The following is a 142,545-nucleotide window of genomic DNA, read 5'->3' on the forward strand; positions in this document are numbered from 1 at the left end:
AAAAGCCTTACTCACTGCACTAATCAGGAAGTCTAGGCTGGAAGAAACTTCCTTACTGTAATCTACTGATTAGATTTGCAGGAAGAAGTTATCCTCATTCTACCTAAAAGATTAGTTCCTTGAAATATTCTGGAGATGAAAGAATCACTGTCCTGCCTGGTTTCCTGTTTGTCTGCCAAATTCTGTAATTGACATTCTGCATTGTACCTAATATCTTTTTTCTGTTATAATTCTAGTTTATACAGTATCTCACAGAAGTGAGTACACCCTTCACATTTTTGTAAATATTTTATTATATCTTTTCATGTGACACTGAAGAAATAGAATAATGGTGGCCACACAAAATATTGGCACTTTGGGCTCAATTTGGACATTTTCACTTAGGGGTGCACTCACTTTTGTGGCCAGCAGTTTAGACATTAATGGCTGTGTGTTGAGTTATTTTGAAGGGACAGCAAATTCACACTGTTATACAACTGTACACTCACTAATTTACATTGCAATTGGCCACTTTAAATACCTTTTCTCGTAATTGGATGCACCTGTCTATGAAGTTCAAGGCTTAATGAGCTCACCAAACCAATCGTGATTTCATTTATTCAGTGTTGTCATATGAAAAGATATAATAAAATATTTACAAAAATGTGAGGGGTGTATTTACTTCTGTGAGATACTGTATCTGTTTCTCTCCCTACACAATATAACGTGGAACAGACACACACTGAGTACAATCTGCATCCTTCTTAATTTTGACCACAACACAATATTTTGAGCTACTAACAATCCCATTAATCCAGCCTTGGATTTTACAAGCATTAAGATATTAAAAATATACTATCTGAAAGATTAATAACATTGGGAATTTAACCCCCCATCTTTAGATTTTAGCTTTAGGGTGTTTAAAAAATAAATACTATATAGAGAATTAACAGTCCCATATATGCTGTTGTAATGAGGAGGCATACGGCTGTGGATCCATTTGCAGCTTAGTTTTAATAACAATCAGAAGAGTAGTCAGACAGGCAATAATCAGGACGGGCAGAGGTACAAATATCAGAGGACAGGCAACGGTCGGGGCAGGCAGAAAAGAGTCAGAAACAGGAAACAGAGTAATATCAGGAAATCAGAACACAGGAAACCGCTCAGAATGAAAGTACCGAGACTAGTCGAGACCTCGCACAGATTTCAAGTTGTAGTTTCATGTGTAGTTTTAAAGGGAGCGGAGATGAGAAACAGGTGGCAGTGATAATGTGCGTGACTGGTGGTGAATGGGAAGTGTAGTCCGGAAGCGCGCTAGTACTCCGGAGACGCGTCTCTATGGTGACGCTCAGGCAAACAGAAAGCACAGAACCAAAAGCAAAAGTACAAAAATCCCCTGAAATTTGAGAGCAGACGCTAAAATAAAACAGAATGTACTCTCAAATGACATTAAGAAAAGAGAAGAGACGAGACGAGACGAGACGAGACGAGAGACTTTCGTTCTTTCTGTTATATTTTTGTATTTTTGCAGCAGTGATTAAGATACATTACTTTGGACATCACACAGGCCCATAGGGGAACATAAATCGCTTAAGAGGGAGTAGAGCTACATGGCATGCTGCTTCATCAACATTTAGCGATTGTTAATAGAAAGCATCACTTCTCTAAGTAGGTCAAAGTCACAGTGAAATATTTGACTCAAGGTTTTTTTTTATAAGGGACACTATCTAAAAACTAACTGCAGCTGAATGCTCAAATCTGATTGGTCAGAATGTGTTGCTTTAAAAATAAACAGTGATGTTTATATAATTTTACATTTATGGAAGCTCCAGTGTCAGTGTTTTCTAAAGTAAATTTGTAATATGGCAAAATCTTTAGAACAGGGGCCTGTTTCAGAAAGGAGGTTAAGTGAAAACTCTGAGTATGTTAACCCAGAAATGAGGGACACTCTGGGTATTCCGTTTCAGAAAGGGAGGTAAGTTAAACCCGAGAGAGCAGGTTAAATTAAGCCCGTTTCTGAAAGAGAGGTAACTTATACTCAGAGTCAGTTACCATAGTAACTTACTCTGTGAACCTAACCTGGTCGGGAGCAGGTTTTCTTCCGTAAACCCAGAGTTTCTTTCGGTCTCCTCGCCTTTTTTAAAGAGGAAGCGATGTTTAAACACCTCATTCATTGCCCACATTTCAGTTACGCAGAGAGTATCATAGGGAATAGAATTAATTTGTAGAGAGTTACATTTACATCGGGAGAGATTTTTTTGTCATATCCCTATGAATTTTTATTTGAGCGGTACCGTTTTTCTTTACAGTCAATAAGATACATAATCTCATCAGGGGCGCCCCAAGGGGTGCCACGGCCACCCCTGTATAAACTCTGGCCACCCCTGTGGCCACCCCTAGTATGAATTTGAATATAAATGCATAATGGAAATTCACAATATTCCATGACGTGAAAAATAAAAAAATAAATAAATAAAATGAAGCACACGCTGCAGCCACCAAAAAGATTATAGGTTGACTGGCTCATTAACCAGAAACAAAACTAAATAAGTATAACACACACTACACTGATTTTTTTTTGTGCCACAGCAAGATTTGCTGTGGCCTCCTCTGGCCACCCCTATTAAAAGTTTCTGGGGCGCCACTGAATCTCATCCATCCTTAAATCAGCCATCGCGGCCGTGCTCTTACATCCGAGCAGATGCTTTGCGTTGCCTTACGTTTCTTTGCAAATGGTAGTTTTGTGTATAACATCGGGGATGCAGAACATATTAGTAAGTCTACTGTTTGCAGAGCGGTCAGGAAAGTGTGCCTCGCGCTTTCTGACAATGTTTGTGTTGTTTCCTGATAAAATAAAATACTGTTCTTCCGGTTTCACCTCTGATATTATAACAGTTGGGAATTTACTCTAAAATAGTTCTTAATTACTAACTACAAAATTACATCTTCAACCAGTCTAATTAGATTAATGGAATAATTACTATCTCTAGAAAGTATTGGTCTACTTACTAATTAATTACTTTCTAAATCCCAAATCAACCTCAACCACTTGAACAATAAGGACAGACAAGAAACTGCACTTCTAATGCTTTCAAATAAACAATATACAATTGTATGAATTATCCTTGAATTGACCAAAGTGTGTAACTAAAGGGAGAAGTTTACATTAAAAATATACCTATATATATATATATATATATATATATATATATATATATATATATATATATATATATATATATATATGTATATATATACATATGTATATATATATGTATATATATACATATATATACATATATATATATATATATATATATATATATATATATATATATATATATATATATATATACGTATATATATATATATACGTATATATATATATATATATATATATATATATATATATATATATATATATATATATATATATATACATATAGATAGATAGATAGATAGATAGATAGATAGATAGATATACACACATATACCTTTAAAGGGTATATTTTAAATATTAAATATATTTTTTTAAAAATACACCTTTTAATTTTTGATGTTAAATCCACTATTGTTTTATACAGCAGTGTTGCTTTTTTTTTTAATACGTGTTCAAATTCTTCATATGCTTGCAGTTCTGCTGGTGAGAAATATGCAGACTTTTTTTGTTTGAAGCTGTTGCCATGGTGACTCGTTATATCTGCGCTCCATTGATAATGGCTTTTTTTAGTTGTGGTGCACGCGCTTAACTCAGAGTCAGTCAATTTAGAGTTGATAAAACTAACTCTTTTCAGCTGTTCTGCAACCGAAAACTCAGAGTTTCCCACCACAGGGTTTGTCAAATCAGAGTTCAAGTTTAAACTCAGAGTTGGTTGAACCTCCTTTCTGCAACAGGCCCCTGGTCTCCACGGAGGTCAACGTCATCTCAGTGTATTATTGAGGGAAAAGCTGTAGATGGTTGTCTGTTGTCTGGCTTATGATTAACACTATTATACACGTGTAAACATTTCCCCCAAAACGCAAGTGAAAGCAACAAATCTCTTGCCAACAGAAGCAATTGTTTGGGAAAGTGGAGATCTCATTGGGAAGTGGTGCATGCTTAAATATGACAATGACCTTTATCCTGGGATCATCATGGAGACAGATGAAACGCATGCCCTGGTAAAGTGTATGCACCGTGTAGGTGTCAACAGGTTCTTCTGGCCTCCAAAAGATGACTTGCTGTGGTATCTATTCGATGATGTGCTCGAAATCATTCAAGCACCACAGTATGTGACATCCCGCCACATGGAAATCCAAAGGGATGTGTGGATGCGACTCTCCCAGTCACTGTAATGATGCTCTTTTTTTTTAGTTTTTCAGAGCATGACCAAAGTTTTCCATTAAATTTCCAATGTTAATGTTTACCCTCCCCAGTTTTATAAAGTTTAAAATAAGCATACCATAGAGATACACACTTTGTCCATACCACCCTGTTACAGTGAACCACTCCGTGACATCAGTTACCACCCCGTCACGGGGTCATTTTGTTAAAAATGTATGTAAAAGAAAATAAATTTTACATAAATTAATGTTGAATGATGTTCTTGTTGTGTGGACTAATCAAATAAATGTAACTTTATTTGTATTTTTTAAGTGTATTAGTTTTTTAAGTACAAACAATGAGGCCATTGAAATGTCAAATTCATATTTCAAGATTAAAAAACTAAGAATAATTATTTAAATTAAATTACAGACTTTCTATTGATGGTTTCAAAAAAATGGACATTTTACTATTAGGAAAACATTAGATTTTAAAAATATATTTCTTGTTTTACTACTCATATGGCATACATATTGTCCGTGACGGGGTGGTAAAAAAAAGACTCCCTTGCCAAAATAAAATTGATAATATTATTAAGGATTTTGTGCCTGAGGTGGGAAAATATGTTTTTTTGGAGGATTAACATAATATTTAAAGTTGTAAGTAAAAAAAAAAAAAAAAGTTTGTTCTTAATGAAAATGTGGACAATTGCAAAGTGGAAATGGCACCTGTTTCGTAGAATGACTCAACTAACACAGTAAAAACGAATATATATTTGTAAAAATTGAAGTTCTCTTACTGTTAATTTGATCCACTTATATGGTTCTTTCTCCTACACAATAGTAGCTTTGTTTCACATGCTGACTAACCCCACCCAGTTTCCAATTAGTTTAAAAAGGAAACCTGTTTTATAACAATCCTTAAATACATCCGCATATTTGATTTTCCACATGTTTTGAGACGGATGCTTTTCCTGATCCTCCTATTTAATTACACTACTAAGAATGAACCCCTCAGTAAATGGGTTGATTCCCTGTGTTCAATTCCCTGGAATTGAACACAGAATCCTGCCACTGGATCACCAGGGGGGTAATTAGAAGTGGCAGTTATTCTTTCAAACGTGACAAAGGGATACTAGATGACTATTTTTCCTTCATTCAGTTAACAGTAAGTAATAATTTAAAAACTTTTGCCTATCATATACAGTTTACAGTGTGGGATGTAGTAATAGCCTAAATTAGCTGACATTAACTAGCCATATTCTTTCTGATCGGTTGGTTGGTTGGTTATAACCACCATACACTTCCTCCCAGACCACCAGAGGGAACTTTCACTCATTATGTTGGCTTTGTAGAAGCCAACATTCTGTTTTCCTATTTAAGCGTAGACAAAAATTTATCAAATTTAATGCAAACCTACCACATGCTCCAAATTCGGATATGTTGTAGACCCCGGTCTAAAGTTTGTTGCTATTACTTTTCTAAGCGATCCGAATACCGGTACTTCCGGTACCGGGTCTCAAAGTGGCCTTTTTTCCCATAGACTTCCATTATAAAATTTGGAGGTTTATAACTCGGCAAGCTTTCGAACTATCTACACCAAACTCGGCCAGCTCCTTTAGGGTGATACTCTGAACAAACTTTTAAATTGGTGTACCGACTGGCCTTTCGGTTGTGCCGCAGCCCCGCCCCCAAAATATGCAAAATCAAAAAACTTTTTACAACATGGACATGTGACATATCAAAACACTCAGAACAATAAGGGGAACTTCCTCAGGAGTATTCGAAAGACGTCACATGCTCGTCTCCACTTGCCTCCAAATGTTTTGGCACCCTATCTTTCTGTCCACTTCCAAAAGTAACACTGACCCTTATTTCCACTCACCTCCAAAAAGCATCGGCCTTTGCGAATACTTGCCTTGTCAAAGCCAACATCAAAGTTTGTCGCGACGAACTTTACAAATCTAGTTTATTTTGAATCTCTTCTGTCCGCTCCTTTTCTCCTCCCGTTGTGTTTATTTGTTTTGAATTTGTTTATGAATCACTGCCATTTGTCTATGAATCACATGGTTGTGGTTTCCAGTTTACCTACCGTGCTATTCGACATTAAAATCTCCTGTAAATCTTCTTGTAAATAGATTTAATGATGGTGAAATTAAACTTTCACCTGAAATGTGAAATAGTTATATATATATTCTTTAAATTAATGTTAAACTTTAATTGTATGTATTATTTTATTTATTTTTATACTTATTTCTTCTTCTTCTTCTTATTATTATTATTATTATTATTATTATTATTATTATTATTATTATTATGTTTATTTATTTTCCTCTCTCTTTTGTTTCATACCTCTGTAAAGCTGCTTTGAGATAATGGGAATTGTTAAAAGCGCTATACAAATAAATTGGATTCAATTTAATTGAATAGTTGTTTCCTACCTTGAAGCTTTTTCAACACGGTGTACAATACTGACATCTTGTGGTTAGAAGGTCGAATGACTGCCTTGGGGCCTCGAAGGTTCCAGCTATTTTTGATTGTTTAATGTAATAAATCAACCATTTTTTATTCTGAAAACTATAAAGAAAAAATAATAGTTTAATGCGTCATTATTAATGTACTACATACTATGTCTATATATAAATAACTCTGTGATTGAATTTATAAATACATTTATAACTGGGATGAATTACCTTGTACTGTAGCAGTTTTATGACTGCTTTGTCAACACTTGTAGCCTTATTCATATACGGGTTTGTCCTTGTACTAAACGTATGACTTAATCAGCAAGGCTCACGTATATATGAGCCAAATAAATGAACATTATTTTGGAATAGAATGAAAGTGCCTGTGAACTGGGGAGTTCACATTTTAAGTTGAAAAGTAAGACTTAAGTTTTTTTTATTAACAGGACTTATTAAAGACTGCAGGGGCAAAGTCAAGTTCTTTTTATTTAATAATTCCCCTGCCATAGAATATTATTGCACATGGGAATAAGAAGGCAGATTTCTTGGTTGCTTCTGTGCTAATTAAATAAAATTAAATAAAACAGTGATGTAAATGAGCCCCCAAACCTGTGCAAGGGGTGGTCCAGTTTTTTTTTATTATTGCAATAATATGAAAATTTTCAAGCAAGAATAAATGTGTTTTTTTTTTATGTCATGGCCATGCAATGAAAAAATGAGGTTTTGAAGGTAGTCAACTGGGCTGCAAAAAGTAAATGAGGGTGAAGAAATTAAATCTCATGCTCCACAAAAACTAACAATGCATGAAAAACAATGTTGTTACAGTAGTAATCTTTGATGTATCTAAGACTGGAATCTTTTGGGATCATGATACATGGTCCTGTTACATTCTGTAACAGTAATGGTGTCCAGGACGGTATGTAAAAGTGTGTAAAAAATATATGCTGTATACACAAATGCTGTATATAAAATGTTTATTCACAGGTAAAATGATGAATTTTTCCTTTTTTTTACCCAAAGTAAAACGCTCAAGATGACCAGCACCAATAAAGATGGCACCAAAATCCCAATGATGAGGCCCAGATGTGACGGTATATGGCTGCACACTGCATCACTCGACTGTGTTCCTTGTGTGATTGTTATCTGCCCCAAAGACTCACATCTGTAAAGGTGAGTAATATAAAATAATATCAACAATAATAATAAAAATAATAATATTTCCACCTCATATATAAATAGAGTTCACAATACAGAAATTATAGTCGTCTTATACACACTTTGTATGTGGTTTGCAGTGCATAAATAAACCATCTGAATATGTCTCCTCTGAGCAGTCCTTACACATTGTATCCAACAATGATGTTCCTGTAAAGTTTTATATACAGTATGCTGAATGAAGTTCATAAAACTTTTTAACAGAATACAATGGAATTTTAATGAAACGTTACTAGGTATATTTAAAATAATGGTAAAATGCTAACCGTTCTGGTAGATGTATTGTCCAGGAACGCAGGTGGAGTGCTGTTTGGCTTTTCTGCAGCTCTCACCCTGAGTTTCTATACAATAATATCCTGTCAAAGGCTCACAGTGTGCATCTGAAGTGTACAAACACTTATGTTTTACATGTAATCCATTACCTTTGGAAAGAGAACAATACACATTACATAAAAGTGTCCTATATCATTATTTAGGTATTTTATTAGAGTTTTTTTTAATAAATCTTGTAAAGTTACAGGAATGAGCACATCTTCACCTTCATCACACACAGCACAGGGAAGACATGCCGTCAGTCCATTCGGAGCATCAGTGTAGGTTGATCCAGTACACGTTTTACACTGCGTCCCTAACTGACTGTTGCAGTGTTTAAACACATGGTGACCTGGACAATAACATTTTATTCTCAAGCATTTCTCATGCACATTATCCCACTGACTGTAGTCGATATATATATGTAATTGATTTTGTACAGGTGCTGAAGGACATTGAACACGGTGTCTTCAGGAAGGAAGGAATAGCATGCTGTGCAAACCACAGCGCTTCCTACTTCTCCTAATATCCCTCCAATTCCAATTCCAGGGCAAAATGTAAGTGAATACTGTGTTTACAGCAGTCAAGTACACAAAGCACATAAAATTGCCTAATTAGTAGTACTATACACAATGTCTTAAGTTATAAGCATAAATAAAGAAATGTTTAAATAAATCTAAACTTTTAGAGAAAAAAAAACACAAGAAAAAAAACACCAAACCCTTGTTAGTGATTTCAACTTATAAAAACATCTAATGGAAAAAATTATTTACTATTATCTGTTCATAACATTGTGGTCCAGTTTTGGCCACTTCCTCTTGGCAATTTTTTTTTAGTTCTCCAAGCTTACAAGGATTCTTCTGATGGACTTGCAATTTAGAAATCCTGCATGAATATTCAATTGGATTTATGTCACAAGATCCATCCAAGGCCTTCTTTCTCCAGAATAGAAAGCATATTGTTTGTTTTTGAATTAAATATACTTTTTAGTTCATTTTTTTTATCAATTTAAAAAACAATTAGTATATCTGAAGTGGATATAGGCACTGGAAGTATAGCAAAAAAAAATGCTTATTTTCCCATGCTGTAAAGCTTCAATATTTCAGTGTTGCTTGGAACAATGTACATTTATTGTATTTGCAATTACGTCTTAGTCAATTAAGAAAAATAGGATTCAATAACTAGATAATAAAAATAAGTTAACCTACCAGGAGCACACATTGGACAGCATTCTCCATGAATTTCATACTCTGCAGTGTTGCATGCTGTGCAGCTCATTACATTAATGAGCTTCAGTATTACTGGATATACGGCATATAAACGCATGGCAGATGGGGGAGCTTCAGTACTTGTAGTACTAGGAAGAAAACATCTGTGTGCTCAAGTACACCTGAAAAAAATCAATAACAATTAATATAAACTCAATTAATATCAAGATTAATTTAACAAAAATTAGCTGTTGTACTCAATTTGGGGTCTGTGAATCGCATCAGCAGGTACTGTTTTTTTTTTAGTGGTGGTGGAAATCCTTAGTAACCCTACCACAATTACAAAATATATAATATTTTGTTATTCATTTTTTATAGTTCGTGGATGAACTGAATGAAAGAGTGTACTGGGTCGATCGGTCATTTAGCATATGAGTCAATCTCGTGTTTAGGCTATACAGTTATAGTACACAGTTACTACATAATCTCAGATTTGTGAATGTGTAAATGTCTGACATAGCTCAAGCCAGTGTTATGGAAACTGTAACCTGTAAAGCAGAGAATTCTGTGAAGACACAATGGTGTTTTGTGTATGTTTAGTGTATGTTTAGAATCATTTGTTTTCTAATCTGACCATTGTGTTTTGGTGTGGAGTTCTATCAGATAATTTTACCTTTTACTAGAGATTCTGGGAAAATTTCACCAAATGTGTTCAATAAGTAGCTATTTTCACATGAAGAGACTGACAATGACAACCACATTTATATGGTTTAGGGGGGGCACGGTGGCTTAGTACGTTCACCTCACACCTCCAGGGTTGGGGGTTCGATTCCCGCCTCCGCCTTGTGTGTGTGGAGTTTGCATGTCCTCCCCGTGCCTCGAGGGTTTCCTCCGGTACTCCAGTTTCCTCCCCCGGTCCAAAGACATGCATGGTAGGTTGATTGGCATCTCTGGAAAACTGTCTGTAGTGTGTGATTGCGTGAGTGAATGAGAGTGTGTGTGCCCTGCGATGGGTTGGCACTCCGTCCAGGGTGTATCCTGCCTTGATGCCTGGTGACGCCTGAGATAGGCACAGGCTCCCCGTGACCCGAGGTAGTTCGGATAAGCGGTAGAAAATGAATGAATGAATGAATTTATGTGGTTTAACTCTTTAATCCATATCTTGGATTTAAAACCCAATGTGTTGAAGTGATAAAGTTTGATTTCCAATTTCAGGCTAGTGTACAAAAGTGCAAATACATATACAGACATACAGAGAAACTTGTTGCCAGCTATATACAGAGATCATATAAGATGTGGGCCATGGAACGAACATCTGAGTAAGAATCTGCACCAGACTCCCAGTCTCACTGTCAACCAGTATAACCAAACTGTTTCATGAAATGTGGTTCCTGGGTTTAATGTTTTAGGATACATAAGTGCATATTCACACAGACAATTAAAAGGGAAAGTATTGTTTCTTATGTGGATGTGACACACAGCAGAAATACTACTTCTGTTTATTGTGAAATTGCAAAAGTCCCAAATTACCAACCAACCATTACATCCTCATTTAAAATAATCTCATGGCCAAAGCCTGGGATGGATTCCCAGTCAGGGAGGAAATCCAGCCACCGAAGAGCTAAGGCTCAGTGCCATTCCCAAGTCCAGATAAAATGGGAGGTTTGCGTCGGGAAGGGCATTTGATGTAAAAACCTGTGCCCAACCAAATATGTGGACCAGATGATCCGCTGTGGCGGCCCTTAACAGGGGGCAGTCGAAAGAATTACAGTATCTGAGTATCTGACATTAAATACTAATCAGGCAGCATATTTTGCACCAGAATGTGACAAACCCACTTTGAATGATTCTGCATATATATAGCATTTAATGCTGATGACTGTACAAAATGGAACCTACAAACTCTGATTTCACAAAACAATATGCATGATATTTTTGGGTTGGAATTTTCTGCAACAGACCAATTTTTAAGAGGTTAAGTTTGTGTGCATGTCATTTTGAAAACCTGTTTGTAAATTAATATCTGCTACCTATTAACCACCTATTAACATATCAGACATAGGAGGCAGAATAGGTCTCATGTCATTAGCACTGTATTGGTTTAAAGGGCCATATTTTTGCTTGCATTTCTCTCTAAATATAGTCCTTAAAGAGTAATTATAGAGAACACAGGGAGCATAATATGACATGTCAAAGAGCTGGTATTGACCTGGCCTCTAAATTCGCAAGATCTGAATCTGATCGAGAATTTGTGGGGTGCAAATAAATCTGATCCAAGGCGACCCCACCTCACAACTTACAGACCCCACCTCACACCTTACAGATGTACAGCACACCTCCTGAGTTCTTGTGGATCCATGCCTCAAAAGATTAGAGTGCAACAAGCCCTCATTTATATTCCAATATAATGTAATGTATGAATAACTATGTATAAATACAATCCTACAAACTTTGTAAGTGGACTAACAAGAAGTAAATAATACTACAACAGTCTTTAAAAGGCTCTTTAAAAACACCAGATGGTACAGAGGTATAAAATATTTTAATAATACATTGATAAAATGTGAGAAACTTTCACTTTAAGTGAGAATTCAGGCCAAAACAAAAGCACACGCCAGGGAGAAAACATAGACATCTGCACAAACACATACACACTTGTACAGTTTATCTCCAACAAAGTGCATATGTAACAGTTTAATTTACTCACTCACTCACTTTTTTGAACTTCCTGTCATGATGCTGTCACTGATTACTGCTAATCCATACATTCAGCATACAGCATGAAGCCGTGGATATCAAGCTGGTGAAAGGAAACGTAGAGAGTACACACACACACAGACCAAAAATCACGCTGAACAGGCTGTTCTTGTTCTTCTACATAAGAAGCAAAACAGGAAACAGCAGTTTCACGTGTAGTCGACCGAGTTCCTCCTTAAAATCCTGGTGTACTTAAAGCATTGAAATGAGGTTCAGGATAAAAAAAAAAGAAAACCTTTTTTTTTAAGGTGTATTTCTTTTTCATGCTTGTTGTCCCTTGTGTGCGCGTTCCTCCACATAAAGTTGCATCTGTTTAAAGTGAGAATGTATGTAGTTAAATGAGCAGCAGTATCTGTTTTTCCAAGATTACTGCCTAACCGCCTCTTTAAAATGTGACTATATTGCGTATGGTTATGATAATTACCTTTACTATATCGGAGGTCATCGTTTTCAGAGGGATGAGTCTGGGATCCTGCATGAGGATTTCCTGCTCATCTGCAACAATCCAGGGAAAGTCCTGCATACACACACAGACATGTTTTATATCACACATAACACAGGGATACATGCTAGGTGATCACACCCAAGTACCACTTAAAAAAAGTAAAATGAAGTTTAGAAATACAAGACTGTAAGCTCAATGAACAAGTACATACATTATAAACACAGCTGAAAGGTGCATAGTAGAGATTTGTGTGTGAATTGTTGCACATTGAAACACCAGGACACTCAATCTGGCCAGTACAATCACCAGACCTCAATGCTATACATTATTTTGAGTCTCAAAACACTCAAACTCTAATTTCAATGCACTGGTGACATCGTTATGGCTAAATTATTTGTTATGTGCTTCAATAAATTAATAAGAAACCATGACATCTTATTGTAGATATCTGCATTTAGTGTGAGTAGGCAATGGTGATGTGGAGCATAGATTCATAATAATAAAATAGTAATTATAACATTTTTCCTGACCTTGATCACCTGAACTTTCTCCATGTTTCTAGTGGCAGATTCTCTGGTGTAAACTAGAACAGTAAATGTGCATCCTGTGATAAAGAGGGAGACAAAATATTCAGAACTGACAATTACCTAAAAATCACATTAGTGTACACAACTCATCTCAAGCTTTATTGTCATTCTCCCACATCCTTAACACTAGAATGCAAGAAAAAAAGAAAAACTGTTGTCTACTTCTACATTATTTTCAAAAACTTAATTAAAACCAGTTGGTCATAAAAAAAAAATGTTGTTGGTCGAATGACATAGAAAGATTCCTCTAACCTGGAGGGTTGTTGTCTAAAACAGCATCACACACACTGATTTTCAGGATGACAGCTCTTAGTAGCTGCTCCACATGAGACAGAAGTGTATCAGAGCTACAAGGGGAAAAAATACATCCACACACACCACACAAAAACTTAAGAATGCAGTGTGTAAGCATGTGTTCTGTGGTCTTTTTTGCAGGTTTACAAGTTTGTGCTCTTGAACCTTACCTGATAGACAGCAAAGGAGGCTGGGAGATCTCAAACACAAACCTCTCCACTGGGTGGTGTTCTTTATCCATGATTACTACCACAATTTTCTCTGCCTCATTCTGCATTCAGAATAACAATACAAATTAGAATTATATATAAAAAGAAAGAAGATGATTTATATACACGAAGATAATATAAACAAAAAATATCAATAAAACTAAGATATAAATAACTCTACAGTCTGATGGACACAGGTAGGAAAGATTTCCTGTGTTGCTCTGTGCAGCACCTTGGTTAAATGAGTCTGTGCCTGAAGATACTCCTGTATCCGTCCAGGACAAAATAGAGCGGGTGGAAGATGTTGTCTGAGATGGCGAGCAGCTTAGACAACATCGTTCTTTCTGACACTACAGTCAGAGTGTCCAACTCCAGCCCCACAACATCACAGTCTTACGAATGAACATGTTCACTCTGCATCAGCTACCTTCAGTCCGCTGCCCCAGCATGAACAAGCAAAAAAGATAACACTGGCTACCACAGATTCATAGAACATCTTCAGCTTAGTCCTGCAGATGTTGAAGGACCTCAGCGTCCTCAGAAAATAGAGGCAGCTCTGGTCCTTCTTGTAGACGGCTTCAGAGTTCTTAGCCCAGTCCAGTTTATTATACACAATTTAATATCAAGCACTACATTAAGCTGTATCACAATCTACAACTCAGGCTCTTCAAAGCCTTGTGTATAATGTAAATAAAATGAAAAATGAATCTGTGATTGCATGCTGTGGAAATGACATCTGCACTGTCAGTAAAAGTACAAGATGCTGCTTGTTAGACATTTCCAATAAACTAGAGCAGAATTTGTACTTTGTTGATGTTAATGTTACCTTCTCAATAAGTGGTTTAACACACTGAAGTGTGTCCTGGATGTACTGATTCAGCTCAGGGTGACATGACATCTGAAAGTCAAACACATGTTCATTATAAGGGGTGTTTATAGAGAAGAGTATTTTAAAGGTATTTAGAGCCTGGAGCGGGTTTGAACTGTTCCATGACCGAAAACCTTTTAAGCAGCCACGAGTTTAATATAAACAGACTAAATGAATGAAAATGTTTATCTGCTGTGCTTTTTTGTGCTGTATGCAGTAAATAAAAAGAAGTCATCCAAAGCTTATTTTGCTTGACACAACAGATTTACCAAATGTGAACTGGATAATAGTAAAAGTTTATTGATGCATGTCATCTAGGCATACTGATGCATTTGAGGGTGTATATGTATAGGCTTTAAGAATTCTGCGTGTGTAAAAAGGGAACCCATCCGCTTCAGGCATTCTAAATGTTTAATCTTCTACTGTATGCTGTAAAGTAGTAAAGGAACATTTATTAATTATATGTTTACATAAAGAAACGTCTGCGTTATTGTTCTGCTCTTACACTGTGAGAAAGTTTCTGAAGGATCAGATCTGCATCATAGGAACAAAGTCATCATTCATATCTCTTCTAGTCTAGTTTATTCGTTTCCCTGCATAAATACACCCACTAAACCTGCTAATGAACCGATTGTGTGTTTCATCTTTCAGGATCACTAGGTGTATGTCTTACCTGTACAGGTACATTGTATTTCTTCCTCTTTTGGAAAATTCCGGATGGATAAACTTCTCTGACATACAGGATGAGGTGAATGGCCACCTCCAGAAACTCACACAGAATATCAGCCACCACTGAAAACAGAATTACCATCAGACAACGCAGGAAGGTGTTATTAAGAAAAGAAACAACCCAGTGCACCTCTGTATTATCACCTTGACCGAAGTTCAAGTCCTGTCTTGTAAGAGTTGCCATATTCACGTATTAGGCAAAAGGTGGGAAAACGGGGTTTAAATAGACTTGCAGATCACGAGTGTTGAGTTAAAGATAACTGTCAGCTAAAATCCATGGTAGCGTTTCAGTTAGTGCGATTCCTCTTTTTTAATATAAAATAAACATCTGCTGTCTGGCGAATACGGCATATAAAATAAAAACATGTCACTTTATTTCACAATAAGCATTAAACAAATGACATGAAACGTGCATAAATAGAAATGCTTTCAGATCACTTCTAATAGCATTTAGCTAATAACAACTATCTAGCTAGTAGAAATTCATGTTTACTGTCGACATGCGTCGGATTTCTTCGCGGCATCAGCAGCATCGAAGAGCACAGGCGCCCCCTAGTGCCCTGGAGCAAATACAAACCCCAGGCAACACACTGCTGATGGTAGTAAGTAATGTTTTCTCATGTTTGAATAATAATAATAAATAGTCCTTGAAGTGTTTTCTTTGTCGTTATATTGTGGTTTTAAAAAAAAAGTTACCAAATCAGTTGTCTTTTGTTGTTGTAGCTCATCTGTCGGTCTTGAGATGTTTTTTTTAGCTCAGCATGGTTGTGATTATTTTAATAACTGTAGGTTTCTTGTCAGCTCAAACAAATTTGGTCTTTCTCTGTTGATTTCTGTCATCAACAAAGTGTTTCATTTCGTGAGGAGGTTATTGTTTTTTTCTGGTTTCAGAAACAGCAGCTTCTGAAACCAGAAACCTGGCACCAGCAACAACACCACAGACAAAGACAGTGAGTATTAATAGAAGCTCCTAACTTATATCTGGATGATTTTATTCATTATGGTGCTGCTGCAGGTGTACATGTGTTCGTAATTGTGGTCTCTCTCTCTCTCTCTCTCTCTCTCTCTCTCTCTCTCTCTTTTACACACACACACACACACACAGAGTGAGTGTGTGTGTGTGTGTGTGTGTGAAAGAGAGTGAGAGAGAGTGAGTGAGTGAATGTGTGTGTGTAAAAGAGAGAGAGAGAGAGAGTGTGTGTGTGTGTGTGTGTGAGAGAGTGAGTGTGTGTGTGTGTGTGTGTGTGTGTGTGTGTGTGTGTGTGTGTTTAAAAGAGAGAGAGAGTGCGTGTGTGTGTGTGTGTGTGTGTAAGAGAGAAAGAGAGAGTGAGAGAGTGTGCACATGTGTGTATAAAATGGTCACTGACTGTAGGCACAAGGTAGATGTTCCAAATAATCTGGCAACAAGACTCCACAATACAGGCAATAATTAATAAACTAAAGAGGGAAAACTGGTTATGTTTATGTTTCAAACACTGTACTTAGTTTTGTCCAGCTCCTCATATCAAGATGCTCCAAGACACAGTAGCTTAGCCAACTGCCATTTTTAAAAGCTCTGCCTCAGCAAATACTTTACATTACACAGCATGAATCTTGGCCTGATTATCAGCGAGCAGTAGAAATCACAGAGTCTCTGTGCGCTTTACGACAGGCAGAGAGTAAAGGTTCAATTTAATGACCTCCCAGACTTGCTGCTTTTAAGCAAAGGCATAAATAAGACAGAAAGTGGGGAGCAAATCTTCCACTGTGTGTGCTGAACTTCCGTAAGTACAACTCATACTTAGATAAGGTGCTAGCTGGTTTTGACATATTTACTACTCATACTGCTGAATCAATGCGTCAATAAGAGCTGCCTGGTTTGTGAAAGAGTTATTTCTTTATTAGTTTGCTTGAGTTGAAGGTCATATATAGTTAACAATTAATAAGTGCTTGTATAGTTTTGAAGACTTAAAGATAGGAAATCTTACAAAAGCAAGCTGTAATATATATTATATTTTAGATACAACAAATAAGGTAAGTCATGACCTAACATGCTGAATATTTGCTCAAATCCTGGACTTCAGCCAGTCACAGGGGGACTGTCCTGACTTGCTCAATAATTGTGTTTAACTTCATTCACAATGCGTAGTTGTTGTTTAAACCGACGCCATTCCAGGAAGCATGTTGTGTTAAAGTGATAAACAGACATTATTTGAGTGTGTTTGTTTTGCAGTTGTCTCTATACACTCACAAAACGTGGGTAGGAGAGATGGAGTCTGATGAAGCTACTGTACAGTACAACCGATGGAATGAAGATAACATCAACATGAACGTAGCTGCTTCTCAGTCGAGTTCGAATGGGTGAGTATTTATTTATTCATCGTCTATTGCTCAACTTTTATATATAAAAATCTACAGCACATGTGCAGTAGCACCGTACTGCTGTTGTAAACAGGTAATTACAAGCTAGATCAAGCTTTATTTTTTCATGGGTTCCGAGTTCCGGTAGCGTTTTGTGAACTCCAGGTGCTTATGTCTGTGGTTTTGTTGCAAAGAATGTCCTTCTTCTGGCACACCTTAAAAAAAGGAATATTATAACTCTCCTCATTATGGGACAGAGCGGTGTGTGGTTATGTCCTCTTCCTGTAGTATAGTTCCTGTTGTTATTGGCCTGTGGATTTAAGGGAACATAATGGTTTTCAGAGATGAAGCTAAAAATGCCAAATCTGAATTTATTTATGTATTCTCTAATCACCCCCATTAATGAATGACTAAGGAAATTTGGCTTTTGTGTCAACCCAATTGTACAGCAAGTCATGTTTGACTGCCTGAAAATTCCTAAAGCCTCATGTGAACTTAGTCAAATATAAATAGACACATGGACACATAAATGGTGCTGATAATTAACCTTTATTAAAAAACACACACAGAGACACGTTTTCAGTGTGATATGAATCTAATTACCCACAAAGGAATTGGTCTTAATTCTATTCTCTACATCTTTACCACATCTTTATGATGCCAATAAGTTTAGAGCTGGCAATACATCAAAAGAACGGTTATTAAAAAGATATTTTTAAGATATTTTAATGCATCATATATTAATTACGATATATCCTGTTTATTTTAGATATATCATTTCTTGTATATTTTTGTTAAATATTTATTTAACATCTGCAGAAATCATAATTAGGATTAGAAAATGAAGCTACTGGTAGAAGACTACAGATAGATTATAGAGACTAATCAGGTAATGATGTTTGACCTTATTGTTACATCTATAAAATATGATCAGGTCATAAATATTATACAATGGACTTCAGTGTATTGTCTAGTTTAATGCATGTGTTTGACCCGTTTTTGCTGATTGTGTGTCATATGGTTTAGGATCTATAACAAACTATGCACGGGGCAGCTGGGCGTGGTTGTGAGAGTGGCAGGATCGCTGGCTGTAATGGCTTCTATGTACATTCTTGGCTATGTCACCGGATACTACGTCCATAAATGCTGACAGTGTTATAGACATTACACAGATGTTTTCACTTTTTCCTGCAGTGTATGATGAATGTATTGACTGATTCACTGTGAAGTCATTTATATATTCATTCTTTCATGGTGTATGAAACTAATTTTACTTGACGTTCCACTTTTTTTTTCCCCAGTGTTATGAACATATGTTAAAGAGAATGATTTTATTTGCTCCACTGGAATTTGTACAATCTATGCTTTGTGTCCATTTTATATGCTATTAAAACATTTTATGCAGAATGATCAGTTTCTCACTTTAATTTTCCTTAGACCTGAGAAGAGTAGAGAACAAATGACCTAAATTAAAGCTCTTTTATATATTAGATAAGTAAGAGAATAAACATGATACTCCATGCAGTTATAGACAGATAATCAGTAACTCGGTGACGTAAAGCAGAGCAAGCATCCTGCCTGGGGTGTTTTATCTGCTTTATACAACACCAACCTATATAGTTAATGATGTGCAAGAAAAAGGTTTATTCCTATTCTCATTACATTCATTTCCTTACCAGTTTTTCTATTTCCCTTTTCACTCCAGTAGTAAATAAGAAATGAGAATAATTTGTCACATTATGAAGAAAAGAGCAAAATCATGTCATTTTTGCAGCATTATTGGACCTTTACACAGCTCTTTATAAGAACTTTATAAGGACTATTTTTTACTTAATTTATTATGAAAACAAAATGCTTTAAATAAAAATTTCTTACATGTCCCACTAATATAATGATCACTACATGAATGTATCAGCACATGTACAGATTTAAGAATCAAGTGCTTTAGTTAAATTTCACATCAAACAACAGACAGGTGGTAAATTTGATCTTGGTTAATAACTGTGGCAGTATTTTGGAAACTGTTGCTTGCCTGAGATCTGCATGCACAACAGTCTCTAGAGTTTACACAAAATAGTGTGAATAAGAAAAAGTTGTCCATCAAGTGGTGGTCCCGCAGGCAAAAAAAGACTTGTTGATAATACAGATATGAGTGCAGAATGACCAGACTATATGGATCTGATGAGAAGTCTATAGTAACTCAAATATCCACTCTTTACCTCTGTGATTAGCAGAAAATCATCACGGCACAATCGAGAACAGGAATGTGAGACTTCAGTAGGGTGATGAAAAAACCTAGTGGCATTTTTTGTCCTTCACTGAAAGGTCCTTCAGTGAAAATTTAGCTTTGATTCCTTTGTTACTGCACAGCTAACACAAAGCTCCTTTCAGTCTTGACCATAGACAATTTTAATAGTGTCCACATCTTCCTCCTTGAGATGCGTTTTATCCAACTCGTCCTTGAATGGGGAGAAGAGACTTGCATTTACTCTGATTATCCATTCTGCAATCATCTTAGTGGTATAATACACCTCCTCTTCATCCTCTATCCCTCTGGTCCTCTCCTCTCCTCTCCTCCTGTGTGAGCTATGAGTTTCTGTCTCAATGGCCGAATCTGAGAGAGGCTGCGAGTGCCGTTTGGTCTCGCACACGCTCACGGAGTCCTTAATCCTTTCTGTTATCACTCCACTGTCATTAGAGCTCAGGTTCTTCTTATCGAAACCTAGATGACCCCTGGAATGGGTAGGTGTCATAGCTGAAGGTTTCATCCATGCCCTCTTCTTCTTTCCTCGCTGTAGAGGTGGAATCTCTGAGTCCTGAGTGCGATCAGTCACCCTGAATGGTGCCAGACTTCTGCAGATCATGTCCACTGTGCTGGTTAACTGAGCTCGCTCCTTTTGCCTACATATTAATGTCCTGACACTTCTCGCACCGTTAGATGATACGCCTGCTTTTGTACCAGTTTCTAAGGCATGTTGATTCGATATACAACTTTTTGCACCACGTACCGTACGTATTCTAGAACCACATATCGGAGGCAGTGAGTTGCTTATGTCGAGCGTGTTCACATCTTCTTCTTTAGTTTTATGTACCTGTGTGTTTTGCAACACGACCTGTCGAGGTTTCAGGATGAAATCTTGAGGTTTGCTGCTTTGTTTCTCCTGTATTTGAGAAGCGCCATTCAACGCTACAGGTGCAAACTGGTAAGCAGAATGGCTGCCTTCTTTCGCAGAGTCAAGCTGTTTAAAATGACCCACCTGGACTTCTAGATCTTCATCAGGTCCGTTCCAAGTCCATCTTGTCTTTCTGTCCCAGGCTTGCTTCCTTATTAGATGATTAGCTGCTTGAATGGCCCTCATAGCTTGTTTATAAATTTAATATATATCTTTAGATAGTCAGGATGTGTTAGGTGGCATAATGCGAGCCAAAGTCATGTCTGGAGCTTCCTTCTCACGTTTTATATCTCTTGCCCTATCAGCTTCATGTGTCTACGCCGCTGCCAGTCATTTGATCTGTAACTTTATCCGGTGCTTTCACAGTGAACCATGAATCACCAAACAAACCTGAGCTGTGATCCTCCTCCCATTTAAACAAAGATTTTGATGCGTATTTTAAGAAGAAGGAAGATCATTAGATTTTCAGTCTCTGTGTGGCTTTGTGAGATTGTAAGATGAACTCTAACAGGAATTATATAAAGTTTTGAAAGACAAGCTCTATAGTCATCTAAAATATAATTTGGCTTTGACTGCTGTGATTCTGTTAAATTATCTGGCATTCATAGTTAAAACAGTAAAAGAAAAACAAAGAAGCAGTCAGCAATGGATTTTAAGTCAATTTATTAAGTGATAGGTGCTTAATTGATTGTTTGTTCATACTTGTAGCTGTTGCTTTATTCTATTTGTAATGACTAGGGTGAAATGCATTGGATAAACCATTTAAAAAAAGAAATTAAGTACAAATTAGTAAAAAACTAAGATCTTGTAAACAGAAAACTATAATACCTTATAAAAGGTAAAGCTTTAGTGAAACTGTTTAACCACGTCTCATGTCCTTCTTTAAATTATTTCTGGAGACAGAGAGACTTACACAAAACACACACTTACAGTAAATGCTTTATGTTGCAAGGAGCCTGGAGCCTGGAGCCTGGATCCTGTCCCAGGAGCAAGTGACATCAGCTTACAGAGCACAACGCACACACATTCTGTTTCTCTTAGTCAATCTACAGACAAGCATGATTCTTAATACAAGCATGATTCTTAAGAAGTGGGTGAATACCAGAAAACCTGCTCAGACACTCTACATCCAGGCAGTAATCTGAGCACCGGATCAAATACGGGAAACTGAAGCTATGAGCCAGCAGTACTGTGCCGCTCTCATGGTGAAAATATAAAATTTTTTCATTTTTGTTTTGTATTCTTGTCTTTTTACAGAATATGTGCCATTGGAATTATGCTACTGAGCAAAAAAAATCATAAAATGGAGCATGTTTTTAATACCAGTGAGTGGAATTAGAAACCATGCAGATATAAACTTTTACACCTGATAATAACTACTGCTTAACACTGAGTACGAAAGTAACTGACAATGTACAGTATATCTATGGATGCTGGTCTTTTTTTATACAGCTAATAGTTTAACACAGCTTTCATGGCTTCTCGGTTGAAGCTGGTTGCCGGATAATGTACAGATGGCTGACATCAGAGGTCAGGTCAGTTTTGGATGGATACAAGACCTTCAGATTGCCCTCCTCATCCACCACCTTCACCTGCACCACACTCAATTCAGCTGAGGCCGAGCAGTCTGTCGCTGGGTAAGAGGCGGTGCCTGTCTCGTCATCTGAACAGGGCTCCTCTCTATTGTCAAAGGTAAACTTATTCAGCTCTGCCATTTTCTTAAAAGACAAACAAAGCACAGTTAGAAGAATGAGAAGTTTTAAACCGGTTTAATGAAAACCAGCAATGACAATATTCATTAATTCCATTATAAATTACTGATCCAATCAGGAATTAATAATTCAGGCAAAATAATAGAAATATACAAATCAAATCTTTTCCAATTATGTACATTTAAGCTATGTAACTTTTTGCATTACATATATTTTACAAAAAAAAGGGGCTACATTTACAAAGGCTTATTTCTATTGTGAATAGAAGAACGGTTTAATCCCATGGGTTTCAATGCGTTTTTGTTAGTTCCTGTATGAATACATTCTTATACAAATATTCTTAATCAAAATAAATCTATCCATGTATCTACTTATACATCTATCTACCCATTTATCTAGCAATCTATCTACACCTCTGTCTATCTGCTGGACTATACTATACTGAAACCTTCATTATTCAGAAAGTCGAGATCACATTTTGCTCTCTGTTAAATATTCAACAGGAATGAGCTGATGCAGCAAGTTAGGACAAAAGGTTCTGTTTCTATCAGAGCAGAAATCTCACAGCCACCACTCAAGCCAAATGTTGAGTTCCTCCCTTTCAGACAAACACTTTTCACTTAAAGGCAAGTATAAAGAAGAAGGAGAAAAAGAAAACAAAAAAAAATAAATAAATAAAAGTTACCACATCAGATTTACATGTTAGGAATAAGTCTGAGAATATCCCTTTATGTAAAGCAGAACCTATTGTACATGTGATAATACATTAAATACATTTAAAAATAAATAAATTCAAATATGCAACTAAAAAAATAAAATAAGACTGAACAAATAAACACTGAACCACATCTGACAAGTGTGCATCTGTGCATTACTTATATACAAGTATATGGTATAATGTTCAACAGGTTGCATAAACTATAATCCTAAGTGGTGCATCCTTTCTCACTGTTACTCCTCAGTGTACATAAATGCAACATTTAAACATGCAGTGTTACTGATTCTTACTATAATGAGCAGGTCCATGACATCCTTACAGGTTTGTAAACTTGTAGAGCTTGTGACCTCTAGGAAAAGCTCACTGGTTGTCTTTTTTATCTGGATAGAGAGAAAAAAGATGAGAAGTAGTAAATTATTATATAACAAAAAAAGCATGTCCTTTGGGGCTGAGGGCATTTTAGTTGGATACATCACTGCAGAACGTCTGCTTTCTTATAAGAACTCAAAGGTGGCTAATAAATTACAGTAATTGTTTTACAGTGGCAAACTGTTTATTAAGATTAAACCAGAATGAAGTTAGTTTAAGAATTTACCCTGAAGCATAAACCGTTTGGTGAGTGAAAGAAAAGTAAAACCATCGATTTAGGAAGTCATTAAAAAGATAAGTAATCTATATCATTAACATGTAATTAAGATTTTAACACACTTGTTCACACACCCTGTAATATCCCATCTATAATTACAGAATTACATCAGCTTACCTTTGTCCTGTCACTGTTTGTGATTGGAGGAAATGAGATCACATGACCATCAGCATCAACCAGGCAAGGGTAATGATCTTTTCCATCCAACAGTTGAAGGTACCTGAGAGAGAGCATCAATGAGGAATGAACTTTTACCCCAAATGTATTGATTAAGATTAAGTACAAATCATGTCACTCCTCCAACAAAAGCTAGAGGAAAAAAAGCTCTCGAATTTACACAATCCGCTGAAAAATAAGAAATATGTTATCCAATTGCCCTGCGATGGGTTGGCACTCCGTCCAGGGTGTATCCTGCCTTGATGCCCTATGACACCTGAGATAGGCACAGGCTCCCCGTGACCCGAGGTAGTTCGGATAAGCGGTAGAAAATGAATGAATGAATGTTATCCAATTGTTAAATGTTACCTTTATTATTCTCTTTGTACCTTGCCTGAAAGAAATCACTTGCATAAAAACAATCTTTCCCTACCAATTTTACCTCTTTTCTTTCCTCAATATATTCAAAATGCTATTTTAATTATATTAAGTTTAAGGTGTAATTTCCAAACACAAGATCAAGTGCAAAAAAAGTATATACTTCAACATTTCATAAAAAAATATTTTCTTTGAATAAACAAATATTGAAACACAAAGGGTAGTTTCAAATGTCTACAAATGATAACTAACTTGTAAAATCACAACCAATTTCCCATGATGGCTAAGGACTCAAACCTGTTACCCTACAAATAAATACATAAATAAAAAATAGAAACAGCTGTGTTTCAGTATCCCTACTACCCTAATATACTGTAGGCAAAAAGCAGAACAGTATAGGTGTAGTACCAATAGGTAAGAAATACCCAATGCTCTACAGCTTCTGCAGTTCTGAGTCAGCAGACACTGTGCTATGTCGAAAGGTAATGGGACTGGCATGGATAAGCTGTCAGAATTAAAAATGGAAGAAAGCAGCATGTAATTATTTTTAAGTGTACTGAACATTGTGGTTTTTATGAGATTATTATGTCACTTGAAAATGCCAGCATTGCAGATATAGTAGGTCAGTATGTATGTATACAGAAATCAGTACTGAATCAACTGCAGTAGACATTGTCACAGAACACAACCTGGGTGTACAGTAACTCACTTGTGAAGACCTGACACATTTTGACGTTTTCTCTGTTTCCTCTGTTCATCTGCTTCTTGCTGGAGCATCTTCAGCAGGTCACCAGCCTTCATCTCCTTACGACCCAAAGGAACTATCTACACCCCCATATACATATACACACAGAAAGAGAGAAACATTTTAGAGAACAATAATAAAAAACTAGAGTGGTGTGTATAAATATTACCAGTATTGAATTGGATTACGTGTTGTAGGAGAGTGCGTTGTTGGAGTAGCAGTGGTAGCACATTGCCCATGTCTTTTAGGACATAGGAGTACTAGACTATTGTGGCATTAGAAAGGTCTGTGCAGTATAAAAGAAGCACTACAAAGCCTTTACTGTTGGTGCTTGTCAAGAAGTGATGAAAAGACGTTCCACTCAAACAAAAGTGACCAGTGTGAAAGCACAGTTCGTGTATTATTAAAGCCACAAACCACAACACTAATGAACTTGTGGATTAGAAACTAGACCCCACTCCATTCATAAAAACAGCCTTACATAGCAGATGCATAAAATATACATGCATCTTTGCAGCTAGTTCTTGTGAATGCAGTGTGTGGATTGTGAATGAATTCTGACCAGACACACAGACATAGAGCCAGGCACAGAAAGGCACACAGTAACACAGACATTTCTGTGCCGGGGGGAATTGAGGTTTACAGCAGAAGAATCACAGCAGCAGAGTTGCTGGGGGAAGTGGTGACAGAGAGGTGGCTTAGACTTTGTGGTGATGGCCTAGGGGGAAGGGAGAGGTACTGTAGAGGTGAAAGGGAAGACACTGAAACTTCAACACACTCTACTAACATTTACCTCACACTAAATCCATATTACCCACTGAAACATAATGAATATCAAAGTTCTTCACTGGATACAAAGGTTAAAATTTGAATATAAACGTGACAAATCAAATCATAGAACAGAAAAAAAAAAAAAAACAGTTTCCTTTTGCCATAAAACAACTTTCCCTCTAAAAGCTAAAAAAATGCAATAAAACCCTCCATAGAGTAAACATTACATGGGTTTTACTTATAAAGTGCATACTACAAAACTAGTGAGTTTTTCTTGATAATATCAGAGGCTAGGCAACGGGTACAAAAATCAAGTTGGTCAACATGTTATAAAGGCCTGAGAGATACAGGAGATAGTGTTAATGTAGAACAATAATCTTGGGTAAATGTTCAGTATGTATTGAAGCTGAGTGTTACAAGAGTTCAACACACTAAGTAAAGGTAGATTACCTACTCAATGATTATTATTATGATTGAATAACACTGTTCCTTCACTGGTTACAAAAGGCTATAATGCGAGTTTAAATCTGAAAAACAGACTCTTCTTTTTGCCATAAAGTTCCACCCAAAATCTAAATGGTGTAATAAAACCCATCTGTAGTGTAAAAATGACGTTTATTTTATTTATTAAGTTATGTATAAAATGAAAAGCAAATTAAACCTAGTGTGTATTTCTTGATAACATCAGAGGATATACAAAGGGCAAGAAAATAAGTGATAATTTTGTGAGGACTGGGGCAAAGGTCCTCACAACCAAAAAGTAGTCACAAGAAAGGTGGGATGTCAATATCTGGGCCTCACAGAGGAGGAAATACCAACTGACAAACACACAGACGCCCGCAGAAGCACACGCACGCGGAAGCACACACTGAATCAGTGTGAATCATAGTGGAAGGGATCCACTCCCTTCCACTATGCTCCAGACCATCTCGCAATAGCGAGATAGCATCTGGTCAGGTACCAACTACTTTCAAGAGAGCAAGGGCTATTCCAATCCTAAAGAAACCTGCTCCATCAGACATCAGTAACTACAGACCGGTATCACTTCTCTCGTTTCTTTCAAAAATTCTCTAACGCGTTGTCTATAATCAACTGTCTGTCTCTCTCTCACAGAACAACCTCCAAGATCCCAACCAGTCTGGCTTTAAAGCAGCTCATTCCACAGAGACAGCCCTTTTGGATGTCTCTGAGAAACTACATGCTGCTAGATCAGCCAAACGGTCATCCGTCCTTATCCTCCTTGACCTTTCAGCAGCGTTTGATACGGTCAACCACAAGACTCTCTTTTCCACCCTCAGGAGTCTTGGGATTTGCAGATCAGCTTGGGAATGGTTCGCTTCCTACCTGGAAGGACGCTAATATCAGGTAACATGGATGGGAGTGACATCTGCTCCACGCAGACTCTCCCACAAGGCTCAGTACTTGTTCCTCTTCTTTTCTCCCTGTATACTCACTCTCTTGGTGAAGTTATTTCCTCACATGGGTTCTCTTACCACGGCTATGCTGAGAATACACAACTTATCTTCTCTTTCCCACCCTCAGATACCACAGCTTCTGACCGGATCTCAGCATGTCTGGCAGAAATTTCATCATGGATGACTGCTCATCAGTTAAAGCTCAATCCTAGCAAAACTGAACTGCTGTTCATCCCAGGTGATTCATCCCCAGGTCATGACCTTGCTATATCCCTGCACAACAATCTGATCTCCCCTTCAGCCACAGCTCGCAACCTTGGGGTAACCATGGACAATCAACTGTCCTTTTCCTCTCATGTTGCTAACGTGACTCGCTCATGTCGGTTTCTTCTCTACAACATTAGAAGGATTCGGCCATTTTTGTCCACACAGGCTGCTCAGGTACTTGTTCAGTCTCTTGTCATTTCTAGACTGGATTACTGCAACGCACTGCTGGCAGGTCTAGCTATGAACGCAATCCGTCCTCTGCAAAGATCCAAAATGCAGCTGGAGAGCTTGTTTTCAACCTGCCAAAGTTCTCGCATACCACCCCGCTGCTGCGATCCCTCCACTGGCTTCCGGTAGCTGCACGCATCAGATTCAAAACACTGATGCTGGCCTACAAAGCCAAAAATGGACCAGCTCCCTCTTACCTCAAAGCCCTCATCACTCCTCGCACTGCACCCCGCACCCTCCGATCTACCAGCACTGCTCGACTGGTTCCACCATCTCTCAGGGCAAGAGGCAAATATACTACAAGACTCTTCTCTGTTCTGGCACCAAGGTGGTGGAATGAACTTCCCCTAGAGATCCGGACAGCTGAGTCACTGGCTATTTTCAAGCGGCGGTTGAAGACCTACTTATTCAGGAAACACTTCAACTAGCACTTCTTTCCCTATCTTTTGCATTTAAAAAAAAAAAAAAAAAAAAAAAAAAAAAAACCACACCTTTGACACTTTCATTGTAACTTTGAACAAATGTTTTAAACTCATGGTATCTTAAGTATGTAACTTAGTGAGCCAGCATTAATGTATTCAATGTTAGAGATTTAAGAACTTATGTACGTCGCTCTGGATAAGGGCATCTGCCAAATGCTGTAAATGTAAATGAATCACTCTCACACACACTGAATCACACACACACACAGAGAAACATCTTTTTCCATTCATACCCTCAGAACATCAGGAGGTTTGGCATCATACTGTAGAGGGCCTTTCAGTGAGCTCAGGTCATGAGTTGCAATAGTAGCTGTTGTCCTTTTGCCACAAATGTCATCATGAAGTTTGGTCTAAAGAATACATAAGAGGTTATTTAAAAAAAAAATACATTAAAAATAAATATTAAAAAAGCCAATACAAAACAAATAATGTCAGCAATAGCTTCCTTCATTTAACAATTTAACAATATTGAGGCTGAGCTATTCTGGTCATCTTTACAATATTTCATTACCTGAGCTACCAAGAACCTCTTAAGCGCATTCCCTGCTTTCAGATTCATGCCTCTGACTATGCAGCAAACGATGTATGGACGCACATCCTTCACTTGAGGGGAGACTTTAACCGTTATGGCAGAGGAGGAATCAGATACATGAAGGATTTTAACAACCATTTTCTGCAACTCATCCACTGCATCCACTTCCCCCTTTTTATCCCTCTGTTTAGCAGCATTCTTCTTTTTGGAGACGTTACGATTCCGGTCACTCTGCTCAGCACCATCTGCATCAAGCTGCTTGCCCTTTCCTTTCCCTCGTCCCCCCACTCTCAGGTATTCCAGCACCGACTTCGTCTGGCAGCCATTCACCATCTTCTCCAGCCGCTTGTCCTTCAACTTGTTTCCCTTGAAGTTGATGTCCTTCAGCTTGGGGCAGTCAGCCAGCTCGAATGGGATTTCACTAAGCTTGTTGTTGGAAAGGTCCAACACCTTAGAAAAGAAATTGGTTAAATTATAAGCGTATTAAGCTCAATAATGAAAAAATATTCTCTGGACCGGAGTATCAGAAAAATATCTATAAATATTCACCAATGCGTTGGTTACTAATTTTCATTTTTTAAAAGGTAATTGCTAACAACGTAATAAGCCAATTGGGTCAAATATATAAATCACTTTCTCTTCCCTCTACCAGGTGCAAACAGCAATCAGGCATATATCAGAAAAGAAAATAATGAAAGAAAGACAGACAGACAGTAAGGTAAGGGAAGAAGAAAAGGAAGGAATAAATAAAAATGAAAAATAAGGAATAGAAAAAGAAAAGACTGATATATACAATTAACTGGATTTGTTTAAAAAAATATTTAATAAAAAGAAAGAAAAAAATAAAACAGCTGAGGAAGAAACATTGATCAATTTTCTGTTACCTGTGATTTACTAAACGGGGATCTAAGCCATCCAGAGCTCTTTAAAGCTGCTTTATTATAATTATGCACGTTATTAATGTGAATGACCATGTGTACACTCATAAGCGCTAGAATTAAACTGAATTAGGACGATAACAGACCTTAAGCGACGGTAGGTTGTGGATGTCATTGCTTAATTGCTCGATGTTGTTTTCTGACGCTATGACAGTATTGAGTAACTCCAGTTTGGAGGAATAAAGGCCTTCAGGAAGACAAACCAGCGCGTTTTTCCCCACGTTGACGCTAGACAGCTTGGTGCACCGGCTTAACCCGTCCGGAAGAGCAGCGATGTTGTTACAGCTCACATTCAGCGTGGTGAGCTCACTTAGTGAACAAATCTCCTCAGGTAAAACCTGCAGCTCGTTCACTGACAAGTCCAAGACTTTCAGCGACTTTAGCTCTCCGATACTTTTAGGTACTGATGAGATCTTGTTCCTGCAGAGGATGAGGCTCTGCAGGTGACACAGGTTCTTAATGTTTTCATGGATCTCATACAGACTCGGACATTGACTGATTTCTAGGTAGTTGAGGAGGTTCAGCGAATAAAGTCGTGGATGAATCCCAGAGCTTGTCTTTATTTTCTCATCCACTGCAACGCCTTGAAGAACCAACTCTCGTCTGCTTTCTTTTTCAGCTTTTTCAATTTCTTGCCACACGGCCGACTTCTCTTCCGCCATACTGCCAAAACAAACGCAAAACCGGAAAGAGAAAGCAAACGCTTCCGCTGGAGTTGGGGGATTTATTCCTAATTACTTATTTTAAATTAAGTGCTATAAAGTAGTGGCAACTACAGAACACCGCTGAAATGTTATATTCATCAATAAATATCTATATATATATATACAATGCAAAAAATGTAAAACTAGTCCAGAAAAATACATATACCCTATGAGACACAGAATGCGCATGCGCGAAGCTCACTGTTGTCAAATAGTGGTTATGGAGATGACACAGGACTAACAAGTTGTCACTTTATTTAGGTAAATATATTTGAAAACCGCTTTTCTGTCTGTTTGTAAATATATACAGAAAGCTTATATTTTTATTTAGGGTTGTGTAAGGTGTCTGCCGTTTATTTATAAGCTACTTAGCACTGACACTAGTTGCTGTTTTTTTTCTCCCATTATTAGGGTTAAAGCTAGCTGTGTTACCTAAAGACGATTTATCCAACTGCTATTAACGACTGATTTGATAAATTTGTAAATGGAGCAGAATGCAGCAATATAGTTTAGACAAAACTAAAGGCTGGGATTGTGGTTGCTGTGCCATTTTGTTACAGCTCGTTGCTAACACTAACAATGTCTGACCAACAAATCACAACATTTCAGCCTCCAGGTTATTGCAGACACACAGAGGTGAAGGATAAACACTACACATTGTCATGACATTGAAAAGACCTTTTAATTCAGTGACCTCGCCATTAGTCTTTAAATTCTCCTCTATTTATTATCCAGGCATTTATCATTTGGATCCTTTTTAAAGTTGTGTTTAAAGAATTATGAATTAAAGCTTTATTAGGCTTTAGCCTTTTCAGATCCTAGACCAAATACATAACTGTATAAATGTGCATACAATAACTGTGTATAGTCTTATTGGTTATCAGGTTCACCTTACAACAGCAGGGTTTTGGGGTTTGATTCTCGTCTCCAACCTTCGTGGATAGACTTTGCCTGTTCTTCCCGTGCTTTAGGGGTTTCCACCCGGTCTTCGTTATTGAGTTATATTGCTTTAAGGGGAAATTTTAGAGATTGATGTGTTTATATGTCAAAAGAGCTTCTGTCTAACCCCCCACCCCACCCCGCAGCGATCAAAGATCTGATATAATTTTTCTTGGTTTCAGTTTTTCATATCACACCTTAAACTGGAATGTCTAGACTTTTTATACCATCTGTGCAAACGATGCATAGACCAACATTTCTCACTATCATAGTTTGCTCAAAGGTCCCCATTCTAAGCACTTTTATTCTGCATGTCAATGGACATCTAAAGCCATCTGGGCTGTACTTGACCTGGACTTGAGGCAGCTTCCCTGTTTGCCCCGTCTTTGAATACAGGGTCATTATTGAAGTTATTATCCAGGAAAAAAGGTTTGAGAAAGGGCTTTGTATATGGATCTTTAAATTTATATTGCATATCAACAGAGTTTGTTTGTTTTTTGAAGATTGTTTAGTCTTAGGAAAAAATTATCTTTATGGATAAGACTGGTCAAAGCTCTACAGACATCATTGCCATCATCACCTGGATCTGTCTTTCTGTTAACAGCACATAGGAGCATGATGCCACGTAAGATAAGATTCACTGTAATCAACTGGTCTGGTCATGAGGAGAATTACAGTGCCAGAGAGTTGATGGTTCATGCTCCTACCATCAATGGCTGGAGGTCTGCCAGGTAAATATTTCTGTGGGCAATCAGTGAGTTTATCAGCATGATGACAGAATTAAATGTCAGTGAAATTAGATATGGTAAGCAGGGGTGGGATAAAGCTCCAAAGGACGAATGTTTGTTCAAAGATTTTATGCAGTATTAACCAAAAGAGGTAACTGATTACTCCAGATAATATGCAATAGTATTTAAGTATGATAAGGAAAGCTTGAAGCTATAAACGAATTGATGCAGTTCTAGAGTTAATGTAAAATTATGGAAGTAGCAGCACCTATAATACTGATGACAATGTAATGTCACATTGCCCATACTTTTACATTTATGACTATCCACAGACCTTTTCTGTAAACTAAGGGTAAAAATCTTTTATTGCATTTATTCTTTTTTCAGTCCCATGTCTTCACACTGCTGCATTAAGCTCATTGGGTCTCAGTGTTCCAAAGTTTCTCAAATATTTGCAAACAAGAAAGCACTGAAAGCCAGACTGTGAGACTGTAAAATGTAAAAGTGAGACTGTAAAATTCTGAAGTTTGTGGCCTGAATAGTGTACAAATGATACATAAAAGACCATACAATAAATATGTGTAATCTATAAGTTTTTTTTTTTAGCCATGATCATTTTCATTGTAAAATGTGATGCATTATTAAATTACATCAACTTATTTCTTCTCTTTAACTCTGATTGCCATGACAAGTTTTGGATATTAAACTGAAGTTCAAAAGTTTTTAAAAAATTAAACTTGCCGTAAAGGTGACACAAAGGGTATCTTCCAGTTGTGTTTACAGCAGGTTAGCTTAAGTTTAACCATCTTGAAATGTCTTACAGTGTTCCTGGCAGTGCACATTAATCTTGTTGGGTGGTTGTTGCTGTGTGCAGGTTCTGTCCATTCCCACAGGAGATCACACTACAGATGGTGGAGAGATGTCACATCAGGAAGCTGCAGCTGCTGGCTCATCAGTACCTGATCTCTGCCAAGGTGGAATTTCACATTGGGGACAGAGAACCAGTTTCTCCCCAGCACCTTCAGCACTTCCACAGACTTGGGTTAGTTTTTGTAACACACTGCTGAATGCCTCATACTCAGACTAGCATTGGACAAATAAAAACAGTAATTTTGAATATTTTACATTTACATTTACAGCATTTTGCAGATGCCCTTATCCAGAGCGACGTACATAAGTGCTTAAATCTCTATCATTGGATACATTAATGCTGGCTCACTAAGTTACATACTTAAGATACCATGAGTTTAAAACATTGTTCAAATTACAATGAAAAAGTGTCAAATGTGTGTTTTTTAATTAATTATTTTTTTTTATTAATAAATGCAAAAGATAGGGAAAGAAGTGCTAGTTGATATGTTTCCTGAATAAGTAGGTCTTCAACCGCCGTTTGAAAATAGCCAGTGACTCAGCTGTCCGGACCTCTAGGGGAAGTTCATTCCACCACCTTGGTGCCAGAACAGAGAAGAATCTTGTAGTATACTTGCCTCTTACCCTGAGAGATGGTGGAACCAGTCGAGCAGTGCTGGTAGATCGGAGGGTACGGGGTACAGTGCGAGGAGTGATGAGGGCTTTGAGGTAAGAGGGAGCTGGTCCATTTTTGGCTTTGTAGGCCAGCATCAGTGTATTGAATCTGATGCGTGCAGCTACCGGAAGCCAGTGGAGGGATCGCAGCAGCGGGGTGGTATGCGAGAACTTTGGCAGGTTGAAACAAGCTGTGCAGCTGCATTTTGGACCATTTGCAGAGGACGGATTGCATTAATAGGTAGACCTGCCAGCAGTGCGTTGCAGTAATCCAGTCTTGAAATGACAAGAGACTGAACAAGTACTTGAGCAGCCTGTGTGGACAGAAATGGCCGAATCCTTCTAATGTTGTAGAGAAGAAACCGACATGAGCGAGTCACGTTAGCAACATGAGAGGAAAAGGACAGTTGATTGTCCATGGTTACCCCAAGGTTGCGAGCTGTGGCTGAAGGGGAGATCAGATTGTTGTGCAGGGATATAGCAAGGTCATGACCTGGGGATGAATCACCTGGGATGAACAGCAGTTCAGATTTGTTAGGATTGAGCTTTAACTGATGAGCAGTCATCCATGATGAAATTTCTGCCAGACATGCTGAGATCCGGTCAGAAGCTGTGGTATCTGAGGGTGGGAAAGAGAAGATAAGTTGTGTATCATCAGCATAGCAGTGGTAAGAGAACCCATGTGAGGAAATAACTTCACCAAGAGAGCGAGTATGTCCAAGAGAAGATGTCGCTCCCCTCCATGTTACCTGATATGAGCGTTCTTCCAGCTAGGAAGCGAACCATTCCCAAGCTGATCCGCAAATCCCAAGACTCTTGAGGGTGGACAAGAGAGTCTTGTGGTTGACCGTATCAAACGCTGCTGAAAGGTCAAGGAGGATAAGGACGGATGACCGTTTGGCTGATCTAGCAGCATGTAGTTTCTCAGAGACATCCAAAAGCACTGTCTCTGTGGAATGAGCTGCTTTAAAGCCAGACTGGTTGGGAATTTTGAAATTTTACGGCAATGTAGAGTCTGCTGTTTTGATTATCTGGACAGTTATAATTCTCTCTCTCTCTCTCTCTCTCTCTCTCTCTCTCTCTCTCTCTCTCTCTCTCTCTCTCTCTCAATAATCAATAAAGCATTGAGATATTTTGTATATGACCTTATGCACTACTTAATCCCATGTACTATGCAGGTACGTGTCACTGTCCACTAATGAGAAGACCGGTTTCAGAGCACGAGAATTGAAGTCGGTGCATGTAGATGCTGTTGGAACATATTTGAAGCTTACCTTTCACAAAAACCATGTCAATCAGCACAACATCTATAACCAGGTAACTGCTATTAGTAGAAACTATGCACTGTTATTTTGTAAGCCTTTGTTTTTAAAGATGAGGGCAAAGAGAGAAATTAGAGATTTAGTAATGATTGTAGATTTTGTAATGTCAAATAAGTATTGAAAAGAGTATTTCACCTCTCTTCTGGATGAATTTATCTAGCAAGTAAGGATATATTCAAACAACTGGATATTCTGTCATGTTATATGAAAATATCGACCAACATTCATTTGATCAAAATGATTGTTTTCTTTTGATTAGTGTGATAGCAAAATTTATAAAAACACAGTCAAAAATATCTCCTGGACTCCCATGATGCAGTGTATTACCCAAGAAAGACTGTAGTTTGTTATTATCAGTGTTGCAGTAACAATATCAGTATGACTGCAACTAAAATCTTGATTTACAATTAACAGACATGTGGAAATCAATTCAGATTTGAACTTGCACCAAATTCTCTGCTGATGCAATTTATCTACTACGTTCATGTTTAATGAAAGAAATATAATCCCTCATGATTTTTTTCTCTCCCTCTAATTCCAGGTCGCGTTGGTGGCTATAAATATATTAGGTGACCCAGTGGACTGCAACGATAGCACCCCAATAGTAAGTGCAAGTCAAAGCATAAAATACACCTCATTGCCACCAGGTGGTGCAAATTGCTTAAGATAATAATCAGAGTGGCAAAACCCCAAATATACGTACACTAGTGATGCGTGGGTTGTCTCGTAACCTGCGGGTCCTGGTCGGGTTGGGGCAGGTAAAGAAATTGTCACTTTACTGCGGGGCAGGCTGGGGCGGGCCAATAATTTAATAAAAGCGGGTGACCCGCGGGCCGGGTTGGGGCGGGTAAAGAAATTGTAACTTTGCAGTGGAGCGGGCCGGGGCGGGCCAATAATTTCATAAAAGCAGGACCTGCGGTTTGCAAAAAAAAACCTGACTCGCGCATCACTAACGTACACACCAGACAGATAGATACAGTATGGATGTGATAACCAGAAAAGTGACAAATTGAAGGTCTAATTTTGAATATTAGTTACAGACTGTGCCACTATGTGAACCAAATACAGCTTTCAAAATTCCTTAGCTTCTGAATGATTTTATTACAGTCGACAATTATGACACAAGCTGACACAAGTTGACTTGAGAGAAACCAGATGAAAGTGCACATTGATGAGTCCATGAGCCACTGCGCACTTCTTGTGTTCACTTAACTCTTTGTTGTTCTATTTTTATTTCTTTAATAACCTCCTCATTGTTCTGGTAATCTCTCTATGTAAAAGAATAAGGTCAGTGGCAAGTGCAGTTTCAGCACATCAGCAGGCAAATCTACTGCACTGGTGACACACAGATATAAAAAGTCTTCCAAAACATTATTTTATTTTTGGTCAGTTATAATATTTGCATTCATCAATGTTTGAACCAGAAGGTTATAATTATAACAATAATAGTGATGTGAACTCTATGGGCTTGTGACCTCTATGGGGTACGTGGTATCCTAGTGGTTAAGGACTATGGATCGGAAGGTTGTGAGTTCAAATCCCAAGTCTAACAAGTTGCCACCACTGGGCCCCTGAGCAAGGCCCTTAAACCTCAATTTTAAAATTGCTGTTTAAAAATGAGATAAAAACCTAAGTCACTCTGTATAAGGGCATCTGCCAAATGACATAAATGCAAATATAATGCTTACAGGAAATGAATTTCCTGTTCATCCACCAGGTAAAAAATTAAATACAAAGCAACAGAGACAAAGAACATAAGATAAAGTTACATAGTGAACATGGGCATAACCTGTCATGTATGTGGATATTACTCATTTAAATGCTTGAAAAAAGAAAGATTTTGTTTCCTGTTTAATTTAGGAACAATAAAAAAAAAAAAATAATAATAATAATAATAATAGCAATATTAATAATAATAATAACGCCAGTTAAACTGTTAAAACATTTTGCACATACTTTTATATTTACAGTGCATGGCTATGGATTTATATGGATTATATTACTATTGAGGGGGTATGGTGGCTTAGTGGTTAGCACGTTCACCTCACACCTCCAGGGTTGGGGGTTCGAATCCCGCCTCCGCCTTGTGTGTGTGGAGTTTGCATGTTCTCCCCGTGCCTCGGGGGTTTCCTCCGGGTACTTCGGTTTCCTCCCCCGGTCCAAAGACAGGCATGGTAGGTTGATTGGCATCTCTGGAAAATTGTCCGTAGTGTGTGAGTGCGTGAGTGAATGAGAGTGTGTGTGTGCCCTGCGATGGGTTGGCACTCCGTCCAGTGTGTATCCTGCCTTGATGCCCAATGACGCCTGAGATACAGTAGGCACAGGCTCCCCGTGACCCAAGGTAGTTCGAATAAAGCGGTAGAAAATGAATGAATGAATGAATGAATGAATATTACTATTGAGTTACCACACAGATGTGTTCAGATGTAACATCTATTTTCCAAACTGTGATTTTTATAAGGGCAGGAACAATATCTATACCCATGTTTTTTACTTTTCCCTTGTTTTCCTTTAGCCAAAAAGAGATCAGCTGATTGATCAGTACATTAGCAGCACACAGCACAGCTCATCACTGGATGGCTCTTATTCAGGGTAAAAGTTCTGTTGTGTTTGTGTTTTTTATTTTGCTGTGTTTTTTTTAACTCTGGTTAATGTGGGTCTTTTATGTTGGGCATGATGGGTTTATTTTGAGACAAATAAAATAAAAAAAACATTTGCATATTTTTACAGCTCTTTAAGACATTTTCTGTGTCTGCAGGTATAAGCATGAGTCTATCTCGCCATTGGATGACTTGGCGTTTGACATGTATCAGGATCCTGAGGTTGCCCGCATCATTCGCCTACTGGATGATAAGAAACAAGAAATGGTCCGATTAGAGAGATACCATCTGGCAAAAAAGATCAAACAGGCCATAGCAGATCTACAGAAGGTAATTTTCCCTGAAGCATAAATTAATGATTGGGCCTCGAGAAAAAAAGCTACACATTTGTAAATATTTCACACTTGTGATATGCCTTTGCCTAGCAGAGGGCAAAATATGATCTACCAACATGATCCCACACACACAGACACACACACACACACACACACAAGCATTGGGCATTGCAATTCATTGGGCCTCCAGAAAAAACAAAAGCTACTCATTAATAAGTCTGTAAATATTTCACACTTGTGATATCCATTTGTCCAGCTGGGGGCAATATCTGATCTACCAACAAGCTTCACACACACACACACACACACACACACACACACACTTTGTGTTTTCATATTCAAATCATATTTGTTTCCTCTCTCTTATTTATAAATTTAGTTGCATCAGTCAGCTTTGACCTGGGGATATGCTGACTAATGTTTGACATTTATCAGTAAGGTTTATTGTTTATAAATGAAATATAATAAAAAGCATAAGACGTGTAAAGGAAGTTTTATTCACAAGAAATTATGCCATGTTTTTGAGTGGTGTGTGTGTGTGTGGTTCGCCTCACACCTCCAGGGTTGGGGGTTCGATTCCCACCTCCACCTTGTGTGTGTGGAGTTTGCATGTTCTCCCCGTGCCTCGGGGGTTTCCTCCGGGTACTCCGGTTTCCTCCCCCGGTCCAAAGACATGCATGGTAGGTTGATTGGCATCTCTGGAAAATTGTCCCTAGTGTGTGTGAATGAGTGTGTGTGTGTGTGCCCTGCGATGGGTTGGCACTCCGTCCAGGGTGTATCCTGCCTTGATGCCCGATGACGCCTGAGATAGGCACAGGCTCCCCGTGACCCGAGGTAGTTCGGATAAGCGGTAGAAGATGAATGAATATGTGTGTGTGTGTGAGTGTGTGTGAGTGTGTGTGTAGCCCGTTTTTAGGTGATCAGATGGCATCTGGTGGGCAAAATAGATATTACAAGTGTAAAATGTTCACAAATATAAGGCTGATCACACAGTATTGTGATCATTGTAGAATTTATGATTTATAAGCATTCAAGTCAACTTGACCTGGAAAAACAGGTTTTATTATTTGCTGACATTATAAATGGTCGAAATGGTTTCAAAACAATCTCCTGGCTTTGAAATATACCAGCCTGTAATAATTCATCAACCTTTGTGCCTCTATAGTGAAAATAATTCAAAATTTCTGTTTTTTTTTTTAACTAAAAAATGAGGCATTTTTGTATATAAATTAGGTTTATTATACCAAATATTACAAAAATCATATATACTTTATACTTTAATTTGCATAGGAATGCAGAAGAAGATAACAGGAGGGTTAAATCTCACAATCATCTTATCAACTAGTTTTTTCAAAAGTTGCTCATATCTTATAATCATACCACAGTGAAGCTTCTCAGAAGTTCAGTTCCTCTTTACATGTACCTACATTCCAGTGCCAGCATAATTCTTTTCTGTTTTTTTATTATAAACAATTCTCTTTTACTATTGCAGCTCATCTTCCATAAAATAACACATTTGCAGTTGTATCAAGTACTTCATAGTGGTGTAGGAGTTTTGCTAAACTACCTGTGGTTATGGGCCATTATTTTTTTCCACCTAAGATTGTGCTTACAACCTGATTGGTGTTCTTTACTTGTCTAGCAGGCTTTATTCATGAAGAAAAAAATATATAGTATATTGTTCTCAGCAGCAACAAAGGTTTATCTATTAATTAGATTTCAGATCATTGTTTAATCCTACATCTATTTTTCAACTATTTAGAAATAACTTCTTTTAACATCTTTAAGTTTAGAATACAATTTCAGGTAGGGATTCATTCTAATGCTTTTTACATTTCTCGAAATTAAACTAAATTAAATTAAACACAAAGCATACTTTATTTGTTATATCCCTTTAAGTTTTTGACCTTATGAGAGTCTGATCTATAGTGCATGCCCTGCATTTCTTGGTCTTTAGGTTAAGGCTGCTTTTAAGCTGTTTTTTTTGTTTCATGTGTAACAACCAACGTACAACTGAAAAGGCGTTTGCGCAACAGTCTTTTGAAACACTAGGAATTTTAACGATAGATGGTCTGCATATTTAGCCTTTTAACAATGAATTAAGGCTAGGGCAGAAGAAAGCATGACAGAACATTCCGGAAACATTCTAGTTCTATATTTACAATTGTCTGTAGAATTTGATTCTGAAGGCCTCATGGAAAAACAAAAAAAGCATATTGTTTAAAACACAATGTAACTCAACAAAGATTTTTAGGTGTGTTTCTTTTCTGTCAGTCAGTTATCACAACCTTTTGTGCTTAGCATTCTTCTACTGTAAGTTTGAGTTATTTTCCACATAACTTTTGTGCACTGGCTGTGAGAACCTTGTTTGAGTAATCACACAGCATTTTTTTTGTACATTGTGATCCAAACTTATTTGGATGGCTTACAGTTTATGTGTAAGACAAATAGGAACAGCAAATGTGACTGTTTTTTGTACCTTAGTTATATCAAAAACTGAAAATATTTGAAAGAATGTTGTGTAAGGATATTATCAATGTTTTAAAATCTCGTTCATTAAATTAAGAAAGAGAAAGTCTTCTGTGAGAGGATACGCTCAATTATTCCAATGGTATTGTGTGCGTGTGTGTAGAAACTAGGTGTATGTGTGTGTGTTTTTTTTAAATATCTATGATTCTTCTGATATAGGTAGGGGAATGTTTGGGCAGGTATGATGTGGAGAAGCACAGTGCCATAGAGAGGGAGGACTATGACAAAGCCAAGCAGAAAAAAGAGCAGATGGAGACCTACAGACTCAGAGTATACCAGCAACTGGAGCTACATGACCTGCTTGATATGGGCCAGGTAAGACTTTTTTACTAAGTCATCCCATTTTTTTTTAAATCCCATCTCTTTACACAAGTTATGCATCCAAACAGGATGCATCCAAACGAGGATTGGGCAATACGCCAGTATGATGTTCCTTTCACAGTAAATTAAGTCACAATGCACACACTGAAGAGTTTTATCTGGACTTTTAATATATCGGGCAACTTCAAAGTTCCTGACAGTAACCAGAAGCAGATTGGATATTAATATTTGCAACTTCATAGTTACTGACAGTAACAAGTATTGGATTAGATATTAATATTTTTTGTTGTCATTCAACAAAAAGTAATAAACAGGTTTTGAAAATGTAGAACTACTGTTTTAATGGCAAATGCACAAAAATGGCTCTAAATATAAGAATATAATTCTGTACTGCATATCGCTGTGTACTCCTGAGTCCCCTTTGTGTGGCTAAATACTGACAGTGAATGGTTCTGTCTCTCTGAAGAACAATGTTTTTCTATCATTGCTGATATCAGGTGACTCATAATTCATTGTTCAAGGCAAAGACATGAACACAGGTGTACAAAACTGAGAACAAGCATGTAAAAATATTCAATTACTCAAATTCAGTGCCATGGATTTTGCTATGAAAAAGTGTCTAGGAAATATTTCTTTCATACATCTTTACATTTACTTAAACCAATCTTTTAAGCTGATTATTAATGTTCCAATGAGCATTTAATATTATAGCACACTGGTGTTTATTTAACATGTAATGTTTATTTTAACACTTATGAGTCGAGTCTCGAGTGTCAGTGCTTTATAACAGCCAGCAAGCTTTCTGCCCTGAGAGTCTCCTTACAAGACTTAAATTATTATAACTTTCACCTTAATTTAAAGAGCAAGAAAAAATTAAAGGCTGGTGAAGGAATGCTTTTTTATATAGCTGCTGTTTGCTGTTAAATATCTTGGTTTGCAGATATTTAATTAAATTCAGCTGCAAATCAGTAAAAGGTATAAAATGCCATAATAATGTTTGGCAAATCTCTGTAGTATTCAAGTAAATATTTAAGCCAATAAGCCAATGTACAGAAATTAAGATTTTAAATATAATATGATAAGTAGCTTTAAAAAATTAAGCAATGTGATCTGCTTTAAAATAAACAAATACTTATTTTATACATTAAAGGATTCATAACATTAAACAAGTGGCCAATTATGTATATGCAGCATGTTTTATTTATGTTAATATATGATGTTACTGGCTAATGTATGATATTTACTTTCATTGTTACAGATCCAGAGAATTACAGAGAATGTGTTAGACTGTAGTGTTCCCACTCCGAGTGTTCGTCCACACCAACATTTCATGCCTCTCTCTGAAACAACAAAGAAAAAGAACCAGGAAGAATCTTTACTTGAGGACATGCAAATTACACCGAAACCAACAATCCCAGAAAACACAAATGCAACAAAACCACAGACAACACCTTGCCTTCCAAAAATTGATGTGAGTCTCAGAATTAGTACACATTAACTATTAACACACATTAACACACATTTTTAGACCTGACACATTACACTTTACAAAAATAAACTGTCTAATAAAGTAATTAAGTCATAAAGTAAACCATGTAGCCTTTTAATTTAATTGTCTCTGGATTCCTTATAAAATGTTCTAGATTGTATTTTGGAAAATCTTTGATGGCTGTATGTGTTATACAGTGGATATAAAGATCTACACACCCCTGTTAAAATGGCATGTTTTTTGTGATGTAAAAAAAATCAAGATAAATCCTTTCAGAAGCTATTAAAACTATGAAAGTGGAAAACTATAAGAATCATTTCAGAGGGGAAAAAATATTTAAAAAATATACAATAAACTGGTTCCATAAGTATCCACACTTCTAAACTAATACTTAGTTGAAGCACCTTTAGATCTTATTTTAAGATCTTAAGTTTTAAAAGGCTCTGACTCTGTTTCATTTTTTTTACACAACAGAAAACCTGCCATTTTATCAGGGGTATGTAGACTTTTCATATCCACTGTAATGTGTATCTATATTATATTTCAGTCTACTAAGATTTAAATAATTGTTTTTTATGAACCTCACTCACACTGTGTAATATAAAACCATTTAATTTTGCCTAATCTGAATGGCTTAACATGCCTTTTAATGATTTGGGATCTCATATATCATTGACTTGACTTTAGGCGTTTATTCTACTTAGACAATGTTTTTTTTATTCTGTTGATTTACATTGTGTGTTATCAGTGAACAAAAAAGACAGACAAAGTGACTGAGGTATATTTGCATGTTAGATGTTTAACATTATCATGACTGAGATCTAAGAATATCTAATATATATCCCTATTATCTTTTTGTCTCGATGGTTTCTTTTGTGTGTCCCTCCTCAGTCTCATATTACTTGCCATCTGTATCATATGCATGGTGTGTGGACGACAGAGGCTTCTTCCATCTGTTAAGAGTGTGCATGAGCTGAAAGTCACTCTTACATACTACATCTAGCTCCACCTTTTTAAATGTCAATCCACAACATGAAAAACTGACCTGAATAGTGTTCCCATTAGTCACAATCAGTTTTTATTTGTTAGAAACTATAGTGTATTTGGAGAAAAACATTTATATACACCCCTGATCAACACCAGTTAGGTTTGAGAATTCATCAGCACTGCGGTATAACAAGATAATACCTCTGTGCAGCTATTTGAGTGATATTGATCTACAGCTGCTCACAGTAACTTTCACTGGATAACTGTGGACATGTCTATTTGTTGTAGGTCAGCTCCTTGCCGTATGATGAGAGGCCTTTACCAGCCTTGAGGAAGAAATTGGACAATCAGATGCAACCTCAGGCCGGACAAACCCTTGCTCCACTGGACTCAGGTAGCCCATGCAGTCCTGAAGTCACTGAAGAACCAGAGCCATTGTCAGAGAAAGCCCAGAGAGAAGCTGTTCTGCCCATAGAGGTCTATGGAGATAGACTGGTGAGCATATACAGCCTAGAAAATGACTTGTTATCTTGGAGGCTAATAAGCTTCCTTTTTTGTGAGCATTATGTATTTTTTTTCTGAATTTTCTGAATATAAACCAATAACTCAAAGCAGGTAGACAATAAAATATAGCACTATTTTTTTTCACTTCCTAATTGCCAAAGGGAATGTCTGCTCTCTTCAACAGATCTAGAACTGGACTGTGTTGTTATTGTCTAAGAAACTCTTATAATTTTTTTATGGCATTTTCCTTTCCCAGGTGGCTGGAGCATACTCCAAAGCTTGGTCCTGTAGGGAAGATTCTTTACTGGCAGTGTATAAGAAACTAGCAGAGGTTTCACCAGGAGCCCCTAAAGCTGAACTGATGAACATGATGAGAGCAGCAGTGTTCCTCTGCAAGAAAGCACTTACTGATAAAGTGTCATCTGTGAGTCTGACCTCAATGTATCTGTTGTCCTGTTGTCTTTATTTCATCGAACGGTTTTCTATGAGCATCAGTATTATTAATTTATTATGTGATTTCTTAATGAAATACATAGAGAACCTGAACTGGTAGGTTTTAAAAGAGGGGCAATAAAAATATTTCAGGGTTTGATAGAAGTTCAGTTACTATATATAAAAGGTTTTAGCTAACTGTTGAAAAACAATGTTAATATATATTTTGAGACTAAAAACTTTCCATAACTTGTTAAAAAGTAATAACACATCTAAATTGTAATTTCTTTGATTTTTAATTCGACTCTGGGGAAACCCGGTCTGTGTTCATTTTCCCAGCCACAACACACACGTCAGATGTATTATTGCAGGAGAATAAAAGGAAAGCAGTACAAAGGGAGTACTGTTGGTCTAAGATAAAAATACTGGAATCATATTTATAGATACCAGTAACCACTAATGGGATTTAAGTATAGGTTTTCATATTGCATTGATGTTGTACTGTTTTTGAATGAATGCAAAAACCCATTCTCAAATCCCATTCTCAAATCTCAAATCACCGCATCTTTGGTCATTTGTTGCGTATAGAGGTTGTTGTGGGGTTGACCAATCAGGTTATGACTCATTGTTTCTACCTTCAGACACTGATGCTGAAGTTGCATCATCAAATATTATTTTACAAAACATTAGTTCCCTATGTAACTTTGGTTCTGTGAACAACAATGATCATGTGATGTTCTATTTGATATAAATACCATTGATATATAAACATCTGCCTCTGCCTCTGGCAAGGGCTGTGTTAGCCTGGAGCAGGTGCCCAGTGATGCCTAGCTGCTGCCCAGGTTTCTAGGTAACTCCCTGGAGCAGCATGTCTTTCAGTAACCAGTGCATATAATTACCTGTCTTGTGTTAATGGCAAACTAATGCCCAAGAGGAGGAGACCTACCCTGTGGGAAAGCATGGTAGGCGGATGGTGTCCAGTCCACTTATATGCCTTGGAGTTGTCGATTTCCCAGTGGGCCAAACTCTGTTTACATAATGGAGTTCTGCAGATCTCCTATTCCTCTTGCTTGCTGACCTGATTGCTAGCAAGTCTTCAGGGGAACCATTTTTCTTTTCCACCTCCAGGGTGAGCTCATTAAAAGACCTTAAGGGACTCTAGCATAAAGGGGAAATCCCATGCATGGCTCTTGGGGAACCAGGATTGATGAATGCGCTTCACCAAGAGCTAATTTTTGCTAACTTCTGGAAGGTTGTGATGTTTATGAGCCCCCAGAGAGACGCCATCCTTGATGTTCTGACACCCGGCAATGGCTGTGACATGCATTTAGGAGGGATTTACATCTGTTGAGCAAATCCCTGCAGGAAAGCTAGTGCTAGGAAATGGTCAATGAAAAATTTGAACCAAGATTTAACTGAAAACAAATAAAGTCAAATATTGATGTGTATATTTATTAAACAGGAATAAAAGATTCACAATGACTTATTTACATCAAATGCAGTTAATGCTTCTGGCAAATACACAAAATACATACTAATGAAAGTGTATAATTTCTGAGAGGTGCAATAGAAAAACTACTGGATAAGGTCTCAAAATAATATCACAGGAAAGTAATAAAAACGTCAGCCCAGTGTTGTTTATTCTGCTGGTTGAGGTAACATTTGCCAAATTGAAGTTTTCAAAAATCAGTATCCTCTGAAATTGAAAACAATATATACATAATTGATCTACTACTATGAACACATCGTGTTTCTGTATATTTTCAGGCAGTTGTGGTAATGTCATAGATACCGCAGGAAGACTAGTGCAAATACATTTATTTTAGAACAATGTTTTCACATGTAATCAAAACTCACATGCCTCAAGGTTAGTGCTTTATTCCTTAGTAAGGTGCAAAACCACTCGCATCCATTTAGTTGTATGTGATGTATTTATATAATGATTTCCTCTGAGTCAGGCTTTGATCATTTTAAAGGGACTAACGCCCTTGCTTGTAACTGCAGAACTAAACTAAACAGTTTATTAGAACAATTACTCAGTACAGTTTACTTTAAATCAACTTATAATAGAACATCAGGGTATCACCTGAAATAGCTTTATAACATCATATAGAGTTTGTGTCTCTCATTTTAATATTATGACAGATTTACATTTGGTATTTTCTCTTCTCAGAATTGGTTTATTCATCTATGTGCTATCTGTGTGCTATCCAATAGCTAGCTATCTAACCTTCAATTTATCTTATAGATATGATTTAAGTCTTATTTATACCATACCATGCAACATGCAGTAAACTTCATTTCCTTTCCCCAACAAGTAGAAATGTATATAAAAGGCAATACCACTTAAAAAATGTTATCAGTGAGCAAGTATTGATGTGGGGCGATTATCCTACCCCCTAGAACTTCTCTCAAGTTTCACGTGTTTGCGGTGCCTTTATCCAGCTGTCACATGCCTGATTAATCTCCTATGGTGGCATTCCAGTATGTGATCCCCTACAGCTCCAGCTTTTTTCAGGGGTTCATTCATAAACTCTTAAAAATCTCAGCTCTGAGCAGCCGAACAATGCAGTCCCAGTGTTGGAAACATTCCCACAAGCCCTCTCACTCAGTCCATTTAGTAAAATAAATAGCACAGACTTTAACAATCTGCTGTTAATAACATCTCTGTGCAGCTGTCAACTAAAATCTCAGGATTTATAAAAGCAATAAAATAATACATGTAGAATAATCCATTGTTTGTTTTGTTATAGGAAAGTAATCAACAAAGTTTGTCCTAAACCTGAGTGATACCAAGCACTTATACTGCAGACTCTTACCAAAAACTCTCCTTACAGAAAATATCATATTAAAAATTCTATACCTTCTGTTTGAGTTTCTGTATATGTGGAACCTGCACCAAGTCCTTTTTTGAGCACATTAATAGAAACTGTGATTCACCTTGCAGCTGGGACTACTGCTCAAGCCGTTCTTCTAATTCTGATCAGTTAGATTTGAGTCATGCTTTTACTCCCAGGTTTATTTATATGCATGAAACTGCCATCCCTGTAGTTTACTATGTTGTTTTGGGACCGCTGTTGTTACTAGCTCACAGTCATCACAGGCAGATACAACTGAGGTAATAGCAATATCTGAGTCCTGATTTGCAGTGTTGTGGAGTTCTTGAGCAATACATCTGTGATTTAGTTTATCACAAACATACGGCCTTTTAGCTTGCTTCCGAACTTGTTCTTGTTAATGCAGGTTCTGAACTAAAGGTTTCTTTAATAATTTGGGTATTTGATGTAACTTCTCCAAAACTGTCAAACTATTTGAGATAGATCTTTAAGAAATACTGAGAAACTCTAGTACTGTGCTATAAAAATAAACTTTTAAATGTTTCAATACAGTTTTGTACAGTAACAAACATATAAAAGAAAAGCAACACCTCTTACTATTGAAAATTCTGTGATATACAAAAGCACTTCTATCGGTACGGGAAAAAAAGCTTCTGGAAAAGGTGACTGTTTTGTATTGAAATATTTACTAGCAGATGATTTACGTAATGCTTTGTCTTTTGTATAAGTAAACAGTGAACTGTAGTGTACATGAGGCTTATATAGTTTTATACATTGGTCCATACATTGGTTCTTATCTTGTGCAGGTATTCCAGGCATCACTAAAGCTGCTGAGGTTGATTCTGAAGGATTTTGTGTCTTCTCACCAGCTGGGAAGATCTGAGATAATTTACTGTGTAGATCACATCTGGCCAAGTCTTCTCTCTCGGACCGCAGAGTCTACAGTGAGACTCCGCACACTGGCCATCGCTTTTATTCAGGTAAAGTATATATTGCACATACAAGTAATGATTAGGATGGTTAGAGAGGCAAACATTTTTCCAGGGATCATAGTTTGAGGTGTGCAGATATTTTAGCATCTGAGAAACCAAATGAAAGTCTTCAAGTTTGCAATTAGGTGTCGATAAATGATTTGGCGAACATGCCTTTAAATGCCAGTGCAAAAAAGTAAGATTTCTTGCTCTGTTTTTATCCAGCTTCTCAAAGATTACAGGAGACGGTTCAGTGCTGTTATGTTGGCTTAGCGAGGTTGTACAGGGTCCTGCAGGAATGCCAATATTGACACACATGGGTTTGTGTGTGTGTGTGTGTGTGTTTGTGTGTATGTGTGTAACATCTATAAATTGTTGCATTCTGTAGTATATGTGTGAATGTAATAAATGTATTATTAATATAATATTATGAATATACATATTATAGTTTCTATAGTGTGTATATGCCTATTGAATGTCTCTCTGTTTGAAAACTCCAGCTAGATTTTTTCTCGTTTCACAGGCTTCCCCCTCCTCCTTCCACTTTCTCGTGTGCTAACGAATTTGCCTGTGAGAGTGTGCAGTTGAGAACCAGACTGACACACTTCCTGTCTTAGTGTAGAAGCAGCTCTTAGATCATACTGTTCACTGGTCTGTCACAGAAAATCACTAATTAACCCAGCCAATGCATATCCAGTTTATGAAAGGAGTCTTTTGTCGGATTTGTGCTGGCATCAAACTCTCGAATGATCTCTAAGCTTGCACCAGTTTACATAGACAGCTGTTAAATACATGGGCATAAAACCATGTGCAACGGAAAAAGTAATGTGCTGTGCATTTTGTATTGTGAATATTTTCTACTTAACATATCTGTATTAAATGTATACTTGTGTTTCAAGAGTCTGTTTGAGAAGAGGATTTTAAAGTATAGTTGTTTATGTATCACTTTCCCTATGCAGGAGATGGCTGTGTATAAGGATGTTCGAGCTCTGCAGTTTGTCCCCACTGAGCTAGTAAAGCCCATAAAGAGCAGCATGCCTGCACGTCTCGCTCTCAGCAGACTCGAACTGCTGGAAAAGCTTCTGGAACAGCTTGGCACAAACGACTCCGGTTTTACCCTTGGCAACGTCATGCTGGTAAAAACCTCACTTATTTATTTTTTTAACCAATTAAAGAAGTGATCTCAATCTAACTCAGGCCATATCCTAAATCACTCTCCAACACTGTCCTTTATTCCGACATCACTTTTTTTTTAGCACACTTCCCTTTCTTTCTCACTGATCAAATTTTTAAATACATCTATTTTAATGACATACTTCCACCTAACTTTTTTTTTTTTTTTTTAGAAAACTCAGCAAAACTTTCTGAGCAGGCATTAAAACTGCTGGCTAACATTTCACTCAATAAGTAAAAGTGTGGTGTGACACAAAGCGTAGGACCAACCCAAAGTTCTTGTTATGTTCTTATGACAGCATATCTCAATTGTTTTGTTCTTTTAATTGGGCATTAATTTGGCAACAATTTATAATCCTTATAACACAATAGAACTTCATACTTTTAAGTATATTTTGTGTAATGGCCATGAAACAAACTAGTTCCTGTTTTCACTTACACTCTAATAGCTATACAGTAGATAAAAAAATATAGCTTCTTGAAATTTCATCTTAACCTGTGGTTTGCAACAGGAACTACATTCAGAGCTGCTTTTAAATAAGAATACTCCACACCTTCTTACTACTGAGAACTGAGAATTCAGTAGTGATTTCAGCAGACCTTATATGAAAGATAATTACAATGAAATGAAACAGTGAGTATAATTCTATTTCTGCATTTCATTCTTAAAGCTTCATTTTCTTACACTTTTGCTAAACCAGAGGCTTGATTCCTAAACTGAATCCATGCCCAGGATGTTGCATCTGAATGTCACCCATACAAGCAGAATTATAGTTTAGACCAGTTTGAATGGGAGTTGTGCTACACCCATGTAATGAGTACAAACCTACATACCCTTTGACTGAAGAGATGACCTCACTCTATGGGCAACTCCCAATGTTCTTACATCCTACTAGTTAACTGTATGTTTTAGTGTTTCCAAACGGGTCCTATTTCATTATAAAACCTCATTAAAAGGGAACAGTTCCACCTTATTAATAGAGAACAGTCCAAAGAAAACAGAGCACTCAAAAAAGTACTGTATACTGACAGCATTGCCAGTTTTAATTCAAATGATTAGAATATATGAATGCCTTCTTTCTAATACTTTATTGTTTCTATAGTAACAGCTCATGCACAAGGACTTGTATAGCTGATGATCTGCACAGTCAAATAAACAGATTAAAAAATGTGTTACCATTGTATGAGTTCTCTCTTATATGCTGTATTTCGTGTTTTTTCAGTCTTTCATTAAAATATGCCATAATTTTCTAAATTACTGGCCACATCATGCAAGAAAGGTGATAGTGAAGGTGGTTGTGTTTTCCACATTCTCTCTTTCATATCAATCAGTGAAATACATTTTCCTAAGGAATGAGCTTGAAACAGAAGAGCTTTTGTATAACAAAGTAGGTGGTGCTGGTGTCCCAGTATTAGGCTCATAGCCCTGAGTTACGAGGATAAGGCAGTCACTGCTGGCCTCTAACAAGTTAAGATGCAATCCTTCATCAGCATGTATCTACGTGTAAACCATGCGATCACGGACATCGGGCACTTTTCTTTCTGTATTTTTCATCCTTTCTGTTTTCCTTTGTCTATTTTTATGTCTATTTTTATTAACCTTTTAATTCTATCTTCTTCCAATTAATTCTGTCTGTCTTCACAGCCCTAGTGGATTCTTGTCCTCTATTTGAGCTTCTCTGTGCATTTTCGCAAGCAACTGTGTGCCTACAGGGACTGTTTGAAGGGTAAACTTCAGGTTCTGTTAAAAGAATAGCTGTTGAATTTTCACACCTGATTGTAATCAGGTCTGGTCTAAAGAGACGGGTATATTATCATTGGGTGGTATTTAGTTTAGTTCAATTTTGTTTCATTCTGTTTCATAAAAAACATTGTTTGGGCACTTGTCATGTCTTTCATAAAGTGTGTAATAAAAGAACTTCCCCAAGATGACATTTGAGATATGATTGGTGTGTTTCAAACATATTCTCTGTTAGTGAAAATAGTAATAATAATATGAATGGTTCTGAATATGATTTGTGGCATTTTGCATGTTTTTGAGGACTTTCTCCTAAGTATTTGTGGGTTTATTTATTTATCCATTTAATCTTGTACTTCTGAACAAAGAGTGTTGGTAAAGGGGTAGCTTTGGGTTACCAAAAGGGTCAGCGCTGATAAATACCTCCCTGCTGCCATTGGTTTCCAGGGAGATGAGCTGTTGCGTTGAGCCGAGACGCGATTAGGTTTCTTGTAATTAAAATGAGGGGAAGAGAGATACGGTGCTCATGAATAGCATCAGTGTATGGAGAAATAGAAAGTTGAGTCTGGGAACAGGAAGCAAAAAGAGACAGAATACTGAGCAGGAACTTGTTCAAATGTTCAAATGTGGGTGACTTATGCAGTCCTATGTAGTGTTTACATATCTTATCAATGTTATTGTATATCTTGTAATAATCACAGAATATAACTTAATTAATCCAACTCAAGATAATTGTAAATTATGGATAATACTGTGCAAAAGATGCTGTCGAAAAATTATGTTTTTGAATATCGGAGAAAAATACTATTAGTATTATAAATGAATAAAACCGTATGCAGTGTGCAGTCATAGAAAAATAATAAACAAGGTGAAGCTGTGACATGACCACATGTGAAGTTGACTTCCTATAACTGCACATCCTGGTGCGTTTTATTCCCAACTGTATTATGATACTTTTTTAAATATATAACATATATATTTTCCATATATACATTTTTAGCGTTTCTTTTAACATCCATGAAACATTAATTCCTGTTTATTTAGTCAAAGTTGTTATGCTGTTATGTTATGGAAAATTAATCAACATCTGACCAATCAGATTTAAGAATAACATCTAAAAAAATATTTTGGAAAGTGAATATTTGGAAATAGAGTGTGTGTGTGCCATGCGATGGGTTGGCACTCCGTCCAGGGTGTATCCTGCCTTGATGCCCAATGACGCCTGAGATAGGCACAGGCTCCCCGTGACCCGAGGTAGTTCGGATAAGCGGTAGAAGATGAATGAATGAATGAATATTTGGAAATATAAAATTTGCTCTTTTCTACTGACACACCCACTACTAGACAAAAAAACATACTTTAGTTGTATACAATGATTATAATCTAATGTGTTTGTGTGGGGTTAGTTTCTAGCAGGAGCACTGGAGCATTGTGCCGCAACCGTACGTGAGCTGGCTGTACGGATCATCCAGATGATGTACCATCTCCACGGACGTTCCATACTGAGCTACCTTCCACCAGATGATCCCAGCACTCGCAAAAACATCCTCTATAAACATCTCTTTGACTCTTTCGCCAAGATAGACGGCAGACTTCCACAATCACAGGTAAAAGTCAGTCAGTCGTAACTGATGTCATTCACCGCCAGAGGCACTGTTACAGTAACAAGAGGACAGACCATGTTTAGAAATGCAAAAGATTTTAGTTTTGCTTCTCAAGTATAAACCAGTGTGTAAGATTCCAAAGAGACTGAGTAATGGACACAAAGTCACACTCTTTGTCTAGAATGCTTTATTTGGTGTGATGTCCATGCCAGGCTGGAAAGTTTGCTTCAGGTTAGTGCAATATAAACTATATAATTTATATCATCTCTGTTTCTTTCTCTTTTCTCTCTCTATCTTAAGGTGAAAAAAGGAAGGGTGCAGAAAGTGGTAGAGAAAGAGGAGCAGGAAATCAAGAGCCTGCAGGATCAACTGGCTGTTCTGAAGGAGATTAGTGTAGGTTCATTAGCCATGCATGCAGTCATTGTCCTTGGAGATTAGTGCATGATATTTCCTCTCAGAAAAAGGGATATGATGAGGAGAGCATTGTTACTTACTGTGTTTGGGACTTTACAGCTTGATTACTATTTGATGTCTTGAAATTTATGTATGTCTTCCATGGCAAACAATCCACAGATAAATATTGCTGTCTTATATTTAAAGCCTGTTAAAACCCATTACTTAAATATATTAAACATTTTTTATTAGTGAAATTATATGCAAAGATAAGTATATCCCTACATGGCTTATTGGTGCAGCGGATAGCATTATCACCTCACAGCTCTGATAATACAGGTTACTGTGTGAGTTTCTTATGGGTTCTTTTGGGTTCCCCAGTTTCATCCTTCCTCTTAGATACATGTCCGTAAGTGTAATAGATACCCCAATTTGCCCTTGGTGTGTGTGTGTGTGTGTGTGTGTGTGTGTGTGTGTGTGTGTGTGTGTGTGTGTGTGTGTAAGTAAGAGAGAGAGAGAGCACGCCCTGGGACAAACTAGCAAGGTTTTCATGACAATCTACCTGCTTCCAAAAGACTGGACTGGTAGAGCATCTTTATTTTAATTTAACTTCTGGAAATTGACAGTTATAGTATCATATTAAGAACCTGTATAAGTACAATAAGAGTTGTTTTATAACATTTCTACATAGCTATCATCAGTTATTCAATGAAATCATCTCTTATTGTTTATGAAGGAAAAGGGGAAGGAAAAGAACAAATTACCAGAGAGAAAAACGGAGAAGTCACATAAAGCAGGTGTGTATAATGTGTTCAGGGTCATTTATTACAGTATACATCTGAACAGATTTAGAGGGTTTTAATGTCTACCTTTCTGTATAGGTGTTAAAAGGGGAACGCATTCCATCTGTACTGATGGAAAAGTGGGCCAGTCCATACCAAACTACCTAGACAAGTAAGTTCCTGTTAGACAGTGTTTTTCCTGTATTTCAGTGTTTACTGTGAACAGTATGATGATGGTTATGCTGAAACCTAATGGTATGCACCCTACAGGTATCTACCACTCTCTCTCTCTCTCTCTCTCTCTCTCTCTCTCTCTCTCTCTCTCTCTCCCTCTCTCTCTCTCTCTCTCTCTCTCTCTCTCTCTCTCTCTCCCTCCCTCTCTCTCTCTCTCTCTCTCTCTCTCTCTCTCTCTCTCTTGCTCTGTCTCTCTTTCTCACACTCTTTCTTGGTCTATTGTTCTATTTCATTTTAATTGAAATAAAAGGTGATGTATAAATTGAGTATTACATTTTAAAGAGTTCAGTTCCCCCACTAATACATTTAAAGTAATCTTTTAATTTTGCTTCTTATTTATATAAAAACTGATCTGTTGTTTCAGAGAGTAAAATAGTTCTAATATTGGTTTATTTTGCAGTCTTTGTATATTTTGTGGGGAGAGAGATAAGTCTTTTACCGAAGAGGGTTTGGACCTACACTACTGGAAACACTGTCCAATGCTGTGTCGATGCCTCCAGTGTAGACAGGTACTGTATATAAGAGAGCGAGAGAGAAAGAGAGAAACACACCCTCACATCCACACAAAAAAATAACTTGAACTGTCATACTCAATTAGAGTTTTGGTATCATTGAAACTTGTTTATTGCACATTTTTGTGTTTTTATGCCCGATTTGCTGAATAGTAGAGCGAAACAATATGGTGGACTGCTTTGTGTAGCTTAGATTTACATTTGTGGCATTTGGCAGACTTCTTTTTTCCAGAGTGATTTACTAAAGTGCTGTTGAAGTCTCTTTCTTGGGAGGTAATATAGCACACATATAAACAATTATTTATATACAATTATTTTAAACAAACGAAAAACGTTATCAGAACAAAGAACAAAGAAAGATTTGTAAAGTTTGTCACGACAAACTTTGATGTTGGCTTTGACGATGCAAGTATTCGCAGCGGATGGCGCTTTTTGGAGGCAAGTAGACATAAGGGTTAGTGTTGCTTTTGGAGGCAAGTGGACAGAAAGCTAGGTTGCCATTTGGAGGTAAGCGGAGACAAGCATGTGACATCATCCAAATACTCCCGAGGAAGTTCCCCACATTGGGCTGATTGTTTTGATATGTCACTTATCCATGTTGTGCTAATTTTTGATTTTCACGTGACATCACGTGACATCATGTGACGTCATCAGAATACACGTGAGGGAGTTCCCCTTATTGTTCTGAGTGTTTTGATATGTCACATGTCCATGTTGTAAATAGTTTTTTGATTTTGCATATTTTGGGTGTGGGGCTGCGGCACAACCGAAAGGCCAGTCGGTACACCAAATTAAACCTTTGTCCAGAGTATCACCCTAAAGAAGCTGGCAGAGTTTGGTGTAGATAGATCGAAAGCTTGCCGAGTTATAAACCTCAGAATTCTATAATGGGTATCTATGGAAAAAAAAGGCCACTTTGAGACCCAGTACCGCGAGTACCGGTACTCATATTGCTTAGAAAAGTAATAGCAACAAACTTCAGACCGGGGTCTACAACATATCCGAATCTGGTGCATGTGGCTCGAAAGCTCTAGGCCGCATTAAATTTTATAAATTTTTGTCTAAGCTTAAATAGGAAAACAGAATGTTGGCTTCAACAAAGCCAGCATAATTATAATGCATACAATTTGTTCCAGAGAGATAGTGAGCTCAGTTAAGCAGTGCTATAGGAATGTAGCAGAATATTCAAATAGCAGAACTGGTTCTGTCGGCTTACATAGTGATGTATTTCTGAAAACTTGCACAATTAAAAAAATACGTAGTGGTAATAAGTTTTGTTTTATACTTTTTTACAAGCCATGTTTGTAAAAAAGTAATAGCAACAAACTTCAGACCAGGGTCTACAACATATCCGAATCTGGTGCATGTGGCTCGAAAGCTCTAGGCCCATTAAATTTTATAAATTTTTGTCTAAGCTTAAATAGGAAAACAGAAGGTTGGCTTCTACAAAGCCAACATAATTATAATGCATACCTATTGTACCAGAGAGATAGTGAGCTCAGTTAAGCAGTGCTATAGGAATGTAGCAGAATATTCAAATAGCAGAACTGGTTCTGTCGGCTTACATAGTGATGTATTTCTGAAAACTTGCACAATTAAAAAAATACGTAGTGGTAATAAGTTTTGTTTTATACTTTTTTACAAGCCATGTTTGTAAAAAAGTAATAGCAACAAACTTCAGACCAGGGTCTACAACATATCCGAATCTGGTGCATGTGGCTCGAAAGCTCTAGGCCCATTAAATTTTATAAATTTTTGGCTAAGCTTAAATAGGAAAACAGAAGGTTGGCTTCTACAAAGCCAACATAATTATAATGCATACCTATTGTACCAGAGAGATAGTGAGCTCAGTTAAGCAGTGCTATAGGAATGTAGCAGAATATTCAAATAGCAGAACTGGTTCTGTCGGCTTACATAGTGATGTATTTCTGAAAGCTTAAACAATTTAAAAAAAATACGTAGTGGTAATAAGTTTTGTTTTATACTTTTTTACAAGCCATGTTACAGTAAATCAGCAGTAACAATGTAACAACTGTAACAATGCTCATACCAATACTTGATGGTCTTGGCTATATGAGCCATCTACTTGGTTTGTTTTAAATCTGGAGATGAGGCAATTGTTTGTCTTAAGCAGATTTGGAGGCAGGCAGTCAAGAGAAGAATTGTTGGGGGGTTTTCACACGTATTTATACTAGAAAACCTTTATCGTACAGCAAGTTCTTATCTTTCAAAAAATAAAAGCATTTTCAAAATTGTAGGATTCTCCATAAAGCTTTTAAGGGCTCCAAGAGGTGATCAAAGAACCCTTAAATGTTCTACATTTTGTAGGTTACAGAGGAATTGTTCTAAGGTGACTGATACACATTGTAAATAGAACTTTTTTTAATCCAGTCAGTGTAATTCCTTTTGTGTTCTTCTCAAAAACAAAGGTAGTTAGTTATTACTCGCCACAGCAAAACATAACTGAACGCTTCACACCTAAAACAAAATGAATTAAAACGGTACAGAAATGATGACAGGTTGTATACTGTTGCCCCGAGAGGCTCCCTTTAGTGACACTTCAGGACATCTGAAGCCCGAAAGATCATAATTGTCCCCCTTTTGTTGGGTGTAAGAAAGGAATTTCTTCACCCCTGTCAATTAGAGTGACACTAGAGAATCTGTAAACATGTCGCAAGACGCATGCTGAGACGTGTGCTAGCTTTCAAATTTCCCACTTGTGAGTTCAACAAATAGGAAAAACTGAGATAGAAATTGCTGAATAGTTCGACAGACGGTAAATTGTCTGAATAGACAGACAGACTGACAGTAATAAAATAAAACACTAATAGGTATAAAAAGGTACATATAATATATGCAAGTATTTGTATTTGAATATACTGTATGTGAGAGACATTACATTGTTTATACAACAGTACCTAGATTATTCATGGATAAAACACAATATATATTCAGAAAATATACAGATACATAAAGATAACTTTGAACTTACATTGATGATCTTTGATTCTACGATTATATCTAGACCATACAAAATATGCAGTCTAGTTTAAAGCTGCAGGATGAGTACAGGAAGTAAAACATCTAACAGTATAGTGTAGAGTTCAGCAGGTAATGGTTGTGGAAAAGAAGCAGTTCCTGAACCTGCTGGTTCTGGTTCCTTATGTTCCTGAATCTCCTCGATGAACAGGAGATAACCCTTTCCTTTCAGACACCATCAAGCTGAATTTACCACACTGTGATGGAGGTGGTCAGGTTGCTCGCAATGGTGCAGGTGACAGGTGATCTTTCTTCTGTCTCTGCACAGAGTTAAGATATTGTTTATATTCTTAACTAGAATCTAATCATTTTGGTTCCAGGACAGATCGTCAGAGATGTATGCATTCAGATACTTGAAAATGCAGTGTCTCCTGTTTTTATGTTTGTGGTAGTCTACAATGAGCTGTTTGGTCTTCTTTGTGTTGAGGGTGAGGTTGTTGTCAAACAGTTTGCTGCTAAGCTTTGGATCTCCACCTTGTAGGACAACTCATCATTAGTGGTTATTTGACATGCGACTTGCATTCTAGGAGATGATACTATAGTTATGTAGAGAAACTATATATATATGTAGAGAAGATGAGATATATGTATATAAATGTTGAGAAGATGAGAATTAGCCTAAACATAGGCTAATCATGAAAATAATTAAACAAGGAATACCTACAACATGTTTTCCAGGGCTCATGCTATATAGCAAGCAGAAGTGAGTGAGTTGGTAAGATAAAGCTGTAGCCCTTAAACATCATAAACCTTTAGAGGACAATATCTGACTTTCTGTTGAGGATGTAGAGACCAGGGGAATCAACCTTTGTTACCCACACTCATGTTTTGTGTTTTTTTATTTTGACAGCTGACTTTAGAGAAGTTAACTGTCACTTTGTTTGCTCTAACTACATTCCAGTGTAGTGGAACATTAACTCGTTGTTCTGACCTTTTTCAAATATCTTGCATGCTTTTCTTTTTCTCAGTACAGTGCTTTGATTTCTTCCAATACTTTTATTTATGTTTGAATCACCTGAGTATCTGATCATAGCTTATTAGACGTAAAACAACACTAATGTAAATGTGTGTGTGTATTAGGTTGTAGAGATCGCAAGCCTAACTGAGCACCTGCTCTCAGAGTGTGAACACAAAGCAGATTTTACCCAGTGTCCTCACTGTTCTGAGGCCATCATGAAAAATAAGCTGACTGAACATGCTCAAAGCACAGCCTGCAACCGTAAGTACTGTCCATGTTCTCACATTTCACAACTATATGTGTTGCAGAAGTCTATAAGTAGCACAGCCACACATACGTTTGGGTGTTTTTCACAGTTGTACAGAACCATGTACCAGTTTTCAGATAACTGACAATGATGTGAAACTAAAGCAGGTCTATAGTAGGATTTCTTTTTTTTCTTCTTTCAGAAATCAATTAGAATGACACAACGTTATGTATCAATGCATGTATCAATGCACGTTTGTGCAGCAGGAAGAATTTTTGTTGCGTTTAATGTTTGATTTTTGTTAAGTCCGAGAACAACCTCCTTTGTGTGTGGGTGTGTGTGGGTGTGTTTTTCTGATCAGCTCTTTCAGATACTGTGGCCAAAGGACACTGTAACCACTGTCCTTTGTGCCATGAGGACTTTTCTCCAGGAGAGGAGGTGAGACACATGCAAGTTTAATGCTGATTTTTTACACCCACACATTCATACATCACTGTGCTCAGATTTAAGTGAAAATTACAACTCTAAGTGTCACAGATGATGAGAGAACTCTCAGAACCTTTCAGTTTTGCATTTACATTCTATATTTGCATTTATTCCTTTGACATGCATTTATCCAAAGTGACATAAAAATGAATGAAAATTTCCATACAATAAAAAAATACAGCAGGAATGCTATACAGTCAGGAATAATCAGTCAATCGCTTGATTATTATTTGTGTATCTTCAAATGCAACCATTTTGGATAAATGGACATCTACCATCTGTTCCCTTTTCACTCTTGCATTGTATCTGATGTCTCTAATTACAGGCCTTTAGAAGGCTTTGGTTAATGGAGACAGTGTCTCTGTCAGGCACTAAACAGGTGTGCATGGGTTGAACACAAAAGCTAAGATAATGTGTAACATCATGTGAGGACAAAATTATGCCGTTCAAATGTCTGATTGTGAAGTTCTGATAATATTCTGATCTCTTAACCTGTTCAAGTCCTATTCCTGTTCAACTGAGATACAGGTATAAGGGATAGCCTGAACTTTTGCATGTTTTTCAAAATCCCTAACTTGCCCTGAATAAATATACATGAAATTTGGTAATTTCAAGCTTTGATAAACAAGATAAACCCAATAAATGAGTGTCTGCTAAATGGCAGAAATGAAAATGTAAACATGTTTAAAAATTAAATTCATGAACAAGGAAATGTTTGGAGGAATTAGCATGTGCTCATGGGGAAATCCACAACTTTTATAAATTAGGGTTATTGTATCTGGATTTGCATTCTTCACAGGTCAAAAGTACTGTTTCTTCCTATTAGCAATACACCATTTTAAATACACCATTTTAAGCTAAGTCCGCTCACCTATTTTCTAAATCACTCCTAGCATGAAACATTATATCCATTTAATTGTTTGGATAATGGAAAAAATCACCTGAAAAGAAGAAACCTGAAGTCTGCTTGACTACTTTTTACTCAATAGATTATGGTGGAAGGTTATAATGGTTATGTTATTATAGAGAATGCAAATGTTATGGAAAGTTGGACAAAATATGAAACATGAAGGATTTTAATAAACTGGGATTTACCCAGCTCATGCATGTTGCTTTATTTTTATTGGGGTGAGTTTTCTTCATATAACACAGGCTCACTTTTCAGACTCAAGACAGTTTTATTACACCGTTAAATTTCAATGCTGGCAGATCTGCTCAGAGCAACAACCTAATGTCTTTATATATAGGTAATGCTGTGCTTGCACTATTTGCTGTAGTATAGAAGTGTGCTGATGTTACAGTCGGTCATGGGGTTGGGGGGAAGAGGTTGATGATTCCAAGTGGCCTGAATAGAGTCCAGGAAAACCAGCTACATGGGAAGCTTTAAGATCCAGAATCCTTACTCTTTTGAGCAAAGCATTGAAGCATAGCTTTTAAAAGAAAGACACTTTGTATACTAGACTGCGATTATGCAAATAACACTACGTATGTACAGTGTCATAGAAAAGTATTCAGCTGCCTTAAACTTCTTACTTTTGTGTTGAAATTTCTTTGTAACCTGGGTGTAAAATCAGATACATTTTTATTATAATATTATGAATATATTGAAAAGAGCCCACAATGTTGAGATTGTGGGAGATCAGTTTATTTTCTAAATTACTTACAAATAAAAAATATAATGGTTTATTATAAGTATTATAAATACTTAATAAGTATATTAAGTATTCAATCTGTTGCTAAGAAACTCCTCATCAGTTCTAGTGCAGCCATTTTACATCAGATGTCGCATTAGTTCTTATTGATAGAATATTTAATGATACATAACTAATTCACCTGTGTGCAATTAAAATGTCACATGATCTCTGTTTAAAGACGCCTGTTTATGGCATAATTACAGTATAAATACGTGTCTTCAAGAACACTGTATACTGTAAATACGCCTGTTCCTGGAATATATACACTATAAATATGCCACTGCCTTAAATGTGAACTGACAAGCTAACAAAACATTTATTGGTCGCAGAAGAAAGTTAATTTTCAACATGCCACCACCACCACCACCATCATTGTGGAAAGGGGATCTCAGTATGACGAGCAGCATTTGGTTTTCCCAAAACAGAGTTTTGTAGCAAGAGCTTGTTCCCTTTTTCCAACCATGTTTATGGGTTTCTGCAGCTCTCCAGACTCTTGGCTACTGACCTTTCTTCTTTCCACTGTTAACAGTTTGAGATGCTCTTTATGACTAGTTTTATTACTTTTATTTCCAGAAATTTGTCCCAGTCTTGTTGTGATAGTACCTTGATATTTTTGCTCAAGTATGTCCTTTAACAAAATTTGCAGCATTTTAGGAACAGATTGGGTTTTATTTGTCTTCTTGGAATTGGTTGAAACAGAACCGAGGTGACTCGTTTCATCCAGATATAACATGTAGGCCAAACAGTTAAAATTTAGTTTTATCAGACCAGGTCAATCTTGTTAGTCACAGTCTGAGAGTCCTTCAGGTGTGGTCTTGCAAACTCCAAGCAGGCTTTCATATGTTTTGCACTGAGGAGAGTCCTCCGTTTAGCCACTCTGTCAAAGCCTAGATCAGTGGAGGGTTGCAGTGATGGTTGTCCTTCTTGAACTTTGTCCCATCTCCACACAGGATCTCTGGCTCTCAGTCAGAGTGACCATCGGGTTCTGGTCACCTTTCTTACTAAGGCCCTTCTCCCACAATTGCTCAGTTTAGCTGGTGATCAGCACTTGGAAGAGCTGGTTGTGCCAATCTTCTCCCATTTGAGAATTATGGAGGCCACTGTGCTTTTGGGAATCTTCAGTGCAGCAGAATTGTTTTTTGTAGCCTTACCCAGATGTGTGCCTTGCAACAATCCTGTCTCTGAGCTCTGCAGCCAGTTCTTTTGACCTTATGGCTTGGTTTTAGCTCTGATATGCATTGTCAGCTGTGAGACCTTCTATTGAGAGGTCTGTGCCTTTCTAAATCCTGCCCAATCAATTTAATTTACCATAGGTAGACTATATAAATTCACTCACATGAATAATATTATGCAAAATATTAGTTTGCTTTCACAGGTGCCTCCTGTATTCATTTGTGACTTAATGGTCCAAGCAGCAGGGTAACACTGAGCTGTGTGTTTAGGGCTGGAAGTTTCACCTCATGGACAGCAGTGCCGGATGTAAGCAGAACACACGTAGGACAGCGGCATTACAGCGAGCAAAGACACACACACAAGGTGAGCCATTCATCCTTCTCTTGGCCTGCAGCGAGCCCTCCACCTTCCCGACACTATTTGACAATATACTCCTCCTCAAACAGACCTGCCTGAAACGAACTCTACTGTAATTCTGCAGAGCAACTTTTTCATTTAATTTGTGTAACAAATATATAGTAATATCTACAAAGCAATATGAGTCTGGGTAATACTGATCTAACCACTGGGCCAGAAATAAGCTAAGAGGCAGATTCTCCTCCCCCAACCCCCTACGCCAACATACCCACCCCACCTCACCTCCACTCCAACTGCACAAGGTCTAGTTATATACCTATGAAAGGCAGGAATTGTTGATTTGAATTCTATACAGCATAGTAACTTAACTAAATGGCACTGAGAAATGTTTGTACATGGTTAGTTTTCTATGGATGCCTTAGATAAGAAAAAAAGAAATGCAAAATGTTTTATAATGCCATAATAAGGTTATAGCATTTGATTCATACTGTATGCACAGTAGCATGTCTCTGATTAATGTTTGTATTTGTTATTTAAAGCAAACCAAAATTTAGTTTTTACCCTTTCCTACACAAGATGTTTAATATTTGAGATACTAAAGCACACAAACATCTGATTTTCAGTGGTAGTTAAATGTGAATCATGACAGTGAAGTTAGTAACACTGCCACCTCAGAAAGAGCTAGGTTTGATCCTGAACACAGTTGAGAGTCAGGGTTTTTTAAAAAAACAGTATTTTTCTATTTATTTTAACAAAATTATAGCTCATTGAAGCTTGAAGCTCATTGAAACTCATTTCTTCAACGTCTGCATCATCATCTTGAAAATTTTCAAGCACTGTAAGTTCTGAGTCCAGGTTGCTTTTTTTATTTATTTGTTATTTGTCTAATTGTGCCACAATCAGGGAAGACATTTGGTACAGCAGCATTGAAGGCAGCAGCAGCGGAATCTGTTGGGAAAGGCAGAGGTGGTGGCCGGAGCAGCAGTCGTATCCCTGCGCCAGCACCACGCCCCAGTAGGACCAGTAAACTAAAGCATTAGTACCAGCCAATGAACTTATAAGCTTTGCTTAGCACAGTCGGACATGATTATAGGAGTACAGCACAAGATTTTCTCCTAATCATATCCTTCAGCACTGCAGTGAAATACACATAGTAATTAAAATTAAGGAGATAAAATAGGTTTTAATTAGTTATATTTCATTCTAATATAATGTTCCCATGTATTTTTTTTATTTTATTTATTTTTATTTTATTATATTATAATTTGTGTGCATATGTGTGAAGATGTGTAAACATAGATTTTTAAATGAAACAACTTTTATAATTTTGAGTTGTTTTAACACTGTCTAGGCTGAAAGTGAAACAAAATTACCTGGGATGTAATTTGAATTAGAATATTATTATAGCCTAAGACTGAGAAAATTTTGTAATTCTTTTCTGAAATGTCTTTATCTTGTATCTTAGAGCACTTGTTGAACACAACAGTATTGATAGTTTTTTCTCAAAAATGTAAAATTTAATAGAACTCCCACAGATATTAAACAGGGCAGTGTCAGTGTCAATGCTGTTTCTCTGAAGCAAAATCCACACAGTGTGATGGAACAGTCATTAATATTATACCAACATGTAAACAATATTTCAGTGTATATTAAACGTAGTTCTGGATTAATGACAATTTTGCCAGTTTTAGCATCATTTTATTCACAAATTATAGACTTCAGTTAAAATCATCAGTTAAAGTCCTTCTATGAGTCATACATATTGTCATTATGAGTCATGCAGTGAGTTGGTTACTGGTACAGAAATCATTGTAAACATTGAAATCATTGATATTTAATGAATTATTGATACATTTAGCTTTTTGTGGATTTCTTTATAAAGTGTTTATATTTGTTTACATTTCCCAAAAGAGATATAATATGTATTTATTTATTAAATTAGTATGTATCATATGTAATATATAAACATGTCATATAACAAATAAATCTGTACATGTATAAACATCGGATAAGCGGTAGAAGATGAATGAATGAATGTATAAACATGTAAGCACAAGTTAGGGTACCACATCTGAAAATATAAAAATGAACCTTATTGAGCTAAATTGTTCTTAATGAAATAATCAAAATACTTTTAAATAAACTCCTTGTGTTGATAGTTTGCAATTAAGGCGGTTATGTCAATCCTACTTGGGACAAACTGTAAACACTTTACACATCTGTCATAATGTACCGCAGCAAATTTAAAACAGGAAAAACTACATGGAAACAACCTTCAGATGTTCTAATGGTTTTTTAAATTTGCTAGCGAGTATAAATAACAAATTGGTCCCATTAAATGCCGTGAACCCAGTGGTGACCGTGAATGTATGAATGCCAATGAAACTACTTTCTGTTGTGCTTCTGACAAGCTGTGTTTGGATAAATACAATGACTAAAGCATGTTATTCCACTGAAGTCATTGTCTTCAAACACAAAGAAAGCAAGTCATAATTCTTTTTCACAACCGCCTTAAATAAAGGTAATTCACATGAAATGGCCCTTACAATTGCAGAATGTCCTGTCATAGTGACAAATCAGGCTGGTGAAAAAGTACACTTACAAAGATCACTTGTGAATTCTTAACAACTATATTTGTACATTGCAAGGAGTATGCCATAGAATTAATTTGCTATTTTACTGTTTAAATGCAAAGCCTCAGAGCAAAATAAAAAGTGGCTTTTAGGTTTTCTCTCTCTCTCTCTTTTTTTTTTTTTTTTTAGAAATGTGTAAACTGTAAAGTTTAGGGCTTTTCATTGGTTTTCGGATGTAAATAAATTTTACGCACTGCATATTAGAACATATTGTATGTTTAGGAGAATTTCAATCAATGGGGAAATTATTTACTATTTTGATCTATTTGTTTGTTTATTATTATTTTTATTATTATTATAAACATTAATATTATTACTAACATCATGTTGTGTTCCCCCTACATCCCAACAACTACCTTTTTGATCCAAATGAGATCAAAATCATTAATAATTATGCCTGGAAAATGAACAAAGAAGACAAAGATTCAAAAAATGTGTGGACTTATTTCCACTTCCTTTTTGGTACAGGTGAGCCTCTCATCATGCACCATGTCCCACATACTCAGCAGTTCCTCTGGGCTCATTTTGTGCACAACAATGAGATCACGATAGAAACATGGCTCGCTGTTCATCAGGCTCACCTTGCGCCTCACAATCCCAAATGTTTTGAAGCTTCCGTGCATTTCTGGTTCCAACTTTAACTCCTGAAGGCACATGCCCAGGAACACATCATCAATGGGGAAAAGCAACATTTTCTCAGAAACAGCTAAAAGTCTACGTGCCAGATCAGCGGACATGACAAACCCTCCACCACCTACATAAGGTGGATATGGCTTATCATACAGCTCTTTGGGTATATAGTACTTACTTTTTTTATTTCTAATAGGCACTGCTTTTGAAATTGTGTCCCCAACAAACAGGTTCTGCACTTTATTCTCCTGTGTTCGGAAGTCTATTAGATCCATCAGGTTAGTTGGGTTGACAAAGACATCATCGTCCCCTTTAAAAATGAAGCTCACTTTTGTGCAGTAGATATCGAACCATCTCAGAAAATTGATCTCCTTCAGTGTGAGGTTAAAAAAGGTATCCATGAAATTCCATTGCAGTATATCTCCATATAGTCTGTTCTCGTATTCGAGGAGTTTCTGTAGGTTATTGGAATCCTTTTCAGGCGTAGGGGTGCCCAGCAGGAACAGGGTTTTAATTCTTTTGCCCTTGATGGTGTGCTCTTTGCCCCAAGTACGACGCACAGCCTCGCGGCGGTCGTGCTGCTCTATAACCGACTTCACCACGATTAGCACATCCACGTCCCCAGCACACTTCTCAGGGTGATTCATGAGCATGGGGAAATACCTACAGTGTCTGTGCAGGACGAATTGGTGGAACCTAGAGTCCAGATTCTGAAACCAGCTCTCACTGCGCAGGACTGAGTCCGCAGTGCAGTTAATAGCGGTGATGTTCCACCTAGTCGGTGCGCGCGTACTGACCGGTGCCTTGGGAGCCTTAGTGTTTCTAACCTCGGCTTTAGTCTTCCACTGCATAGTCAATCGCATGTTGCTTTTCGGTTCCGAATGAGGCACCTCCTTCTCCTCCTTCATTCGGAGATCACCCACTCTGAACTTTTGTACCATCAAAACAGTGACCAACAATAAAGTCAAAGACAACAAGGACTTTAGGACTTTGTTGCGCCGGAATAAATGCTCCATTTCGGAGGCGCGCTTCAGACGCAGTTGGTTAAGACACGCGTGCAGATTAAAGGCAAAAAATTCTCAAGAGGAATTAAGAAAAACATGGCACTGATAATTAACTTTTGGGTGGTTGTCCTGTTAGAAACAAACCGATGTCCCGTTACCCGGCATTTTGGTGAAGGTAGTTAGTTTAGCCGCTGGTCTAAGATATCCATTCGCGATTCGGTCTGTCTTCTAATTTCTATGTTCTACGTAGTGAACTGGTAAAACTGCATCACATAAAGGGTGTCTTGGACACTCACTCATCCCTTCAGCCCCACCCACCCACCCACCCACATACTAGGCTGTTGTTCTATAACGTCTACCTGTGACACCCTTCCTGAGATCACACACAAGAGTGTAAGGTTTAAAGCCGGCATATTTCAGAGACTTCAAACAAGAAAACCGAAAAAATAAAAATTTTCAAGCTGAATAAAATCTGTTCTTTGTAAATGTTTTTTTTGTATGAACCGTGTCATACACTGGCACATGCGCGTCTGTGCGCTATATGCTGTGTCACAAATTAGCTGATTGGTCCATTTAAACAGTACGAAATTCAGGTAATGGTAAGGCAGGATTTGCTGCTTTGTTGGAATGTTGTGTCGCTTTAGAGAATAACTCTCTGTCATCAAAGCAGATTAGTAAAAGCGTCAAAACTAGAATTCCAACAAACATATCTGCATTCCAGTAGGTTTCTTTGTTAAAGAATAAGATTAAGATCAGAATAAGAGCAGTTTCATTTACGTTATAGTCTATATTTGTTACCTGCTTTTGGGCGTTTTCTGCGAAGTAAAATAGTAACATATCACTGATTCAATCAAATATAATTTACTACTGACTTGTTATTCAGTTGCCCACGTAACGTTACTACAACAGAACATAGGTTCTAAAACATTAATTCTGTCCTGAATTTCCTGAATGTTTTAAGAGTAGCTTTAAATAACTTTAAGGACTGAAATGTTGTATTTATATCACAAAGTTTGTTCAATTGTTGAATTGCAGAAACGGATGGGAAGAATGTGCAAGACAGACAAAGAAATCTTGTCTAAAGTTGTCAAAGCAACTAGTTCTTTAACTAGCTTTTAATGCAACAAAGCATAATCCTTGTTTGACATCTATAATATAGTTAGACATGGTTGTCCAGGATTCCTGATTTTCTAGCAGGATTCTTTAACTTTTTAATCAGTTCATCTTCTAGCTTCTATGTTCTATAGAATTGTGTGTGTGGGTACAGATTATCATCATTGTTGTATTGTATTTAATCATGCTTTCAACTAACTTCCATTTTTGATCCAAATGAGATCAAAAGCATGAATAATGTTGACTGAACAGGGTTGGTACAGATCACACAACCTCTGAAGTTACTCCAAACCTTTCTGGCCATAGTAATAATCATTTATGACTCAGCATGCGTTAATAAATGTATTTAAAAATAAAAAGGAATCTCTGTCAAATAGCTTTTGAATAAGAAAAAAAAAAACAAGACATGCTGTGTTTGGAAAACAATCAACTTTGGGTTGGAAACACATCACAACACCCTGGCATAGATTATTTCTCTATGAGTATGTTTTCTATGTTTATGTTTTGTTTCTTATACCAGGTCCATGTCCCCAGCTTGCATCTCAAGTTAATTAATGAGCATGGGAAAATATATGCAGTAATCACAGTTTAGAACTTCGTATGAACATTGACTTTGTGATATTATAGTCCATAAACCTTTTAAATAAATTAGTAAACATTCTGATAAAGTCATCTGTGAGCTGGGGTCCTATCTTGTGCTGTTTTTGGCCATTTGTATACCAAAGGTGTTAAAAAATAGTTAATGAAATTTGACCAAGATTTGTTAAAGCTCTACTGGAATGTAAGGGCCCATAGACTATATGCTTAATAAGAAATCACCGTGAGAACACGTCCCCAACGCACTTGCTACAACAAATATTTTCTGTAATACCTTTAGTAGGCGGTAGGGGGCCTTAATCATTCATTCATTTTCTACCGCTTATCCGAACTACTACCGAACTTAATCAGCTCTAAGAATTAAAATAAATGATTCCGGTCAATAACCCAGTAAAATACTTTGACTATATGTAGTGTGTTCTAGTGTACCAGTGTTCTAGATAAAAATGTTAATAAAAAATACAGATTTCTTCCTAAAGCAGTGTTATTTTGTACTGTTTTGGGTAAGATAAAAAGACAAAATATTACAAACTTAGCTTTTTTAAACTCATTCAAAATGTTTTCTTTAAGTGATTTGAGTGATTATGTTTGGTGATATGTTTGAGTCATCCAAAACAATCCATACGCTACAATTATTTTGTCTTTTTTTGTATTTTGGCGCTCTCTGTCGGAAATAAAATAAAACAACAAAATCTGGTATTTCTATCTATCTATCTATCTATCTATCTATCTATCTATCTATCTATCTATCTATCTATCTATCTATCTACAGTTGAGGCCAAAATTATTAGCCCCCTTATGAAATTAGACAAAACTCTTGATTTCTCCATGGAAATGACCATTAACAACAAGTGTTTTATAGTGTGTTTGTTTCCAAAATAACAAAGACAAAATCTCCACTAAGTTTGATTAGGATATTTAATTGAAATAGTGAGTTGAAACAAGAAAGGGCAAAAATGAAACGTCCAAAATTATTAGCCCCCGGTCATTAATAGTCAATAGTGAACCCTTTCTGAGCCACAACTGACAACAACCTCTTAGAGTAGTTCTTTACTAGGTTGGCACAGGTTTCCTGAGGGATTTTAGCCCATTCTTCCATTGCAAATTGCTCCAGCTGGTCCAAATTACGTGGTTTCCGAGCATGGACATTCACTTTGAGCACTCGCCACAGATTCTCAATAGGATTGAGGTCTGGGCTCTGTGCGGGCCACTCCAGGACCTTTGTTTTGGTATCCTTCAGGAACTGTTGGACCAATTTCGATGTATGCTTTGGGTCATTGTCTTGTTGGAAGACCCAGCGACGACCTAAGGCTAGACTACGAGCAGATTTCTGCATATTATCCCTCAAAATGTCAACATAATTTTCTTTTTTCATGATGCCATGCACCCGAACAAGGCTCCCTGTGCCTGAAGCTGCAAAACAGCCCCACAGCATGATGCTCCCACCACCATGTTTAACTGTGGGAACTGTGTTCTTAGGGTTGAAGGCCTCACCCTTTCTTCGCCAAACATAAGCAACATCCATGTGCCCAAACAGTTCCAGTTTAGTCTCATCAGACCAAAGCACAGACTCCCAAAACTCATCTTTACCTTTCAAATGTTCACGGGCAAACCTCAGTCTAGCTGTGATGTGCCGCTGTTTGAGTAAAGGGGTTCTTCTGGGACGATGGCCCTGAAGCCCACCACGATGAAGAGCCCTCACAACTGTGTTCCTTGAAACATCAACTCCAGAAGAGGCCAGGTCAGCAACAATCATCTTGGCAGATGTCTGGGGCATCTTGCTGATATCTCTGACTATTTTCCTCTCCAGGGTTCTTGAAATCTTGCACTTACGACCACGCCCAGGTTTGTTTCTTACAGAATTTGTCTCCTTGTACTTGGCAATGATGCAACGTACGGCGGTTCTAGACACTGTGAAAAGCTTGGAAATGGCAGTATAGCCTTCCCCCTTATCATGAGCCTCCACTATCTTCTTTCTGAGCTCAAGACTGATTTCCTTTGTCTTTGGCATGGTGAGTAAAAGTAGTCTCTCCCAATAATGTGTTCAAGTGCCCTGTTCCTTGGAGTCCTTTAATGCTGATTGAATGCCCAGGTGTTGTTAGGAAGCCAATTGACTGCACAGGTGTGGTTTGAAAGCTGATTGATTAATTAGGTGTGTTTTGAAAGCTGATTGATTAATTGGGTGTGTTTTGAAAGCAAATATTCACAAGGGGCTAATATTTTTGACCACCCCATTTTCACTATATTTGATTATAAAGCAAGCCTAAAAATGTATTTTATATTCCAAAATGTACCAAAAGCTACTAAATAGCACTGGCGAATGTTTGATTATATCAAGTTTTATCAATGCTGCAAACATTGGAAAGATCTTTAGGAAAATGTTCCAAAATTCCTGGGGGGCTAATAATTTTGGCCTCAACTGTATCATGACACACACTGATGGTGAACTGAGTCATGACACTGATAGTGAATTAAGTCATGACACAATGATGGTGAACTGAGTCGTGAGACACACTGATGGTGAACTGAATCCTGAGACACACTGATGGTGAACTGAGTCATGAGACACTCTGATGGTGTACTGAGTCATGACACTGATGGTGAATTGAGTCATGACACTGATGGCGAATTGAGTCATAATAAAAATGTTAATAAAAAATACAGATTTCTTCCTAAAGCAGTGTTATTTTGTACTGTTTTGGGTAAGAAAAAAAAAGACAAAATATTACCAACTTAGCTTTTTTAAACTCGTTCAAATGTTTTCTTTGAGTGATTTGAGTGATTATGTTTGGTGATATGTTTGATTCATCCAAAAAATCTCTTTAAAAACCATACGCTACAATTATTTTGTCTTTTTTTGTATTTTGGCGCCCTCTGTCGGAAATAAAATAAAACAACAAAATCTGGTATTTCTATCTATCTATCTATCTATCTATCTATCTATCTATCTATCTATCTATCTATCTATCTATCTATCTATCTATCTATCTATCTATCAACCTAGAATTATATAACCTAAACCTAGACGTGTTCATAATGGATTTTCTAGTTTCTTATGTTCGCATGGACTGACAATGAGCAAAAATATTGCAGTTAATGTCTCCTGTGTGGTGTGTATTATAATGTGCTGTGTTGTGGGCTTTACATTCTCTTTGCTTTATATAATTAATATAACAGTATCACGTTACCGTTAATCCTTGCAGTAATATGAAGAGATTTCATTGTAAAAGATCTTCTATAGATCTACACATTTTTCAGACTAGAAAATTATCTGAATCTTGTCTTTAGAGAACACCAAAGAGCTGAGGCGAACTTCTGGAAAGTGTCAATGAGGATCTGATTATAAAATATCCCAAATTTTAAACATCTCATGCATGAATGTGATCCACCAAATGTCAGTGTACATCATTTCATGCATTTTCTTTTACAGTATTTGGCAGATACTCATATGAAGCAACTTACACTTATCTAGTTTATACAGCTGAGCAACTGACTGTTCAGGGGCCCAAGAGTGGTAGCTTGGTGGCCCAGGGATTCGAACTCATGACCTTCTGATCAGCAGTCCAACACCTTAGGTACTGAGCTACCACTTCCCTAGTATACATGTAAGAAGGGCATTAGTCAGATAAACAAACAGAAAAGATCCACAGCTCAGATGGAAGATGTTGTTCAAAGAACCCATAGCCAAGACATATCACAAATATTCGGCTTCATGGTAGAGAGGTGAGAAGAAAGCCATTATTCTTCTTATTCACTGAGAAGAAAGTGCAGCATGTTATGGAAAACCAACACTCTGAAGCATGATATTCTAAGAAAGGCTCCCTGACCCCATTCTGACTATGTTCTACATAGGGACCATTGAGAGCATTCTGAGCAGCTGCATCACTGTCTGGTTTGGGAACTGCACCATCTCAGATCGCAACACCCTGCAGAGAATAGTGAGGACAGCTGAGAAGATTATTGGAATCTCTCTTCCCTCTATCATGGACATTTACACCACACACTGCATCTGTAAAGCCAACAGCATTGTGGATGAACCTTGACACCCCTCACACACAATCTTAACCCTCCTGCAGTCTGAAAAAAGGTACCAAAGAATTTTGTCTAAAGTTGTCAAAGCAACTAGTTCTTTAACTAGCTTTTAATGCAACAAAGCATAATCATTGTTTGACATCTATAATATAGTTAGACATGGTTGTCCAGATTTGTGTCAGGGTAACAGGTTTGCATTCCAATCAAGCAGGATTCCTGATTTTCTAGAAGGATTCTTGAACTTTTTAATCAGTTCATCTTCTAGCTCCTATGTTCTATAGAATTGTGGTGTGTGTAAGCCAAAAGCATTGTGGATGAACCTTGACACCCCTCACACACACTCTTAACCCTCCTGCAGTCTGAAAAAAGGTGCCGAAGCATTCGAGCCCTCATGACCAGACTGTGTAACAGTTTCTTTCCACAAGCCATCAGACACCTTAATAACTGAACTGTACTGTACTGAGCACAACACACACACACACACATCAGCTGTATGGACTGCACAGACCTGTTTTACATACTGTTTTGCACATTGTTTTTGCTTTTTGCACATGCTGTCTCACATTTCAGTTGATTGCTGTTTTGCACAATACTTTACAATACCTCATGTAGCTGCTGATATAATACTGTGTTCATTCCAGTATTTCTGCACACGCAATATTGATTGAACATACAGTATTTACACTGGTCGAAGCTGTTTTTGTGAATTGTCTTTTGTGTAATGTCTTGTACTGTTTGTTTGCACCCTCTTTTGTCCTGCACTGTCTTGTCTGTCTTTTTTGTCTTTTGTCTTGCACTGTTTGCACCAGTTTGCACAGATGCACTTTATGTGACTAGGACTAACTTAAGTCCTTAGTTCTGTCTTTGTTCTATGTAGCACCATGGTCCTGGAGGAACGTTGTCTCATTTCGCTTTGTACTGTGTCAACTATATATGGTTGAAATGACAAATAAAACTTCTTGATTTCTTGACTTGACTTGGCTAGCATTTTGATTTTGTCATCATGGATTAGGAAGCTCAGAGTTTATGGCTAAATGCAGCCAGATACAGAAACCTGTTCCAGCACGAATGATAGAAGTAGCTAGACCTGAAAAGGTAGGTAGAATTAGCTAGATAAAGGCACAGAGTAATTTGCATACTTTAATTATTCATGATGATCATTAAATAATTGTAATCACGTTACAAATTCGAGAGGGTAAGATTGTCACCAAGTGAAAATTGAGTGAGATTTTTTCAGAAGGGAAAATAATAGATTAGAATTAATTTATTAAATTATTTTATTCTTATAGACAGAAGATCTTGCTCATCGTCTATGTCATAGCACCATGTACAAAATAATCTTTTATGCATTTACAAACTACTTTATTTTCTATCAAGAATACAGACAAAAAAATTAATGAGTAGTCGTGAACGTTTCGTTTACTTGCTTTTATTCATTGTAAATTCAGTATCTACAAAAAAGAGTTTAAAACAAACAACGAATAAGTGCGAGAGAGGGACAAACATGAGACACACTGATGGTGAACTGAGTCATGAGACACACTGATGGTGAACTGAGTCATGACAAACACTGATGGTGAACTGAGTCATGACACTGATGGTGAATTAAGTCATGACACACTGATGGCGAACTGAGTCATGACACTGATGGTGAATTAAGTCATGACACACTGATGGCGAACTGAGTCATGGCACTGATGTTGAACTGAGTCATGACACTGATGGTGAATTGAGTCATGACACCCTGATGGTGAACTGAGTCATGAGACACACTGATGGTGAACTGAGTCATGAGACACTGATGGTGAACTGTGTCATAAGACACTCTGATGGTGAACTGAGTCATGGCACTGATGTTGAACTGAGTCATGACACTGATGGTGAATTGAGTCATGACACCCTGATGTTGAACTGAGTTGTGAGACACACTGATGGTGAACTGAGTCATGACACACTGATGGTGAACTCAGTCAAACTGCTATATGGGAGGTTGTGATGTGAGTTGGAAAGCTGTATCGAGTTCAGTTAGGCTTAAATACAGGTCAAAATAAAGTCGCCAAATCTAGCGACCAAGTCTCTAAGTTGTCAACACAAAATATCGTACTGTCTCTTTAAATTGTCTCGGTGTGAAAGGTTCATGCTAGGTTAGCGTCAAAGCTGAGCAGCCCGCCCCTCTCCCCCTCCCCCCTCCCCCCCGCCTTTCCGCTCGAGCAGCGCGGACACTGATACGAGTCACTATCATGTAAACACTCCTCAAACCTTTCTGATAATTCTTATTCGAGCAGCAGCAGCAGGGGCTGAAGAAGAATAAGCAGCAGTTCTGCGCCGAATAAACCTATCGGAGGGAGACTGAACACAACAGCCGTGTTGAACAGATGGCCGGCGACACCGGGGAAAGGAAACGGCTGCCGAAGAGACCTGCATCTGGCTACAGAGCGGAGAAAGCGAGCAACAGTGTCACCGAGACGGACCGGATTCAGGCCGGACTCGTGAGCTGTTCGGATCGCGGTGGCCGCAAAGAACGGAGAGGGAAAGAAAACAGCGTGAGTAAAGCGAGCGCGTCGTCGCGGACAAACCCGGAGAAGATGGAGGACGCGGGGTCTTGTGGACCGGCCGACAGGGCAGACCCCGGGGTTTATGTCGACGAGGACAGCAACCACATTTTCCCAGTAGAGCAGTTCTTCGGAAACCTGGATGCAGTTCAGGTAACGTTACAGCTTTCTAACGTGTCTGATTTTATTCGTCACGTCACGTACCGGGTTATTTATTTGACCTTGGCTTATAATAATCAGTTATCTCGTCATAAGTAAACGTTTTTCCCCGGAATATAAAAGTAGACCACTTCTTTTTGCTCATTGTTTTATTCTTCTACTCTTTATAAAGGTGTCGTGTATTAATACTACGTCCCTGCTGTGTTTATGAACACGTGTCTGATCCAAAACAAAAAGATTTTCTCACTTCATAATAGATCAGTAATGAATAGTCAGTTACTATACATAGTAACTGACTATTCATTACTGATCTGAGCACATGTGCTCAGGGATATGGAGCCTATGGTCAAGGCTGGGGACATCAACCCATCTGATGTCAGATTCGCACGAACTACGGATAATTTAGAGATGCCAATCATAATAACACCACACAAGATCATCCAACACCACTCACGATCATCTAGCACCACACACGATCATCCAACACCACGCAAGATCATCCAACACCAAACGAGATCATCCAGCACCACACACGAGATCATCCAGCACCACACACGAGATCATCCAGCACCACACACGAGATCATCCAGCACCACACCCGAGATCATCCAGCACCACACACGAGATCATCCAGCACCACACCCGAGATCATCCAACACCACACACGAGAACATCCAACACCACACACGAGAACATCCAACACCACACATCTTTTAAATAGGAAACCAGAGTACCCAGAATAATCCCAGAAGCATTGGGAGAACGTACAAAGTGCACACTTAAAGGGCAAAGAGGGAAATGAACCAGCAAATGCGCTGACCACTAACCTACCATGACCATTAAATTAATCAATTACAGTCAAATTCTAGCAGCAGCACTCAGCTCTATTTTGTTTGCTCTTCTTTAACAACTACATGTACCAAACTACATTCGGTATATTTTGGAACATTGGTGTATGCAAGTATTACAGATAAGACAGAAAGCTCACCTTTTTTTTCTTTCAAACATTTTTCCCACTTTGTACATTTAATTAGGAAATTGCTCACGATTGCATTTTTGTGATGTTTTCTTCAGTAGCACCAATAGAATTTATGTCTGAGAAACTGTGCTTAATCACACAGTTTAAACATGTTTGTAATAATAATTACACCCAATAAAATCTTATTTTTCCTCATATCACTTTATTGCAGGACATTTCACACAGATCTACTGGCACAGAGGGAATGAGCAGACGAGAGTACAGGAGGCGCCATTACTATGCCAAAGAGGACAGTGATGAGGAGCAGACATAGAACTGACACCGGCTGAGTTTAAAAGTCTCACACAAACGTTGTACGTTTATTGAAACTTTAATAATGGCTGAAACTTTACAGAAAGAAATGACAGAACACGTGTGTAGTTTTGGAGTTGTAAATAATCCTTTTTTTTGTAAGTAGCTCTGTGTGAGGGCACTTTTAACTAATTTAATGTAATTTAAAAAACCCTTTTGAAAAGTTTTCTATTTCTATCTGCTTGTTTTTCCATCAAAGCTCAGTTCTGAGTGCACAATAGATTGCTATCAGTCAGACTCCTTTCAGGGATTACAGTCATAACAGTTGTAATCACAGTGAAGAACATTTTTGGGTATTAAACCAGCTTTTGTCTTAAAATATTTTCAGTGTTGCAGCTACAAAAAATCAACTTAAGGTCTTGATAAAGAGTATATTAAAAAAAAAATACACGAGTAGAGCATGAAAGACTGCCTCAGACTTTTTTATTAAAAAGAACTAAATGTTATTTTGATTTTAAGGAGGTTTTAATGCAGCATGTTGGTAAAGTAAGTCTGAATAGCACTGTTTGTAAAGTAACATGTTACACTTGTGGAAAAAGTACAGTAGTACATTGGATTAAAGATGAAGTTTTATGAAAGGTGAACTTGCGTAGCACAGATGCACAATAGTGCTGCAGGAAGAGAACGTTTCAGAATTTGGTTAATCTCTATATAAATGAATTTTTAGAAAACATGAAATACATTAAAGAGTGTAAGCATGGTCAAAACTTAAATAACCCTTACCAAGAAATATGCTTTTATGCTACAATGTTGACGTTTTTGTATATATAATTGATCAGCATATCCGTACATAAAATATATTTGCATTCTATTAAGAAGTGTGCAAGTGAGGAGTGTAATTGGTAGCTGCAGTCTTTGTGTAGACAGACAGCAATGTAAAAAGACAAACTTAACATGGAAAGAAGGATTGTTTTACGTTATGTGATGTTAAGTGCCTCAGTCAGGAAAAATCATTGTGTTAACTGTAAAGACTGAATATTGCTGTTTGTTTTTAACTACGTAATTGTAATATTCATTTACATGCTTGATTATATATTTGTGTATATATTTCAATGTAATCAAGAAAATGTTATGTAAGTTTGAATTACATTGTAAATCTAAATTTGCCAAGAGATTTATACATAGACACGCACATTATGTGCGTGTTTATGTATATATATATATATATATATATATATATATATATATATATATATATATATATATATTAGTTCTGTTGTATGAAACATTTGCACTAACTTTATATACAAATATGTGACTTGTAAGATTTTATACTCATGTCTGTATAAATTATTAGGTAAATTCTTATCCGTCTTGGTTTACAATGACGTCTCTATTTTTGTATTGAAAAGACAAAATTACCAAATGCTGTTTACACAATGTTAATATTTAATGTTAAGAACAGTCTGTATTAAACCATTTCACACAAAGTAAAATACTCCGTCCAGACACAGTACATGTTCATTGATTTGACAACAGTATGAAATTAAATGGAATTGTTGTGGCTTATGAAAGGGGCCTGTGTGTCCTTTGTATTGATGATGTCATTCTGTCTAAATCTTATAGTGCTTCAGGAAATAGACACTATCCACAATGTTTAAGCACAACTATATGTTTAAATTCTTTTTAAACAATTTTTAAAGGAACCTTTGGCATAATTTTTTTGGTAGTGTAAACTGGCATTTAAAAAAGAAACCAATGACTTGGTTTAATAAAAAAAAAAAAAAATCACTAGAAATTCATTAATTCACTAGAAAACGTGAATTTCTTAGAAGTACATAAGTAAACAAAAACAAATCATTTATACATACGGCAAAAAAAGTTAAACTGCTAAACATTTCTCAAAATACCTGAGTATGCTAAGGAAATTTGTCCAACAAATCTGTCCTCAAGTATAAAAATCACAGAATTCCTTAATTTCACATTTTAAAACTGAATCTAAAAAGTGTCCATAGTTTAAAAAATAAAAAAAAAAACAAGATCAACTGGACAAATATAAATCACACCTTATTATTTTTCACAAGTTATCAATGGCAATTCTATTCATGATGCCATTTCTAACCTCTTCACTTCCTTTTAACCCGTCTGTACACTTGGCGTGAATCACATGTTAAGTCATGGGCTCCTTTCTTGTGACAGACAATGTGTACCAGCTTAAGATTTTCTCTTGTAAATAGCAGCTTGTAAAAATAGTCCAGGTTTATATCACTGCTCATTTTATCTTGAAGTGCATTGACAAGAGTCGGTATGATGGTTCTCTTCTTTTCAATCCTGAAAAAGAATCACGTTAGAAAGTTCTTTTGCAGCATGCATAAAAATAATAGTTTCCGGGTGTTCAGTAATTTAAAATAAAATAGTTCATTAGTAAGTTAGAAGGATGGATGGAACGGAAGAAAGCCAAGGGAGGGAGGCAAGGAAGGAAGAACTGAAGGATGGACAGATAGAACAATGGCCCCTGAACCTAATAAGGTTTAAAGAGTAAAGGAAAAAGAGTAATGAACTTGACAGCCCTGTGCGGTGGCACTACCACAGCTTATTATTTGGCTTTAATAACATACAAGTTATAAAGTTATATTTCTTCTCACTTGTGGTCCAGATTCCAGGTGCTGAAAAGGATTCTACTCTCGCGGTTTCCATACGGGTTTATCGAGTGCAGAGATTCACACTTTTCCAAATTAAAGGCACCCTGATAACACACCACAAAAATAAGAAAAAAATAAAGAGATACATTCAGATCATTTGGAAAGTAACAAATCTGTATTATAGAATATTGTATCTAAACAGTGTTTAGCTAAAAACCAACATTTATATGCACATTACGGTTTTAAGGTTTAGTTTATTCATTTTGAAGATACTGGTGATGTTACCTGGCAGGAGAACCAGCCCTCTTTAGTGCACAGTCGATGGAGCTCCTTCTCTGTCCTGTCAAAGTAATTGCCATGATAGCGCACAGATTTCAGCTTTTCTGTCATGCTGGCTGCCACCTTCTGATATTCCCCCTTCTGCTTAGCATTCTTAATAGTGTGAGCATGGCTGTACACCTGGAGAAAAATACACTCAAATCAGACAAGGCTTAATACTCAACTCCTGTGTTTCAGAAAAATGACAAATGAAAGGTCAATGTGTCTTGTGTATGTTATTAATTAAAATGGTTACTAATTAAAAACAGTGTGGTTCTCAAAAATTCTACAATCAACAATTTAAATACCAATATTGTTCTTTTGAAGGTCACACAGCAAACGTAAGTGAGGGCTAAGAGATGATGTGATTTGGAAAGTTACTACCACAGAGTGGATAATTTTCCTATAATAAATAGCACAGCAAAAAAGTTTTATTCCTTTTATACCAAAGCAAGTTTGGTAATATTTTTAGGTCTAGTATACAGTAGATTAGACAGTTCCATGAATAGCTTCTTTTCATCATTTTCATCTATACATGCATACAGAGTTACCAAGAAACTTCCCTCGTCCAAAGATTTTGTAATAGGAAACTTACATTATCAGCCCTATACCTGTTTTTCATTTAAATCTGTGGTGTGTCCACTATACAAGTCCCTATGAATTAGCTGCACAGAAACAGTAACATATTAAAGGAACGAGTCCTGGTATGGAAAATTAAATCAACACCTTCTGACCAGTCATCACTAAGAATTAAACAGCAACTTGAGAATATATTATGCAATGGATAGAAGAGAATAGACCAGAAATTATATAAAACAAGTAAATAAGTTAAACCAGTGCAGCACTTCTACCTCTTTCATGTATGACCGTATCCTTTGCTCACAGTTATGCTTCATGTATGACGACTTGGTCTTAAATCTTGTGTCAATCCCTAGACATGGACAAAGTTATAAATAATTCAATACTTTACTTTTAGCAACTGTTAAACTGAAGATGTGTGTAAATGTTACTTGTGACTTGCTGAACCTTGTTCAAGTAACAAAAAAAAAATCCTTCTTTTGCTGCCTTATTTATCTATTGATGCTGAGGTGACATTGTTCAAGGGGAAAAAAAACAATTAAACAAATCATGCATTTGTTTGCTTCCTTTAATTTTCTGTTTTGTTTTTCAAAAAATAAAAAGGCATTTTTGTGCCATAAAATAGGATGAAGATGTCCACGTCCTTCAAACCATGTTTAAGCAAATGATATGTTATCGAATCACAAATGAATTTATGGATCAAGAAGGAATATGAGATGAATGTTTAATAAAGAAAAACAGAGTATATACACATTAGAACGTTAAAGTGCAATAGTTGAAGCCCTTATTACCTTCAAACCAGTCCTCATCTTCTTCTCTGTTCTCCAGCTCTGCGTTATCATTCAGATTGCACAGGAGTTCACTGAGGATTTTTCTCCTTCTAGCTGAATGCTCATCGGTCAATAACTGTTGAGCTGCACTGATCAGCTCTTCTGAGTGTCTGTCCAGTCCAAGGATTTGATTGAGGTCGTATACCACTGAGGTGGAGGAAGATGAGAGCAAACATTAATATTTATATATACACGATTGTGTTTTGCTTGGGTGGTTTAAATCAGTGTTTATATTCTGTTAGCTGACATCAGCCTAGGGCCAGATCATTAAAATTCACTGTGTCCTGTAACACTACATTCTATTCTCTACAACTTTCATGTTTATTATAGACACACAGGATTCAGGTTCACAGCATAGCTTTCTAAATTCTGCACCATAGTGTCCCAACTGTGGCCTGGTTATGAGCTGATCATTTGACTCAGACCCTAGGCTCAGGAACATGTGCTATAAGTGGACGGGGAATAATTTCATTCAGGTACATTATTTCTAATCTTTGATTCAGCTCATTAACTCACTTCCGTTCCAGCTCTGTCCGTCCGGAAGTAGAACTAACTCAGTGTTATCAGGAAGCTGTAGAAAATAATCTTCCGTCACTAGCGTCCCGTCCTCGTACAAACAACACTGTACCTCCGAGGCAGGCATCTAGAAAACAAACGTACTGTGAAGCTCTAAAACCCGCCCGTTTACAGGCACAGGAAGACATTTAAAAGTACTTGTTTTAAAACCTGAAGTAAACTGCATGCTTTCTTGATCAGCTCTTTTAGAGTAAACGCTGCCACACCGAACTTTTTTGCCTCTTCAGGACGCCTCACTTTCAGCGGTTTTAACTTTGTTTGTGTTTTCGGCATGTTTTTGTTTTTGAGACGGAAGCCGCTGAAGAATCAAACGTTTAGCGGGCGGGGCTTCCTGGGATGATGTGGGGGCGGGGCTTCTTGGGATGACGATGGGGGCGGGGCTTCTTGAGATGACTTTTTTTAATTAATTTATTTATTTATTTTTTATTGTTTCCATAAAAAATGATAAAAGATAATGGCATATTATTCAAATCTTAAAATAGTAACATAACAAAGGAAATAAAAATAAAAATACAAAGAAGGGGTATCGAGCAATACAATTAATTTATTAAAAAAAAGAGGAATTAAATTAACAGCCTTGTAAAAGTCCATAGTTTTAATAGATTTTCAGCTTGTAAAGTTTTAAAATAAGTTTTAATTTCCAGCTTAAAATGGAAATTGTTTGGTTTCTTTTCAGACCACTTTACATTTATGGAGATGAAAATTGACAAATAAAATAAAAAAGATCTAAAATAATCATATGACATTTCAACATTTTACTTTTCTCATAAAAAAAAAAAATAATTAAAAAATTATGATTCAAAAACATGTTCGACATCAATCACTTGTGAGAATTTCAGGGTGTGGTGTATAGTTTGGGTGTTAATTTTGTAATTTTCATCAATATAATCATATATTTTTATAGCAGCTCATTCATATAAAATGGTTTTTTTTTTAAAGAAAAAAAAAAGTAGTGATATGCTGATGCTTGCTGTAAATTTCTTTATTTAACCTGTATGGAAGTAGACTTGTAAAGTAGAAATTGTAAAGTCTTCAGAGCAATTTCTCTCTAAGAAAGTATTTTTTACATACTGTGTTGCAAAAAATAAAAGATGCTGGTGAAGAAATAACTGTGTGACTGTAACGATGTTAGATACAAGAAAAAATAAAGGTTTTTTTTTTGCACATTCCACAGAATTAGTTCAAGTAAATAAAATGCTGTTGTATAAGAGGAATAATAAAAACAAACTTTTCAATAACATCATGTCTGTGATTTTTTTAAATAGTTTTGTAAGGCAAATGAACCTGAAGTTTTTCTTGATGTGTATGTGTAAACTTGTGAAGTAAAATATTTTATCTGAGAGATATTGGAATTATAATAAATACGAAACACTGATTTGAGAAATGCTAGTTTACTTTACACCAAAAATGTGTAGTTATTGTAGTAAAAACTCTGTTATAACTTTGATGAATTGTGTACACATAAATCTATGCTTAAAAGAAGCACATTATAGAAATATCAAAGTTTAATCGTTTTTTAAAATTGCTGAATGTAATGATTTATTGGATTAGGTTTACACCTTTGGGTGCCAAAGCCTTTATCTCATTTTCTAAATTTTAAAAATGTATTTTTCAGTTTAATCTACTGTAAGGAAAATATAAAACTGTTAATTGAAAACGTGTAATTATCCCTTCATCCTTAAGAAAATACATTTTTGGCCTCATATTTCTAACTGTACAACTTTCATTAATACATGATGATATTAAAAGTTGTAGCAGGAAAAAAAGAAAATCCTGTCCAGTCTGTTAACCCATCAGCACTAATAAAGGAATTTTGCTTCAAGTGTGAACATGCTACTCAACACTGCATCTTATTCTCGCTCCCACTAAACAACAGTACTTGCTGGATTTTAAAATAACAAGCCAGCTTTGTTTACTCACATTAAACCAATAATCAGAACTGGGATGAAATAAAGATCATTTGTTGGCAGTGTGAGGAAACTTTTATACAATTATTAGCACATTGAAACGTTCATATGTGTTCATATGTATCAGAGATGTGCAGCCAGTGTTTAAAATATACATACAAAAGCTAGAGTTTCACTTTGTTGGCCATTTTCCACCATTTGAACACAACTTGCTTGCTTCAAATGTTAAAAAGTCTTTTGTTTTCCCAAAATTCAGAATAAATTAGGAAGTAAAATACATTTTAACAGAAACACTCAATACAGCCTTGTAAGAGGTTGTATAAATGTTGAATAAATGTTCAATATTAAGTGTTCAATATTAAGATGTTTAAAGAAGCAATACATAGCATTTTCCTTAGAAGTTTCCTGCTTCCTGCTGATCACAGGGTATCTACTGAGACCGGATCTGAACTTTCACAACATGTAGAAATACAACATTATGTATGTTTTAAATGCTAAGAGAAAATGCTACGTGTTGCACAGTTAATTTTAGGCTTTTGATTATTTATATTCAGTAATGTTAAATAAAATTGAGGCACAGCATTCACACATTCTCTCTTCCTTACACACATACACACACTTTGCATTGTCAAGTCCCTGGTTTGGCAGTTGCTGTTTTAACATTTCAAGTGAGCTCAGAAGAAGCGTTCCTCTCTCTGCATCAAGTCATCATCAGCAGCAGCATCACATCACATCTGCTCGTTTGTCCCTCACTTTGTTCCGTAGTTTTGTCCGGGCTTTAAATGCAGCTGAATTGAAAAGGTGCTGGGGAAGGTACAAATATAAACACAATCATAAAAATGACATATTTAAATGTCAGTCTTTTTGCCAGTGATCAATTTAGACAACAAAATAAAATTAGTCGTTTTGTCACTGTTACAATCCATCACCAGTCATTGTGCTACAGTAACAGTCTAAGGTGAAAGGTTACCCTTTCTGAGCGGGAGATCCTGGTGGCCTTGACTGAAGAGTCCAGAATGAGAGGAGCTCCAAAGCCAAAAATATCTCTCAGTAGTGGGTTAACCTACACATGCACAGACACAGGCACGCAAGACTTAAACACACTGGAATATCACGCTTTCTAATACTGCAAATTTTAACGAGTTCATGGTTAAAATGTTGGTGTCCTACTCACCTGCAGGTGGTGGCTCACTCCAGACCCCAGCACCTCTTTAAAGGCATCATAAATCCGACGACGCATCCAGCCATCAAGGTAGAGCACCTCGACCCCAAACCGGACCTTCTCATCAGAAAAATCCTCACCCTGTGTAGAGGGAAAAATTAAAAAATTATATCTGTTAAATATGGTACAGCATATTATATAATATGGCATCTCCAGAAATGTACATAAATACATAAATGAGAAAGTAATTTAATCTTTGGTTCACAATTTGAACCTTTTTATATTATGAGGAAAAAAAATCATTAAAAAAAAAATAAAAATCACCAACTGTTATCCAACCCCAAGCAATGAAGATTAAGAAACTGAGCTTTAATTATTTTGCAGCTTTGCAATTTCCCAGGTTTCACACTGGCTGGAAAGTCACTGATTTACTGTCATTGCAAACAAGCTAGTAAAAATAAAGGTGAAAAGTTCATTTTGGTCTAGTGTATCCGGAATTTTGTTGAGCTTTGACTAGGTTGACATTTTAATTGTCTGATTTGCTTGTTATATAGCAACACCTCTCTAAACAAATTTGCTCCAGAAACAGAAAAGTCTGGAGGTCAATCGAGTCTCGTCTTACCTCGATGTAATGTAGAACCTCGCGGAAGATGGATCGCTGCTTGCGTCGGTCATTTTTGGCCCTGTGTTTATTTCCGTCTGTTGCCAAACGCTTTAGATTCTCACACAGCACTTCACATTCTTCATACTCAAACCCCTAAACATTGAAACAAAAACAAAAACCTTACAAACAAAATACAACTGAGTTCTTAAGAAGGTACGAATTACGTCCATAATGACGTCAACAGACACTCGTGTTTATGTGCTGTTATGTAAATGTGGAATTGTTTCTCACCTCATCAACTTCTCGTGCCAGTTCATACAGCAGAGCGATGGTTTCTCCTACAGCGATCCTGAAGTTTACCTCACTGCTCTCCAAACAAGCCTGCAGCTGAGGCAAATGACTGAGAAACAGAAAGAGAGAGAAAGTTGTGATTTTTTTTTTTAACACAGCTGTCAGACCGGTTTGTGGCACAGTACTTCTTGATTATTTTTAATTTAATTGTAAATAGTTGCAACTAACTATTAGTTACAGACAACCAGGCTTAAGAACACTTTTCACCTGCAAGCAGCAGTAAACCAATTTATTCTTGTTTCCACCAGGACGGAGTCACTTTGTATGTCCACTGCAAATCGAATGTCACTCTGTGCTGTTCCAACTCACTTTATTCTTATTTCACTTAGTATATTTGTTTTATTTCGGAGAATTTGTATTTATATAGAATGTTTTTTTAGATTATGTTGATAGCTGTTGCTCATGTTGTGCGATTTGTATATTTTTTGCCTTTAATGTTATGCGTTATCAGTGCCACTCAACAGTACCGTATGATACAGGAAAGCTTATTTTTTTCAACTTGAGAGATAGAAAAATGTGAGAGATTTCAGATATATCAGCAAGATGTGCACATTCTCTTGTGCAGATTGGTAAATGTAGTTGAGGTGATTGTATAAGATCTGGCAACCCATTTATACTCTGCACATTTAAGCTACATATGTCAGAAAATCATTTGTTCATTAAAACTTTCGAGCAAAAAAAATTAATAGTCCACATACTATCTTTATTTGTTTAGACCATACGATCTGTTCAGCCTGTATAATGTACATGTATTCGGTTATATCCCTAAAAAAATTATATTTCTTTGCATTTTTCTCAGAGTTAATTAAAGTAATACAAAATAAATGTTTACTGGTTTGTTGCTGCTGCAGCGGTGTGTGTGTGTGTGTGTGTGTGTTAAGAGACTTACTGCCTGACCATGTTTCTGATGTGGGAAGCAGGACACAGAGTACCCAGCAGAGCCCAGGCCTGAAGGGAAGCACTGTGGAGAGCTGGACTTCCAGCTTTAACTGAGGGTAAACTACCATCACCCAATGGATATGCACCCACAAACACACTCTCCAAATTCCCCATACACGTCAACAAATCCTGAAATATAAGTTGTAAATAAGTTAACAAATGCTACAGAAGTCCTACACATATTAAATAATCTATAATAATTTATCATTTTTTAGTGGTGTAACGATGGTGGCATTTACTTCAGCATTGTCTGATGCAGACACGTAGCAGCACATTCCCAATGCTCGGGCACACTAGAGAAAAAAGATTAACGAATATCAGGATAAAAGCCAGAGTTACAGGATGTTTTGAGAAAAGAAAAAAGGCCTATCTGCTGATGCTGTACAAGCAAAAGGACGTTTCTGAAAACTGTGTACTATTATGCAATTTTAGGCAAAATGCGCCACAGTTACTATCTTGATTTTTATGCTACTAAATACAGTAAGCATTCTAGTTTAGAAAGCATGTAGTACACTATATGCTCAAGAAACTAATAGCAGGAATAATAATAATAATAATAATAATAATAATAATAATAATAATAATAATAATAATAATAATAATAATAATAATAATAATAATAATAATAATAATAATAATAATAATAATAATAATAATAATAATAATAGAATTTTCTGCTTCACTGAATTGCTAAAACTAATGTTAGCTGGCCAAAGGCAGAACATGGAATCTTTAACATTCACAATTTGTTCATTTTGCAGCCAAATATATAAACGCATATATAGAAGGTAAACAGATTTAAATAGTACTCAAAATATGAAATGTGTGCTGCAGAATAAACTCACACTCTGACGAGCTGATAGACTGGCATAGCTGTCCGTCAGGATGGAGCTAAGGATCGGGCGAAACATCTTAAAGCCCTCCTCGCCTTCAAACCCACCTCCCAGCTGTATACAGAGGAGTGCACATAGCGTGGCTGCTGCAGCCTGCTCCTCTCCTCCACCTACAGACACACAGACAGAGAGAGAGTTACAGAGAGATTTCAAACTTAAATGCATTCTTTACATATATAATTCCCACCTCTCTCACAAATCTAACATGGTCCTAGTGCTTACCTTTCTTCAAGCTGCGTTCCAGACAGTCGCTGATGGTGAGTCTTCTTTCCAGTAGGAAGTCATACAGCACTCTGGAGGAGAAGGCTAATCGCAAGCTCTCCAGTGCTGCTAGCCGTGTCTTCACACTGAGACAAGAGAGAATAATTTTACTAAGGTCAGTTGAAGCTGAGTATCATTTGACCCCATTTCACTTTATCTCCATTGTCGCTTATAAGTTGGTTATACAGCAAAAAAAACAAACAAACACATTTTGGACTTTAAGAAAATGCAGAAACTGTGTGCAAAGAACAAAACCTTTTTCAAGTATAATCACATCCCACAAAAGTCCATGTGTTTATTTCAGTGTTGAAAACACAAGAGACATTAAGAACTTCAAGCCACAGGATAACGTTAACATATAGCAGAAGAGACAGAAGTTATACCCCAAACTGCATACCATTACTCCACTACATCAAGTAAAAGATGTTACACTACTTTTACATATAATTTAGAACGCTAGCTTAAGATCTGCAATTTTACACTTTAAGCACAACATTCTGGGACAGAACCAACACTAACTAGCAACAGAACACAAACACAGCAAGCTATGCTTGTTTATGGTGATGCCATGGCATGTGACTTTTATAAAAAGTATAAATATACTTTAAATATAATAAATACAGACAAAGGTACATTGCATTTGTCTAGAATCAAGCATGATTCAATTTAGGGAAATTTCAGATCGCATTCTTGTTTCCTTCTTTTGAAAACCTGTTTCTGCTTTAAAAGTGTGTTTCATATCTGAGCCATTAATTAGGTGTTACTCCCGTTGTAAAACTTAGTGTAAAGTAAAAAATGGGTCACCTTTTGTCCATCAGGTTGTCAATACACTGCTTTAGTTTGTCTTCTGTTTCCTCCTGGGCAGCTTGTTCATCCACCATCTCACCTGTTCAGCAGCACACAAGGTTAAAACAGGATGTGTGACACTCGCTGCTATCACAGAGTATTATATAAAAATACTTATCTACAGTAAATATACAGCAAAATATATTAAAACAGAAGAATTCATTAATTATGAATGCTGCTTAATGTCGATAAAGTGAAATAACTTAACACAAGAACAAAGGGGAAAATCTCTAATGAAATTTCAACATTATACAATTTATAAAGACTGAGAACACAATACATATCTAATCATCTGCTTCCTTTCAGGATTTGTAACAATAATGAAATACACATCTCTAAAAAATAGTGACAGAGAATTTATTGATATATCAACTTTATTTTGCAAACTTCTCAGCCCTAGTGTATTATAGTAATTTATTGTGTTTTGGGCTTAAATATAGACTCCAGTCTAATCCTGTGGAGCTGCTATCCTGCAACACTGCACGTTTTCTCTGCTCCAATACACCTGGCTCAAAAGCTTAGCTTGTCATCAACCTCTCAGATGAAACAGCAATGTTGGGGCTGAGAATTGTGTGTGTGTGTGTGTGTGTGTATGCATGCACCTGATCCTTCATCCAGCACTGAGGCGCTCTCACTGGCACTGCTGTAATGACTGAGCATTTCAGATGCCAACTCATCATCACTGGCACCGGACCCTCCTTTTCCTCCATTCTTTCCTGAGTGAGTGACGAACAAAAACATGACTTACAGATTTCCAAGATAAAAGCTGGGTTAAATGGGGTACAGGGAAAAAACTGCAAAATGAACAGGAGAGGACATGAGATGAGTGAGGAGCACACAGCGCAAATGTGTGACAAACATGAGCATGGATTGTGTCCACATGCACAGCCACACACACCTAAATGTATACAATCACAAGCACTGCAGTTAATCAGCTCAACCTACTGCTTTCTTTTAGGTAGTTCTACAACCTCTGTCCTATTTACTCTGAAATATACTTAAACCAACAGCCAGTGAATAACTAACTAAATAAATAAATAAATAAATACCACTTCTATATCATGTGCCCAGTGCAATGACAGTTCCTCATCAATAATTTCCTTAGTTATGATCGTCACCTTTACTGTATCTGTATGACTGGATACAATAAGATTTACTTTCACCAAACCTTCATTGAGTAGTGAATTTAATGCAAGTTGGGGTGTGTTATATGTAGGGTTGCAAAATTTTCAAGGCTGGAAACTTTCCATGGGAATTAATGGGAATATATGGGAATTAACGGGAATATATGGGAATTAACGGGAATATATGGAAATAAACTGGGAATTAAAAAAAAAATGCAGAGTTGCCTATAACAAGGAACTTAAATGTGCTTAAATTGCAGCATAATTTTGTTTAAAACAACAAGATTTAATGCAATTTAAGTTGAACTTCCTGCTTACTGCTTACTGGAGGGCCATTGAGGCCAAACCCCCTGCATGTACTTGCATTCTTCCATAACATGCACAGTAACACTTTATTTTAGGGTAATTTAACTAGTTGCTTATTAGCATGAATATTAATAGAATATTGGCTATTTATTAGTACTTATTAAGCATGTATTAATGCCTTATTCTGCATTGCCTTATTCAACATTCTTAATTGTACCCAATACCTAAACTTAATAACTACCTTACTAATTAGAATAGATTACAGCAAGCATAGGTAAATATGTTTATTACAATTATTAAGTTCATTATGTTTATTACAAGCATAATAATGTTTATTATGATTTTGTGTTACTCAATGAAAGAATCAATTAAAGTTCTACTTACAATTTAATCAGTCAAAACTTCATTTTTAAAATTTGTATTATCTTGCATGCATGTCTGCTTATGACCAAACAAAATGCTTATTTATGTTTGTATATGATATAGTTTATATAAATTTCCCTATATTTTCAAATAAGTCCCATAAATTCCTATAAATTTCCATAAATTCCCGAAAAGTTTCCAATTTGGAATATTTCCGTAAATTTACCGGAAACTTTCCGCCCCTTTGCAACCCTAGTTATATGCACAGGTTATGTAAATAACTTTGCACTTTATGTGGCTAAGACTACTTAAAAGTCCTTAGCCCTGTCTTTGTTTTATGTAGCACCATGATCCTGGAGAAACATTGTCTCATTTCACTATGTACTGCAACAGCTATATATGGTTGAAATGACAATAAAAGCTTCTTGACTTGACTTGAAATAAGATAGTGTGTGGGTTTCCACACAGTGTAATCAGAGTCATAAACAAGATCAAACCTCTGCTTTCGACACAAACTCCTTCATATGACTGAGTGCAAATCTATGCTCAAAATGCAACAAATACGGGACTAGGTTTGCATTTCTAGGTTTGTAATTCAGTCATGACCTTGTGTCAACCTGCTGACCTTTGGCAAAACAGCCAATAACACAGACACTGGCACAATGAGCGTTCTTTTTAATCCTGTAAACATCAGAAAGTCCTGAACAAGCAGAAACATTCACACAACTTCTCTGTCTAACAATCCATCCACTCCATTCATTCATCACTACCTCATCCACACACTGACGCTTACGTCTTCCTCTGACCGCCGCACTGAAGCAGCTTATAATTCAACTGTTCTGCATTCGACTCTAGGGTCGAGTGATATGACAGTATTTACACTGTCAATGTGATAAACTCTCCTGAGATACTGGGTATGATCTGTATTTTTTTTTCTTTTTATATCAATTACAAATGGATGAAATGAAAACTATTTAAAAATGAAAGTGACATTGTAGCTTCTTTTCAAAGTTAAATAATGCATTTGTAGATATTAAATAAACTTTTAAATCTAAGATGATGGTCTTGCTGGAGGTTTTTAGTAAACCTAGATTTTGTAATCCATTTGTGATGGATGTGAGATATCCCACAAATATTCTACATAACATTTGTTTATCTTGATAATTAACAGTTAAAGGCTTTAGAACAAGGTCAGAACTGAAGTATTCCTGGCTGGAAAGTTTCCATGACGGCGGTTAAAACGGTAGCAATTTACAGCCAACTATCCTGAGCCGCATATGTGAAGTAGCCTGGAATCACACATACGCAGACCAGCTGTTAACTTCTCTTTAAAACTGTCTGTCATCATAATGAGTGTTTCAAATCACACACAACATTGTGGTCATTATCTAAAAGATTAGCATGTAAATAAAATCTGTAAATGTAATGTAAATGAGTTACATAAAAATCATCTGAGATAGTACAAAAGTATATAAGGGTTTTTTAATCTGCACTGCATTAGCTAATAACTCTGGCTATGTATTTGGCATAAATATTAACCAGTGCTTGCAATACGTCCAGCACGTGCACTCCTCTTTAGCCCTCTGCAGAAATCTGATATGGGGCAAAGTGCAGCTCCCCAAGTTAATCTCCAAAGAGTGTTCATTTTTGATTTAGTCAACAAATTGCAAAATTTTAATTGTCCAATTGTACCGGGATAAAACATGACCATGTGCAGTTGATGGGGAAAAAAATGATGCAGTGCTGTGATGTCCTGTTACTGTGATTAGTTTCCAAGAACACTGTGTCCTAATTGTTTAATTTTTTTTTTATCACAACAATTTGTTAACAGTTAGAATCTTCTGTAAGTAAAATAATTTTTATTCATTCCCTAACCAGGCTATTATGTTACAGAGAAACCATCCACCCTGGAGACTTCCCTGTCTTGGGAAACATTACACCTGACTGTTACACAGCTCTGATAACAGAAACAACTTCTATAAATGCTAAATAAACACCTCTTCAGAAAAAATGCCATACAAGCCAATGATTTTGTTACTATACTATATTTTGTAGTATTTATTATACTATATTTTGTTACTAATGATTTTGTTACTATAGAAAAGATAACATATTAAAACACACATCAACCTGTTATTTGCATCACTGTACAGAACTTTTGTACTGTTATATAAAGCTGATCAACAGCTTCTGATCAATCATACGAGTATTCAACAGTACTGACAGGACATGATACAATCAATCAAATTTAGATAACATTAAACAGCACTCAGTGAACTAATTGCCATGTAAACAGATAAAGCAGCTTGGACATACAGAGCTCTGAACTCCGAGGCACATCACATCACATGCTTATGTTCTGAGGCAGAACGCTCCATTGAGGTTAGTATCATGCAAATGGGACGACAGGGACAAGTCTAGAACATAATGGCACAGACCATGCACACAGAGTTTGTCCAGGACAACCATCTCATCCAACACACCGAGTCAGCTAATTTAGTTAGTCTTAAGACTTTTCTTAAGACATAATAACAGCTGACAACAAATTAAAGAAAAGCCTGCAACTTATTAATGAGATTCAAAGTCCTTAAGAAGACCCTTCCTTTTTTTAATCTATCCTGAACCGCTCTGTCCTGAAGGTTTCTTTTGTAAGACCAGACAATTGAGGGAAAAACAGGTGCTCAGATATCTGCAATGCCTAAACACAATAACTTCGAGATGTGAATAGATGATAAACAGATTTTTTTACTACAATACTAGCAGGCTAATATTCCTGCCTGGACAGAAGAAGACGGATGTCCATGGGTAAATGAGAGGTGATAAATGTTACAGGGTAATAATGGGTGCCATTCTCAACAGTGTAAAAGGCAGTAATTAATGAATGAAATGCAAGGAACATTCAGGACTAAAGCGAAACGCTGGAGATCACACGAACGCTACCTGGACGTGACAGTGCTGTCTTGGCTGAAAGCTGCAACAGAAGTACTTCCTGTCGAAGTGAGCCTATTTCAAGGCAATAAGAAAAAGCAAACAATCTTATGACAACGCTACAGGATTAAGGTTCTACATAGGAAGACCATGACTCAAGAAAACTGTCTTAATCAGATTTTACAGTAATCTTATAAGTAACCACCTCTTTTGGAGCTTTGGGGAGTTCATGAGTGTGCATTCATGATTTAAACACTACTGACTTTTTATTTTGCTTGACATGCTGTCCCGATTACCCAGAATTACTTCCACATGTAACATACTGAAAGTGAATAGAACCTGTAGTTGGTACATAGTAAGACTTTAATATATGGTGTCGTTGGGCTATTAATATACGTACGGTGAGTTCTGTAGCCTATAAACATCAAGTTATTTTCAAAAATAACTCCTTCCTGTTCGGGAAGTTCAAAATTAGAATCAGAATCAGAATCTGATTGTATCTACATGTACAGAATCTACATGTACAGGAAGTTAGTCTCGGTGTGTTGTAAATATAGGAAACAAATGTTTATAAAAAGTTGACAGAAACTGTGACATTCCAGCTAACGTCTGAAAGGAGTAAAGCCTGTGTTTATGCTATTAATTAAATTTAGCCTAATCTGGCCAAAGAAGAACCTTTTGTTTCATAAATAAATAAATGTTCATTTAAAAGCATCTGTCCAGTGGATGTGTGGCGGACTCGGGTGACGTTTGAGCTGATTTAACAAACTTGATTTAATTCATATTAAATTTTACGTCACTTATGACAATATTTAATGGTAACACCTCCAACAATAATTTAATAACAAATAGTATGTTATTGTGACTATTACTTGGCAAAGCCAAATGTGAAGGACAGCTTTAACCATTAACAATTTTAATATCAGTTTAATTAGCTAGAGGCTTCAACGAGATTAAAACATTAAAAAAAAAAAAAAAAAAAAAAAACACTTCTAATAAACAATAAGGCAACAATAAAATATAACAATTAATAAATAATTATAGATGTTAAAGGCAAACTAAGAGCACAGCAAATTATTTATACTTTCTGTGACTTACAGATGGTTAGAAAAGGAGCTAATTTATTTAAACAAAAACAAAGACAGTAAATTCTTCATGCCTGTATCTGGCTGTATGTTTACATTTTACAACAACTCACCTTTACTTGAAGAGGCTCCACGTTTCCCTTTTTTGCTCCGTGGCATGTTGTCAGCTGATCCAACACAAGCTAATTCTGCTTAAGCTCTTTCACACACACTCACACACACAGAACCATAAGGCACTCGGAGCAAAACTTGATTCAGCTCAAATTATATCTGTGACCTGACTGTCAGCTTCCACAAAATAACAGTCGAATAAACTCACTACAACTCACTAGTTCTGGTTCATTTCACAACTTGGTCGTGATCACCCACGTTTTCACACCACTAATGTGTGTGTATGTGTATGTGTGTGTGTGTGTGTGTGTGTGTGTGTGTGTGTGTGTCACACAAACGCCTGATTTGGTCTTTCTTTAGCGTGTATTATCTGTGTTTGTCTCCCGGTAACCGATATCCTATGCCAGGCTGAGACTGTGAATATTTTCCGAGATGTTTTGGACGGAGTTTTGTGCACGTTGCCGCCACAGCTTCCACCATCTTTTCCCCCAGTAACGGCCCAGAAAACCGGCACGCGCCGCCTAGTCACAATACACCGCGTGATGGATTATGGGTAATGTAGTGTTCATGACCGTTCTTTAAGCGTGCTAGAAATAGGATTGTGAAGCTACAAGACAATCCATTTCCCAGAATTCTGTGCGACTACCAGCTGTTTAGAAATGTTTGGTTAATGACGTAAACTGCAAAGTACTCCAGTTGGATTGTAACAAGTGTCAGAAAAGCAAATATTCACCCCAGGTTTTTGTAAATGCTTTTAAGGAAAGCAGTTATATACTTTATTTATGCTTTGTAACCAACATAAACTTAAATGAATGAAACAAATGCGGTCCTAAAGGTAAAACACACCAGCACAAGAGGTAGTTTACCGTCATTTTATAATGTAACTAAGTCACATTAAGGGTGTTTTAATAGGGAATTAACAATAACTTAAAGTACTTTATATTTAATCACATTTACATAGTTTGTTAATACAACTGATTTGTCCTAATACAGGTTTTTATGTCCCCGAGCCTGTTACTGCCTGTCCAATAATGGGGTGTGCTCCCAGTACAGGCTATAAATAATCATTCATTGTATATGCGTACAGTATACATATCACCTGTTAAACCGGGTGAACTGGGAGAACTGGTTTAAAATGTGAAAAAATATAATATAAGTGTATGATTCAATTCACATCACTGACTCTATTAAAGTGAAGCAGTTTCATTCATTCAAAGAGAAATTCGTTATCTTGATCTGGGTTGTGGTTGATCCAGACCCTGTCACAGGAACACTTGGCTTGAGGTAGAGAAATGCACCCTGGACAAGTCTAGCAGAAAAGGGCACCATGCATATGCAATAAGCAGTTTACCTTTCAGAACCCAACCCCTTCTGGCATGTGTGGCAAGTGGATGGAAACCAGAGGAAAAAAAAACACAGATAGACACTGGAACTTCATATAAAACCACTTAGACAGCAGGCCATGTTTGGATCGAACAAAGAAACCTCGAGAAAGATCAAGCCTGCTTTTTAGGCTTTAGGCTCAAATATTGTACACTTATCCGGTTATTATGTCATATTCGACAAACTGATTAATCATCATTCTGCTTCTGTTGTGTTGTTACTGTGTCCTGTGTAGAGATCAATGCCCAGCAGAATCATTATAGTGTGCTATATATGTTTCTTAACGTCTTATACTTCATACTTTATAATTATAATTCATTTTACACTCTTTGTGTGCCCTGTGATGGGTTGGCACTGCATCCAGGGTATATCCTGCCTTGATGCCCAATGACGCCTGAGATAGGCACAGGCTCCCCATGACCCGAGATAGTTCGGATAAGCAGTAGAAAATGAGTGAGTGAGAGTTTACACTCTTATCCCTTATGTTGTCCTTCCTGCTCTACTCCTGTTACCCTATCTGCATAGGTATACAGGATATGCAATGGATAACAAAAATCTACATGATTTGACAGTCCATTTATTATCCTTAAGGCACTAGGTTTTACCTAATTCAATCAAAAGTATACCTGACACTTTGAACACCTGCCAGGACATAACCTATTTATCAGTCCATTTCTCATTTGAGACTATATACTCTTTTTAGACGCTAAAGACACTCAATTATCCAATGAACCCTTCCCTCTGTACCAAAGTGTACCATTAGACAGATTCTTCCTATCCTCCTGGGCAGTTTTATTGCTTAAAGTAATTAAAGCAGCATGTACACAAATGGTTCTTCAGTAACAACTCTCCTTCATCTCCACCACCCACACTTCAGCCTGCCAGAGACTTTTTTTTTCTGAAGATTAGGTGGCTCCTATTAACAAATAGCTCTTCATATTTATGACCTTCCACCACCTGTCCCCTGAACTCATAACCCTGCATTTCCTGAAGACTTTTAAGCTCACAATTAGACTTCTTTCTCCCATGTCTACCAAAATCCTTTACATGTGCTGTCTTCTCTGCTATCAATCTTATTTTTTGTCCATACAGTTCATGTGCATGTGTGTGTGTTGTGCTCAGTACAGTTCAGTTAAGTTATTGAGGAGTCTGATGGCTTGTGGAAGCATGCATGCTTAAAAAGAAGTATACATGCTTTGGCTGGATTATAGCTATTTTAATGGAATTAATACATTGCTATTTCTGCTTTCTTTCTCATGTGAATCAGCGAGAGTGTGTGTGTGTTGTGACTGCAGACTTTTAGTATGATTTTTAGTAGATTTTTGAGTATACATACTTAATGTTTGAATATGCATACTAATTTTTGAGTATGCATACTTAAAAAATAAGTATGCATAGTGTGTATACTCAAAATTAAGTATGCATACTTATTTTTTAGTATGCATACTTAATTTTTGAGTATGCATATTATGCATGCTTTTATCGTCATTTCAACCATATTGTACATAGCTGTTGCAGTACACAGTGAAATAAGACAACATTTCTACAGGACAAGGGTGCTACATAGAAAAAAGACAGAGCTAAGGACTTATTAAGTTAAGTCTTATAGACTAATCGTCTGAAACAATTTGTCTGGCATCTCTGATCAACCAATGATTTGGCAGAATTGGCAACAAAGCTGTATTTTTTATCAGCATGTTTTTAATACAACAAACGATCAGAATCCAGATTGTGATTCCTGCTACGTCTTCTAAAAGTCAAATGCACAACCCCTATTTCACCACTTTTCAGATTAGCAATTGAGTATTTAAACCACAATGCAATTAAAATAAAAATGTTAAAATTACAGCTGATTCAGATCAGGATCATTTAATATAACATAAGCACCATAAAAACATTAAATCACTAAGTCAGTTTATTAATAGTGTGAAATGCATAATCTTTTTGATAAATCTTTTTACACTTATAACCTAATATCCTTAGATGTTAACATTTTAAAATTTTAATGTTACATACTCTAAGAAATATTACACATTTAAAAAATGAAAAAAAAAAAGGACAAACATTTTTCATTGGAATTAAAAAGTCCATGGAAATGTGAAAAGTTCAAATGTACAGAAATTAACACAATGCAAACCAAAACTAATACTCTGTAGTACAAACTTTTAGGGTTAAAATGATTATTATCCACAATAACTACCAAGTAGGCACACAGGAGACTGACTGTACTTATATTATTGTTAACTTTAGTAGCCTACTGTACATGTTGGTCAAGATTATTAAACAAACATAAAAGAGAGGAGTTTGTTCTCTAGATTTTAAAACATAGAATAAAAATACATTTCGGTTTGTATTGTATTTGTATTCGGTTTTGACACAATACTGTATTGGACTTTCACATAAAAATATGGAAAAGATATCTGTGAGATGCAGTCACTGAATCTCACTCTACATTAGTAAATTAATTTCACTCTGTTATGCAGCAGCAGTAAATCCAAGTGGCTATAAACTGTTAAAAATATTTCACTGACAGACCTTTATTTTAAAAATGATTTATTTTGCAAAATGAATGATTTGATCGCCCTGTGGTTACTTTACTGTCCAGTATAATAGTTTGTAGGGACAAATGGCATCTTGCTGATCACTGCTGGTATCATCTTCTTCCTCACCTCCACCTGAACAGGCGTTCCTACTTTACTGAAGCTTGTCTCCACATAACCCATGGAAATATTTTGCTTTAGGCAGGGAGATGGGCAGCCACTGGTGACCTTACCTTTAAAGAGAGAAAGGGAGAGAAAGAGAGAGAAATGAAATGAGAAATGATGAGACAAATTGACAAACTGTATTTGACTAAGTGAATGTGTCTATATTAATGCATTCTTATATATCGTGGTTATATTCATTACGAATTCAGAGTTTATTGGTAAAAAAAATAGAAATATTCATACAGGAGTCTAGCATATGATACATTTACAACAAGCTATGTTCTTCAATCAGCTGACATATTGACTAGTCCTTTGTAGTTAAAAGCCTATTAAAAGCAACTACATAATATAATGAAATGATATAATAGAGGTTATTGTTTTGAAATAAATGTCTCCCATATTTATTGACTGCCTGTGTGTTCGCAATACCTATAACTTTGCCATCGGTGCTGAGGATGGGGGTGTGCTGTCTGACTGGTTGGCCGTGAGACATAAGTCCCACTCTTTTCCTCTTGGGCTTCGCTTTGATCTGTGGAACAATGACATCAGCTCCAGGGAAATCCCTCGCCTGCCGACGACGCTTACCTACAACCATATGCAGCAGAATAGAAAATCTCCAGAACAGAACAGAACCGTGTAAATGATCCCTGTTAAACTATAATTTTTATTATGATTTTCAAGGTTATGGGAAAAAATAGTAGGGGTACATATCCTAAAATATCCTTTTCCTCATATGTGCTTTGAAAACACCCCTCAGCGCTTATACACACCTGACCCTGACCACCTTGGTTACATTTATTAAAACTGTTAATCGGCATATTTAAGCTTATAAATGAACATATAGTCTGCACATATCCACACACTCGCACAAAATGAAGACACACCTATAGTCCATACGAGACTTGCTTCCACAGGTGTCGTGGTCTCATCAATGTCGTTGCCATGGAGACAGAGTCCTGCTTCTAGTCTAAGGCTGTCTCTTGCACCAAGGCCAGCCAGTTTAACCTCACTATTGACCAGTAGTCGCTCCACCAACTCTACTACATTCCCTCTTGGAACTGATATCTGAAAGAGACAAGCGTTTAACAACATAAAATGTATATCTAAAAAGATAAATATGGTATACACAAATACATTCTTTTATATCTACTTCGACTGAATACATAAAGATCTATTCAGAAACAGAACAACACTAAGTTTACGTCTTAAAATGTGTGACATAAGTAATGGCTATGTGCACTTTTCAAATTCTACAACATTAAGGATGGTTTCAGATCAGGCTACATCATTCCATGCAGTTTTATTCTTATTTTTTCCATAACACACTTCAACCCCATCCTCGCCAGTGTATCCACAGCGGGTGATCCTACAGCCCTGGATGCCAAACACTGTGGTCAAAATACTGGTCATAAAGGTCAGCTTTCTGAGGTTCTCACACACACCCTCCTGGAGCACACGTTCTGTCGACGGACCTACAAACACAAACAGAGGAAGATGAACAAAAATGCACATAAACGCTTGCACACGGCTTTTCATACGATGCACATGCACAAACCTCTGAGCATGTATAATTGTATCTTACCCTGTATTGCAATCAAACTCTCTCCCATATACTCTAAATCGACAGAATGTCCTGCGGATTTAAACTCCTTCAGTTTTGCCTAGAAAAAGAAATATAAATTATTTTTTTAAATAACTATAACCACTACAGTAAAGTAAATGTCCAGACTTCCTGTCAGCACAGATGAAGAGCTGATAAAAAGTAAGTCCAGTAAATGTACACAGCAATGCTTCTGTACCTGACATTAGATCATATCAGTAAATCAAACCTAATACAGAAATCTGTCATCTTGGAACAATGATCACATGACATCAGCTTTTGTGAAATGGGCTCGTGTTCTCTTATCCAGACATAAATTAGATCAAATATCTCAACTAAAGATTTTAAACGGTGTGTTCAGTGGTGAAAAAAACACTATTTTAGTATGAACGTTAAAGGAAAATAAATAATAAAAGACAGATTTTTAAATATATCCATGTTATTGCAGACTAAGACGTACGACCTATGATAAAAAAAGTGTTTTGTGATTTTTGCATGTCACTCCAAAACAATCAATCACTGGGAGAAATTCTCAAGCGACAAACAATGAAAACTGAAATATCCACCTGAAATTAACAGTTAATATCAGCTTATGCCAAGAGGAGGACTTTATCGATCAGTGTCTCTTTTAATTCGTCTCTCATTCTCTTCCACTTACCTCCATATGAGCAGAGTCTTTGTCTGCACAGCCAGCATTGGACACCACATGCAGATAACCCTGATCTGTATTAGTCACTATCAGGTCATCCATGATGCCCCCTTTATCGTTAGTAAAGAGAGACAGCATGCCCTAGAAACACAGATGAGACTTTTGCCTGAAGCAAATCCACTGTTTCTTCTTATTCGCATAAGTGAACTGAACTGACAGGTTGTGCTTTGTTCCAACAGAGATTACAACTACCACGGATTAAGGCATAATTATTTAACCAAATGAAATAGTTTGTAGGTATGCAGTTGTGTGATCACCTGGTTGTCCTTCAGCTCTGCAACATCTCCAACAATTAATGCCTCCATAAACTTTACTCGATCTTTCCCATGGATTTTGGTCTAGAGGCAATAAGACACAAGCAAACTTACAGAATGCTCTAAGGCTAATAATGATGCAAGCAAATACACAGCTAGGTCTACAGACGTCTAGCTAGATCCGTACAGAGGTCAGAGTGGTCAAAAACACAAAAATAAACAAAACAAAACAAAAAAATAGAAAGGTCATGGTTCAGATAACTATTAGATACCATCTTTTGGGACACTGATTTAAAATGCAGCCAATAAATAAAAATAACATTTTCAAAGTTCCTTGGGTTAGCAGACCTGTAGCATGTGGCTGACATCAAAGATGGAGCAGTGTTGGCGTGTGTGGAGGTGCGAGTTTATGTGGCTGTCTTTATACTGCACAGGCATGCTCCATCCCGCAAACTCCACCATTTTCCCACCATGAGCTCTATGAAATTCATAGAGAGGAGTTTGTTTCAGAGCCACCTGTATGGAAACAACCAGAAAGAAGACAGCCATTTTCTAGCAGTTCCATATATATGCATGATATAATAAAAAATATAAAAGAATATAAAATCTCACATACTGAACAAATGTATGTGTATATCTTTCAACATTATCTGTTGCCTTGAAGTTAATATGCATTCTATGTATTATTGTTCAAAAACAACAAAAAGACTGAATTGTAAAAAGATAAGTGACTTTATCCCCTGAAACATTAATGTTTATGGATCAATAATTAATTCATTAAGTTGTATTATTACTAATGCTACACACACACAGTGTACTCTAAGAACTGAAAACTGACCTTTGGGCCCTGAAACTGATTTATCAGCCTGTGTACTGTCACCTCAATCTCAGTAGCCCTTTATAACCATTTACACAACCAGCTACAGATCTTTTCAACTTGGAAAGTGAGCATTACATTTCAGTACATTTTAGCCTGTACATTTGTGTGTGCAAGTTTGTGTCCTATCAAATATTAGGGGGAGACTAAAAAACAAACCTGTTCTTTTTGGATTCTAAGGGTTAAGGTTGTCTTTAGGTATATTATTAATCAGCTGCATTAATAAGTAATATAAAGCTCTGTGTGTGTGTGTGTGTGTGTGTGTGTGTGTGTGTGTGTGTGTGTGTGTGTGAGAGAGAGAGAGAGAGAAAGGGGGTGAGAGAGTGAGTGAGAGAGAGAGAGGGGGGGTGAGAGAGGGAGTGAGAGAGAGAGTGAGAGACACACAAGGAGAGGGAGAGAGAGAGAGGGAGGGAGAGTGAGAGACACACACACACACACACACACACACACAGACAGACAGAGAGAGAGAGAGAAAATCATTTGCAATTATAATTATCTCTTCTCTTCTCACAGAAATATACATTAATAGTCTGGTTCTTCCCTCGTGCTCTTCACGGTGCAGCAGCTCGCGCAGACAGACACAGGCGCCGCGTTCCTCGCGCATGAACGGTTAATGCATAGCAACCACGCTGAATAGTTTCATATAAACGGTGCTATAGACGGTGCTATAGACAGTACTATAGACAGTGCTATAGACAGTGCTATAAACGGTGCTATAGACAGTACTATAGACAGTACTATAGACAGTGCTAAACGGATCCGCTATGCGAATGTCTTGGTTGTCATCAAGTCACGAACTTTATTAAAGTTTGTTTTTCCTATTAAAACTGCCCTAACTCACCCCAGCTGTCCCGTATCTCTCGTGTTGTCCTGTTCTCCCACACGGTACCGCAGTTTGTAGGAATCCAACAGAAACTCGGCTTTGCAGCCCAACTCGGCCGCTCACGAGCCCTCGAGCCAGCATTGTATAAACCCGAAGCTTCGGCTACCGGAGCGGAAAAAACATGGAGCGCGGAATGAGCGGAATCCTGGAATGTGTAGTTTTCCTAATTTAACTCACTCTTCTTTCTATTCATCAACCTTCTATGACGCCAAGTGACATCAGTCGGAAAATTAGCATATTAATGACGCAATCACGTCGCATTTGCATTCTCACGTAAATGATCGAATGTGTTTTACTCCTGTGACGTGCAGAATGTAGCTCTTAAGAGAGTAAAACAAGAAATAACGATTCAAAGCGCTTGACACTCAGCTCTCTGCTGACCTCTGCTGGACAATAAACATTGTTACACCGCCGTGTGTCCACTGAGTGCATCCTGCAGAGTCTTATTCATTCTTACATGCACTACATTTTAGCATTTGACGTAATAGTTAATGCTGTACTTTGAGTTAGCTGATGTATCTTCGTCATTAGCTCAAAAACACGCATACTCATCTATGTGTGTTTTTGTCTACTGTCTTTTGTGTATTGACTTGTATTGATTGTCTTTTGTCCTGCACTGTTTTATGTCCTGTACTGTCTTTTGTCCTGCACTGTCTTTTGTCCTGCACTGTCTTTTGTCCTGTACTGTCTTTTGTCCTGCACTGTCTTTTGTCCTGTACTGTCTTTTGTCCTGCACTGTCTTTAGTCCTGTACTGTCTTTTGTCCTGCACTGTCTTTTGTCCTGCACTGTCTTTTTGTCTTTTGTCCTGGACTGCACCAGTTTGCACAGATGCACTTTATGTGGCTAAAACTACTTACTAAGTCCTTATAGCTATGTCTTTGTTGTATGTAGCACCACGGTCCTGGAGAAACGTTGTCTCATTTCACTCTGTACTGCAACAGCAATATATGGTTGAAATGACAATAAAAGCTTCTTGACTTGACTTGACTACTAGACCCTAAAGTGAGACAGCAAATAGCAAACAATTGGGAACCATTTCAGAACATTATACTTTCATAGTAGTTTTCCTGAAACATTCTGAGAACGTTCTAACACAATGTTCCTTTGAGGTTATATGACAACTGACACTGCAGAATTGAAAACATCAATGCTAAATAAATTGAACTGCAGCCTAATTGTGAAGATCTTTATTGTGAAGGTCAAGCATTTCAATCCATTAAACCGATGAAGCTTTTAATTGTCATTGCTCACAATTCATTCAGTTTTTTATTTATTTTTTGTCATCAATTTATTACTTCATGTTGAAGCACATGTAGAATGAAAACCTTTAATATCATATAGACATAAAAAAAACCTTTCACATGTGCGCAGTGATGTAAATCTATAACAACCAACATTACCTTACAAATAGATATACATTGTGGAATATATATTATTTAAGTTAGCAATAGGTCAAGCATAAAATAATCATAGATATTCAATAAATGATTACTTATACATTGCCTTACTTTGTATGCATATTACATAACACATACGGTATTTAGATCCTTGCATTTTTAATTTAAAGTGTCATTTAATTTTGTTTATTATAACTGTATCCTCTTTTGGCCCAGAATCTATTAATATACGCCACACGCCCTTCTGCTTCACTGCTGCTATTTTGGGTGCAGGAATGCTGGACTGTCCCACACTGGCTGCTCATTTTGGTGATATTGGGAGGACATCAAACAGGGCAAACTGTTTTATACTGAACATAATATATTTATGCTGTTTCTTTGTTGTAGAGAAGTCGAAAATATTACCGTTGGTTAAGTTTTAATGAGGCTATATTGAAACTGAATTGTAGTGTGTTGTGAAAGTTTCATTATACTGGTGGGTTTATGAAGCTCTTGATTTGGGATTAGAAACTGGTCTGGATCTTACTTTAACAGTGTTTGATGAGGATGCACTCCCAAGGTAAGACTTGAAATATATTCTGTTTAATAAAAGAAAATGTTTTAAGAATATCTAAAAAAGTCTATAAAATGATTACTTCTACAGGTATAAGAATTTAAGAGGTTCTCTCTGTTTTTTACTGGGATAAGATGATGGCTCCAGAATATCTGTGTTGAAAGCACTGTCTAAAATGTTTATTACAACTGACAGCCCAGTTTCTTATGTGCTACAGCTATACTGTAGCAGGCTCAGAATGTTTAGTTATTGTGTGTTTTGATTTCCAGGGGTGTTATAGCACAAATATCACTTTGTACGCTCATATATCAATAATAATATCCAAACTGTACGTTATTTGATTTGAAAATGTATACTTTTTTATCCAGTATGTTCACCCTGTCTAGAAACAGGGCATGTCATAATATTTCAGTGTTATAGCTTTAGAAAGAAGAAGTTAAATCTGGAATCTCAAGGGTTCTCTAGTTTGTTCCTATGAAGCAAAGTACCTTGAGGAAGCATTTTTTTTTTTTTCGAAGAATGTAAAGTGGTAATTATTTTCATGAAAGACAACACCTCCATAGTGCTCCGTTTTAAGGATGAAATGTATTAACGTTCAATATGTGTGTGTCATGGTCTGGGAAATCCCCTCACACAGTCAGGTTTTGACATTTTCTTATATATGAATTAGCTTCCTGAAATGAAATACAAAAAATAAAATGAAGAAGGTTGCATTTAAAATTCTATTCAGATTCAGCTGAAAACTTGAACACACTAACTGCCTAAAAGCAGCTACTGTTTATTTGTTTAATTTGCATCTTATTACATAAAGTATATAAAATATTATATGCAAATCATAGATAATAGCAAGCGTTTAATACTCTCTAGGCAGACTGACTGTCTTTCCAGCTGTGTTTACTATAATCAGACAGCATATGCAAGGTTATAAATAAAGTTAAAACATTATGTATGGCGACGTGTATTTATGTTTTAGACATCATGGAGTACAAGATTTTTCATGTTCTTTGGGTGGGAGAGGACGCCTGAGATAGGCACAGGCTCCCCGTGACCCGAGGTAGTTCGGATAAGCAGTAGAAAATGAGTGAGTGGGTGGGAGAGATGGTACTGCTCTTTCCTCATTGCTTGTTAAAATTATAGCCAATTTTGGAGATCTACAATTGCTTTGACCAACAAAGCACAAATTGTTATACATTTTGTCTAGCTGTAGCAACATCTGATGAGTTTTTCCATTCCGCCACACATATCTTTCCAATTTTAAGTCATGTGCATACTCAAACGTTTGTTCTCTGAGCAGGAGTGTTGGCCAGATCTCCTCCAACTCCTCCTTCAGCATTTGTACATATCAGTGATAAAGACATGACAGAAATTGAGCTGCACACTGTGGACTCCATCAGTGACCTGCACCGCACACACTCTGAACAACACTGCAAAGGTACCAGATGGTGTGTTTGAACATCAAAATGTGATTAAGAAACAACAAATCTGATTGAGCTGATCTCAAACTTGCTTGCTCACACATAAACTAACACTAGGTATTGGCTGTGTTTCTTTATTTTCTGTCTCTGTCAGGTGTCCGACCTCCACGTCCACAACCTCCATCCATCAATGGGAACCTTCAGATGATTGACAGGCCAGTTGTTTGTCAAACAGGGTATCGAATGAGAGGATCTCATTTGAGTCAACTCAATGATATGTGGACTTCCTCTAAGTGTGGTTACACATTGACATGTGTGGCTGTAATGCTGATCCTCCTCACAGTCATTCTGATCTTTAGCTTCTTAGGTGAGAGAATCTCATTTTATATTTCTTTTTTTATAACACTTATTTGGTATATTCAGGGATTAAAATATGAGGATTCTCATTAGAAAACAGGGATTCTAATTTCAAATATCTAAGGTACTTTACAGCCATCACGGCAAGTTATACATTTTCACCATACTCTGTTGTCTACAAGCAGCTACAATTTGGTATTTTGGAGAAAAGAAATATTCAAATTCATATGTAAATTTCCCCCAAAATATTTACAAATATATGTACAATTTGCCATATAACATTCTAGTCCATGCTAGCTTTAATTCTTCTTTAGAATTATTCTTTTTCGGAATTATTTTCTTTAATAATACTTTTTAGTCCAAATGGGTTATTTGTGAACAAATCTATGATTACCAGTTATTAAAGGTTACACAAAAATAAGCTGTTTAGAGTAAAGACTGAAAAAGTACAATAAAAAATATATATTTTTAATCATTGTGCCTGACATAGTTTTTAAAATTTTGACCTCTAAAGTTACCATGTATTTTTATTCGGAGTTCGGAGTACTTCACCTTGAATAATTACTGTTTTACAGTTTGGATCTGTGTGTGTTGCTTCTTTAGTCCAGCAGAGCAGAACTCTACACAGACTAGCTGAGGCACTGACGCACAGGAAAGAAACAACAGAAGAAATATCCATCATCTTTCAAGAACTCCAGGCTCTGCGCAAAAACCTGACAGCACTGAAGATCAGACACTGACCACCTACAAACATCATGCACAGATATCTTAAAGATCCATCCAAGAGTATGTCACAATCAACATTCTATCAATATGGGGTCTCAAATGTGTTGTGTAAAATTGCAGACTCACTCCACAGGGTGATTGACTATAAGGCAAACATTACGACAGAGTGTTAAGAGTGTATGTTTGTGTGTGGTACAGATCACAAGTCAGAATTTAGTACCAGTTGGAGCAGGTAGCTGGCAAAGTGAGATTCAGTAAAGCAGACTACAGCTAGATTTTGAATTTAAACTTGTTAGTTTTTTTTAAACAGCATTTTATCTTTATGTATTTAAGAACACTGGATTTTTTCAACTTATCTGCTTTAGTATATCTATGCTGAGTGACAGCTGAGTTCGGAGCATATGTTAATCAACCAAGTTCAGTGTGTGTTCAGGAAATTACAACAAATCATTACTCCATAGTTAAAGTTACTGTTCCACAGTAAAAGGAACTGTGTAGATACATGTTACAAATTGCACAACAGTGGTTCTTTATGTCCCTCTAAACACTGACCCATGGTGTATACCTTAAAATCCCAATTTACAACTGTTCTGATTAGCATTGAATGTCACTATAAAAGAATATATACAGCATAAAATGCTGAACAAATGAGTTTTACAGACATCTGACATACATAGAGGACCAGATAATCAACCAAAAGCACTCTGTAACTAACCATACTATACTGATGTATGTAGGACTCTAGCAAAAGCAGTGTGTTATCATGTGACCAACCAAACTGACAGAGATCTCCTGAAAAGAAAAATAAGCACAGGTAAAAGTGGACTCCTGAGCAACACGCTATCTTAGAGAGCTTTGATAAAAATGTCCCATTAAAAACTACTGCTTATTAAAGAGCTGTACATATTCTTAAACAGTGACATAAGGACCACGTTACTTAGATCAGAATTTTTTTTTTTGGATAAACAATAAAAAAAATGATAAAAGGCTGCTTGCGCTGGAACTGATTTATTACAATATGTAAAATCGATTACATATTTCAGAAATTCAAAATTTAAGAAAGGACATTGAAGTGGCACAAGCACTGGGTTCACTTCACATCCATGAAGTTCTCACACCACTCTCCACTCCATCCTTTAAAACACATACATTTGAAGTTTGTCCTAAGATCATGGTCAGATTTTCTGCTAGTGTCGAGCTGGGCAATCATGTGACCGGAATGAGGGTTGCGTCTCACACAGCGTCCTTTTTCGCTGCACATACTCTTGCTGCAATGTGCCACACCCCGATGCAGAGCGTCCACGTACACACCCAACACGGAGCGGATATAGTCCCGAAGAAGAACACACTGTTGCTGTGATGAGAAGTTAATAAAATATTATGATCACAACAAAATCAAATCTGTGTATAATAGTGTATATCAGTGTTAAATATACCACTAGTCTGGTTTTCTATAAAATGTACATGCATACTTTGTACACAAGAACATATTTATAATAACATATTTGTAATTATAAATGACAATTCATTTAAATGCTGACCTTGGACTTGGCAAACGCCATTTCACCCCATAACACTACACCAGCCGCACCTAAAGATGCAACCTCACCAAGTGTGTTCTCCAGATCAGTCTATAATAAAACAGACAAACACAATATAATCAAATGCTTTTTGATCCAACTGTGTGTAACAGGAAGATAAATTCCATGGTTATAGGATAACCTTTATTTAGATAGTTCTTAAATTTAAAATAACTAAGTATTAAAATACAATCACAAGAAAACTAGATCATATAGTATATATATATGAATACAATCTGAGCTACTGATAAAAAAAATGACTTCACCTAGTGACAAAATTACGAATGAACCATAACCAGCACTTTCTAAGCTCTAAAGACGGTGTAAGGGATGTTATACAACATTTAATAAGCTAGAACTTTGAACCTGGGGTATATTCTGTCTAACAAGTCTTAATTCATTCTTCAGAAGGATTAAATGTAGTTGTTGTTGTGTTCCAATGTTATTTTATTATTTCATAATTCCAGATTCACACATCCATAAGTGAATGAAATCAATTTTAAATTTAGTCCAAGTAAAAAGGGGTTTTCAGGGAGGTTTTTGAAGAGAAGACTAAAGTAAGTATAGATTTTTACATATCAAAACAGCTACTTTAGCTTTAAATAATTAGTGGAAGTACATTTCTTAAAATGTAATGAAATGGCAGCAATGCATCTATTAGAGAAACAGTGTGTATTTGTGAGTATACCTGGTTTAAGAACTTCAGTGTTCTGGTAAAAGCCACTCTAGCATAAGGTAGAACAGGAAGTTGTGGAGATCCACGTCCACGCTGTGATACCACTCGGAATGCCTCGAGTACACGGTGTCTTACCATAAGCCGTGTGTTTGGGTGTCCCGCTAGACCGAGGTGCACATACACACTTGGATAGAGTGCTGTGGACTGCTGCCATAAAAATGACAGTCTGTCATTCAGTGCCACTGCTCTAGGTTTGCACTGCCCGGTGTACCCACTGTCTACTCTCCTCTGGTCATTATAGCAGCCAGGGTATCCATAAAACCCCCACAATCCCTTGGGACGAGCCTTGACTCCGAGTTTCAGTGTTTCTTCCATGTAGGACCGTGCTGCTTTCTCAAACTCAGTCATTGCCAGTGATGTTACTTCCTCCTCAGACATTTCTGGATGCTTCTCTCTTACCAGTTGCTTAGACAGATCAATGTAGGCATGTCGGGTTCCGTAGTTGCGGATCCATTGAGGTTGCCACTTCTCCCAGTCCACCACAGCCAACCCGCTGAAACTATTCTGTAGAAGCCCTCGGATCTGTTCCTCTGATAGTGCAAGGTGTCTGCCAAGATTGCCCTTCTGAGGAACCCCACCGTTCACACTCAAACCCTCATGACTGATGTATGGATACAAACCAAGTTGGCATTCATAAAAAAGACTTATGTTTTCACCTTTGAATTTCTGTTCAGCATTGTATATGATGCCATGCTGGTGCAGGGGCAGTGAAACGCCAAACACACGCTGGCATTTTGAAGTGGGCATGTTCCAAACTACTGAAAAACCCTGTTTCCTGATGACAGAGCCACTGTCTGAAACAATGCCACTGAAAAACAGGGTGAAGATCAGCAGTGAGGACCTGCAAAACAAGATGGCTCTTCCTGTGGAACACACACAGCACAATCACAAATCTAATTTGACAACATTCAAGCACCAAACCTTACTTAGAAAAATGTATGTAAATTATTTTCACTGTAATGAAAACCCTAAGGAAAGCAAGTCAGACACAAATCAAGTCAAATCTTTAACTATAAATACAAAGAGTTATGCAGTTTGTTCCACTAGTGCAGTAAGTTGCTTCCGCACAGCTTCAGTGTCCCTGTTTTTTCCGAATTATTTTGAATCACTGCCTGTGTGGACTTTCTCAGCATGTGCTCGGGGATGTAAATACCACTGATTATCTCATTACAATAACAGATGTCAAGTTAGGTATATTAGGTTAGGTATATTACGCAAATTTTCAAAGTTAATGAGTTGGAAACACGAAAAATAAGCATGTGAAAGGATCTGACCAACATTGACAAAGACTGTTGTGATGGCTAGATGACTGGGTCAGAGCATCTATAAAAAGTGGCAGGTCTTGTGGGGTGTTTTCTGTATGCAGTGTTTAGTATCTACCTAAAATGGAATAAAAAAGTACCATTCAAAACTGGTGACCCGGTGACAAGATCATAGTCACCCAAGTTTCATTGATGCGCATGGGGAACAAACGCTAGCCTGTTTGGTCCAAACCCACAAAAGAGCTACTGTCACACAAATTGCAAAGAGTTTATGCTGACTACACCAGAAAGGTAGAACAGCACTCAGAGTACCCATGCAGAACCCTGTCCACCACTGAAAGCACCTGAAATGGTTCAATGAATCACATTTTCTTTTACAACATATGAAAGACAGATAATCATCTAGTCCCAGGTCCAATACGAATCTCAATAGCTTGTGGAAATCTTCATTGTCATCCAACAATTCAACATACCGACTTTATCCAATTTGCAGGGATGAAGACCAAACCACACATGTGAATGTCATCTGAGAGGAAGCTTACACTGAACTCTGAGTTTATCTCAGTGTAGACAAAGGAATAATTGTAAATCAGCCAGTCTGTAAAGTAAGGTTGGAAATTTGAACTAAAAAATTATGCACCAACCAGTCATTAAACATGAATGCGCTACTGGCATTCGCTGCTGACACAAATTAAGATCACACAACTTCAGTGGCTTTCACACATTCTATACGATAATGAAAGAAACCAGTTAGTCATTTATTGTAAGATGCAAATACCAGAGGTGGGAGTAAGTCACACATGTGCAAGTCACAAGTAAGTCTCAAGTCTTAACCTTTAAGTCTCAAGCAAGTCTGATTAAATTTTTGTGAGAGTCAAGTCAAGTCAAGTCAAGTCACTGCTTTATGTCAAGCAAGTCAAGTCAAGTCGTAGCTTGAGTCAAGCAAGTCACTGGCAAGTCATACAGATGTTTGATGATTTAACTAAATATATTAAACAAAGTTAAATCTGCAGTATTTATGGTATTTACAGTATTTAAAACTCTACGAGAGTTTTATTTGCAACAAAAAAGTTGCAAGAGTTGCAAGAGTTGTGAATAGAATAAAAATCTAAAAATGAATAAAAATCAAAACAACAAAACCTAAGATGTAAATGTAACTGAAATAAGGCCAACATAAAAGCAGGAAAAGTTTCAATATGCCTCAAACATGGCAGAAGACCATGGAAAAGTATATATAAAAAAGTGCAATGGTTTCTTTGCAACCAAATGGCATTTTTTGAACAGGCATTCCCTTTTAATGGGACATGAACACATCCTTACATTAGATCCTTCCTTTTTAACAACAGAATAACAACAACCAATCAATTATTGAATCCCACAAACCTTGAAGTGAATTAACTATTGGAGAGAGAGAGAGAGAGAGAGAGAGAGAGAGAGAGAGAGAGAGAGAGAGAGAGATGATTGGGGTGAGTGTAATTTATTAATATTAAAGGGATAGTTCACCTAAAAATTTAAATTCTGTCATCATTTTCTCACCCTCATGATGTTACAAACTTGTATAAATTTCTTTGTTTTGATGAACACACACGTAGATATTTTGAGGAATGTTTGTAACTAAACCATTCATGAGCCCCATTCACTTCCATAGTATTCTTTTTCCCACTATAGAAGTGAATGGGGCTCATGAATGGTTTGGTTACAAACATTCCTTAAAATATCTTCCTCCATGTTCATCAAAACAAAGAAATTTATACAGGTTTGTAACAACAAGAGGGTGAGAAAAAGATGAAAGAATTATCCCTTTAAATTGAATGTGTGTGCGTGTGCATGCGAGACAAGAATATGGCTGTGCTTGCAACTCTGAGGTTTTTTATTTTATAGTTAGGGTTTATATATATATATATATATATATATATGTGTGTGTGTGTGTGTGTGTGCGCATCCCCATAAACGATCCATACGCTTTTCACTCAAAGCCTAACACTGAAGACCAATTATAAGTGCTATTGCAAAAAAGCTGACATTTCCACATTAACAGTAACCATTTACACTACATTGCACTTGCAAAAAATTTTATTTGATAGAACTTTGTCACTCAATTGTGAGCGATACACGTTCAACAGGTGCACTTGATGCAGGTATGGCCATAACTCTTACCGCTACCTTGAACAAATAGGGGAGGGTGTGTCTGTTCACAGCCTAAAACTGCAGGTAGTCCATCACAAATGTCAAAATAGTGGTTAAACCGAATAAGGGGACTGGATCCCCAAAATAATAAATAATTTTTGGTGTAGCGCCTTCCATGTTTCATCACGACTGTTAAGGTTTATTAGTTAGTGCGCGCTCTCCCTCTGCTTGCCTGCTGCATCACGTGATTAGATTACGCTCGTGCGTGCGTTCAAAAACAGATTTAGAAAAAACAAAACAAAACAAAGTTATTTCGAGTCATTTAACTCGAGTCACAAGTAAGTCTCAAGTCTTGAATGTCAAGTCGAGTCTTTTTTTAATATTTGTCAAGCAAGTCTCAAGTCTCAAATTTGCGACTTAAGTCTGACTCGAGTCAAGTCATATGACTCGAGTCCCCCATCTCTGGCAAATACAGATGCTGAGGTGACCTAGTGGATTTAAAACTGGTTGTCATGAACTCGAGACAGTTTACTTGTTTGTTCTCTGCTAGCTCTCAACATGCCTGGTTTGGGGAACACTGGTCTATTAAATGATGAGAAGACTGCAACGAGTAAGAACATAGAGACAGCCTTTGGCAGGCAGCATTTCTTGTGACCTATGAAAATTTAATAGTCAAATATACTTAGTGATAAATAAACTATTTCATAAAATGACAAAATAGCCTTATTGCAGTTTTATTTCAGACACAAAACAAAAACAATAATTTATTCAATTTAATGTCTTGGCAGTGTTATTTGGTATAAAGTCAATATGATGGAATATTTATAAAATCTTTTAAAACTCAATATGCTATACTAAGGCACATCCAGTCACACTTCACAGAGATAATTTCAATACTGATTATTTATGTTGAAATACCCTGAGACATAATAGACCTTAAACACACTCTGCTGTGTGTGTCTATGTGTGTCTGAGTGATGTATGTCTACATCAGATGTTCTTGTGCATCCAGAAAACAGGCAGTCCTCGAGGATCTGTATATGGTGTCTGTTCCAGAGTCTGTTCAACGGGAACCCATGAAGATGGGGGAAGAGCTGGGGCAGGTGGTGGGACAGAAGGGGAAGGGCACGACAGAGAAGGAGGAAGTTTGGGTGGTGGAGGAGGTGGGTGGACTGCTGAAGTAGAAGCAGAGTGGGAGGAGAGATGAGAGGGAGATGTTAGAGAGACTGTGTTTAGCAGAGGCGGAGGTGGAGGAGGAGGTGGAAGTGGAGGCAAAGGGGGATTATTGTTGGGTACCGCTGTATGATTCTTCATCTCGTTCACCACACCCACCTCACTCTCAGCTGTCCTGCAAAACTTATGCAGAAGTTCCATCGGCATGAGGGAGGCCAACGTGCCCACATTCTGTACAGGTCGTGAGAGCTCAAAGCCCAGATGGGCATAGAAGTACTGCTTATCGTGAGTGGTGAGGTAGAGCCGAGTGAAGCCTCTGGTGCGGGCATAGCACTCCACTCCCTCCATCAGTGCCCGGCCATAGCCCTGCCCCCGCAGCTCATCCCGTACCACCACCGATTCCACAAATGCACTGCGGCTGCCTAGAACACGCGATACCCGGGCATGCCCAATCAACATATCACCCTTTAAGAGGACGAGACATGCTGGGTAGCTGTCACTAGACTGACGGAGCGAGTGGAGCCGTGCTCCCATGCTGCGCTGCCACTGGGTGTTCAGAAGATCAGCACATGCCTCCAGAAGGTCCCAGCGATGGTGAAGAGGGACGATAGAAACGGCCGAAGTGCTAAATTCACCGTCACACCTGCACACATGGCCATGGGCAGGAATCAACACGGGGATCAAGGTTTAAGAGCTTTTAAATGACATTTGGATTGCAGTGGGGTGCTGTTAGATTTGGTACAACGAGCTGCTTTCTGGGTTTCAAGAAACTGACCAGAAATGTAAGATTTGCGGTCGGTTTAGTAACGAAAGAGGATGGTGGAAGTGTTAGAATGCAATATTTGAGAACAATGCAAGCTCTGACGACATCATGCCAAGAATCGAGCAGAACTATGTTTCACATTCTACTGCATATACAAGTCTACATTTTTTTAAGAAAAGGGAACACAAAAAATTCAAAAAGACAACAGTTTGCAAAGATCACCTCTCTTGCAAATGATTTGTCTTGCAATGTTTTGTGTTACATTTTCATTGAAAATGTTGACCACACAAGGGCAGTTATAGATGCTTTAACACCTCCTGACCACAGAAATGATGAGCATATTAGAGAATTCACTCACAGGCTTTCTCTTTAGCAGAGCTGCTTCTATACATAATGTGTAGTCCATGAAGTACATTTTATGAGCAAAACATACATGTATGGTTTTTTTAATTTAAATGAATTATTTTAACTAATCAATCACATCATCTTGGTGACCAATAATTAGTTTTTTCCATTTATAGATACAAGTGTAGTAACAAACCTACCCAAATGTCTCCCACTGGCACGTCACATACTGTATAACTAAATAACCTTTCCACCACTACCATTTACTACATTAAACATAAAAGAGGAATGTCTGACAAGTAAAGCCAGAATTTATCTTAACTTGGTAGACCCAGAGTGTCTGTGGTGTGGAAATAACAACGCTGTATTTCTTGAAAGTAAACCACAATTAAACTCACGATCATACTAGAAGTAATGTTTTTAATTACTGTTACATTTTTACAACCCAATAACGCACACATCTCGTCCATTTCAGTACTATTTACTCCTGACAGTTGGCCTTTAAGTCTTAAACTCTCGCTAAGCTACACTGTTCCGACAGAAAGCAAATGCCTATAGACTTACCCATAGTGATGCGTGTCCAATAGCAGCAAGACCAAAGTGAGTCTCTCACACACTCTTTCACAGCAAGAAGTGTTAGTGAAATGCCATCAGAATCAGGAAATAAGAAGTTGTCTATTCATACTCAAAGGTGTGAATTGTTTAAGTTTCCTGAAACAGCTTACAGTAGATGTTGAGATAAGTTCAGTTTGAGGCATTTTAATTTGATTTAAGGAGTGTGGTGTATTGTGGTGTATTATGGTGAAAAGAAAGGAAAGAAAAACATTAGTCAGGCAATGTACATTGTGGCATGTCATCACTCAGACCAGCTAGTATGCACAAAGACCAGTTAGCATGCACTGGGTCCCACTGAGAGTTTTATAAAGGCTTGTTAATAAAAAATGCATGTAAACATGAGGTGATACCAACCTGCAAAATACTAACACTGTGGTTGAACAGTAGTGTTGTTCGATGTGTGCATATTTTTAACATATCTATACTCATTAATGTGAAAAAAAAATGATCAGACTGTCTTTTTGTCTTTTGTCCTGCACTGACTTTCTGCCTTGTTTGTCTTGTCCTGTACTGTCTTTACGTCTTTTGTCCTGCACTGTCTTTCTGCCTTGTTTGTCTTGTCCTGCGCCGTCTTTACGTCTTTTGTCCTGCGCCGTCTTTACGTCTTTTGTCCTGCGCCGTCTTTACGTCTTTTGTCCTGCGCCGTCTTTACGTCTTTTGTCCTGCGCCGTCTTTACGTCTTTTGTCCTGCGCCGTCTTTACGTCTTTTGTCCTGCGCCGTCTTTACGTCTTTTGTCCTGCGCCGTCTTTACGTCTTTTGTCCTGCGCCGTCTTTACGTCTTTTGTCCTGCGCCGTCTTTACGTCTTTTGTCCTGCGCCGTCTTTACGTCTTTTGTCCTGCGCCGTCTTTACGTCTTTTGTCCTGCGCCGTCTTTACGTCTTTTGTCCTGCGCCGTCTTTACGTCTTTTGTCCTGCGCCGTCTTTACGTCTTTTGTCCTGCGCTGTTTGCACCAGTTTGCACAGATGCACATTATATGACTAGGACTAACTTACTAGTCCTTAGTCCTTCCTGGAGAAACGTTGTTTCATTTCACTGTGTACTGTAACAGCGATATATGGTTGAAATGACAATAAAAGCTTCTTGACTTGATAACTGTGGCAGTTATTTGAAGTTAAACTCAAACTGTGCTGTAAGAGTTGACCAGCAGAGGGCGCAGTAAATAAACAGAAAAATGAAGCTAACTTTTTCCTAATATGGTAGTCTCGGTGTTAACATAATAATGAACGTTTACTAAAACAAATACCAGATATTAAAGTATTACTAATAGCCAGACAATTAGCTTTAGTGTTTAAACGAGTTTTAGTGTCAGAGTTTAGAAATGACATTCATAACAAAGCTGCAGTTTAGCTAACACTCACATGTCATGTGTCTAACAGATTCAACCTAGGTTTTTTTATTTATATTTTTAATATATAGACCTTACTATCAATTTATAATTTTGGTGACATAATTTAAGCAAAAAAACATGACATTAAGCAGCATTTTCAGTGTAAGTCATTACAAACCCTCTGATTACAGCTGGTGTTTATGTGATAATTTACCCACATGTTCAGTTTCTATCCTCCTCTCCGTGCTCACACAACTGGATCCAGACACACATGTCTAAAGAAACAATCCTGACTCTAGATTAAACACACATCACGTTACACAAATGAGCTTCATGTCGATTTGTCATAGCTTCTCTAAGCAGATTGCTGACAGCACCACGAGGGCGCTTTGAGTCGGTCACTGCACCACAGCGCCCTCTGGCGCACAGGAGACCCGACCAGGTATGCAGTACACTCATTTTGTGATCATGTAAAAGTTGTGTTATCATAGGCTAATGTTAACAGTTTTTTTTTTTTATAACATTTCTTTCCTATAATTATGCTTCTTCTCTATTATTACTATGCACCAACCCACCAAGGCAAATTCCTGTATATGTAGACCATACAGTACCTGGCAATCAACCTGATTCTGATTCTGATTCAAGATTCAAGATTTTTATTTGTCACATACACAATTATATAGGGCATATATTACCAGCAGTGAAATGTGTCAGGTCCGCTCCATGGACATTGCACTTATTAGAAAAACACAAAAATGAAAGAATGAGATAAAAGTAAACAATGAAAATATAAGAATAAATTAAAGCTGCAAGCAGCATTTCCCGGGTTCAAGCGTTTAAGGCCTTTAGGGAGTTTAAGGCCTTAAAGGATTTTCACATACACAAAGTGACAAATAAACAAAGTCATATCGGTGAGTCTACAATCCTCGTGCGAAGCAAAACGAAGTATGAAAACATACTTGGCAATAAAGACCATTCTGATTCTGATTCTGAGACTTTGCCTTACGAGTCAGCACTAAATTGGGTTTTTGGACCTATGGGCACAAACGCGTTTTGGGGTGCTGAAGCGTCCCAGATTGTCCGATTCCGCTGAGATTTTGGCCCTGAGTAACTCTGACCAGTACTACCATCTGACCAAGTTTGAGCTCTCTAGCCCTTACGGTTTAGGCTGCACGACCGTTTCTAGGGCGGAATAATAATAATAATAATAATAATAATAATAATAATAATAATAATAATAAAAATCCTAACAAAAACAATAGGTTTCCAGCGCTTCACGCTTGAACCCTAAATATATAAAAAAGAAATATATATATATATACACACTGATATACACTGAATACCTTCTCGAGCTTACAGATAAACAAACATTACACAAATTTTAAGTGTTTTTCTACCTGTTTAAGCTGCATTGAGTAAAATGGGGGAATCTAGCTAATGTTTAATTGTTTAATGATAATTGATACACATCATCTGTATGGACTGCATAGACCCTCACAAAACACACACACTGACACATCACACTGTTTACATGCTGCTTACAATCCAGCAAACTGTTTACATGCTGTTCTGCACACCTTTTCTGCTGTTTTTGCACAAACTGTCCCAACATTTCAGCCGTCTTTGCACATATTGTACAATATCTCAGCCATTTCGCACATAGTATACAATATTTCAGGTCATTTGCTGTTTTCTGCACAATTCTATATATTATCCCAAGGACCTGCTGCTAAGAAACTGTGTTCATTCTAATGTTACTGCACGAAATATTGTTTGAACATTCAGTATTCACATACAGTATATACACTGGTCGGTTGGCGCTGTTTCTGTTACTGTTTTTTGTGTATTGCATTTTTTTTACTTTTTGTATTGTCTTGTAACTTTGTGTCTGCACTGTCTTTTTGTCCTGCACTGTCTTGTCTGTCTTGTTTGTCTTGTCCTGCACTGTTTGCACCAGGTTGCACAGTTGCACATTATGTGGCTAAGACTACTTACAAGTCTTTAGCCCTGTCTTTGTTTTATGTAGCACTATGATCCTGGAGAAACGTTGTCTCATTTCACTATGTACTGCAACAGCTATATATGGTTGAAATGACAAAAGCTTCTTGACTTGACTTGATAATTGTTTAATTCTATTGTAGGCAACAGCTTTTTTTCATTCGTTCATTCATTTTCAGTAGCCCGTGCATCAGGGTTGTAGGGGATCCATGTACAAACATAGACAAGTTCAATTTAGACATTCTACTCATCTGCATCCAAAACACCACATACATAATACTTTGGAGCTGTGAGGCAGCAGCATTTCCCCATCTGCTTTCCTGACTTAATATATTTGAATTAATAAAACAACATTTTGGAATCTGAGTTACTAAATACAAAAATCTTGCGCTCTGCTTTAGAAGATTCAAAGCAACATTACATAACATTCTCAATATTAACACATTTTTTAATTTTCAGTTTACATTAGTCATTCAGTTTACATCTCGTCCTCCTCCTTCTCGTCCCCCTCTCTTTTTGTACTTTCACATACTTCCAGCAGTAAACTTCCAGCAGTCATGAGCACACTAAAAGACGAGGGTTCGTTAGGATGGTTCCTGAGCGGTCTCTGGACATCAGCCTACACAAGACACTAGACTCTGTTTTCTAGTTTTCTAGACTCTGATATGCTAATGAACATTAACTGATCCCCAGTTTAATCTACAATCATTTTCCATACCACAATGGGGAATAATGTGCATGTACAGTGGTGTGAATAGGTTTGGATTTTGTTTTCCCTTAATGATAAAAACCTTCATGTTGTATTTACTTATCTTTGACTAATGTTTAAATTTGTTTGATGATCTGAAACATTAAACTGTGACACGTGCAAAAAAAAATAATAAAAAAATAATCAGGAAGGGTGCCAACACTTTTTCAAACCACTGTACTCTGATAATGTAAATAATGGAAAAAGTGGAACCAGGGCATACACCTGCATTTTTAGTTAGAATATAAAATAAAGTATAAATTTGTCAATAGAAATGTGTGTAGACTGAGAATACTTAATTCCACATTTAAATACATTTTATAAACAGAAAAAAACGTGTTATACAATGGAGAAATGATGTTATACAATGGAAGGATTAATGAGAAACTTAGTGAGAAAGTCCTTAACATGTGAACTCTTGTGTTCAGGACTTCCTATAATCTGTAAGAAATCTGGTTTCCACTAAGGGCTCTAGCACGTTATTTTCACTCAGCTTTGTCTCGGGTCAATGGACAATGCTAATCCAGTCTAGATGTGTTTTGTGGATTTGAGGGCATATAATTGTCTCTCAACATTTGTTGTGAGATTAAAAGGTTAAAATCTGGGTTGCTACTATTGAGCTGAGCAGCCTGTTTACGATTGACCTGAGAGTTACATCAGCATTCTTCGTAAGCATGACTTGTCTCCATATCCTGTGCTTTTTAGGAACAGGATATTGAGATACAGCCAAGGAAATATCAATGAAGTAGTATTGAGTATGATGAAGTGAATTTCAAGGAAGTGTTTGAACATTTAGTCTGTAATGAAAATCAGTACCTGCATATCTGAGGCCCTATTTTTTAACCATTCAGTCTGTCACCTTTTAAACACTGAATATCCGCCTCTCACTGCACAGATATGCTGTTTTTTTTTTTATTTTTTATATTTATGACACTGCACCATGGAATGAAAAACATTCAATTAATTTCTGATGCATGCAGATCGCCTTGACCCTTTTGAGTGGTGGCTCACTTGGTTAAGTCCCTGGGTTGTTGATCAGAGGATCATGGTTCAAGCCCCAGCACTGCCAAAGCTGCTACTGTTGGGCCCTTGATCAAGGCCCTTAACCCTCACTGCTCCAGTGGTCCTGTATCATGGCTGACTCTGCACTCTGACCCCAAAGTTGAGATGTGAAGAAAGAATTTTACTGTACCATATAATATAAAGGAAACCTATAACTTAGAAAAATGGGCACGTGGCATACAAAGATCAATTAAAGAATCATAACATGTTAACAAAATGTTTTGCTTTATTTACTTTTCAGAACAACTCATCCAGAATGACCAAGAAAAAAAATAAGCACTAGATTCTGCTGCACATTCTCCAAGAGAGCCCAAAAATAAAACAATTTTTTTTCCAAAAGCAGTAATAATAATAATAATAATAATAATAATAATAATAATAATACATTAATCAATACCATATATGGAGTTTTTGTGAGCAAGACGAGGACCTAACATTGGTCACCGTGGATACCACCAGCACTAACTCAACGCACCAATAGCAGGAAAGGAAACAAGTCTTATTTAAATAAATGTTAATCAAAGCTTCGCACTGTCATAAAATGTTTCTAAAACTTCTCGGTTCAACCATATATATATATATTTTTTGCATTTTTAGTTGTTTTTAGGATCCTTTATTTTGCAAACATTATTTTATGTCATCTTTTACGTGTATGTCCATAGGAAGGGATGGGTCCTTGGCTGAGTTTATTCGTTGCATTGTGCAAGTGTGTTCTGGTGTCTGCACGGCTGTCCTTGTTTCTTGAAGTCGACTGATGGCCACAGCTCGAGTGCACGTAATGCTTTCGTTTTACACCAAAAAGCTGATGTATAGACTGCAGGGGTGTGTTAGTGCGAGTGTGTGAGAGAAAGGGAGCATGTTAGGGATCGGTTGGGGAGGATTCAAGGGAGCAAAAGAGAGAGGACAGAGAAAAAAAAAATCTTTCATTGTGTGTGTCTTCTGGGGAAGGAGTTGAACATAAAAAGGAGTGTGTGCCTACAAATCGTGTGGTGTTTATAGAAACTATATGTATTAGATTACTTATGTGTTCGTGTGTGCATGTATGTGGAGTGTGTATGTAAGGTGTGTAAGGCACGGCCAGTCTCTGTCAGTCTCTGAGATCCATGCTGGAGCCAAACAGAGCCACCAGCTGCTCTTCGTAATGAGCAATGTTCCTCTTCATGATCTCCATACATGGGCCAAGCAAGCGCTCAAATGCCTGCACATCAATCACTGCAAAAAAACAAACAAATCATGTTTTAATGACAAGCATACTGTTTAAACACTGTTAAAGTAAAACAACCAGCGCTACTGACAAAATCAGTTATTTGGAACTGTTTGGGTTAAAGGTACGGTCAATAAATTCAGACAAAAATCCCCCCAGAAATGTACACACACCTCACCGACACACAGGGAAACCCCTCGCGGCCACACAGGGACACCCCTCGTGGCCACACAGGGACACACACACACCCCTCACGGACACACACACACCTCATGGACACACCTAACGGATACTTACCCAAGCACTTAACCTCTCCAATGGCGTAAGCCGAGGCAGCCCGTGGTTTGTTGGTTACAAGTGCAAGCTCTCCAAAGTACTGCCCTCTAGTGCAACGAGCAATTTCTACCTCGGCATTATCCTGTCTGTCTGCTTTTGTCTGAAATAAGAGACCATTGTGCCAATTCATTATTTAACACAGTTTCCCTGTTCCCTCATCAGAGCAGTAAACATATTCTTAAAATATAACACTTGGAACTCAATGCTGAACCAACATGCCTTTATTATTATTTTGCTGCTATTTAATATTTTGTTCTTACAATTTTGAATATTTTGTTAACTTACTTTGCTCTTCATCATGATCTTCACCTCCCCAGATTCAACAACGTAGAAACAGTCTGCTTTCTCCCCCTGAAAAAACACAAAGTCCTGTTTAATAACAAAATACTGAGTAAAACATCAGTCAAAGAGATCAGTGTTTAAAAGCAATAGCACGATTACTTCAATGGCACCTACACATTATACTGATGTAGGTTTTTTTATTTTACAAAAGGCATGATGCTTCTGTTCAAACCTGTTTTCATGAGTAGACATATCACCTACCTGCATGATAATCCTCTCTCCATCCTGAAAAGTCTTCACCCCCAAAACATCAACAATCTTCATTCTTTCAGACAACTGAGAAAGAAACAGAGAGAAAGTCAATAAGCATCAGTAGGTTAAAAAGATTTGATTTTAAAATTTGAAGCCATTTAAATGTGTATTATTACAGGGCCAGTATAGTATTAATACCCTAATATTTTAAATCAGAAATATGATCAAGCCTATTAAACAGACAGTTCTAAAACTACAATTATTACATTACTCATGTCCTAATACCTACATGGCAGTTTAGGAAAAGGGAGACAAGTTTTAACACAACTATAATCACTAAAATAACAGGCTGTACATAAGGCAGCTCTTAATTCACACTTAATGTTTACATGTGAAAACAATCTGTCTATTAATGAATGAATGTATAACGTGTCATTGCTGAATAAAAAACTCCAACAAATTACTCCTACAAATATATACAGTAAAATCCTCTGCAACATCTCCATCTTTTGTATGTAATTTCTAAATACTAAACATTTATTTGCCAAGCTGTATAATACGTCAGCAACACCATACGGTCAAATCGATGTTGTGCTTTAATCCCCTCAAGACTGATTTAACCGTTTAAGTCAAGGCTGGAAGTAATTAACTTCAGGCTTGGTCACTCAAGAGGATCAGCAGTAGCACGGAGTGATGCAGATGTTCCCATATATGGCAATAAAGTTAGACCAACCGCTAAATTAACTATAAAAAGAACAGTCTGTTACACGTCAGGTCTACAGTTGAAATTTTCCACCCATTGTGTAGGGACTGGGTAACAGACCCCGAACGCTACGGTCAGTTCAGTATTATGAGCTGGAGCTACACAAAACTTGTTTATATATTCGAATAATTTGCTCGTTTAAGACTTGAGCAAAGAGCAACAACAAATTTCACTTCCTCAGCTGAAGAATTTATTATTTATCCCTGCCACTTCTTACCTCCAGAGATTTGAGGAGTGGCACAGACTCAATGAAGCGCTCATACATCCTCCTCTTCTTCGCATTGTTCTTCACAATCAGCCTACGGAATGTTGCTCGGTCCTGACACACACACACACACACACACACACACACAAGATTACGTTAGCTTGTACTAATCAATTCCAATCTTCCTGTTTTGCAGCAGCTGGACTAATTCATCCAAAGATGGTGCACTGCTGATGAGAATGAACATCAGTATTAAGTACTGCACTATTAAACATTAACAGTAACGCAAGTCTTAATTTTGTCAATAGCTTCCATTCACAAACCGTGACCTGAAACAACATTAGCCATGTTTACAGGCAGTCCAGGGGTCTGCAATCAGAATCAAAAATCATGTGCATGCCTAAATCTGAACAGATCAACAGATTGTGAGTTTAAATCCTAACAAAGCCACAGCCATCTATGGCCAGGAGCCAAGGGAGGAAAACTGGTCATGCTCGCTGGGTGGGAAGGAAGACATTTCCTTTTTCCTGTCTAAGACAGCAACCCTAGTCAGTCACATGGGTCTGTGAGCTCCTGTATATAGAAGAGAGCAAAGCAAGTTTGATTCCCATCTGTTAACTGATACCATTTAAAATAAGTTCTTGTTTTTATTTATTAATGATGAAACAAACACATACACATTAGTATTTCAAGGAAAAGTTTACGGTAACATGCTACTAGATACTCCGGGACAAGCTGATTATGTATTTGGCCTATATGTATGCTGTATCTGCCTTTTTTCTTCACTTACCCAACACCCTAAGAAAGCTTGCATTTATACACTTCATCAAATAAAAACAACATGCAAGACTCCAATAAGTGAATTATATTCTTGCAAGGCCTTGAGGTTTTGTGTTGGCTGAAGTGTGTGTATGTTCAGCCTGTTATTACAGGTTACACTCAACCATCATTGAAGTAACGCTGTAGTATGTCAGGTTCAAATACCCACATGGTGGTGCTGTAGGTCAAAACTGTGTCACTGAGACATTATCCCTCCCTCCCTCTCTCTCTCTCTTACATATACACACACACACAAACACACTCACCAGTCCCCAGAGGGCCCCCTCCTGCTTGGAGATGATGGTTGCAGCTCGAGGTGTGTTGTACATAAGCGCCAGCTCTCCAAAGCTGCCCTTGTTATTGTACTGACCAACGCAGCAGCCCACGCCATCCTTCTGCACCACAATATCATACACGCCCCTGCAACAGAAACAAATCCCCACTTAGCCTCGGCACAACACGGCTCTTTAAGGTTCATGTTGCTCTGCTGTCTTCATCTGACAAGCACCATTTCAGCAGGGCGCACGGTTCAGGTCTAGAAATCTGAAGGGAACTACAGGTGGGAGAAATGTTCCTGTATTGTTCGAGGGATGTCTGAATTAGGAATTAGGCTGAGTGGTGAAACAAAGCCCACTCCCACACAGTACAAGCCTGCAACCATTACTAAATGTTAATGCATATTAATGAAATAAAGTACAGTGAGAGTCCCACACACTTCTCAAATCACCTATTGGAGAAAGACAGGAGAAAATATAGTGGATGAAAGTTACAGAAAGAACTAAAGATACGAATTTGATAAGAACTAATTGCAAACAAGTGATAAAGGTTGTTTATGCACTACAAAAATCATATCAAGAAACATTTTTGCTGACAGTGATTATTTTATTTTTTGCATCCCTTACACTTACATATCGTCGCTGTCGGGCGAAAACCTCGTATGTCCAAATTTGGTCAATTTCATATTTTTTCACATATCGATGCTATTGGTCAGTCCCCACGTGGGTCTGTTATTTTTTCAAGTTATTAACCAATCTAAAGTCTTGAAAATAGCTTGAGCGCAAATCTCATAACTCCATTGGAGACTTCAACTGTCCACCTCTTCCTCACTCCGTGGGAGAGCTTCGCAGCATATTTCTCCTCAAGAAGAGTCGCAACGAATCAACACGTCTTCTGAGGTAAATGTCTTCAAAACACTGGGCTCAAAGAAAAAAAAATCTTGACCCCCACTAGTTCTGGTGCTCGTCTGAGGACAGGAATTTAGCGCAAGACAATCCACTGCAACGCGGACTAAACCCTGTGCACTGCAGATAAGGTATGGCGTTTTTTAAATTTGCTGAAAAATAACGGTTTTGGAGACACGAGGATTCCACCTGACAGTGACGATATATTAGTCCACTATTTGTTCACACAATTATGTTCAGAGGAAAAATATTTTAGGGGAAAACACTGCAGAACTGTTGGAATAAAAAAACTGTAAAGAATAATAAGAAATTACTATTCAAATTTTTAATATAAAAAACATGAATATTCATTCATCTTCTACCGCTTATCCGAACTACCTCGGGTCACGGGGAGCCTGTGCCTATCTCAGGCGTCATCGGGCATCAAGGCAGGATACACCCTGGACGGAGTGCCAACCCATCGCAGGGCACACACACACACACACACACTCATTCACTCACACAATCACACACTAGGGACAATTTTTCCAGAGATGCCAATCAACCTACCATGCATGTCTTTGGACCGGGGGAGGAAACCGGAGTACCCGGAGGAAACCCCCGAGGCACGGGGAGAACATGCAAACTCCACACACACAAGGTGGAGGCGGGAATCGAACCCTGACCCTGGAGGTGTGAGGCAAACGTGCTAACCACTAAGCCACCGTGCCCCCCAAATATGAATATATTAATAATAAAAATTTATATTTTCACATCTAATATTTAACCTTTGTATGTTGTTCGGATCTGTGGGACCCATATTCATAAACATCAATAGTTTTGAAAAACTTTGCTTCCTTGTAAATTTGTTGATTTTTTCCACTCACAACTTGATTAAATTTTCTTTTCTTTTTTTTTTTTTTATTACATTTTATTAAAAAAAAAAAAAAAAAAAAACAAAAAACAAAAAAAAAACCGAGTAGCACTTTAATTAAAAAATGTGATGTAAAAGGTAAAGGGCAAATATTAACCATATATGCTGTTTATATTGCTTGTAATTGGGATGAAGTAAACATCTGTAGAGTATTTTAACATAAAATTTTTGATTGTGTTGGATTAAAAACACAAAAATGCAGCGGGTCCACCAGACCCACAAACACTGGCTGAGTAACAAAAATACAAACAACATACAAGGGTTAAATATTATAACAAATAGCATCTGAAGATAATCTCTGTGGCACAGTGATTACTATATATAGAGCTTTTTTTCTTTCTTGGTAACTGGTTTGAAACACATACCTTTCAATGACGTAGAAATTATCCCCGTCATCTCCCTGATCAATTACATGTTCTTGAGGCTGCACAATCACTTCAAACATGGCATCCAGCACTTGTGAAAACTGCTCCTATTAACAACATAAAAGGGGGAAGGTTGAGCACAACAGTGTACACACACACACACTCATACATACACAATACAAACATATACGTGTGTGTGTGTGTGTGTGTGTGTGTGTGTGTGTGTGTGTGTGTGAGTGTGAGTACCTGGTCAAGAGCTTTAAACAGCAGTATGTCTTTGCAAGCCTCCTGTAGCCTGCATCTTTGCTCATCTGTTTTTGGGTGAACGACTCTTGGCTCAGAGTCTTCCTCATCTTCATCAGGGTTAAATGCCTCTGCGCACACTGGGAGGAGAACATTAGTATTAAATCCTCAACACACAGTTAGTGACCTGCCCTGTAACCACTGTTCTACCTCGAGAAATGCTAAGAAGGCTATTAACTGGGGTGTTAGAAGTGCTCTTTACTGTATTCATGGATTCTTAGTCAGAATAAGGACATACAAAAGTAAAAACAAATAAGTGTTTCCCCACTGGTTAAACTATGGGAAGGATGGAGGAGCAGGCGTCTCAGATAAAAATCCATTCACTCTAATAATAATCCTAACAACTGGACCTAAGGGTGCCTAAGTTTAGTGTATATAATTCAAACCCTGGTGTTTTTCCACCATTGGTGTGGTTCTTTAGGCAGGTGAGAACACAGTAAATCACACGCAGATGTGGACTAAAACAACCAGTCAGTGTGACTGAAAGTAGTTTCTGTCCAGTTCAGGCTGGACTCTAGGGCAGTTCGATTGCAGGGACAATGTGATTTAATGCTAACTCGAACTGACTGCAGGAAGTGAAGCGAGAGAACCATTTTGTCATTATGAGATGTGGGCAGCCTTTTTTTTGTAGACAACACAAATAACAAGTATGGCGGCCGAGAAGTGCAAAACAAATTAATAAATCCGAAAACACATTAACAAATCTGAAAACACAACGACAAGTCCGACAACCCGGAAACGGTAGGTATCATTTTTGAATGGAATCTTACCGATCATTGTACAAGACACCTGTCACTCAAGATATACAGGTATGGAATCTTATGTGTAATGTGTAAAGTTCTCCATTTAAATATAAAAAGATAACAAAATTAATCCACAGTAATCCATTCCATCCATCCATTCCAACTTTTCCCTGTGGCAGACTGTTGAACTTCATGTATACCTTGAGTGACAGGTGTCTTGTCCAATGATCAGTACGTGTTCCAATCACAAACTATACCAACCTCTTCCGGTTGGTCTGAATTGTCGTTGTGTTTTCGGATTTGTTAATGTGTTTCGTGCACCGATTCATACAACCCGGAAGAGGTAGGTATAGTTTGTGATTGGAAACTTACCGATCATTGGACAAGACACCTGTCATTCAAGATATACAGGTGAATGAAAGGTGTCTCGTCCGATGATCGTTAAGTTTCCATTCACAAACTATACCAACCTCTTCCGGGTTGTCTGACTTGTCGTTGTGTTTTCGGATTTGTTATTAGTTTTTGTAATTTGCACTTAGACAAGGCTACAGAACCAAAATATAACATGGTCTGTATATAAGGACATATGAACAAAAAGAGAACAAAAAAAAAAGTGTGAGATCAATTGCTTTAAACTAGTTATCTATATATTTACGTAATTATTTATTTAGCACCAACTCTATTTTTACAAGTACATTTTAGCCCTAAACACACCAATTTGTTTAATGGTAGATTTACTTGCAATATGTAGTGTAAAGCCAAACCAAATAAAACTAAGCAAGGACACTGAAGTGTGAACGCACCATAAGGCATTCTTTCTATCATAAAGTGACAAACTGAAATCGTATAAACCTACTTATCATCAACATGTCATACAGTGAGATCATGTCTCTTACATATGTAGCCAATAACAATAAAACAGCTATGGTCATTCGATTAGATTAACCCTTTAGGCAACAATCGCCACATTAGGTCCAGTCTTTTTATGCTTTCCTGCTGATATGAGAGGTCCAGGTTATGACAGGTTACTCATTAATTGTTGGAGTTCTGGGAAGTTCAATGCAATCTGAGGCAGTTAAAAGAGCTTTCAAAGTGGCATCAGATATCACTGGCAAGTAGAATTTAATACTGTCATTTGAAATACTTTTATATATTAGTCACATTCTGGTGAAAATGTGCTGTGTAAATATGTTAAAGTAGTGCAATTGGGGAGCTAGATGCATTATTTTAAGTACGTCAGTCTATCTGAGTTTTATTACTGTATCCTTTATTGCTGATGTCATGTACTTTGAATATAAGGTGAAAGACTGCAGCTCTACACGATGTATTTGCACATGCAGTTTATCGGCTGTTTTGCCCTTCGATGTTAAAAGCTAGCAATCACACTCATATTATTGACTCCAAGTTTTGTTCATGTTACAACCAGGTTTATAAAATAACTGGTCATTTTTAAGAAGAAATTATACGTTGTTTGTCCACCTAAGTATAACAGTGTGGGAAACACAAAGCTATCAATAAGATCATTTACTAAAAACTTCCTTGATCTTGTCTGCAAAACTATGTAGTGTAAACAAGACAAACATTCATATGGAGTCTTGTTTAAGTCATTTTACATTAACAGAATACCCATCTGCTGGGCAAAACAACTGTAAGCATACGAAAAGGGAGTGGCATAATTACCAAGTTACACACTCTTCTGAGGAAATGATAGAGCGAGACCATGACACTCTCACACACTTTCTAAACTGCATGATTAGTGCAATGACGTCAAGAACTCACCCGACACTCTCCGGTTAAATCTGCTGGGGGGAGGTGCTGTGGGGAGAGAGAGAGAGAGAGAGAGAGAGAGAGAGAGAGAGAGAGAGAGAGACAGACAGAGAGAGGGACACACGGAGAGGGAGAGAGAGAGAGAGATAATTAAATTTAACTGTCTCTTTGCATTGTTAACACACACACACTCTCAGCTGTGGTAAATGTAAACATCTTCCATTTGTCTGTGCGGTTACCAGGAAGGCTGAACAGCCTGCATGGTTGGTTGAAACCCTGAATCAAAAAAAAAAGTAGAAGTGGGTGAGTGTGCAAGGTGCGCACACCAGCCTTGACGTCCCTCATTCAGTTTGTCCTTTCACTCAACCGTATTTCTCACTGAGTTGTTATAATCTATTAACTCCACAGTGTGAAAGTGAGCCTAAGGAATACACCCCTTAACCTGAGAAAACACACAAACACATATATACACACGCACATATAGACACACGCACACAAACACACACAGACACACGCACACACATATACACATGCATGCAGACATATACACACACACACGCACATATAGAAACACACGCACACACACACACACCTCTAATACTCAACAGTGCACCATTATTGTCTCCAGTTTGCTCAGAAAACTATATTTATTATTTATTAGAGGAATTGAGAGTGACTTCAGATTCCTCACTTAATGGCAAGTGCTAATTACAACTACGTTTATTCGTAATTAATACATAAGTGATCCCATATGTAGTCTTAGCTCAGGGAACTTTAGCACTTAAAAGGATTAACATTTCTGAAGACCTGAATACTTTTTTACATTTTAGCCTTTTTAGTTGGGTCCCTTTATGTTTACCTGAGAGATTCAGCCATGTGTTTACACAGATGTCACAAGATGAGGTGCTTTAACCTCACGTGCCTGATGTTGTCATGAAAACCAAATACAAGAAAGACCTCTTCATCACTATAACACCCCTACTATCCATCAGCCTGACTGAAACCAGGCAAATGTTTCATTTAAAGCTGGGAATGCATGTGCAAAATGGCAGCTATATAAAACACACAATAGCCTGTTTAGTGCAAATGGGATTTGAACATATATTCTCACTTGATGAATTGAACAGAGACAGTCCGTAGCCAAAGGTCTGTGGACACCTGATTATCATCCAACCATATGTGGTTCTTCCATAAAAGTGTGCAACAAAGATGGAAGCACACAAAATGTCACTGAAACTAAAAGGCTGTTCCAGAATTGTAAGAGATCCAGATTTGCTTCAGCATCACATCACCCTGGTGTACAAAGCAAGATCCATAAAAATATGCTTTGCCAAAATTCGATTGGAAGCATTCGAGTGTCCTGCACAGAGCTCTGCCCTCAACCCCACTGAACACCTTTAAGATGAAATGGATCGTGGATCTTCACCCCAGGACTCTTCGCCCGTCATCAGCATCTGACCTCACTAATGCGCTTATAGCTGAATGGACACAAATCCCCACAGCCAAAATCTAGTGGACAACCTTCCCAGAACACTGAAGACTATTATAACAGCAAACATATATATAATATCCCATTCTATATTAAACATAGAATGGGATGTTCAACTAAAACATATCTCTTTAACGGCCAGGTGCCCACAAAGGTCAACAAGAACAGCAGCAATAATGTGTGACTGCTTAATCATATTTATCGACTCCTGGCAGCAGATCTCTATGGCGTTAATGATTTTTGCTTTCTCATAACCTTCAAAAATACAGCTAAAAATCCCCACTGCTTTTTGATAAATTCAAGGGAGGTCTGATGGCTTTTGTCTGTCCAGGTAAACATAGCTGTGATTTTACAAGCATATTTGTAACTGCTGCTGCCTGCCCTATTTAGTAGTAGTTTGCGTGTGTCCAGGGAAGGTTGCAATACATCTATAACTGATGACTGGTTAGGAAGAATTAATTAAAGAAAAAAAAATCCATGTCATGTCTGAAAGCCCAAAAGACGAGAACAAGACAGCCAATCAAATGGTCAACTAAATCTGATCATTATAATAAAAGTCACCCCAGCAGAAAGCCTCAATTTATATTCCAGTATGCCAACACACTACAGCTAAAGTCTACTATAAAAACACATCTATAAACCAGTAATGAGATCGTATCACTGTGCAATGCAGACTTCTGTGTCCGGAAGGAAAGGAAACTGCCGGAAACATCCGGAACAAAGTCATGGTCACGCAGATGCACGAGTTTTATCAGTGAGGAGGCATGCAAACAAACAGACTTGAAAAATTAACACAATGCCAATAGAGCTTGGATCTTACCATAAAATCTTGTAAATATAAAAGCGCAAGACAAGGTTCCTTAGAATGATGCCATAGAAGAACCATTTCTTGTCCCCTACAGAGCTTATTAACTTTAGCAGTGATTTACAAATCCTAAATATATTAGTTAGACTACCATGCACATAAAAGCTCCATGTTTTGTGTTGCTCTGAAACCTATGTGACTAGACTGAACACAGTAAATGTATGCAAGTACTAATATGCAAACCAAATGGCCAACTAGCATGTTCTGTTTGCACCCTCGACCAAAATTCAGCAAGCTGTTGGCCAACGTTATGGTTATGAGCTGGGAGGTTCTCTCATGCATGTAAAATATCTCCATTTTCTCATGTTTAACCATTGAAGGACTTCATGTAGTAAGCAGGACAGTTACATGCTTTGTGGGTCAAACTCTACATACTTTCCACATACCCGTGTACTTCTGACGTGTTGTATGTCATCCACATGTGCTAATTAAGCCACCTAGTAAAAGACTATCTATCGTCAGGCAGATGACGCCCCACAGCAGATGGTGGGATTCAGAAGCTTTCTCTTCTCTGTAGTTTTAGCAGCACACTACTATGAAGCGCAATTTGATTTTAAACTTACATACAGTATACAATGAAACGTTTGGTTTGCAAAAGTCAACAAGGATTATTATCTTGTTTTCTTGTTCTGGTTGTTGTCCACTGGGCAACTGAATAAAAATCTGACAGTCTGGACATGAGATCTGCTCGTAATGGGTGCCTGGACTAATGATTTGTCCATCACAGTTTAAGCCAATAAATCTGTAGTCATTAATTTCCACCATACGTCTGCTTCCATTTTATATGATAGGAAACTAGTTTTAACTTTCTGTGGTACCATCAATTAAAATGTTCTTCAAGAAACAAACAAAACAATGGCACCAAAACCAAGTTTTCTCTACAACGTTTATTTTTAAGTGCAGGTTTAAAAAAGACTGCGAAAGGGAAAATCCCCTTTAGCAATGAAAAACACATGACACTGTCTGCACTTGTTTAATAGTTAAATAGGAATGAAGCAAACAATGATGGCGCAGAGCAGAAAACTGATATTCATTGTGTTTTGCACGCACGTGATGTTTCACAATGGGTGCACATGGATGCCATATCAACAGCACTGAGTGCACTGGAGTGTTCGAGTGCAGACTGTGAAAGAACCTGTTTATTCGTGTGCGAGTCAATCACCCTGATGGAAAACAGGTCTTAAACTCACTCCCTCATCCACAATGCAATATTCAGTGTCATGGTGAATGTGGCTCTAATTTGTGTGTGAGATTGAACTAGATAGAGAGAAAAACGTGACGTGACGTCACGTGAGACAGCAATCAAACCACAACCAGGGGACTAGAGATTAGTTTTCTGTCTCTCTCGCACGGACGAGAATTCAAACCGATTCTCTTCTCTCCCACACACAGACATACACACAAACACTGCTGGGAAGAGTGTAATTCTGCAGCATGATTAATTACATGTCACATTTCAAACTGCTGCAGCTGAGCAATAATTAAGTGCACACACCTTTACAGCCCCTTTTCTTGGATAATATTTTATGCTGCTGTGCTTTCCTGTCAAACTCTGAGTGTGTATGTCCGTGTCATTTTCAAAGTGCCTGCTGTGATTACAACACACCCATTTATTTTTCTTAGTTCGACATTCAAAAGTAGCTTTAAAAATATCAAAAGGTGTTTGACCTTTATGGAACCGGGAAACATTTGGCTTGCAAAAGGTTCTACTTTTCCACTGGATTTTGGTTCTCACACACTCCTCCTTTTTCCTGCAATCAATCCTGAGGTCCCCATGTCCTCTGTCTCCCTCATGGACTTCCCCGACCATTCTGTCACACACTACAGCCTTCCATCATTCCCTCCCCCTTTTCTCTTTCTTTACTGTGTCCTAGATCCATAAAAGGCAGCGTTGTCCTCTAGTGTGCCAGTTTATTTAACTCTTTACTGACCAACACACAAGTTTTACTTGACCCAAGGGTGGGTGAGTACAAAAAAGGATGTTGCAGTAAAATACAAATAAAGCCATATAAGAGCAACAATTTGAGACAGAATGTGGATCGCCAAACTGACGAAGAATATCAAACATAAACAGCTCTTAATGCATGTGTTCAAGGCAAGGTCGGTTCCTCTAAATGATATCTTCTGTGTGATTAAACAAGGCCACTGTTTGTCCGCTTTATCTGCTCTGTGATTGGACAAGGTTAGAGCACATCTCTGCGTCCACACGGCACATTTTCTGCTTGAGCGCCTCAAGGCCAATAAGCTTTAGCATTTTTTCGGAATTCAACACAAATCTACGACAACCTAATGTAGTAAAAGTAAACGCCTTCCCAAAGGACAGAGCAGGTCCAGGTGGCCTCTCACACTGCTGAAGCTTTAGATTGTATCCTGAACCGCTCTGTCCAGTCTTTCTTCAATCCCAAAGAACCCCTTCCACTAATCAGATTGTCAGAAACAAACCAACAGGTCCTGTGTGTGTGAGGGTAAGGGGTTAAGGGATTTAGAATAAAAAAGGACCAGAATCCAGACAAAAGAAAGATTTTTCAGTTAATTGTGTTAAAACCTTAAAAAGCAGGCGCTGAAACTGAACGAAATAATTGAAATGGATATTGATGCAAAATGAGGTAGCTTTTGTGAATGACGGCCCCAGGATACGCAAATTTCAGGGAAGTGTTTTTTTTAGGTGAATTAAAATGAATGGATGACAAACAATCTTTTCAGAATCAGGACCAGGTATGTATGTGTAAACACTGAAAGTGTTCCAAAAAATCTCTCCAGCATAACAGTCGTGATTAAACATGTTTTGAGAAATTAAAGGAAGCTTTCCAGGCAGCTTTTATGTTCAAGTGCTACATGATCATAACCGCGATCAACTCTCTTGATCAACCCTGCTTAAATCCACAGAGCTCTTCAGTTCTTCGATCAGAAGCTGTGAATTTACTTTCTAACAGCAGCCGTTGACTAGCATACCAACTCACTGTACGTATTACAATGCGTTATTTGCCTTTATAGCCTTTGGTATATGTAGATTTTAATGAATGAATCCTTTGTCCCACAGATAAAATAAAAAATAAATCATTTGGACATTTCCTTTCAATTGTGTTTTTCACATAAGTATATACATTCAATCATGATTTGTATAATAACATTTTCTTGTTAATTTGCTGCATAATTCACCTGCAAACAGAAAAATCCTTTTTGCTGAAGCAATCCTATCTTTTCATTTGCAGTTGTTTTTCACTTTCGAGTTGTTTAGAGGCATCATTTTAACTGCAGCCAGCTCTCTGAAGAGCTGCTCAGTTCATTCAGACGGGGACTGAAGGGTCGGACAGGAAGTTAAAACAAATCAGTGGTTTCAACACACAAAAAAGCCTAAATATCCCTTTTAGATAGAATGAAAACAGCATTAACACACCATCGCGGGCCAAAAGCTTCTGTCTGAAAGGGTTATTTGAGCATCTAATGTGGCTGTGCAAAAAATACATTTGTTCTTTATAAAAAAAAAAAATAATAAAAAAAGCAATAAAAATAAAAAGAGATATATTTTTGGTTATACAGCTTTTTAACTATTTATAGCTTTTGAACACTGAATAGTTTTAATCTATTTTACTACATGCTTGGCCAGCTGCCTGTCCCTGCTTAATGTCACAGCCTGCATGGATGAATATAGCGTTTGATGGAGCATAAACGCAGCAGCCTTTCTTGTAAGCACTGACCTTACCGCTACGTTTTGTAGAAATACAACCCTGAACAAGTTTATTTTAGTATGGTATACAGACCCATACCAATAGAATTTTCACACTCATTCGTTACCTTTATTATAAACCAAATTTAAACATTCTCCGGCGATACACGATATAAAGCTTTGTCGTAAACTGAGAGCTTCATTTGGCTGTAGTAAAAATCAGCCCGCACTTAATCACTCTCTCGTTGTTGCAGTCTCGTTCGGTATGATGCTATTTCACAGATGAAACTCGTCTCTCTGCAACCGGAGCAGCCAGAATGTGGGCAAACTGAGACACGAGTGTGTGAAAGACAAATAACCAAGGAGGAATTTCTCCTCTCTTCCTCATTCTACTGGTGCTACACACAGAAAATAGGGAAGTAGCAAAGTTCAGATTATTATCCTGACCTGACAAAAGAATGATGCGCGCACGCGCGCGCACACACACACACACACACACACACAGAGAGAGAGACGTAAGCATACTACCAATCTTGATTAGTTTCACAATGACATTCAAATCAAGAATGGCATCGTTTCTGCATTTGCACTGAGGCAACCAGTGCAGCTTCCCCTTGTTCACTGTTACAATACCAATGCTACATGATCTCATGTGAATCTACAAAAGAATAAAAAGCAGAAACAACACTGTACAACTGAGCTGTGTGTGTTTTATAATGACCCAAAGCCCCCAATGGAACATAATCTGTCCCAAACATATGTTTAATATTATTCTGATTTTAAATTCAGTCACAAAACTGACAAAGCTTAAATGTACACTCACTGTCCATTTTATTAGGAACACCTGTAGCTTAAGGAGGACACTGCTCTTAGGACCCTAATAAAATGAAACTTCTATACTACATGGCAAGGAACATGTGCGGATAATGTAACGTAACCGTTTAATAACCGTTTTCACACTGTTCCTTACAAAAGTGGTCAAAGGAACCATTCTCATCTGAAAAATCTCTAGAAGCCCTGGAGCTAACAGGGAAGTTTCATGCAACCACATCTAATCTGTTCAACTTCATAATAGCAAGAAAATATAACACACAAGTGCTGGATGTTGTTTAGCCTTCCTGGATGGACTTGTACTACTTGCCGCGCTGACATTAAGCAAGACTTAAGAAATGACAACCCAGCAGTTTTTGATGACTGTTTCACAAAACATGTCAATAGGTAAAAGTCAGCTGTTAAAATGCAAGCAATTAGTGTTTATACCTGGAACACCATGACACCTATGCAGAGATGATCCTGCCCTGCCCCTACTACATCTACAGTCTCACTATCCACTCCTGAGGCGAGACAGACAAGTGTCTCGGACACGTGTGTCAACGTGACAATGTATAGCTAAGACAGCGTTAACACAATGCAGAACAGAGTCAACAGTAAAACAATGACAAATTTCATTATTCAACTGGCAGCAGCTTTGCAGTTAATCAACATAATTTACAGGACAAGCAATGCTTGTGTATAAGATTTCAGAAGCATTTTTCCTCTCAAACTGCTATTTCTTTTCCTATCCTATGAAAGAAAAGACACCGTAGAACTGACCCCGCACCAGAACCAACAATATTTTCAAACAAGATCTAAAATTTTTATTTCTAATTCCCTGGACATTTTGGACAATACTACAGTGTATCAGACCAAATGCATCTGTAAAGCAAAACAGTTGCTCAGAATCTGAACTGTCCATGAACTTCTGGTCATATTGTATAAGGAAGAGATGGTTAAAAACCTACCACTCAAAAACCTGTGTTCACCCTGTGTTTTTGTTATTTAAGCCCAGATGATTGGATTGAGAAAATTATTGTTGAAATAACTCCCATAAGGAAATGTATTTGGTGTACGATAACAGCAGCAAAAAATAATAATAAAATCTAAACACAGTATCAGAGCCTCAGCTCAGTAATGGAAGGACTTCAGGCTCTTAGAAATAATAAATGCAGCAATTTTCTTCACTCTTAATTTTCAGTACGAGTCCATTATGTCTGATTATCGGTCCATTATTATTTCAAGTAAACGGTTGTTTTTTCGGTTTATATTCATGGTAACCAGACGGAGTGGCTGGCTGCAGACGGAGTGGATCGAGATTAGGCTCGAAAGTGGTTTCCTTTAAACCAAGGCTTCTCAAAGTGATATATATATATATATATATATATATATATATATATATATAAATAAATAAAGCATAACCAAGAAGTTCTTGATTTTTTGGGGGAGAATATCATAATTCAGCATTATTATATTCTTATGGGGTTGTTCAATAACTCAAAAACAAGTCTTATAAATAATATCACTTGCTCTGCCAATAAAACCCTCTATAATCTATATATTTTAATAAATCGGTAGAATAATGTTGTAGGGGTCTATAAAGTTATTTATTAATTTTATAGTTAGAGTGCTCCCTGACTGAAAAAGGTTTAAGCACCCCTGCTTTAAAGGACTATGGAAAAGTTCAGCAGATTCCAATGAAATTCTCTTACAGCTAAAAAATAAAAAAAAAAAAATTAAAAAAAATGTTGTGACAGATGAAACTAATCTAATGAAATCCACATTGCCTTTCCTGTCATACGACACTGAAACTGAACTGAAGAGGTTCATGCTTTAAAATGAGGAGAAAAGAGGTGTCCTTGTGGGTTCCAGAAAAAATAAACACACTCAATTTCTGTGTTGCTAAAAAAACAGATTTCAAAACATTGCCAGGATCGTCGTTTTCAATTATTTATAGCATCTCTCTTGTTTAAACTGCTGGGTTGAAGAGAATATGAACGATTTAACTTCAAGGTAACTTTTTAAAATAAAGATAGCACAGTTCTCTAAATACAGGAACTATATCAGACAGCATCACACATTTTACCAACACACACACAAACGCACTGCAGTTCTGTAGTTCGTCATCTGTCAAGTGTTTTTACATGAAACCTGCCCGGACGGGCCTTTCTTATTTGGATCGTCTTGTTTTCCAAGGCCAGTTTGAACTGGTTTAAAGTGCTGTTTTTCCAAGAGTATTACTTCACGATGTATGAAATGATTTCTGTAAAATCTTGGCTGAACTCTACAGACAGGTTCAGTAACGTTAGATTACATGACGATCCTCTAACAGCAGACTTCCGATTGAAGAAATTTTCTACACTGCTTAAAAATTATTATTTTTTTAATAGGTATGATCTGAGATCTGAGCACAAAAGGGAGCTTGATGGAAAAAAGAATATTAACTTCTGTTCATTAGCATTTACATGTTGCCATTGCCTCTACGTTATGTTCAGCTGTTTTATTATCTTCCATTTCCATCGCCCACGGTGACTTATTTCATCTTTGTAGGCGCCTGCAGGCGAGCATGTCCTAAACCCTCCAATCTGAACTCATAATTAAATACAAAAGTGTTCTGAAGTGTTCTTTATTAATATCCTTTAAAACCCACCAAGATGTGTATAATTTTAGGTTTTTCAAATAATCAGCCACACAATTCAAATCTACAGTTCCCACAAAGAAAACTAGATGCCAGTTCACCACAATGCACAGTTCAGATATTTTGGTGAATAACAATCTGAAAATGGTGAATCTTGGGTTTACTTGAACACTGATTGTTTGTGTTTAAATAAAAATACAATCATCCACTTTTAAGCCCCCCAAAGCGCTCTGTTGGCAAAGCTCTGTTTAAAAATGCTCTGCATATTTGTTGAGCTCTAACCGCTTCAGCCAAGGTCAAGAGTTTGTTTGCGTCACCAAAAAAAAAAAAAAAAAGGTGTCGAATGACTGCAGTTACACATTTCCTACTTTGAATTTAGAAGATAATTCTTGAATTCACACAGTGATGAGAACTAAAGAGAAATAGACTTGCTGTTACTACAGAGGATTTAGGAGGTCTCCAATTAAGAAGATTTGATTTGAAAGCTGCCTTCTGAGCACCTCTGACACACTGTAATCCACATCACATTTTTATGGTGATGCATGGCAACATTCCAAAGTGACTGCACGTCAGACACAGCTAGAACAACTTCCACCGCTCCCAGTCGACTGTTTCATCTGCAGGTGACCTATGATCATTCCATCCTCTGGTCAAGGTTCACCTCTGGCTTATCTCACCTACCCTACACCTGTGCACATGATAAAGCCATACTACTATTGCGGGTTTTCATTTCATCGTCTTTAAAGTGAGCAGCAACATGGTGAAAAGCACTAGAACCTATTCAGCACCAAGCATATATTAGATAACGCTTTCCCTGATTGTAATAAGATTAAAAGATTTAGACGCGCATAACAATCCGCTTGCTATACTGTCACTCTTATCTTAACACTCGTGCAAATTGCCAAAAAGTGTCAACAAAATAATACAATTAGTGAGAAAAAAAACCATCAATGCGTTTCAAAACAGTCCTAACCTATGTTCTGTGTAAGAGCAGTTTATATTCACTTTATGCAAAAAAAAAGTTCATATCGCTCATTAAATTTATGCTGCTTTTAATATAATCGTCAAGGCCACTCATTATTTACAGAATATGAAGATGCCTGTTAATGAATGAACATTTGGTCATTTTATTATAGTGAAGCATGTGTACGCTGATGTCAGTGTGTTCTGTGTGCTTTAAAGATGTATCCCTTGGTGACAGGTTGCTCCGTCTCTATGACAACTCAAACATGGCAGCTACTTTTAATAAAACAATGAGAACCTATACTGGAGAATAATGGCTAATCTGACACCAAACCTGATGATGAAAATTGAGATCAAAACTGGTAAAATTGCCAATTACAAGCTCATGTCGTCCAAACATTTATAGCGAGCTGGATGTCTTTAAAAAAAGTGCTACTTGTGGCAATTTTGTCTTTTACGAACATTTGATGTTATTATTAACACAACAGGGTATGAAGTTAAAGAAAATTTCATACAACACCAGCAAAGAGCTATATTTACTTTAACTTGACAAGAAATTAAATTATTTATTTATTTGTTGTTTTCAAAATGACATCATACATTTTTAACCTTTATAGTTTCAATTAAGTTTTGGGACACTCCTTTCATTACGATAAATGTCACCAATAGTAATTCTTTTTTCCGCGAACCGTCTATTATTAGCTGTAGATTAGTTTGCTGTGAATTAGTTGTTGCTATATTTATAAGCTTCTCTTTGAATACAGCCAGCACTGCTAACAGGGATAGATGGCTAGAAATCCTACAAAAAGTAGCTGTGCATCAGTGTTTAATTTGATTTACATAATTCATCACCTGTTTGTAGTAAAACAATTGTACGGTGAATAAACTTTGATCTGATTTGAAACATGATTATCCCTACTCTCTTTCTACTTTAATAAAATTTCCTGCTTACAAATGAAACAAAAACGACTCAGTTTAAACACGTTTCTAAGCGTACACAAAGGGAAGGCATGCATGGAAGTATTAGACTTCCAGATGTTTCCACTCTGGGATACCTCATTAGTAAACGTTTCAGTTAAACAGTGTCGGAAATGGAGCAAACAGAACTGTTTGTGGAAAAGTCGTTTTCTGATTGACTGCTAAGCCCCAAATGTTGACTTCATGCTCATGTTCATGTCATTAGTATGTTACTGCGCATTTCTCTTTTTTCTTCATTTTTCTTTAGGGGAAAAAAAAAACACAAAAAACAAACAAAACAAACCTGTGTTCACGTCAACTTGATTTTTTGCTTTGTGTCTAAACTGAAGGTGCATAATTAAATTCCTACTTTATCTATCCTTTAAATGGCTTCAGATTTAGATGTTGCCTAATGTTTAATCAACACAGTCATCGTTTCCATTTCAAAGAAAACGTGAAACTGTGGCTTTAACATCTCTATACTGCTTCATAGTGATAGATTTGTCCCAGAATAGCGTGCATGAAACTGCTAAACATTGTGAGCCAATTTAGAAACCTGCTGGAGAGGGATGACCTCCATCAGGATGTAGAATTTAATGTACTAGACTGACATTAATGTAAATAAGTGATGCTGTACACAATCATGCTTGTGTTTCCACCACCTCTGTACACATACACACAGCCATAGAGTGTTTAAAAACGTATCCTAAAAAAGATGTGGACCTATTCACACCTGGCATTAACATGCATCCTGGACAATGACGTAGGTGATCTGCTGGGCCTTTGTTGCTGTCCGAATTTCCATATGTGACGTGACCCTATTCATCCCAGACTGCCTCCAAATGTGGTCTGAGTGAACTTGGTGCCATCACCCAGGATGCATGTTAACGCCAGGAGTGAACGGGGCTCTTTTTTCTCTTCTAAAAATACCTAGACGCATGAAAAGTTAAATGTTTTTACTACCAGAGTAGCAAGAGGCAACTGATAATGATACTCTAAATGGTGCAAACTGATGAACATTCAGTCCAAATCTCCTGAGCCTTCACAGGAAATTACAGCTACAATCTGCCATCCAGAGCAGGTGGGTTCTGTTCTGTAATGAGAAGAGCTTTTAATTGACATGA

The 142,545-nt window shown here is 37.2% G+C and overlaps 13 protein-coding genes across 19 annotated transcripts in view; 4 read left to right on the forward strand and 9 right to left on the reverse strand.

Annotated features, from left to right (window-relative positions):
- Positions 1-7,703: 7,703 nt before the first annotated feature.
- Positions 7,704-12,333, reverse strand: LOC132853625 (tumor necrosis factor receptor superfamily member 14-like). Of its 2 annotated transcripts, none has more exons than XM_060881512.1 (6): positions 12,197-12,333; positions 9,482-9,663; positions 8,500-8,625; positions 8,228-8,383; positions 8,024-8,111; positions 7,704-7,908 (listed from the first exon to the last, which is right to left on the reverse strand). In XM_060881512.1, the coding sequence occupies exons 2-6, from the start codon at positions 9,597-9,599 to the stop codon at positions 7,725-7,727; spliced, it is 672 nt and encodes a 223-aa protein (XP_060737495.1). In that variant the 5' UTR covers positions 9,600-9,663; positions 12,197-12,333; the 3' UTR covers positions 7,704-7,724. The 2 variants fall into 2 exon arrangements, with proteins under 2 accessions (XP_060737495.1, XP_060737496.1); XM_060881513.1 differs by having other exon boundaries at positions 12,189-12,311.
- Positions 12,334-12,408: 75 nt separating this feature from the next.
- Positions 12,409-15,898, reverse strand: mad2l2 (mitotic arrest deficient 2 like 2). The gene is made up of 8 exons (XM_060881514.1): positions 15,515-15,898; positions 15,315-15,433; positions 14,600-14,671; positions 13,735-13,835; positions 13,523-13,617; positions 13,214-13,287; positions 12,663-12,755; positions 12,409-12,547 (listed from the first exon to the last, which is right to left on the reverse strand). Exons 1-8 carry the CDS (start codon positions 15,552-15,554, stop codon positions 12,500-12,502), a joined length of 642 nt encoding a protein of 213 aa, XP_060737497.1. The 5' UTR covers positions 15,555-15,898; the 3' UTR covers positions 12,409-12,499.
- A 36-nt stretch (positions 15,899-15,934) lies between these two features.
- smim1 (small integral membrane protein 1) lies at positions 15,935-19,117 on the forward strand. 3 transcript variants are annotated; one of them, XM_060881517.1, is made up of 4 exons: positions 15,935-15,972; positions 16,262-16,320; positions 17,583-17,710; positions 18,737-19,117. In XM_060881517.1, the coding sequence occupies exons 3-4, from the start codon at positions 17,619-17,621 to the stop codon at positions 18,858-18,860; spliced, it is 216 nt and encodes a 71-aa protein (XP_060737500.1). In that variant the 5' UTR covers positions 15,935-15,972; positions 16,262-16,320; positions 17,583-17,618; the 3' UTR covers positions 18,861-19,117. The 3 variants fall into 3 exon arrangements, with proteins under 3 accessions (XP_060737500.1, XP_060737498.1, XP_060737499.1); XM_060881515.1 differs by lacking the exon at positions 16,262-16,320 and having other exon boundaries at positions 15,951-15,972; XM_060881516.1 differs by lacking the exons at positions 15,935-15,972; positions 16,262-16,320 and adding an exon at positions 16,916-17,133.
- A 2,412-nt stretch (positions 19,118-21,529) lies between these two features.
- lrrc47 (leucine rich repeat containing 47) lies at positions 21,530-30,567 on the reverse strand. Its single transcript, XM_060882028.1, has 7 exons — positions 29,958-30,567; positions 28,913-29,383; positions 28,635-28,751; positions 25,203-25,318; positions 24,077-24,179; positions 23,604-23,693; positions 21,530-22,601 (listed from the first exon to the last, which is right to left on the reverse strand). Exons 1-7 carry the CDS (start codon positions 30,531-30,533, stop codon positions 22,356-22,358), a joined length of 1,719 nt encoding a protein of 572 aa, XP_060738011.1. The 5' UTR covers positions 30,534-30,567; the 3' UTR covers positions 21,530-22,355.
- Positions 30,568-30,761: 194 nt separating this feature from the next.
- On the forward strand, positions 30,762-64,340 carry cep104 (centrosomal protein 104). Of its 2 annotated transcripts, XM_060882027.1 has the most exons (22): positions 30,762-30,836; positions 32,119-32,245; positions 33,117-33,284; positions 34,945-35,083; positions 35,630-35,692; positions 37,604-37,680; positions 37,847-38,018; positions 40,712-40,867; positions 42,132-42,344; positions 43,638-43,844; positions 44,110-44,277; positions 47,929-48,102; positions 49,053-49,229; positions 52,411-52,611; positions 52,909-53,001; positions 53,738-53,798; positions 53,883-53,955; positions 54,418-54,526; positions 58,649-58,787; positions 59,135-59,211; positions 62,396-62,489; positions 63,387-64,340. In XM_060882027.1, exons 2-22 carry the CDS (start codon positions 32,130-32,132, stop codon positions 63,521-63,523), a joined length of 2,814 nt encoding a protein of 937 aa, XP_060738010.1. In that variant the 5' UTR covers positions 30,762-30,836; positions 32,119-32,129; the 3' UTR covers positions 63,524-64,340. The 2 variants fall into 2 exon arrangements, 1 of the variants encoding a protein (XP_060738010.1); XR_009649208.1 differs by lacking the exon at positions 59,135-59,211 and having other exon boundaries at positions 63,387-63,520.
- b3gnt7l (UDP-GlcNAc:betaGal beta-1,3-N-acetylglucosaminyltransferase 7, like) lies at positions 64,160-67,036 on the reverse strand. Its single transcript, XM_060882029.1, has one exon. It carries the CDS (start codon positions 66,760-66,762, stop codon positions 65,542-65,544), a length of 1,221 nt encoding a protein of 406 aa, XP_060738012.1. The 5' UTR covers positions 66,763-67,036; the 3' UTR covers positions 64,160-65,541.
- Positions 67,037-74,690: 7,654 nt separating this feature from the next.
- c11h1orf174 (chromosome 11 C1orf174 homolog) lies at positions 74,691-78,047 on the forward strand. Its single transcript, XM_060881696.1, has 2 exons — positions 74,691-75,197; positions 76,394-78,047. Exons 1-2 carry the CDS (start codon positions 74,868-74,870, stop codon positions 76,493-76,495), a joined length of 432 nt encoding a protein of 143 aa, XP_060737679.1. The 5' UTR covers positions 74,691-74,867; the 3' UTR covers positions 76,496-78,047.
- dffb (DNA fragmentation factor, beta polypeptide (caspase-activated DNase)) lies at positions 77,903-81,740 on the reverse strand. Its single transcript, XM_060881695.1, has 7 exons — positions 81,569-81,740; positions 81,359-81,485; positions 80,804-80,989; positions 80,285-80,364; positions 79,401-79,574; positions 79,119-79,219; positions 77,903-78,804 (listed from the first exon to the last, which is right to left on the reverse strand). The coding sequence occupies exons 1-7, from the start codon at positions 81,689-81,691 to the stop codon at positions 78,600-78,602; spliced, it is 996 nt and encodes a 331-aa protein (XP_060737678.1). The 5' UTR covers positions 81,692-81,740; the 3' UTR covers positions 77,903-78,599.
- A 1,638-nt stretch (positions 81,741-83,378) lies between these two features.
- Positions 83,379-94,828, reverse strand: ifrd2 (interferon-related developmental regulator 2). 2 transcript variants are annotated; one of them, XM_060882014.1, is made up of 13 exons: positions 94,301-94,828; positions 93,115-93,177; positions 88,984-89,097; positions 88,340-88,421; positions 87,497-87,621; positions 87,227-87,384; positions 86,621-86,674; positions 86,332-86,510; positions 85,383-85,491; positions 85,110-85,244; positions 84,500-84,628; positions 84,296-84,388; positions 83,379-84,129 (listed from the first exon to the last, which is right to left on the reverse strand). In XM_060882014.1, the coding sequence occupies exons 1-13, from the start codon at positions 94,344-94,346 to the stop codon at positions 84,049-84,051; spliced, it is 1,368 nt and encodes a 455-aa protein (XP_060737997.1). In that variant the 5' UTR covers positions 94,347-94,828; the 3' UTR covers positions 83,379-84,048. The 2 variants fall into 2 exon arrangements, with proteins under 2 accessions (XP_060737997.1, XP_060737998.1); XM_060882015.1 differs by lacking the exon at positions 93,115-93,177 and having other exon boundaries at positions 94,301-94,827.
- Positions 94,829-97,534: 2,706 nt separating this feature from the next.
- On the reverse strand, positions 97,535-102,906 carry amt (aminomethyltransferase). The gene is made up of 9 exons (XM_060882097.1): positions 102,668-102,906; positions 101,298-101,465; positions 100,953-101,033; positions 100,645-100,776; positions 99,969-100,047; positions 99,713-99,858; positions 99,271-99,451; positions 98,816-98,971; positions 97,535-98,454 (listed from the first exon to the last, which is right to left on the reverse strand). The coding sequence occupies exons 1-9, from the start codon at positions 102,788-102,790 to the stop codon at positions 98,276-98,278; spliced, it is 1,245 nt and encodes a 414-aa protein (XP_060738080.1). The 5' UTR covers positions 102,791-102,906; the 3' UTR covers positions 97,535-98,275.
- A 1,511-nt stretch (positions 102,907-104,417) lies between these two features.
- si:dkey-20d21.12 (uncharacterized protein LOC556245 homolog) lies at positions 104,418-108,084 on the forward strand. The gene is made up of 4 exons (XM_060881666.1): positions 104,418-104,666; positions 105,955-106,092; positions 106,230-106,442; positions 107,036-108,084. Exons 1-4 carry the CDS (start codon positions 104,648-104,650, stop codon positions 107,170-107,172), a joined length of 507 nt encoding a protein of 168 aa, XP_060737649.1. The 5' UTR covers positions 104,418-104,647; the 3' UTR covers positions 107,173-108,084.
- Positions 108,085-108,150: 66 nt separating this feature from the next.
- On the reverse strand, positions 108,151-117,517 carry hyal3 (hyaluronidase 3). 2 transcript variants are annotated; one of them, XM_060882039.1, is made up of 4 exons: positions 117,307-117,517; positions 109,427-110,337; positions 108,700-108,789; positions 108,151-108,512 (listed from the first exon to the last, which is right to left on the reverse strand). In XM_060882039.1, exons 2-4 carry the CDS (start codon positions 110,219-110,221, stop codon positions 108,249-108,251), a joined length of 1,149 nt encoding a protein of 382 aa, XP_060738022.1. In that variant the 5' UTR covers positions 110,222-110,337; positions 117,307-117,517; the 3' UTR covers positions 108,151-108,248. The 2 variants fall into 2 exon arrangements, with proteins under 2 accessions (XP_060738022.1, XP_060738021.1); XM_060882038.1 differs by lacking the exon at positions 117,307-117,517 and adding an exon at positions 115,709-117,278.
- A 3,585-nt stretch (positions 117,518-121,102) lies between these two features.
- Positions 121,103-142,545, reverse strand: part of prkar2aa (protein kinase, cAMP-dependent, regulatory, type II, alpha A) — a 25,347-nt gene continuing 3,904 nt past the window's right edge. The window contains exons 2-10 of the mRNA XM_060882546.1: positions 130,042-130,077; positions 127,463-127,599; positions 127,217-127,323; positions 125,024-125,177; positions 123,951-124,052; positions 122,980-123,054; positions 122,722-122,787; positions 122,398-122,536; positions 121,103-122,108 (exon numbers count right to left, since the gene is read on the reverse strand). Coding sequence (XP_060738529.1) covers positions 121,984-122,108; positions 122,398-122,536; positions 122,722-122,787; positions 122,980-123,054; positions 123,951-124,052; positions 125,024-125,177; positions 127,217-127,323; positions 127,463-127,599; positions 130,042-130,077 — 941 coding nt within the window. The 3' untranslated portion in view covers positions 121,103-121,983. The remainder of the gene's footprint in view (positions 122,109-122,397; positions 122,537-122,721; positions 122,788-122,979; positions 123,055-123,950; positions 124,053-125,023; positions 125,178-127,216; positions 127,324-127,462; positions 127,600-130,041; positions 130,078-142,545) is intronic.

The sequence above is a fragment of the Tachysurus vachellii genome, chromosome 11 (assembly GCF_030014155.1).
Source record: "Tachysurus vachellii isolate PV-2020 chromosome 11, HZAU_Pvac_v1, whole genome shotgun sequence".
NCBI lineage: Eukaryota > Metazoa > Chordata > Actinopteri > Siluriformes > Bagridae > Tachysurus > Tachysurus vachellii.

Excerpts from the sequence above, each read along its gene's own strand:
- LOC132853625 (XM_060881512.1), bottom strand. The coding sequence starts at position 9,599 with ATGCGTTTATATGCCGTATATCCAGTAATACTGAAGCTCATTAATGTA. Across the intron at positions 8,626-9,481 it reads CTGTCCAATGTGTGCTCCTG|GTCACCATGTGTTTAAACAC; the intron begins GTAGGTTAACTT and ends GTTATTGTCCAG. Across the intron at positions 8,384-8,499 it reads CTGTGCTGTGTGTGATGAAG|GTAATGGATTACATGTAAAA; the intron begins GTGAAGATGTGC and ends CTCTTTCCAAAG.
- hyal3 (XM_060882038.1), bottom strand. Across the intron at positions 108,790-109,426 it reads CACTGAAGTTCTTAAACCAG|ACTGATCTGGAGAACACACT; the intron begins GTATACTCACAA and ends GTTTTATTATAG. Across the intron at positions 108,513-108,699 it reads TGGCGTTTGCCAAGTCCAAG|CAACAGTGTGTTCTTCTTCG; the intron begins GTCAGCATTTAA and ends TTCTCATCACAG.
- si:dkey-20d21.12 (XM_060881666.1), top strand. Across the intron at positions 106,093-106,229 it reads CTCTGAACAACACTGCAAAG|GTGTCCGACCTCCACGTCCA; the intron begins GTACCAGATGGT and ends TGTCTCTGTCAG. Across the intron at positions 106,443-107,035 it reads TCTGATCTTTAGCTTCTTAG|TCCAGCAGAGCAGAACTCTA; the intron begins GTGAGAGAATCT and ends TTGCTTCTTTAG.
- lrrc47 (XM_060882028.1), bottom strand. The coding sequence starts at position 30,533 with ATGGCGGAAGAGAAGTCGGCCGTGTGGCAAGAAATTGAAAAAGCTGAA. Across the intron at positions 28,752-28,912 it reads AGAGGTTCTTGGTAGCTCAG|ACCAAACTTCATGATGACAT; the intron begins GTAATGAAATAT and ends TGTATTCTTTAG. Across the intron at positions 23,694-24,076 it reads CAAACAGTGACAGGACAAAG|ATAAAAAAGACAACCAGTGA; the intron begins GTAAGCTGATGT and ends CTCTCTATCCAG.
- ifrd2 (XM_060882014.1), bottom strand. The coding sequence starts at position 94,346 with ATGCCACGGAGCAAAAAAGGGAAACGTGGAGCCTCTTCAAGTAAAG. Across the intron at positions 87,622-88,339 it reads GACAACCTGATGGACAAAAG|TGTGAAGACACGGCTAGCAG; the intron begins GTGACCCATTTT and ends CTCTTGTCTCAG. Across the intron at positions 84,389-84,499 it reads GAGTGAGCCACCACCTGCAG|GTTAACCCACTACTGAGAGA; the intron begins GTGAGTAGGACA and ends GTGCATGTGTAG.
- smim1 (XM_060881515.1), top strand. Across the intron at positions 17,711-18,736 it reads TCTCAGTCGAGTTCGAATGG|GATCTATAACAAACTATGCA; the intron begins GTGAGTATTTAT and ends CATATGGTTTAG.
- amt (XM_060882097.1), bottom strand. The coding sequence starts at position 102,790 with ATGCTGGCTCGAGGGCTCGTGAGCGGCCGAGTTGGGCTGCAAAGCCGA. Across the intron at positions 100,777-100,952 it reads CAGAGCTGAAGGACAACCAG|GGCATGCTGTCTCTCTTTAC; the intron begins GTGATCACACAA and ends CTGTGTTTCTAG. Across the intron at positions 100,048-100,644 it reads AAGACTCTGCTCATATGGAG|GCAAAACTGAAGGAGTTTAA; the intron begins GTAAGTGGAAGA and ends TTCTTTTTCTAG.
- dffb (XM_060881695.1), bottom strand. The coding sequence starts at position 81,691 with ATGCCGAAAACACAAACAAAGTTAAAACCGCTGAAAGTGAGGCGTCCT. Across the intron at positions 80,990-81,358 it reads CGGACAGAGCTGGAACGGAA|TGGTATACGACCTCAATCAA; the intron begins GTGAGTTAATGA and ends CCTCCACCTCAG. Across the intron at positions 79,220-79,400 it reads AGGGCTGGTTCTCCTGCCAG|GGTGCCTTTAATTTGGAAAA; the intron begins GTAACATCACCA and ends GTGTGTTATCAG.
- b3gnt7l (XM_060882029.1), bottom strand. The coding sequence starts at position 66,762 with ATGGAGCATTTATTCCGGCGCAACAAAGTCCTAAAGTCCTTGTTGTCT.
- c11h1orf174 (XM_060881696.1), top strand. The coding sequence starts at position 74,868 with ATGGCCGGCGACACCGGGGAAAGGAAACGGCTGCCGAAGAGACCTGCA. Across the intron at positions 75,198-76,393 it reads GAAACCTGGATGCAGTTCAG|GACATTTCACACAGATCTAC; the intron begins GTAACGTTACAG and ends ACTTTATTGCAG.
- cep104 (XM_060882027.1), top strand. The coding sequence starts at position 32,130 with ATGATGCCACGTAAGATAAGATTCACTGTAATCAACTGGTCTGGTCAT. Across the intron at positions 37,681-37,846 it reads CTGGATGGCTCTTATTCAGG|GTATAAGCATGAGTCTATCT; the intron begins GTAAAAGTTCTG and ends CTGTGTCTGCAG. Across the intron at positions 59,212-62,395 it reads ACTTTTCTCCAGGAGAGGAG|GGCTGGAAGTTTCACCTCAT; the intron begins GTGAGACACATG and ends CTGTGTGTTTAG.
- mad2l2 (XM_060881514.1), bottom strand. The coding sequence starts at position 15,554 with ATGGCAACTCTTACAAGACAGGACTTGAACTTCGGTCAAG. Across the intron at positions 15,434-15,514 it reads GGACTTGAACTTCGGTCAAG|TGGTGGCTGATATTCTGTGT; the intron begins GTGATAATACAG and ends TTCTGTTTTCAG. Across the intron at positions 13,836-14,599 it reads TTAAACCACTTATTGAGAAG|AATGAGGCAGAGAAAATTGT; the intron begins GTAACATTAACA and ends TTCTGAATGCAG.